The sequence below is a fragment of the Atractosteus spatula genome, chromosome 5 (assembly GCF_055471065.1).
Source record: "Atractosteus spatula isolate fAtrSpa1 chromosome 5, fAtrSpa1.hap1, whole genome shotgun sequence".
NCBI classification, from domain to species: domain Eukaryota; kingdom Metazoa; phylum Chordata; class Actinopteri; order Semionotiformes; family Lepisosteidae; genus Atractosteus; species Atractosteus spatula.
The window spans coordinates 21,008,579-21,128,247 of record NC_142710.1 but is presented as its reverse complement, the minus strand read 5'-3'; the positions used below and the strand labels follow the sequence as shown (position 1 = coordinate 21,128,247).

At 38.3% G+C, this 119,669-nt stretch overlaps 3 protein-coding genes across 4 annotated transcripts; 1 reads left to right on the top strand and 2 right to left on the bottom strand.

The window, feature by feature from the left end:
* Positions 1-22,983: 22,983 nt before the first annotated feature.
* Positions 22,984-28,330, bottom strand: znf365 (zinc finger protein 365). Its single transcript, XM_088916345.1, has 5 exons — positions 28,111-28,330; positions 26,797-27,454; positions 26,077-26,248; positions 25,401-25,447; positions 22,984-25,071 (listed from the first exon to the last, which is right to left on the bottom strand). Exons 2-5 carry the CDS (start codon positions 27,441-27,443, stop codon positions 24,876-24,878), a joined length of 1,062 nt encoding a protein of 353 aa, XP_088772471.1. The 5' UTR covers positions 27,444-27,454; positions 28,111-28,330; the 3' UTR covers positions 22,984-24,875.
* Positions 28,331-30,445: 2,115 nt separating this feature from the next.
* rtkn2 (rhotekin 2) lies at positions 30,446-40,994 on the top strand. Its single transcript, XM_088916344.1, has 12 exons — positions 30,446-30,583; positions 32,713-32,912; positions 33,200-33,258; positions 33,570-33,623; positions 34,150-34,267; positions 34,522-34,722; positions 35,411-35,505; positions 36,358-36,464; positions 37,217-37,348; positions 37,868-38,033; positions 38,630-38,737; positions 40,432-40,994. Exons 1-12 carry the CDS (start codon positions 30,449-30,451, stop codon positions 40,992-40,994), a joined length of 1,938 nt encoding a protein of 645 aa, XP_088772470.1. The 5' UTR covers positions 30,446-30,448.
* Positions 40,995-48,508: 7,514 nt separating this feature from the next.
* arid5b (AT-rich interaction domain 5B) lies at positions 48,509-117,346 on the bottom strand. Of its 2 annotated transcripts, XM_088917485.1 has the most exons (10): positions 117,292-117,346; positions 116,734-116,988; positions 109,713-109,947; positions 93,696-93,926; positions 72,565-72,686; positions 71,417-71,618; positions 69,685-69,737; positions 67,260-67,357; positions 55,481-55,673; positions 48,509-53,232 (listed from the first exon to the last, which is right to left on the bottom strand). In XM_088917485.1, exons 1-10 carry the CDS (start codon positions 117,310-117,312, stop codon positions 51,055-51,057), a joined length of 3,588 nt encoding a protein of 1,195 aa, XP_088773611.1. In that variant the 5' UTR covers positions 117,313-117,346; the 3' UTR covers positions 48,509-51,054. The 2 variants fall into 2 exon arrangements, with proteins under 2 accessions (XP_088773611.1, XP_088773612.1); XM_088917486.1 differs by lacking the exons at positions 93,696-93,926; positions 109,713-109,947; positions 116,734-116,988; positions 117,292-117,346 and adding an exon at positions 89,982-90,047.
* Positions 117,347-119,669: the final 2,323 nt, after the last annotated feature.

Sequence of the window (119,669 nt, the reverse complement as noted above, 5' to 3'; positions counted from 1 at the left end):
CAGTTTTGTTAGTCCACTGGGTATATTCAGGAAATAGCCCTGGATGGGGGGAGATCTTTAATAACTCTTGTGCAAATGCCGTAAAGTCCCCAAGGTGATGATGATTCTCATAATAGCAGTAACTGTTAGGTTTATTAATAGTTTTTTCTCTTGAGACACACTTAATTGCATGCTGATTTGTTTCATTAACTTGTACATAAAGAGCTCATGAAGACTTTAATAAATATTTTGTATTTTCCTGTCAACACCTTTGTCAATGCTTTAAATACACAAACATTTCAGATGTTATGTTGTGATGAAGTGCTAATCTCTATAATCCTGCTGTTGAAAATCCCTGCAGTAACACAGTCCCTTTCCCTCTCAACAAGTTTCCCACCATTTGTTTTTTTTTTTGGTTTGTTTTAAAGATAGTTTATATAATAAAATGTTTGAGAAAACACTAGGTGAACTGCAATGTCTTGCATCTGGCTTCAAATAAAATAAAAATGTAAATGTCAAACAAAATGAGTAGGATAGTTATGATGACAAACAGGATTTATTAATAGCATTGCTCACAAGACTGCCTGCTGCTTCACCTACGCCATGAACTTTAGGCTTTCAGACAGCACTGCCCTGTAAACCCACACAGCTCACTGGCCTGAGCTGGGTTTTCCTTCACTCTCATTAATATTAGACTCTTGTGCCCCCTACAGGTTTCACCGACAACTGCAATTTGATTAGACGGATTTAGTCACAGAAACACACTTTAGTCTTTCAAACTACATTCATTTCTCCTTCAGACATCACTTGAAAAAAAAACTTTGAAAAAACTGAACTATTGTTTTGGAACGAAAAAATCGATTTGTACATAAACAGCTAAACTAGTAATCTTCGGAATTATGTACTACAGAAATAAAAAACTACACTTCAGGCTATTTTCTTGCTTGAAGTTACTCACAATGTTTTTGTCTCTTATCTGATTTATAAATGGGTCATAAGATACAGTACATGATTGACACTGGAAATTCATAAATTTACATACATTGATGCTGTTGACAGTGAATGGTTGGTGCTGTAATTCTGTTTTGTTCGGTGTTGGAGCTTAGCTTGGAAATCTTGCATATCATAGAAAGCATGGTTTCTCCGGTTAGTGCGTGTGTCCTGTTTGCACATTTATTTACTCTGGCAGAGGTTTCTATGAGTTGTCTGTTTGGCTTTTCCCCAGATCTCCCTTAAAAATATCTTTAAGCTCAAAAGTCAGCTTGCAGTGTTTTCGTTTTGGCAAAAAAAATGAAATCGTCATTTTCATCCCTTTCTATGTTTGGGTGCGTAAATGTTTGTGCACTGTTCTCTGACCCAGATCTGAATTTCCTTTAAGATAAACATGACAGCAAAGACAAATGGAATGATAAGATACACATCTTGGATGAGTATAATCTGTTCCAAATGTGAAGAGGATTGTTCTTATGAGCAAAGCAAAGATAAACACACAACAGTATCTGAGTTGTACTCATCATTCACAACTGCAATAGAAAAATTGTATCCTGCCACAAAAAAACAAAACAAACGGAAAATACTTTAGACAAATTGCATAACAGACATCATTTGAAAGTAGAAAAAATAAACTTGTCATGGGATGAATGCATTTATACAAGTGTTTATAGAGCAATTCCCATACACCATTCAATACCTCCTTTTGAACAAGATATTGGTCTAAGACATATGTTTCTGAGACACTTACGACACCCAAGAATTTGATGCGTTTGAGAATGTTAACTGAGTATTTAGGTATAGTGAGATTTGGTTTCGTAGTCTTGTGGTCACTGGTCAAGGAGGCTGGGACCCCCCTGCAGAATGAGGAGTGAACCCCAGAACTGCTGCACAGGTGGAGATGGGGTGGAGGAGGGAGGCATGAGACCAAAAGCAGAAAAAGGCAGAGATTTGTAGATGATATAAATAGCTTTGAGAAATGACATTGGGAATAGCTGGGGAGAAAGTGGCTCATCTGTCGTCAACCCTTCCGATCTTCAGCTAAGAACCTCCAATTAAACAGTGAAAAGGCTCTGCTTTAACCTGTTGCACACGTTGAAGACAGAGTGTTTTCTAATTGCATGTAATGGTCGGCATGGATCGGAAAATGCTCAGCTTATTCCCATTGTTATACAATGCTTTCAAATCTTTAAAAATATATGCAGGATTACCCAGATATATCCAAGAGATTTGCTAAGATCATGCTCTTTTCTGTTTCTATACTGTACATAAGTACATTCTATGCAGAAATCTGAGAACTGCAACTGTTGTTTTTTCCAGACAGTGGTACATTAGTTATTGATTATAAATAATAATACATTTTTCTTATTATTATTATGCAAAATCATATGGTGATGCCAAATGGTAATATCTTTATTTTCACTCAACCAGCAATGGTTTTTCTTAGTTTGTCAAAAGACTCAGAAGTTGTTTTTTCCTGCAATCTCCCCCCTACGATCAGCACCCTTCTTGTTTTGGTCTCACGCTGATGTCATACTGAAGAACTGCAGCCTGTCCTGCCAATGAGATATACATGTAATACAGTTCGTGTTTGTCTCATCGGCAGGACCAAGGCAGCACGTGATCTGGGTTTCAGCTCCGCTGTTCCACTGGTGACTGCGCCCTAGCAATTGTAAATGGTATAGGATTGTTATACTATGCTTCTCTAAGAATTTCCCGGCTTTGGCATCACTGTGACATGTACAGCTCTCTCCCAGCCATCTCTCAGGCATATATCCTTCTCTGAGCCACGGAGACTCCTCTTAACAGTAGTGAAATCTTCTGCACCAAAAGGCCAGCCCCTTTGTGTGTAGGACTGTCATCCTACATCCTACTGTGAGTCCAGGGAAGGGATCGTAACGGAACATTCACTATGCAGCTTGTTATGTACTGTATAATGGCCCTATTAGTCTATTCATGTTCTGGAGGCCTGATGTGTCTCAGGATACAGCCACATCCATTTCTGCCAATGGTGCACATCAGTCAGATACACTGCAGTGGGATCCATGCCCAGACTCTGAAAAAATCCAATCTGATGTCTGCTAACAACTTGACACCGTCTAACTTCATCAGGCGTCCTTATACAGTATATACAGTGTATGCATTCCCACTCCCATCTCATGACAACAATGTGTGGAATTAACAATTCTCTTGTTGAATTTAATTGTAATTCTTGTGCACTGCTTAGGTAGCATGGTTTGGACAGTAGCATGGTTTCTGGTAGCAAACACACTTTACCCAGAATGGCTCTCTACGTATGTACAAGCAAGGATATGGACTCTACCACAGAAGAGGCACATGACTTCTATTGCAGCCTTGAAACAAGGACAATTAACGAAGAGCAGACCACTACTCAACATTCTTCTCATCATGATGGAAATATGCAAGAAGGCAAACACTTTGATTTATGACTCTGAGGTTACAAAAATGTCAAACAACAAGCAAATAAAAGAGCAGAGTTCCAAACCCTGTTATGGATTTTGGCTCTGGGACAAAACCTTGGCTTGTGACAAGGACTTTTGCTGCATTGCAGTTTTTTTGTGGAAATCAGCTACTTGGAATTTCATAATTAGCAGTAAACGGTGATTGCTTTTGATGTTTACATTTTCAATTACAAATGTAACATATATTCCTAGTTACCAATTTACCAAGCTTGTATATTCAGTTTGTGTAATTTACCAAGCCATATGTGTAATTCACAAACACAAATTTGCAGCCCTGCCTGAGATCATCCTTTTTAATGCTGTACAGTAATATTAATTTATCTTAAAACCATGAAAGTAGGAAAGGATCAGACACTCTATTAATCAGTTGTGTGTAACAGATACCAAACATGCTTTAGCATTGCTTAAAGTTTTCTGTTGTTCTGTACAGAATCTGTATGGTAGAATGAGTAACAAATAGCAACATCTATATACATACTATATATATATACTATATACATACTATATACTGTAGATCATATGGGTTTTGTGCTGTATATATATTCTCATTATTTCTTTCTCCTGTGCTTTGAAATATTTCAGTCTTGATGTCTTCTGCATTGAGGCAATTAATTACTAAGCAGCGAGTGCGTGCCAGAAACAATGGTTTGTCTTTCATAATTGTTATAGGTATAATCACATTCCCACTGCCATATTTCCCCATTCTGTTGTCCCTCTTAGAACTATCTGTCCTCCGTTCCCTCCAACAGAGCTTTAGTCTATTTCTGCAACCATCCAAGAAGATGTATCTGCACTGGTGCAACTCTCAGTGTGTTCTCTCTGCTGAGGAACAGAGGAAAGGCGAAGAGATCTTAGATCTGGTTCATTCCAAGCTTTGCGTCCCGATTACAATATTCACAATTATTGTTGTCATGGTAATGTTGTCATTCATGTTATCAGGGAGTTGAAGCAGTCATGATTGGACGTAGGTCAAGTAGCCCAGGCTGTTTCGCCCAGAGTATAATGCGAGAAACTACCAATGTTGGAAATGTATGTGTTTTTAGGTTTTATTTTCATTTTCATGTGGTTTCTCCCTTATAGATTTTGCATGTTCCAAAATGTGACTATGACTTATTTTCTAAGACCTTCTTTTCCTGTGTGAATTGAATATGAAATGGGATTTCAGTTTTCATTGGCAGAATGTCATCATTTTAGCCTGCTTTAGATAACAACATGCAGCAGCAGGGGCTGAACTCCTGAAACAGTGCTGTTGTGTCACTGATCACCCAGGGAGAGGGGCAGCTCTTCCTCTGGGACTATAACAAAGTTAGAAGAATGTTATTTTGTATAAAGTCAATTTACTGTATTTTGATATTTAAAAAAAAAAGTTTATATCAAATTTGTTGTAATACAGCATTATGAGACATTACTGTGCTGAAATAATAACGAAAATGATTTAAACATTCATCCATTTATTTGCTTTTTCTTTCTAACTTTATGACTACTACCCAAGGTGTAGACGTTTCTGTAAAGCCAGGTAAAATGTCTCCTTGGCTTCTATGAGCACGGCCGAAACGTTGTGTTCTCTTTCTTCTTTTTTTCAGCATGGAATAAACCTATTACTTGTTCCTTCTATGACAATGGCAAGGTGCAGTTGATTAGCATTTGTTGTGTTACTGATTTTCTAAAGTGGCTTAAATTAATTACCAGCTAATACAATGACGTGCTACATTAGTACTGTTTTACAGTTTTCAAAAACATGCACGATTTGTGCTGCGAGATATACAAATTACACAGATTAAGATTCTTGCAGTTAATTAATTCCAGGTGTATTGCAGTTTGAAAAAAAAAATCGTTTTGAATTCTTTATTGACCATACAGATTCCTCAAGACACTCAACAACATTTAATAGCAATTCCTTGTGTCTTTTATTTTTCTCTGTCTGTTTCAGAGTCTTAGCCTTATTCCCAACAGGCCTTCACATTCAATTCATATAATGTCTAGAATTCTTCCTGTGGAAGACAAAACCTCAGGGCTTTCAGATTTGGCAACAAAATCCATGATGCAATGTGAGTATCATATAATGATACAAACACGTTTTTGAAGTGGTTGTAGGATTAGCTGAAGTTATGCAGTGATTTGGGAGGCTCATAATGGTTTATGAGCTTGTATTATTAACAAACATCTGCTCTGAAAGGTTGCTCTGGCTTAATGCTTGTTTTTTCTGTGTACTGAGGATTTCCAGTAATCTCTCCCTAAGCGACATAAACTAAGGATCAGAATATACTGACCATATTATTCTATTTTGTCCTACCATCTGCAGTTTTAAAAGAAGTACAAATAGTGGCTATTTCAGAACTGCCTGTAATTAATCACAGATTTTTCAAACTGCACTGAGAGAATTCTTTGAATCCTTTGAGCTCTAGCCTTCTAATGCTAACAATCTTTCACACAGTTCAGAAACCAAGACGACAAATAAATACAGTGGTAGAGTGCTTTGAGGACAGAGCCCTAGATGTGTTAAACATGCATGTGTCTCTGTACTGAAAATGACTTTATGATGTGAGCACGTTACTGAGTTGCTTTCTTTCAAATTCAAGTCTTTCAAGTTTTTCAGAGTTGGATGTTGGTGTTTGAGTGATGCCAAGATCAAGCCCTTCAATGCAGCCTCAAACAGATCGCTAGTGAATAGATATCTGGTCAGCAAGTCTGAAACCAAGCCCTATCCCAACAGTAACTTATTAGATGAAAAGGATTGATCTGTGGGTGATTAGTGTTTAACATCCCTGCTGTTTTATATGATAAATGAAGTATAGTGTTCTCAGCTGAAACAAATTACACAGACACAGTCAAATAATATATTAATTAGCTGACAATATTTTAGTAGTAAAGAGAGTTAATTCTTATTATGCAATACATGTCTGCCAGATGTTCACTTTATCCTTCTTTTTTGTTTCCTTTGATGTCCCTTTTTCTCCAGACAGAAGTCTGGTATTAATGACCGTACTCATAAACAGTGCAGAATGTGTTTATTTCTTGGAACCACTTCTGAGTGACAGCAGAAAGAAGAAAGGAATGAAGAGAAACAATTTCATTGAAGTTTTCCTTTTTTCTGTTTAATATGAGAGCAAAGGAGAATTGCTGGACCTCCTCGATCTCCACAGCACTCTTCATGTTCTGGTCCTGCCCGGCAAGTTGAAATGCACCTGACAGTGGCAGCTGGCACAGGCGTGGCGTTCGGAAATTCACGACCTCGTCACGGGACAGCTGCCATGCATTAAAGTGCAAAAGGTTTTCACCGTGCGCTTTTAGTGATAAGACCCTTGTAAACTTTTTATCACAAAGTAACCTCCATATTTATTCATCTATCATTGATCTACAACTAAATACAGTCGTACCTTCCATTTTTCTGATACTAATGAGGCAAAGACTAAAGACTTGATGACAGTTAGTTTTATTTGTGTAAGCAGAACTGTCAAAAACAGTTATAGTATATACTGTATGTTACTGTACTGTATGTCTAACATGCATAATGTTCAAATGTATTTGTAATGTATTTCTGAGCTTTTTGATAACTTCTAGGGGATACTTCCTGTAGTTTTCTACAGTAGTATGGATGCGGATGGATGTTGGCCCGTTATGCCTTCCAGCACGTAAGGGGCAGCAACATCCTGTTGTTGATTCTGTAACATTATTTCTTTACCGGAGCGGGTTGTTAGCCTTGTGCCCAACCTCCAACATGGAGGACCTGGCACCCGACGTGGGACATGAACCCACTTCCCTGAGATTATGATTCTCATGCTGTACCAACCTAGTTGGGGCCCTCTACAGTTATATATATATATTATAATAATTGCTTACACTTATATAGTGCTTTTCTGGACACTCCACTCAAAGCGCTTTATAGGTAATGGGGACTCCCCTCCACCCCCACCAATGTGCAGCATCCACCTGGATGATGTGAAAGCAGCGATAGTGCGCCAGTATACTCACCACACACCAGCTATCAGTGGAGAAGAGAGCAGAGCGATGAAGCCAGTTCATTGATGGGGATTATTAGGAGGCCATGATTGTTAAAGGCCATTGGGAAATTTGGTCAGGACACTGGGGTTACATCTCAAGTCTTTTCAAGAAACACAATAGGATTTTTAATGACCACACAGAGTCAGGACCCAGGTTTCACATCTCATCTGAAGGATGGGGCCTTGTTACAGTATAGTGTCCCCTCACTATACTGGAGCATTAGCAATCTTAATTTTTCACAGGAGGTCTGTCAACCAGGTATTGACCAGGCTCCCACCTGCTTAGCTTCAGTGGGTTGTCAATTGTGAATTCCAAGGTGATGTGGCTGCTAGCAAATATATATGGTTTTAATTTAAAGTTTTTATAAATGAAATTGAACCATTCCTTCTTGCAGAATCTCTCTAGCTTCTCCAGGGTGCACACCCTGTGTCTGTGATCTGCTGTCTTTAGCTCATACTGTAGATGATGTGCTACAATCCTGACGTATATGCTTTCAGAGATTATCGGCATTGAGTCTTATGCATACTTGGTATGGTTGCCCTACCATGAAGTCCATCAGCAGTTAAGCTTGAGCTTCTCAAAATAATTAATCGGTTTAAGATTAAAATATCCTAAAAAAAACTTCCTATCTGTTCACCAGTTCTGAAAAGGACACCAGGACCACAGAACACCAATCAGCCCTGAATGGCAATAGTTCAATAGTTCCATTTCTGTTCTTCACTGAAGGAATGGCAGTGTTTTTCATCATGAGCTGCACTATTCTGTGCTATTCATACTTCTGGTAAGACTGGCCAAAATCTCAGTTTGTACTGTATGTCTTCCCATTTTACTTAGCAGTTAATTGGTTGCTGTTTAGGAAATTCATGTCTTTTCATGTTGCCACTGAACTCTGCCACAGAGCCCATATTCATGAGGTCAACCTCAAATGGGAGTTTAACATTATACCCTGAAGATGCCAGAGCTTTTTAAAAGATTCCCACATTTTGCCCTTGGATGTGAGTTACTATCCCAAACCACTTTTCTGACCATTTGGTTAAAACTTTCTTAAGTCCTCTTCTTGGTGGAGTAGAAACCACCTTATTAGCCTTGAACTTCCTGACAACGGACACCACAGTATAAACTGGTATGTTTATGGATGTTTTATAGCTGTTAATAGAGTTTTTGATTGATACCTTTGAACTTTGATATTCAGAATATTCTCTTACTAGCCCTGTGATGACGTGGTACTGAGAGTTTTGCGCCTGTGTTCAATCTTATTTAATATGCAGTGGCAATCAAGACTTCCAAAAGCTTCTATGTGAAACTACCTGATGACTGAAAAACACTACATTATGAAGTTACTTACAAAATATTAACAGGGCATGAAAAAATGAACATTTTGTATTTAGAAATACATCATTAATTTTTATAGTTCTGTTATTAACATATTCATTGCTCATTTTCATACCTTTTCACACATTCTAATTTATTATCTTACTTGATCAATACCTGGAGTTGCTGTTTAATCCCATTTCAGTTCCAGCTCATCGAGGCTATGAATAATGTTGGAGGCTACAGGGATATAAAAACAATGAGAAGATTCTATTGCAGCTGTCAGTCAGAGACACATGTGGCCACATGACCAAGTAAACTGTAACTGCAGAAGAGATAGTTGGACACTTTCGGTGTCTCCAGTACGTACTGGTACAGTTGAAGCCATTCAGTGTGCATGCTAAATTCTCAGAAAAGTCAGGCTTTATCCTGCTTTAGCCAAAACCCACTTATGTTAAGGCTTTGTGGATCATAGGTAACAAATAGAATATTTACAGTATCCTTAAAGGTATTGCACAGAGAGCCAAGCAGTACACTGAACTTGATGCCAAGTGTACAGTAGCTTGGAAATATCACAGAATACAAGCTGTGCATGTACTGTAGCACAGAGGCACTGCGTGATTAGTCATTTCTACGTGTCCAGTTCTACTCAGTAGAAAAAACCTAATTGGTTAGTGGTACTTGCTAATGAACTCAGCTTTCTCTGCTCTGCTTGTCGTCCTGCAGGGCCCATTAGCATTTATTAGCAGAGAACCTCTTCAGTCTATGGGAGAGGAAGCAGAGTGTTCCACATTCCTTTTGACATTTAAACAAACAATGCACCTTGTAGGAGGGTAGTTACCACCCTCAGTAGGAGTCAGAAGCGGCGGTGAATGGGACAGAGCAGGGCGTATTTACATCAGGAGTGGAGCTTTTCAAATGCTGCTTAGTAATCCATCAGCCCACTGCATCACCAATATTCACCATCCTAATTATGAGGTTCTCCGCCTGTTGCGAAGAACAGACAGGTGAAATCAACACTGGTATCATTTCCCCTGTAGTCACAAAGGACATAAATACTTCGTTTTAGAATCGTGTTCTATTCCGTGGACTTAGCTTTGGCCTGTTTGTGTTGTGGTAACCCAGTCTACGTCCATCTGCCTCAGATCGTTAGCTCTCAAAGCAAAACAGCTTTTCTGCTTTCTCGCTGAAAATGTGAATGAGTCTATTGTGTCCCCGACATTTTCGTAATGATGTGAGGGAGCTATGTGGATGTGTACCAGTGTTCGGCCCCTCTCACTGTTGAAGTACTGTTCTGTTGAAGTGCTAGCACCCATTGAGAGAGTGAGACCACTCATTAATTCACACAAACAGGCATCAGCAGGCAGCTCAACTGCTGGTCTGCACCACTGCGTCTGCTCCCACTATGTACAGTATGTTACTATGCTACATAAATACTACATTCACTACTATGAATAATACTACGTATGTGTGCATGTGTATGTTTGTTCATGTGTTCAAAGCGGTGAACTGAGGCTGCAAGGGAACAAGTAAAGGTCAATGAAGAACACACCTGAAGAAGGCTCTACAGCCATAAAATTCAGATATTGATATGTGTGGCTTAGCAGTATCCCTGTAATTAGAATCAAAGCATTCACTCATTTTTCCTATGAAGTGAAAAGGTTCCCACCACCGTCATCCCAATTCCCACCACCGTCATCCCAATAAAATTTGTATATGACGGTCCCTTTTGGAACACCATAAAAATCTGACTTGGAAATAAGTTTTCCTTTCTCCTTCAATGATCTCAACGTCCCATTGTCCATTGAGTTGAATCAGCTGTACATTACAGTGTCATGATCGTAGTTTTGTTTCAGGGAGCAAGCATTATGTCATTCATTCATTTCAGCCACTGCTGTAAATTTCAAAGATCACATTTTACCCAGGGCAAACTCACTGCCTTTTAAAAATCCTGAAGTTTCTGGCTGCTTGTTCCCTCCACAACATGTTCATTCATTCGAGAATTGTGAACCACTCAACCTTTCCCGGGAAACGGAAGAAAGGGAGGATTGATTCGCCAAATGCACACCAAGGACACAAGGCAGCCACTCTCGGAAATTTCATTTCCTTCACTACAATACCGAAACATGCTTTTTTTTTCCCCTGACAGTACAAAGAAAAGTTTTAGCGCTTTGTAGGTCAAGGGATGTACGGAAAACCCAGAGTATGGACCTCACAGAAAAGAACAAATGTCCAATAACTATAAGGGCCTACTGAGAGTTTCATTAGAAAGTATTTCCCTTTGTGAGGGAACCATGGGACAAAATGTGATATTAAGGCAACAACAAGGAATTGTCTGCTCTCTACTGGGATAGAAAAGTACCACTATTCTCTATTTCTGCCCTAAGTGTCAGGATACACTCTGACCTGTTACCTGTATCACCCCACTGTGGCTTCAGTTTCCCTGCCACACAGCATGCAGACTCTTTCCTGTCTTGTTGCTCTCTTTGCTGGTGCTGACATTAATACCTGTATCACATCGGTCCTATAGATTTGATGGTAATTTGCTGCTGTGTTTAGTTCAAATGAAATTAAGATCATTCATTTTACAAACCTAAGAGGAACTGAGGTTCTTTTTCACAAAAAAAAAACACTGCAACAGAAACGGCAAGATAGAAACCGCAGCTTGTATACAGCAGTTATCTTGTGATCAGAACCAACTATAGTTACAGTATGTCAATGTGTTTTTTGTCCAGATCTTTACTCTTGTGAGTGGTGAGGACATCCATTAACTGAGCTAACCCACTTTCTGCCTGTGTTCTTACATTCCTTTCTATTCATTGCGCACCATCCTCAGTTTCTCTTTCTCCAGCAGCTGTTCTGTCATGCCCTGAACTACCGGTGCTCTGCTACTTTGGTCTCCTTCAACGGTGCGTGCAATCTACAAAAAAAAATCAAATCCCTCCACATGATTGCGTGATTCGTGGCCTACTGATTTCGTTTTAGTTTACTTTATGGATAAGGATCTGTACTGCGTTATCAACCAGCTTCACAAGACAGACTCATTGCCCTGTGTCCTAAAGTGAGGCATTTTACTCCTGTTCATAATAACTCTTTGTTTCACCCTGAGCATTGTGAACAATCTGATTCTTAATGGTGATCTGATGCACCCTCACTTGTTTTTCTTGAAGATCTAACTACAACTTTTGACAACTGACCATGCAATTCCCTTAGATCACCTTGACAAATACTGTACATGGATCTGCCTTACAACACACATATCAGTGTTGCCTCTTTGTCAAGGGGTGTACAACCAGTCTCCTTGGCAGGACGATAGAGAAGCATGTCACTTGGTGTCCCACGGGATTCAGTTCTTGTCAACCTACTGTATATCCTACAGTACGTCCCTGAAGCACTGAAAACAACAAGAAATCCATGGATGTTCCCGTGTTGAGTCTACATGTTACTCATGCTTAGACACTCAATAATTTATTCAGCTGAATAACAATAAGACCAAACCCTTTTTGCCAAACAATGTCACAAAAAAGCATTGTTTTTGAGTCTGGAAAATGTCATCTGCTGTCTGCAGAAACCAAGAAGTTCACTTGGTCAGTTCCTCTCTATATACATTGGTCGCAAAATGATACATGTGTCACCTCTGAAACGAAATACAGATTCCTCGCTATCTTGCAGATGCTGATATCATGTGTGAATGTAATGAGTCCTTTGATTTCACAATCGTCTGTGTGCTTATGATGAAAAAACAACCTATTTGCAATCTACTGTGAATTTTAAAAATACCCCAACAATGCGTTTTGAATACGCATCCCTCTCTGCTTTAATTAGCATATTACTGCTTTAGTTGGAACATGCTAACACTCCTTCAAGCACTGCACTTGTATCTGTTGTTAACGTGCTTCTTTTTCACTTCAAAGCTGGTCTGAGTCCCATGATGGTGCAACAACAACGTGAGAAGGCTGGAGGATCAAGGCTACTCTGGAAAAATTGCAAAACATGTACAGTAGTGTGCTGCTGCAATTATTATTATTATTATTAATAATAATAATAATAATAATAATAATAAATAGCACAGCAGCACCTTGGAAAGTGTGACCAGGATGGAGAGTTATTTATTAAGAATAAGAACTGGAATACATACAGTGTATTTGGAAAATCAATTAATCTGTTTTTTCAAAGTTTTAAACTTGCGAATGTAAGAAGTATTTTAAAAAATCCTGACATCTGATTGAAACATACATGCATTTTGGATCACGATAGCTGAATGAATTCTATATGTACCTGTATAATACATTCCTTTAATAATCGCAGTCTTGTAAAAAGGTCTGACTATTTACTCTACAGTCTTTTATATGAGCAAAATATATTTCTTGAGAAATGTTTTTGTTTCATTTGACTACATATTTCATATTTATTGCTCGATTATTCTAGGGAAATAAAGTCAACACTGCACTGTAGTGCATGATCTGCAGGAAAACGTCATGAAATCACACCAAGAAGAATATTTTCATGTGGTTAGGGAGACACTAGCTAGACACTGCAGCTTTAAACTGAACTTCATCAAATTAATGGATTGTGCACTTGTGTTGCTAAAGAAAGAAAAGGTTCATTTAGGCAGTGCAGATAAGTGCCTGTATCTACCTTGAACCCAATTACAAGACTGATGACTCATCCTCATTTGCTTTGTTTCTGCTCAAACTGCTCTTCTTGCATTAAAGTAAATTTCTTCTTTTCATGAAAATATTAGAGCGCATATGCACTTCAATCAGTTGATAGAAGTATTTAAGTGTTTTTGTAAGACGCAAAAACTATTAATGACATTAGCCAACAGTATTAACCTGTAAATCCATAGATTTGCATGAATGTCAGAAATGGCCATAACAGTGTTGCTTCATCTTCTACAGCATACTCTTATACAGTATATCAGTTCTTTACCGCTATGAGGTCTATCACTATAAGAACCTGGGCCAAAGCTACTCATCAGAGCTACATTGAATAACACTAACAGAGGCATGGCCTTCACTACGAAGGTACTGTTGTCTTCAATCCACAGCCTTCACAGCTCTGTAAAATACTTCAGTATTGGCATAAGAAACCAGTAGCATATGTCCTTAGAATCCACTGACACAAACCTTTGAATTGCTAGAGTACAGTATATCTATTGGTCTAAGGGCGGGGCAGTTATACTGTATAGTATGTATTTAACAATCTGGAACTGAATTGCTCACTAACTGAATTTCAAACTGCGAAGCACATATACATTTATATTTGGTGGAAGAGACACAAATGTTTTTTATTGTACTTTGTTCAAATAAATGGTGAAACTCACATTGCAAGATCAAAACTCTTCTGTTAATTCAAAAAAAATGCTTCAAATCATCCACCAAGTTTGTATACTTAGAAGGCTGAGGATTGTCATCTGAAACACATTACTAGTAAAAAGTTTATTTCACAGAAAAGCGTACAAACCTAATAGTTTTTAAACCAGTTCTTTTAAACCAGTCAAAACAAATGACCTGCAGCTTCACAATGTCTCAACCATCATGACTATAAACACACAAGACTGTTGCAATGACTACAACAGAAATGGGTGTAATGACTTTTTCAACTACACCTCAAAAAAGACAAAAGAACTGGAATGTGTTTTGTTTTTCCTCACAGAAGGCAACTAATAACATTTTAAATATTTTTTTGTGGTTTCCTTGAAAATATACCCATTGCATTGCTAATTACAAGCAAGCCAGCCTTAAAATTATAAGCTTTCAAATTGTTTTGCTCTATGTGGCGCAAAATGCTATAAAATACGTTTGGCAAAGTTGTGTGACAAGACGAAGCAACTGCTGAACAACAGCTCCACAGCCCCTCTTCATCAGAAACTCACACACAAACGCGCACAGTAGAACAGTGCCTGTTATACGAGAGCCATTAAAAATCAGGACTTTGCTGTGTCCGCTGTAAAAATTACAGCCCGTTGCTACGAGGACTTGGGAGTAGCGCGCTTTCCGTCTTTCAATTTCACCGTTGGTTATCTTTTGGCGCCACCTAGTGGGTAAAGCTGGTTACTGAACTGGTTGTCATTGAGGAAGCGGCGGCACTCACCCTAGGCTGCAGGTAGTGCGCAGCAATCACATCACCTTGTTCATGCCCGGTTTTATAGCAGTATAAACTGAGAAGTCTCTACACTGGATTTAAGTACCGAAAGTTATATCTGGAAAAAGAATCTTCTGTTGTCTGAAAATATCTGGCTAGGGGATACTCTGACACAACGTAACCGCAACCATCGAGGCACAAGTGTCTAGATATCGCAGACAACAGAGAACCCGTGGGCCTGATTCTGCCACAGTTGTAAACTTGTCCCGCCTCTTGCAGGTTTCAGGCCTGGCAGATGAGGGCCCCTGCTTGTCTGTCAATGGCAATGGACGTCCATCGCCAGGTGCCTGGGCTGTGATTCACAGTTTGCTGGCTGGATCAGTGTGATCTAATCTCGGGGCCCCTGTCTGTGTGGAGTCTGTATGTTTTCTGTGTATTCACGTGGAATTTCACGGGGTGCTCTGATTTTATCCAACCTCCTAAAACACATACAGGTCAGGTTCGATTGGCAAAAATTGTCCACTCAATAATTAAGGAGTTCATATTTAGGGTGTTTGGTTTAACACAGGTTATAGCTGTCTATAGAGAAATAGAACCAAATAACCTCTTTGCAACCCTTTTAAAGTTGGTTTTCTGACTCATCTACAATGCATATTTGTAGAAATAAAATATTTTTAAAAGGCTACAGATACACGTTAAGTGGTACGTTCCTGTTAAGAGAAACAACACCTCTAACTTATCTCTTATCTTATAAAACTTGGTGAGAAGAACTGGGTCTCTATATCAACAGCCGAAGGGGATCCCAACAAAATACGGATGTCATGTTCTGTCACAGAGATGCAGATTTCAATGAAGGATAAGATCAGAAATGAAGAAATCCGTAGACGATGTAAGGTGGTGGATGTGGTTGAGAAGATGCGAGAGGCGAGGTTACGGTGGTATGGACATATCATAAGGAGGGACGTTGAGGAAGTAACAAAGAGGGTAATGGAATTTGAGGTGGAAGGTAACAGGGGAAGAGGCAGGCCTAGAAAGAGATGGATAGATTGTGTGAGAAAAGATATGGAGGTATGTGAAGTGAGTGAGGAAGATGTGCTCGACAGAGACAAGTGGAGAAGAGCAACCAAAGCAGCTGACCCCAGGACAGTCTGGGACTAAGGCTGTGAAAAAAAGAAAAATAAGATGTTCTGTCACAGAGGGATATCAACAACAGCCATTACTTGGTGTTCCTTTTCTGTTGATGTCTCAGTTGCACAGGGAAATTGGAGCTGTGTCTGTATCTGTGTGGTCAGTCCCTCCCACATCACTTCCGATCTTCCTATTTTCAACTCCATTGTGCTGTCTGCTTTTAAAAACATATTATCTATTTCCGTACCTCCCACACATTTACAATGCTCCAGAACAGCAAGATGTATGTAATATGTGAGACTTTACACGATCAATTAAAAATAACTTCGCTGGGCATGATCAGTTAGCACCAATAGATTCAATAACAATTACAGTCCTTTTACTCTCTCCCCTTTGTGAAGCTGTAATAGAGTTGGCTTTGTGTGATTAAATTACACTTTCTGACTCAACACAAAGGCAGCATGCTAAGCCGACTTCCGTTTTTTAAATACTACACTGAGCAAAAAACATCACGAAGTTATTTTCAGGAAAATAAAAAATAATCCTTTCTGCAGCAAGTGCATTGAAGTTTTACTGGATAGCTGTTACATACAGCAGGTAAATTCATGATGCTGGTTTGTCATTAACAGGGTAGATCAATAGGTCTACTGTGGACGTTACAGGCCAGTAGCCTGTAACCATCATTAGAAGCAATACAGTCCATCTGTGACAGATATGTAGAGCTGTCTTGTGAAATTCTGTTCCAATCCACTCACAGAGCCCAGACAAGCACATGCCTGTTCAGAGGTCTCTAAGCACCAGATGCCACGTGTCATCCCAGCCCATCCCACATGTTCAGTGGGGCTCAGTTCTGGAGACTAGGTCATCCACAACATAACTATCACTACCACACTCTCATCTCACAGGTCAGCCCTTGTTACATGAGCAGCATGGACATGGATTGCCCGGCTGGAACATTGTAATATAGGAAAGGCAGCAGGTGACGTCCCAGGACTTGATCATTGTAGTGCAATGCAGTTGATGTTGCCATCAATCGCTACAACTGGAGAACTGTAGCAACTAGACACACCTGCCCAGACCAGCACACTTGGACCTCCTTTAGGTGCGGTGTTGCGGCTCATGGTCTCGTGTATCCTGACCTGTCTGTGATGGGCTGTTTGACTGTGACATCTTGCTACGTTAGAATCTGCTGGCTGTTCACACCCCAGAGTTGGGTGACAGTTCTTTCACTTAGTCCAGCCTCTGATTTACCAATGGCATGTACGGTCTCTCTTGATAAACCAGGCACATTGGTTGTTTTCTGTGTTTTCTGCTTGATTTTCACCAGTATTGACATTCAACCTCCTCACCTGCGCCCAATCAACTCTCGCACTAATGAGACAATTTAATGCTGATGCAACAGCTAAGACTGTTTGAATGCTCTGTTTGTCCTGAGTGATCAATTAGTTAGAATGCCATTTAATCAATATCCAATATCTGTACAGTTTATAACACATATCTAAAATAGGGTGATAAGTTTCTTTTGATGTTCAGTATATTTGTTTTTAAATAACATACCCCTGTGGACAGTGGGCTTTAAACTATAACCTTTATTACTGCCTTTAACACCAATTCCATTGTGATGATTTTGATGACCCTTAATGATGTTATCTATCGTTTCTCTGTACATAGGTTTTTTGGATGTTAAAAGCTGACATAAACAATATTGAAAATTCTCTGAAAAGTCAAATTTATTTCATGTTCAAAAGAAACGTGAGGTTGTAGATTAATCATTTTTTTCTTACAAGTAAAAAATTATATAGACTGATTTGGTTTGAATATAATTTAAAAATTAAACAAGTTTGTCAAATTAACATGAAAAAGAACCACTTATCCAAAAACACTTCTATTATTGTTTAGCAAGAAGAAAGAGAAAAACAGCATATACAGTATTGTACACTACATTTCATATTAACTGAGTGGAACCTTAATGAAAAAATCACACACAATCACTGAAATAATAATGTTCAAAAAGACAATAATGCATAGACACAGGCACAATGCACTAATCATATAATTATGTATTAGGCATTTACATGATATGCAAATATATTCTGTGTAGACCACCAAATAATTAATGTGATTTGCATTTCAAGTCAAGTCAGAGATTTTACTTTTGCGGTAATCAAAAAAGAATCTGGGATATATGTGCTATAAACAAAGTTCATACAAAGAAGAAAACGAATGAAATGACGAGTAAAAGACAGGAGTAGAGGACTAAATACTCTCTACGTGGAAAAATAGTGACATCTGGCGGCCAGTGTGAGTATTATTGGGTTTCCGTACACAAAACTAATTTCAACACCTACCACGTTGGCTTTGTATCAATGTCACTCTCTGTCCTAAGACTCGGTCAGCCACTGTTTATTATAGTACAGGTATTTCAAAACAAGTACATCTTAGTCAGTTCACGTCACGTTTGTTTTGAGAAACAAAACGTTTTCAAGTGCATTCCATTTCACCAAGAACAACTTGCTTGCCTCGTGTTTCTCAATGAGCACTATAGGCTGCCTGGTTAGAAAGGACCTCTGTTTAATACTCAGACTGACATAATGTACTGCGTGCACTTCAGTGTTCTGATTCAAAGGTTAAAGTGAGTTGGATGACAGCATGCAGTCTAGTTTCTGTGGAAATGGGCTGTACTAGGAAAGTACTGCAATTCTCCGAACTGTGGTCAGCCCCTCTCTTTAGCAGCTTGATGATGAGCTGAAATTCATTTGTTTCCCTAGAAGCTAACTCTCTTATCCTACTCTGTGTATTTGAGAAATCACCTTAAGAATGACCAGTCTTCTTCACTGGTATCGTTGCTCCCGCTGTCATCCTCCCACATAATGAACATTGGCTGGGCCATCTCTTAACAGCTGTTTCCAAGTATCAGATTTTTCTACCACCCCAAAAGGACAACTTCACCAATTATTTTTACTTTGTAACAAAGACAAAAAAGATAACCGAGCCAGTGTGGAATCCGTGTAGGGTACTGAATCTTATCTGCTTCCTAATCTCTGTTCTCAGTGTCTGAATAGTTGCATCTAGCAACTATTATCCTATTAGTATTACTATTACTGTATCCTGTTTACCTCAGAGCAGGCTCTTTATTTTTATACTCACAGCTAAAAGGAAAATGGCAGTGCATGTGAATGAATGAATAAAAGTGTCTATTATATGATAATTGCATAAAAAATCTCAAGCCATTAAAATAATTACCCCTCTCTTTCAACCATGTTAAGACACTACTGCGAATCTGACTCTGTGCTGAGTAACACACTTATTAAAGCCACAGTTCCGGGTTCTCCTTTAAGTAAAGCCTTGGGGGTCCAGGTCCTACAGTCTCCTTATTTTTAACACATTGAAACTGTTTTGTTCAAGTAAGAACACAGAATTGCTCCTCTAGGCATTTAAGGCAAACATTTTTAAAAGAGAATGCCACAATAACGTGAACACTGAAACTCTTTACATCTCGCGACATGAATAATTGATCCCTAAACACTAAAACGCTAAACAATCAGTGATGATGTGACACCCAAGATATTCCTTTTTCTTATATAATATTATATGTATAATAACATGTCTTATTATGACTGATGACACCCAATACAGTCTCACTCAATCGGCATCAATATGGAGAAACAAATTCTACATAGGAGCCACCCCTTACTGGGGCCACAGAATAACTCATTTCATTGAAAAAATCCTTCTCTTAGAATGTGCGGTCAAATTGAATTCAGACTAGGAAACTGTGGACAGGATGTTTTATGGATGTTGAAAAACTAGCCACGTTTCTTGTCTGATTTAGATGGGTTGGAGTCAGTCAGCTAATTGATCCCAGGAACCCATCCAGCTGTTTCTTCAAAGACGCCAGAGCATCAGCTTTAACCATCAGCCTTGGACAGCTTTATCAAGTGAATCCTATTGAGAGTATCTGATCTGGAACAATTCATCCATCTTTGATCCTGTAGTGTGTTGTGGGGGAACCAGAAACTAACCTGGCAAGCAACAGCTGCAAGGTGGGATACACCCTGGACTGGAAGCCAGTCCATTGAAAGGCGCACACAGACACAAACATGCAGCTCTGAAATAATCACCTTATTACAAATGTTGTATTATTACTGTCAGAATGTTAGAACGCTCTGCTTGCACATTATTGTATTAAACATAAGGTCAAACGTTAACATGCAAAAGGTTTTTTACCTGATTCCTTACCTAATCATTTTGTTCTATCATTCCACTTTTTAGCGAGACCAATGAGCTCAAACACATTTTATTATACTTACAGTAACTTGTATTAAAGACAAAGCAAAGCATTTACTCTGGTAATATTCTCCTAAAGGAGCATGGGGAGGACATTGTAAAGGCTGTACAGTCAGAATTTTAAAACAGCTGCCCGAGGAATTTGAAGGGGCATTTCACTCATATTATAAGAGTTTTTAATTAAGTGAACTGGATGTTTCATTCAGGAAAGCTGATAATGTTTCTAAACCCCACTGCATGTGCATGAAACACAAAAATAGTGTACTCCAGCCACTTCAGACAGGATGTACGAGAATAATCAACAAAGGCTGACGCAAAAGCAAAGAAGAGCAAGCGTTTAGTGACGCAAAATCCGAGAGTGGAATGGAAGGATTCCGCTCAAGTGGCTGCAAGGAGGAAGAAACCATCATGTCAGATTATTACAGGTATAACTGCGGCTCATTTCATGTTCTGTGAAGCACACTTGCAATTGCTGTAAAACCTATTTGAGGGGTACATTCAGTCTTAGGTCTACGTGTGAGGCATGTTTCTCAAAATAAATATGTACATTTCTGGTACTTATACTGAATTGTTTTTCAAATACATTGATAACAGTTTTCATTATTATATACCCAGGGAGGGTTGAACGAGGAAGTATGGACAGGATCCTTCACACCCGCCAGCTGTGCAGCAACGCAGCACTGGCTAGAGGGGAGAGGCAGGTCCCTCAGGTACTTCGAGTCTTCAGGAGGGGAAGTATCGTGGTTTGCTATTTTGGTGAAAACCAAGAGAGACCCTGTCTGATTAAATCCACCCATTATCCCAGTGATTTTGACCCGGCAATGCTCAGGAAATCCCAGTCACAGTTGGTGAGTATAACCTTGTCTTTTTTATTATTTAACAGAAAGATTTAAGACTATATGAAAGGCTTACAAAGGAGAGAAGACCGCTCAGCCCATCCCAGAACATTTGGTAGTTAGTAGCTAATCGATCCAAGGATCTTATACAGCTGGATTTTGAAGGAACTGGCAAAAACATATCCGATTAGCTTGGCCCAAACTCCCATAATGCTTTGCATAAGGAAGACCCTCTTTTCTCAGTTTTAAAAAATGCATATAGTTTCCACTAATGTACTCTTTAATTCCCATTTCCTGATGCTGCAGAAATCCATTGGGTTGACTTTTGTCAGTGCCTACTGAATACCAGAACGTGATTCTCTGAATATAGGACATTCTCTTTATCCCTGGTATCTTATTTCTTTTCCCTGGACTGGTTCCAGCAACAGGTTTTCTACAACATGGTGACCAAAATCATACATAACATTGTACATGTGGTCTTACTAGATGATTGAATTAGGATCCCTCACTGTTAACTTTACTTTTCTAATTATATACAGTATCCTACCATTATGTGTCAATTTACATGCTTCCACACATTGTCTGGAAGAAATAAGTAATAAGTCAACAAGAACACTAAATATTTTTCATACATAGCCTTTTCTAGCTCACCGTTTTACAGTTTGCATTTATAGTATGTTTTTAGCACCTACGTGCAGTTTTGACAATTTTCTACATTAAATGTTATTTGCCAGGTGTTTGTAGTCTTTCTGAATTTTTGTTGCTGCTGACTACAGCAGGCTAAACCCAACTAGTTTACTAATTATTCCAGAATGTAGACATAAATAGGTGACATAAATAATGTGTTCCTAAGGTAATAATACAGATTCCTGAGGTACTCCACCAATTTCATCAGTCCCAGAAATTAAGATTATGGCCCAGCTATTAATATTACCAAATGTTTTACCTACACTTTCCTGCCAATGATCCTACACATTTCAAAGTGCCAAAGACCAACCAGCTGAAGAATTGGTCTTTTGGCAGCTGTCTATTTAATCAGAAAATGAATTGATTCAGTGCCTTAAGAATCTGACATTCACACAGTGAATGCAGGATATGGACAGGTATAGATGCTGATTACAACATTCCCACTCCCTTACATATAAATAATAAGGATCAAGAGAGAAACAAAGAGGATAGATGTGTTTTTCTTTAGCTTCCACATGCACAACAGAGAACAAATTGCACTTATCTTCACAAAGAGTGGTGGGATTCTGCAATGAACTACCAACCCTACTGCTGAAACCAACATCCTGGAGTCTTTCAAGCAACAACTGGGGGAATCATTGGATAAGTTACTAGCTGTCAAAATAACCACATGAAAAATCCTCATCTCTTATTTGTAGCCTTTTACGCATTCTGTCAATCTACCAGTTTACAATTTCAACGAGCGTGATTGCTCTGAAAATACAGTTCTTACTGAAGTGAGGGTCAAATAGAGATTTCCTTGTCACATCCATTGTTGATGGACAGATTTCAGAATGTGATATTTGCTGAAAAGCAAGTTGCAGATGTCATGAAAAGCTTATAAGACAAGTAAGTAGATACTGACAATCTATCCTGTCCTGTGCCAACAATGCCCAAATGCTCTTTTGCCTGTTTTTCCACAAACTACAATCTGGTCTTTTGTTTTTAGGTGCTCAATGTAAATACAAAGGGAGTCTGCACTTTTCATTCCCCTCACTTAAACTGAAATGCACAAAAAATATGTTAAATATCACTGCAGAATACTGTACATTAACTGTTTCCGTGTTAGTACATCTTAAAACAATAGTGGCTTAATGGCATAAGAGGCATGTACTAGATCTCTTTGAAAAAATTGACAAGAAACATGAAAGTCACTCGGTTTCATATGGTCTCGGATTTTATTTTTAGAATAAGTGTAACAGAGCAGCACAGGTTATTTCCTAAGTGAGGACATTCACAGTATTTCAATGAGCACAGTGCTTTACAAACTCTAGCAAAGGAAGGCACACACATTTGAGTAGTCTGGCAAGACCTAGTTTAAACTACATTTTAAATACCAAATATTTAAACAAACACATTCTGTAGCCCAATAATGCAAATGCCTACAAATTTAAGACAAACATCAGTCACGAAGATTCCTCCAGCTGTGCGATTAGCAAGTGTTGCTGTTTCATTTCAAACCCACAGCTTTATTTTAGTGCAAAAATGGTTTAGACATGAGAAATACGTGGACAACTTGTGCGCAAGTTATGCATAACCTAACAGACTAAATGATCTCAAGGCAGAGCTCATACACCGATAATATACCAGCATCTCATGCCCCTTGCACCACAAACACTTCTTTAAAGACATTTATAAAAGGTAAACAGGATTTAATGGACCAGAATCTCACATATCCACTTAACTTTTATTTCTTACTTTAAAATGCAATAAAATGCAACTTCTGTCCTGTGCATCACAGACAGGTTCTATGACACCACAACGTTTACAACTAATCTGTGGTTTTCAGATAAGAATAGACATAATATCATTACTGCATTACACCACTCATTAATATATATTTTTTACACGGTTGCACGATTATGTTCATCGATTCGAAACACACTTTTCACAGCACACACTACTGCTAAGTACTAAACAGTATTGTTCAGTGTGTAGATTTCCTGACTGTGCACTGGTGCAGCAGGAGTGAGGACTGAACTGTGACTGAGATTTCAAGATGGGGTTAGAAATGCATCTACATTGGGAAAAATAAAAATCAGCTTTCATGGATTATTGCTCAAAATCTCAACTCCTTCATTCGACACAGCGCAGGTTGCAGGCAGTAGCTTTCCAACAAAAATACGGTGAGTGAAATGAAGTCAAAGGCATGCCCGTGTTTGGCTCTACTGTTAGATCGATTTGGCTATAAAACAAAAGACGGATGCTGCACAACAAGGAAATAAGGAACTGCTATCGTCTCTAGCTTTGGTATTCCCACCAAGTGATTTACAATTTGTAATATTTAACTGGACTTCAATTAAATTTGTCACATACTGTACAATCACAACTGCAAAAATAAGTCATTACAACTTAATGCATTATGTATGCACTCTGTAAACTACCCTGTTATACAAGGCAAACTATGGCACTAGGCAACTACTCCTGTAACTCGCAGCGATTCTCATCCCACCGTTTGTGGATAATTTTATAATTAAAACATGAGTTTAAGAAGGTTTCAAAACACAGCCAACGTCTAAAGCATCACAGAGAAACTGCAGGCACGAAGCCCAATACTGTAACTTGCATCCTCTGCGCCACAAATGTTTGAGGTATTGAAAATACTCAAGCTACCTCATTTGAAAAGTGATTTGTAATACAAAGCTTTCCCCAGAGCCCGAGAATGAGGGTCAGTCGAGTAGTTCTTCTCTCTGCGACCTCACAGGAACACTTGGAAGCGCGTTTGTGCCCAATTTCAAATAAAAAAAAAATGTTTTTCCCCTCGTTAATCCACAGTGTCTGCGCACGTGAAAGAGAGAAGAAAAACACAAAGGCACCACGCTTGGCAGAGAAGAGAGTGGCCAGTTGAAAAACAGCCAGCAGTGGAGTGCACAACTCAGAATGTCAGGCTCTGAATGCTAACTTAACTTTCCTCAGGTGGCAAAGAATCTATAGTTTATTCTACATGACAGTGGAATGGTTTGCATTACAAATCAACTGCTATAAAGACTCAAGACATTCAGGACAAGAGTACTATTTACATTTAATGTGACCTGCATGAGGATGCTTAAGGTTCAGACTCCAATAACCTTCTCTGCTGATTCCACATTTCACCTGCATAATCAGGTTTATAGAGACCTGAATGTAAGCAGCTCTGCCCGGAGCCATGCTTCTCCTTAGAGGGTTTTGGGAAGGACCTGCCCTTCTGGAGCGAAGGCCCTCTCCTATCTGGAACAGCTGCTGTTGGTGGACCACTAGGTGACCTGCAATCACAGACCCGGGGCCCAGGCATGAACATTTCGACACTGCAGAGAAAAGCTGGAGCTCTTGAGGCAACAAGAAACGATGGAAACGATGTTTTAAGGGATTCTTCAAGGTTTTAATACAAGGGAAGGCAGCAGGACTTCATAGTCAAGGGAAAACACATGTCACATAGTATAATAACACCACATTTTAGGAACATCATCTTTCAGGATGCATAGAAAACCACTTATAATACACACAGTCAATACATTCACACAAGCATTATGGTAAGAAATGATGCCCTACATTTTAATACTGCAATAGTGCTTGAAACGTTCTCTCACCACACCTGGCTTTGGTTGTTCTGTGGAGTCCATTTTCAGACGTCTTGGTTGTCTAGAAAACACCAAAATAAAAACAATGGGAAACATTCACGTGATCTAAATGTCAGGTATACCTGTCAGACAGTTTCCTTTAATTGTCTACTTGTAACATTCTTCTGCTTCTTCTTCTGCTCTGCTTCTATTCTGAAAAAGAACAGGTAATCTTAATATTCAACATACAGCCTCCCTCTTCTCCTTTGAATTCAACCAGAAACCATTTAAAAATGGAAAAGCCATAAGACCACTGCAGTACAAACCACATTTGAAGCCCTGTTAGAAAATCGAGACCATCAGAATCTTCTCAGAGCATTTTTTCCAATACAAAAATACCATATACAATACAGTGCAACCAAAGACAATACAAAAAACAAGCTCCATGACATCCCATTAAATAAAACAATTATGTGACAGGTGTGGAAAAACCCCATTATAAGCATTAGCAACTTTGCTGTGTAATAGATACATCATGTACAAAGAGAAGAGAAAAGGAGAAATCTTCCAGATGAATAAGAATCTTAAACACTGTTATTAGAAGTCAGATATCAATAAATACTAACTGCAGTGCATGTATACATTAGAAATACTTTTGATGATCTCAGTGCAACAAAGAACTTGGCAGGCCGTATTCATCTGATAACTTACAGTACACGTTCTGCATTTGGGCTGACTGGAAGCACTCCGATAATATTCCAATAGCTTTTCCGCCAGAGCTATCCGATGTAAGAGATTCTCTATGAAGTGCTGAAGCCGGACTTTCCCACAGACCTCATGCTGAACAGCCGCTTCCAGAAAGTTATGTATACTGATCACTTCCCTGGAAAAAAAAAAAAAAGAACCATATGAAGATGCAGAAAATGAACAAGCTTAGTACCTCTTGACTCATTTCTTAGAAGAGCTCTCTGGTTTGGCTTCCATTTGTCAGTTTTAAGGAAACTTAGGTTCGTCTGCCAGTATTATATGAGGCAGACATAAAAAAGTAAGCCTATCCATTAAGACATGGCATTTGTTCTAAAGCTGTCATTTTTCACTCCCAGATTTTCTGTGGGAAAATGATACTTTTCACAACGTGTGAAGTTGCCGCAGACGCAATCAATCCAGTAATATTCAACATTCTGAAGGTCCATGGAGAATCTAGTCCCCTCATGAGACTGTATGCAAAGGACTCTTCCTCATCTTTCTAAAAAAAAACACAGCGTGCTGCTCAAAGTCACACGGCAGATTTATTTCTGTGGTTACTTCATTTCTCAACATGCTGTGTTAAAAAAGGGATTCCCAGCCGCTCTGCAATACAAAGTCAACGGATTGCTAACATGAGCTCTTTGTGCGGCACTGTTTCTAAACAACTTCCAACGGCGAACTCACTGTTCCTTCCTCTCCAGCTCCTGCTCGGACTCCGCCAGCTGCCGGCGCAGAGCAGCGATCACGCCAACGGCCGTGTCCACCTGGCGGCTCAGCGCCCTCTCGCGCTCGTACACCTGCTGCCTCTCCCGCGCCAGGTGCCTGGACCGGGCCCGGGCGCGCAGCAGCTCCGAGTCGGTCTGCGCCAGCTCGCTGGTCACCCTCCGCAGACGCCTCTCTGCGCTGCCGTCCGCCGCTCCCAGCCCTCGACTCTCATGGCTCGTCCCAGCGGCCCTGCTGCCGTCCCCTCCTGACCTGCAGGGGGCGGGGGGTGCCTCCGGCTTCTCAGGCCTGTCCCGAAAGGCGACGTTCCTTTTCCCCACTTCCTCTGTCAGACCCTCGGATCTCACTGACGGGGCCGTGCAGCGGACGATTCCCAATTTCTTCTCGAGCAGGAAGACTTTGGGCGTGCAGGCCGCCGCTGGGCGGACGCTGTGCACATCCTGGTAGGTGTGGCTGTACTCCAGGTGCGCCCTCAGGGAGGACAGACTTCGGAATCTTTCCTGCTCCCCGCATCTCGGGCAGCGGAAGGGTAGCCGCTGTCCAGCGACGCAGGCCTCTGCCGTCTCCTCGCACAGAGGAGAGTTTCGCTCATGGAGCTTTTGCTGCATTTCATTGAAACCTGAAGTGAAAAACAATTTAAAATCACTGCATAACCCCCCCACCCCCAAACACGCACACAAAACATACTGACATTTTCAGAATAGTACAAAGTGACGAAGCCAATTCATAGATGGGGATTATTAGGAGGCCATGACTGGTAAAGGCCAAAGGGAAATTTGGCTAGGATGCCAGGGTTTCACCCCTACTCTTTTCGAGAAACGCCCCCTGCTGGCCCCACTAACGCCTCTTCCAGCAGCAACCTTAGTTTTTCCCAAGAGGTCTCTCATCCAGGTACTGACCAGGCTCACATCTGCTGAGCTTCACTGGGTTGTCAGTTGTGAGTTTCCGGGTAATATGGCTGCATTAAATAGCACTGTTCACCCCAAAATGCTTTACATATACAATTCATTGTGCACTAATGTTCATCACAGTGAAGTGCGTCCCAATGTTCACTGGTTTGGACATTCTAGTCCAGAGAAAGGAGTGTCACCTGCTGGTCCAGCAACACCACTAACCCAACAGATCTCCCATCCTAAACTGACCAGGCCAAGCCTTACTTAGCTAGGCAATGCTGGAACTATCACTCGAGAGCACATTCTTATTTAGAATGGTGGCCCGGAGAATACCATTTAAAAGAAAGGCACTTTATTTCCCAGAGCAATCCGAGTTACCTACCTTGCTCAAGGATATAACAGCTGTGTCTCACACAGGATTTGAACCATCAACCCCCTTGTCACGGCTCCAGAGCCCAAGGCACAACTCCACACTTCAGCCTGGACTGGAGAGACCTAGTAAAATGAAGAAATGTCCCCTCTGTGGCAAGAGCTGACAATAATCATAGAGCAATCTATGGAACCATGAATAAAAAGGTTCATAAAACCCTGTACTATAAGCTATACTAAAATGTTTGTCAGTATGAAAAACTGAATGTAGATAATCCTTTAGCGGACTCTAAAATATACCCTGGTTTCCTGTCTGTATTTCTAAGCAGTAGAAAGGGCTAAAATACTTTTTGTTTCGGAATACCAGGCCTCATGAATTTGTTTTTCAGAATGCTCCAATGTCCATTTCACAGAATCGCAGGAGAAAGAGACCTCAGGATCCAGAATCCAGTAGGATTTCCTTGTTTCCCGCAGTTATTAACCTGGGAGAAGAGTTAAATTGATCCAGCTTGGTTAATTTTCACTCGTTCCTCTCCCCTCCACAGCATTCGGCTGATGGCGATTTCAAGAGACACAACCTCCTGGATTTTGAACCCCTGAAGTCTGCTGAAGAAGCATCTTGTCTAGAGTGTATCAGGGCTTAAAAGATTACAGTTCCTGCGCACAAGCAGACAGGCAGTAATAAGCGCTAAACAGCTATTCGGGTTGCTCGTTAATGAAAAAGTGACACTAGCATGAATGTTTTTTCCCTACATGACGCTTAAAAAATAATTAAGACAGTCCAGTCACAATTCTGGGGGAAAAGCCCTACACTCTAGAACTCACGAACACAGTCAATTTAGGAATAAAAACAATATTATTCATTATATTATTAACATGCACCACACATTTTAGCACGCTTCAGATTTATCTGCAGATAATCCGCAGTCTACTGATTCAGCGCTGTCAATACTAATAGAAGCAGACTGAAAAAAAAACTCTGGCAGTTCAATCCTAATTAGAGTTTAGCGCGACCATTCGCAGTCTAATTTACACATCATAACAAGTCACTAGAGAAAAGCAAACATACAGGGATTCGCAAATGAGTGTTTAGATACCTTGTATACTGGAAGCAAAATGAAGCTATCTATATCTATCGCTACCTGCATTTAAAATGTGATGGGCTAATTGAATGACGACTGGTCAGTGAAATAGGGGGATGCGTTGAGTAGCCTTTTGATCTCTGCATAAAATATAAATAGGATCATCAACTAAAATAACACTTCTTATTTTAAAAGAATGAAAAAACAGGATTCCGTGGTAGGTATGCGCCCACGACATTTTACCTGTACGATCGCAATGTTACAAAAATGAAGATTTATTGCTTTTAATTCTTGTCGGGTAAATCGCCTGCTTCACCTAGCCTGACAATGTAGACCAACCAATCGGCAAACTAGGAGTTTTCTTAGTATTAAAAGCACAGGTCTACAAACTCAATTATGCAAAACACGCCTTATTAAAAGAAATAGGGGTTGTCCAAATAGTCCCCCCATTTCTGCACGGGTGAGGATGTAGTTGTGTCATATGTTGTATATAAAAATGCGAAACAATTCGAATTTTCCAAGCGAATGAATATGTAACTAATCTTATTCTTTAAAACTAATAATTAAGGTTTTCGAAGGGACCTTGAAATAGGAATTATGTACTGGGTATCGTACGAATTTGAACACTATCTTTGCACCAATAAAGCTAATGTATAAACGAAATCTAGGAATGCATTTACCATTCTTCCTATAATATCAGATAATATCACTTTTCGATGCACGCACAATGTAACTATTGTTACACTGCGAATACATGAACAAAGGTCTCCATTGCGCATTTCGATCGCTTGTGCGAAGAAAAACCGATGAACTATCAAAACGTGTAGAGCTCCGATATATTCACATTACAGCGCCTGTAGATTAGGTTGTCACGGACAAATATACACCTAAATGCTTTCACTTACACGCTTCCTTCCATTGCGGATTGAAAACACAGACAGAAGGCACGGACAATGGAACGAAACCATTTCTCAGCAGACGGGGGAGCAGGCGAATACAAATCTCGCAATTACGACTGCAAACCTGCAGAACTTCCAAAAACCCTCCACATAAACCTTCCCATTTGTACCTGCCCATTTTAATCGTAGATTGTGAGAATGAGACAGATATGATTTGTCGGTTGTAAAATTATATATTTTTAAATTTGAATAGATGGGTCAGTCCCATTGTTGTTTGCTCGGGGCCGAACTTTGACCCTGCACCGTGGTTATAGTGTTTCTCTTAGACCCGAAGCTGTTTTCGTCTAGGCGCCGCTGGCGAATAGCAAAAATGGATCAGCGGCGGGATATTCAAAATTTCAAGAGAAACGAAAGGACGAGGGTTACGGTGTCCTCCTGTTCTTCACTCGGAATGGAGATCAAAAGAAAGAAAATCGGGGAGAGCGCAGTCATTCTACAGCAGGAGGTAAGGACTTCAAGGGAGTTACTTAAATCTGATACGTACCCACTCTGCGAAGGGTAAATAGTATACACATTTTGATGAGCTTTGCAACTAAAGGTGGATCGCTGTAGTTAATTAAAAAAATATATATACACTTGGAGAGATCCTGAACCTTGAATCTCCTTATTTGCTAGTCATTTACAGGTGGTTCAAGATGTTGAGTCAAAAATGACAAAACCCTGAAATGCCAGGACTATCCATTCATATGCAAATGAAGTGCGATTTTTAAATGAACAAAAGCTTGTTGTGTCAGAGGAGAATGTTGCACGTTAATTCGGGTTTGGTAGGAAATGGATGCACACTAAAATGTCCATCCTAACTTTTTTTTTATGATTTTGCAAATCAATCGCTTTAAGGTTGCTTTGAAATTTCTGAAATATAACGTTATTTATGCTTTCATAAATGCCAGCATATGTTTGCATACCCTGTAAAACAAATGATAACTGCGAATTACAAAAAAAGACGGATACATTCATTACGTATATTTTGTGTATCGTTTATTCTGCCGTTGCTATTTTTACAGATTATTTTTTTCACTAACTTTAAACTACAATGTTCTTTTCAGACAAAATGCATGAAAAGATGTACGAGCCTGAATGACACTCTTCAGATTATATACGACATGAACCTGTTGTACATTCGACAGATTTCTAAGAAACTAAAGGTAGCAACTAATGTGACAAAGAAGAAACCTCAATACCTGTCTGTTTGAAAAGACACTTTTCTGAAACAGGCAGATGCCCGTAGTAATAGGGGTTGTTTTGAAACAATTAGTTAAAACACTGCAGTCCAAAAAGACTGGATTGGCATTAAGATTGCACACTTAAATGCAATCTTAAATGACAACAAAATATTCAAATGCAATCAAAATGGAAGTCAAAACTGATTTCTCAAGTGTCCACACTTGAGATTCAATTTGTGATCATTTTGTTTTGCAATTTGTGTTCTTAGTCAGATTTATACCTGTAAACTACTAGTTATGTAAGAACAATCTTTTTTTTTGCTGCCCTGCCTCCCACATGCAAACAATCCTTTTCCTTAGAAAAAGTGTTACACGATCCATTCTGACCTGTACATTTAAAAGACCAGTTTAAATTAATCTGTGAATTGTCTGGGGCAGTAAAAAGAAAATTCACACAAACTCATTTTCTGTTTAAGCATCATCAAATACGTTTTCCCCCTGTGTGGATTCAGTGGACGGATCCGTCCTGTGAACTGTTTTATTGTGTTAGTTTGTCACGGTTGAACCTGTTTCACCATCAGAGAGAACTCGAAGGCAATTTTGTGCGTCGGCTTTCTCCTGTTATGGAAAGGAAATTGTTTTGTTTTTTTTTATTAAATAAATTGAAAGAAGACTTATGATTTTAAATTCGGCTCTTTTCAATTGCTCATGGTTTTCCGAAGCTACTTCTCATGAAGAACTTCAGGATTCAAAGTAGATACTGTAGGTCAGTAAAGAAGTGGTTGTGAATGAAGTTAATTGGTGGGACAGCCAGAGGAATCTGAAATGAGCAGGGAACTTGGAATATGACCTGAGATTGAAAGTAGGCAGGTAACCTTAAAGGAACACTGAACATGCCTAGCCTTGTCTTTAAAAGCCATACTCTGTCACCTAATTAGGTTCCTATCCCCAGCCAGGTCTTGTATTTAATGTGAGACATATACAGTTTTAGGGATGTCTGTTAACATTCATCTTCATTGCAGATCTGCTTTTTCAGAGCCAACCGTTTGGATGCATCCTTTTCCAGCAAAATTGCTGATGGAAGTGAATTATATTTTCTTTTTTTTTTCCTCTTTGGAATCACTAGATTTGTATTTTAAGCAAGTCGGTGAAGGTGTGTTTCGTCTGCACTCTTCATTTTGATTTTTTTTAAAACAAAATTGCCTTCAGTCATGTATCGTTATTCATTTCCACGTAGAGGCTCATCCCCCTCTTCTCATTCACAGCCCACCTCGTGAGCCGCCTAGTGAGTGTCTTTTAGTGGTTGATGTCAGGGGCGTCCTCTAGGCCGAATGCCTGCAGCAGGCGCTGTAGCAGCGTGCCGCGTGGCGAGAAGGTGTTTCACCACGCGGTTTTCCGTTTCTCCTCGTAGGACTGCGACCTCCAAGAGAAAATCGATTTTGAGATCAGGATGCGCGAAGGGGCTTACAAGCTGCTTGTCGCCAGCACACAGAGAGACCAGGTTTTAAGTGCTTCGAAGAACCTGCTCACCTGCAACGCTCGTATAGAAGCCTACATGGCAGAGCTTCAGAAGAAGGGGGAGGAGCAGATCCTGATGAATACAGCTAGGAGGTGAGGCTCTCTGACCTCTTCTGTGCGGTACGAGTTTCTTGTCTACTTCTTTCTCCTGTATCTTGTCTACTTTTGCCTAGAACCTGACCTCCTTCTGCCAGTGATAACCATTAGAAATGCAAGCATGTCCTATGTGAATGGTCCTTATTTGTAAAGATGCTCCACAATATCTGCTTTTAGTTTTTGGTTTTAGTTTGAGCAGTCAGTTACCTAATTCCCGTTATGGCTGTGGTATGAATATCAACTGCTATTGGATCCAGGTTACAATTGATATTTTTGGTCTACAGATCATCTGATGGTGTTCCAAAGGACCGCATAGCATGTAAGGGTAAAGTGGCCATATCTGGTAAGTAAAAGCCACACATTATAAACTTCCGAGCTGAAGCAAGTTTCCTTGTTAGGGCAGGGAGTAGATGATGGAATAATATCCTGGGTATTTGGTCTATCTAACCTAACCTGAGTTAGATTTCATTAACCTGTTAATGCAGTTTCTGTGTCCAATAAAACAGGTTTTGTTTGGATGTGGTGACACAATGCAGGGCCAGTAGTTTAAATCTGCTGTCTTTAAAAAACCTTGTAAAAACTCTTAAACGGATACTTGGCTGAGTTCAGATTTTCAAAGAATGGCGATAAGACTTATTCAGTTTTCCTCTTCAGGTGTTCGGATACCATTGATGTGGAAGGATACTGACCACTTCAACAACAGAGGAAGTGAGTTTTTTTGTGTCCATGCACAAAAATTCAGATGGGTAGTTACTGCAAAAATAGTGAGATAAACTTGAATAAATTCCTGCCACTTTTGGTGTCTAGTAAACATGGACTTTCTGACCAGTGTAGTCGGTATTGTACCCTGTAAAAGGTAAAAACAACCAAGGCACCTTAATGACAGGAACATGTAAGCATATGACTCAACTTGCAACTTATATTTTACATTTATTTATTTGGTGGAGGCTTTTATCCAATGTGACTTTTGCTTATAAACCCATTTATATACCTGTATGTTTGACTGGAGCAATTCTGGGTGAAGTACCTCAGCAGTTTCTCAGCTGGGATTTGAAACAACCTCCACACAGACAGTACTCAAGGTCTGGAATTAAACCCAGGGCCCCTGCACTGCGACACAGCAATGCCAACTACAGCCCCACCATGCCACCCTCCCCCATAATTAAACAGCTCTACACCTTTAGAGCAACTTCAGTGCCAAGGTGCAAACCCAGTGCTTCTTTTTCTTCTACAGGCTCTCGCCGTGTGGCTGTGTTCTGCCTGATGAAGATAGGACCAGAGGTTTTTGACACAGACATGGTCATTGTGGATCGATCTGTGACAGACATCTGTTTCGACGGTTTAACTATTTTGTAAGTATCTAGAGCGATTTGCCATTGCCAGCGTTCATCTCCGGTACAGTTTGTGACTGTCTGCCTTTAATCATTTTTGTTTTAAATGAAGTTAGAAGTGAATCCCTTCATATCTTGTGATATCACTGATTTCCATTATTCAGAGTTACCCAAAAGGCATTTCTAATTTTCAATAGTGACACCCCCATGAGCCCATTGTGTATCATAGACTCAAGAGTAATATACTTTTCTGCTCATTCTTCATTCTCCTGCAGCAAAGAGGCATCTCCAGACTTTGAGTTGAAGTTGGAGGTCTACAGCTGTGCCATGGAGGAGGAGACGTCCTTGGTCAACACTCCTAAAAAACTAGCCAAGAAGCTGGGGAATTCACTTAGCAAGAGCACAGGAAAGAAACACTGCCCCCTTCAGGAGGGAGGAGATCCTGAGTCTTTCTTTCAGTCCAGTCTCCAAGCTCTGTATGTTTCCCGGTTGTTGTTTTTTTTGCAACTTAAAACACAAATAGGATTGCAAGAGAAACTTTGGATTTTTTTTTACTAAAAGTTGTAGTTAAGTAAATATCAGAAGCATTGGCCTGAAAACTTTATGCAGACTTCTTTTGCTCTTTTCAATACAATAGTGAATGCTCTCTGAATTTCACTCTTTAGATATTAAAGTCATGGATGTTGCTCTTCATTTCTAAGTCTGCTAATTAATGCCTGCTCAATGAACAGGAAGCTTTTCCAAAAGATCAAGTTGCAATGTCATTATTTATTAGAAATATGGGACATCCGAATACAGATGATTAGATGATTTGTCTTGTAAAACAACAATACCTGTAGCGTAGTACTGCTGGTAAAGTACCGCTAGTACCTGTACACTAGGGGTGCTGCAACATATTGTAACGCTCTCGGGTTCACGTGGGTATGCGCCCTCGCCGCTGCCGCCTCGGGTCGGCCCCCCACCGCTGGGGACTCGAACCTGGGCCTCCGGTGTCACTCAACAGGGACCCAGCCAGTTGAGCTAAAGAGAAATCTCCCATTAGCCCGCTGGCTGCGGTCCCTGCTATTCACAGAGAAGGGTGGTGACGTCACCGCGCCGGTAAGCCGGCTCGCACAACCTGCAATGGCGGCCGTATGCGTTACAATATACTTCTTTTCATCCTAGAGGTGCAAAATATAGCCTGCTGGCTCATACCACACTGGCCCTGGCACAGGCTGAGGAGGGCTTTCAGTCCCATACGCTCACCGTAGCACCAAACGGTAAGTCATTCCGAGCCTAAATAAGCCCTCTCTTCTCTGGCTTTACACAACATTCCTAAGGTGATATTATTTGCCAAAAAAAATTAGTTACGTGGCTAGAAAATATTCAAAAGTCCTAATTGACCTTTAGGCTATTAAGTCATACATCTAGAAAGCATAGTTGAACCCTTGCATTTTAAAAGTTTAACAGCTACCATCAAATGCATTACTGGGTCCACAGCTGAATTTGGTGCTCACGTTTATCTGATATGGAAAGCTTACAAGCCCCAATTAGGGTGGAATAGCATGCTAAAGTGCTGCCAAATCTTTATCAAAGGGGCAGATATTTCTGCATGACATTAAGAGCATGGTGAGTTATAGATCCGCGATAGTATTTCATTGCTTACATTGCAATCTTGGGTGTATTATCTGCTGTTAAATTATTTACTGGCTTTGGTAATGCATTCTCCTCAAATAATGTTAAATGGATTTACCAATATCAAAGAGAGAGGCTTTTGTTACAGATACAATTTCAGAAATATACCCCAAAAAGGACAGCATGTACCTAGTGTGATGTACAGTATTCTCTGACATAAAAGACCCATGGTTGTTGCATTAAAACACTAGCTAGAGCAAAGCCTTAGACCTTCTGAAGGAAGAGAGATGTTTTTCTTCATAGGAGAATGTCAATTTAGAAATGTTTGGTGTGAGTACTGAATACAAAAAGCATTTTCTTAATGTGGTGTTGTGCCAGTAATGGTTTAAAAGCAGTGTTTTAATAGGGTACGTTTTCCCTGCTCTCAGTGCACATTTGCTCTAAGAATTGCGAACCTTTAAGCCAGTGAGGATGTCTTTCCGTCTGTTCTTCCTCAGAGGACTCTTCCTTCTGGCTGCCTCTGTATGGCAACGTGTGCTGCCGGTTGGTGGCACAACCTGACTGTATGACACAGGATATGATGAGTGGATTCTTGAATCAGCAGGTAATCCATAAATAGCACACGCAAGTGATTAATTCAGCTGTCAGCTAGTTTTTACTCCTTAGAGGCACTGGTGTACAGAGCAGGAAACATGATGACAAATGGAACAAAAGACCTTGATTTGAATCCCCTTTTTTAATTCCTGCCTTTTATTTTGTTTGACTGTCCTAATTTTTTTGGGTCGGTCATTTCTTAGCATTTTGAAGTTGACAACCAACTGAAAACCTTTAGTCTTTTGTGCTGCCATGTACAGTACATCATCATCCCTTTCTTACCATTTTAATAACCTTTTCAGATACTTGACATTTCTTTTTCAGTCTTCTGGCAGATAGCGGTAACTGGAGATAAGGAGGTTTAACAGAATAAAGGGTGCCATGCTTTAGAGCATAAGCCAACAGCTGTTAACCAACCTCTGCAGCTTTGTAGAATAATTCTCTTAAATACATTCCCTCCCAGTGGGTGTGATGCACTCTGCTGACTGTCAGCAATAAGAGGTGTCTTGGGCTAGAAACCTTTGGGAGGGGTTGTTTTAGTGACGGCAAAACCTCTCTGATATTACAGCGCTGGCAATTTGTTGGGTTGTGTTATCTTGCGCAACACATAATTTCAAGGCATGCTTCTTTTAAAGGTTCAAAGAAGTATTAACTGTTTGTGAATGTATTCACCATTGGCACTTTAAATAGAGTTATAAGTTTGTATTTTGCACTGTCATGTACCTTGTAAAAGCATTTACTGATCAATTGTTTTCCTTTCAGCAAAACATCGTGGGCGTCCCTAGGTGCAGCAGACTGTTTTGTGTTCTTAGAGCAGGCCAGCTGCTCTGCTACTACACCCCAGAGGAAATTGAAGCTAAATTGGATCCTGCCATTGTCATTCCTATCAACAAGGTAACACTGAACTGGTGCAGTGCTTATTGTTCATCCTACCACATATTCCATATATGCTGTGAGCTTTCCTACTTAAAAATAAAACATTCAAAGAATATCTCTGAAGAGAAAGCTGAGCAATTGATGAGTGAATGGTGTGTCAGCGCGTCCTCTGAATCTAGGTCTGTCTACTGAATGTTAGAGGACTTGAGGCATATTTTGTAATTCCTTTGTTATTTTTTAGGTTTGATTTAATGATGAGCTATAAATGGTCAAGTGTTAGTTCTTCATAAATATAAGATGCGTTTCATTCAAAATGTTTTGGGATTCTGTGGAAAAGATGGCTCTGCTATACTAACTTGCTAAGTGACTAATGTAACTACATTCACCACCAGGTTGATGAGGCTTGAGGACTAGTCTAATAAGTATATCTGGGCAAGACAAAGCAGTGTAAAATCCTGTATTATAAAGAGTTAAAAGCACAATTTTGGACTTCAAAGCAGGGGTAAGTGACATAATGCTTTGATCTCTGTTACACAGGAAACAAGGATACGAGCAATAGATAAGGACTCCAAGAAAAGATCCCATAGTTTCACAATGATCAACCCTAGAGCCGGAGAAGCTGTGACTAATGTATTTGTGGCCGAGTGCAAAGAGGAGCTCCAAAAATGGATGGAGGGTTTTTGGCAGCATTTTTATGATCTGAGTAAGTACAGTGTGCAAGAGAATTGGTTTCAAAAGGAAGTTCATCAGTGTTAAAGAAAGATCAGAGTACTGGATCCGTACAGCTGCCAGTGTGGAATTTTAACTGGCATTTGGAATCGTGGCGTAGAAGTCGTGAATTCTCTACAACCCCAGCTTCCTTAAAATAACATTCAAGCACATGGTGAAGAAAACCAGTAGAATTTAAAGGCATTTCTCTTTATGTGCGGTTTGTATTTTTTTAGATAGTCCTAAAATGTTGGCCAGGATTATGATATCGGTTACAAAAAGTTGTCAATTTAAAGTTTTCTTGTCTACTTTTGTAACATTTTCCAGGTTTTTGAGCAGGCTTTTTGTAAAATAGTCAATATTTCAGATTGCTATGTGCCTTGAAGTTTTCACAGTGGACTAAAATGCACACCTGGTCTCTGAAAAGCATGTTTTGTTCTGCTGCTTCCAGTTATCCCAGTGTGATCTCCGTCAAAGAAGCTTAACACACCTATTTTCCATTGAATCCCACTGGTGGTAATAAGGACAAACAATGCCTTGCTAAACTAACAGAGAATAATATGTCATTATATACTGCAAATTTCTTTTCAGGCCAATGGAAACACTGCTGCAGCGATCTCATGAAGATTGAGGTCATGTCTCCCAGAAGGCCCCCTTTGTTCCTTACAAAACAGGCCACCTCGGTCTACCATGATCTAAGTGAGTGTTTATTTTTAGTCCATAAAAAACTGCTAATCTGTACCTGTGAAACACTTTCGATACTTAGTTTGCAGTGATGCTAAGAGTGCATCGATCCATTCACCATTTGTTGCAGTACAGACCTCAAAGCATGTCATTTACATCAAGAAGCTACATGTTTGAATAATGAAATAGAAAAAGAAAGCACTGTAATGGAAACTTCCCAGACAGTTAAGACCATATGAATATTGACTGTAGACAGTGTCAGTAGAGCTCTATTGGCATCTTTTTTGTTTTGGAAATGTTCAAACGGGATTAGGTCTTCCTCCTTTTTGCCCACGATTCTAAGCAAGGATATTCCTTGCTGTCACGCTAAATGATAACTCCAGTATTAGCCACTTGATAGCATCAGAAACGGGTCGGATTGGTCTCATAGTCTCAGTCGCAATGAACTGAAAGCAGTGTACTAACTGGAGTTCAATCCATGGTTAGCACACAGTTCCGTGCTAAACTAGAGGGCTACCTTAAGACCAGTTGCAACGAGCTTGGCAGCTGCTGATTTGTGACTAATTGCAATTAAGTATCGCATTAGTGCATCTGGACTATTTTAATGTAAATGCAGTTCTTCAATCAAAAACTAATATTAAATTGTCAGGGACATTCAGTTCTATACAAACATGAGACAAAGTAATAATTACATATTAATGTGGCCAGGTTAATTGAAATGTTCTGATTCAGAGCCCCCTGCAGTTTGTGCTCATTAGAACAACAACATTGCTGAGCTCTAAGCTAGTCTCCAACTTCATTCCACACTTTTTTTTTCAATGCAATTGAGCTCAGAGCTGGAGATGATCACCAGTACTGTATTAACAAGTCCGCAACGTAGTACGCAGCTGTGTGATGAATCCGAAAGTTCATTGCAATTGTCCCGCTGTGTTTAATAAGATGTTGGGATCCTCTGCTTTCCTTCTCCTGGTATCCCTGGGTCCTGCCCTGTCCTGACATGTCCTGTATATGGAGGTCACTGCCGCTTGAATCCGTGGGGAAAGTTGGTGACAGTTCTGAGTTCTGCTGCTCAGGTGGTCAAATATTTATTACATGGTACTTCTAGAGTAGCTTTAGAACCATCCTAGGGTTCCTTTGGTAGCAAGCTGGAAGGCAGCATGTGTGGGTGGGTTTGGAAGAATATTAAAGATTTATAACAATGAGTTCACAAATGAAATAAACAGTGTTGCTGTGTGGAGGGCTGTGCATAAGCTTGCACTGTTGTGACGTGTGAGGTGGGTTGTGATGGTGATAAAGTGGGCCCTACTGCTACATGGAATATTAAACAAAAACACTGACAGGCCTACCCCTCCACAGGTGACTTGTGAAGCCTGAGCACATGAACAAACACCAGTGGGAAACAAAGATAGAATTTTAGTAAAGTTCCTCAAGATACACATGTGAAAGAAACACTGACAACCCAGCAGCAACTACCACTGTGAATCCCTTTATGTTCTAAACTATTCTACATTAAACCCATGTGAGAATGCAATACTCATCCTCTTCACCAATTAACCAATTAATTAATTCACCACATGTGAAACTATTTACACAACAGAGGCCTAAACGACCTGTTGTGGCAGGTGTGCTGAAACTACTGGGGTAACTACTGCTGGCCTGCTGCGAGCACAGCAGATCACAGTCCTCTTATTGTTCCTTTCTTTACACAGGTATTGATTCCCCGACGAAGCTCGAAAGCTTGACGGATCTAATCCACCATAAAATCGAGGAGACAGGAGGGCGCTTTCTCATCGGGCAAGAGGAAGACCCCGTCGCCCCTCGCTGGGCTTCACTCTTCGAGGGCTCCCACCCCCTGGTGGTGCAGAAGTGTTTACTGTCCCCTGCCCGAGGCTCGGAGATCCCAAGCCCAGGTGCCGCGGCCACGAAGAAACGGCGTGCCCCGCCCCCGCCGCCCGCCAAGGCTGCGGCTCTCGGGCCCGCAGCGAGCCGCGCCCTTCCGCAGGAGGAGGCCGGCTCTTGGAGGAGGCCGACGGTGCGGGCGGGGAGGCCCTCCCTCGACGGCAAGCTCTCCGCGGTGATCCAGCAGCTGCAGAGGCCCTCGGTGCCGTCTCGCAAGAAGCCCCCCAGGCACCAGGAGGAGACGGGCGCAGAGAACCAGCCCCCCGAGTTACCCGCCCGGCCGGTCCCCGCCCCGCGCCCCAGACTGAGCTCTCTCAAGGAGAAGATGAAGCCGAAATCTCGGATCCCATCTCTGGACGGTGTGGCCTCCTAGAGCCGCTGTGGCTCCTAGAGCCGCCGTGTCCGTGTCTCGTGCATTGTGACCCGTTTGGCGTGGCGGTCTCGCGGGTTTTCTGATCAGTCCACCATACAGGAGATGAGGCCCTTGCAACAGAAACTTTTTTTGTAACTTTCAAAATGTGAGTTTAAACATGAGAGCATATAAAACCGATCATTTCGGTGTTAGTAGCTCATTGATCCATCTGTTCCTTGAAGGATCCTTGGAGATCTTTTAAACAGTTGGTCTGTGTCACATTGAATGTCTGTTGTGGTCATTTACTTTTTATGTGTTTCTGTACAAAGTTTTTTTTTTTGATCGGAGTAGCTTGTATAGTTTTGGTATACCTTCTCAAATTGCATTTAAAATTTGCACATCCTAAAAAATCATAGTACTAACAGCTGTGAACTTCTACATAAAGATGTCTCTTTAGAAATTTACTGTTGCATTGAGACTATCTTTAGCCTGTACCTTAACTGTGGAAGATTTTTACTGTGACTTATTTTGTATTGTTACAGTATAAGTTAAATTAGGTAATATCTTCTCTTTTTAATGGACAAATGTGAGGAAACGATATGGGGATCAGGAGGAAACTCTCATAATTGAAGAGAAGAAGCTGTGATTTTGTTTTACATTTCTTTAACAAGCAATGTGTGCAATTCATTTTCCTTTCATTTCAGTTTTTCCTGGGTGTAATTAATCTGCTTAATTGTTTTTTACATTATACATCTGCTACTTCCCATAGAATTGTTTTTCCTGGCTGTGTAATCTCATGGTTTTTCCTGTGGTCCTCTAGGATAAATACTTTAAGTATGCCTTCATTACAAATGAGCCTGTTCATGCAAAGTGACTGCCTGCTTTCAGCAAGACTAATCATCGTTTATCTTGATGACCACTTTACAGGCCGGACCTACTGTGACTGAAGAAAAGGATTAAAAACATGCTTGTTCTCTATGAAACACAAAACTAGCCTCTGTTTTCATCTAGGCTTTGTTCACATTAGAGTAATTATTTATTCTTGTTTTAGGCAATTTAAAGTTTTCATTTTCCTTACAAAATTGTAGTGGCTCTACTAATCAATGTGTATGTGTGCAAACTCTTATTGGTGCTAATGAACTATTTTAAATTGTGAACATCTCATTTAGGGATGACAGCACAATTTCCATTTACCCCTTCTTATAGTTTACAGTATATTACCTTAATTGTAATATAGTCTTTATTCAAGTAGAACTAGGTATTGATTATACATCTATTGTATATACTAGATTTGGTGACGCTGGGTGTATAGTTATGGAAAAAACAGCTAGTCTGTCACTGTGAGGTATCATACTGTAAAATAATTTAAACTCTTGGTTCTATCATGTTAGCCTCCTAGAGTCCTAAATCACAGTAACGGAAAAAAAAAAAGTTGAGACAATGCACAATGTTGAACTGAGATTGAGTAATTAAAATCTATGTGGCCTCCTAGAGCCGCTGTGGCTCCTAGAGCCGCCGTGTCCGTGTCTCGTGCATTGTGACCCGTTTGGCGTGGCGGTCTCGCGGGTTTTCTGATCAGTCCACCATACAGGAGATGAGGCCCTTGCAACAGAAACTTTTTTTGTAACTTTCAAAATGTGAGTTTAAACATGAGAGCATATAAAACCGATCATTTCGGTGTTAGTAGCTCATTGATCCATCTGTTCCTTGAAGGATCCTTGGAGATCTTTTAAACAGTTGGTCTGTGTCACATTGAATGTCTGTTGTGGTCATTTACTTTTTATGTGTTTCTGTACAAAGTTTTTTTTTTTGATCGGAGTAGCTTGTATAGTTTTGGTATACCTTCTCAAATTGCATTTAAAATTTGCACATCCTAAAAAATCATAGTACTAACAGCTGTGAACTTCTACATAAAGATGTCTCTTTAGAAATTTACTGTTGCATTGAGACTATCTTTAGCCTGTACCTTAACTGTGGAAGATTTTTACTGTGACTTATTTTGTATTGTTACAGTATAAGTTAAATTAGGTAATATCTTCTCTTTTTAATGGACAAATGTGAGGAAACGATATGGGGATCAGGAGGAAACTCTCATAATTGAAGAGAAGAAGCTGTGATTTTGTTTTACATTTCTTTAACAAGCAATGTGTGCAATTCATTTTCCTTTCATTTCAGTTTTTCCTGGGTGTAATTAATCTGCTTAATTGTTTTTTACATTATACATCTGCTACTTCCCATAGAATTGTTTTTCCTGGCTGTGTAATCTCATGGTTTTTCCTGTGGTCCTCTAGGATAAATACTTTAAGTATGCCTTCATTACAAATGAGCCTGTTCATGCAAAGTGACTGCCTGCTTTCAGCAAGACTAATCATCGTTTATCTTGATGACCACTTTACAGGCCGGACCTACTGTGACTGAAGAAAAGGATTAAAAACATGCTTGTTCTCTATGAAACACAAAACTAGCCTCTGTTTTCATCTAGGCTTTGTTCACATTAGAGTAATTATTTATTCTTGTTTTAGGCAATTTAAAGTTTTCATTTTCCTTACAAAATTGTAGTGGCTCTACTAATCAATGTGTATGTGTGCAAACTCTTATTGGTGCTAATGAACTATTTTAAATTGTGAACATCTCATTTAGGGATGACAGCACAATTTCCATTTACCCCTTCTTATAGTTTACAGTATATTACCTTAATTGTAATATAGTCTTTATTCAAGTAGAACTAGGTATTGATTATACATCTATTGTATATACTAGATTTGGTGACGCTGGGTGTATAGTTATGGAAAAAACAGCTAGTCTGTCACTGTGAGGTATCATACTGTAAAATAATTTAAACTCTTGGTTCTATCATGTTAGCCTCCTAGAGTCCTAAATCACAGTAACGGAAAAAAAAAAAGTTGAGACAATGCACAATGTTGAACTGAGATTGAGTAATTAAAATCTATGTGTGGTTCTGTGGTTGAGACCTTAGTTTCGATTTGTCCACCCTGAGTTCACATTTAACAAAATCGGATGCAGAAATAAAGGGGGTTGTATTTTTACATGGCTTTCCATTTTCATTCATTGATCTTAAAAGGATGGTTTCATACAAGGAAGAATACAGAAAGCTTGTTGCTACGTAGATGATCAGAAGAGACCTGATCTTCTTGTGAGGGGAATATCCCTCTTTTAATCCTTACCTGGTTGGGTTTGCTATCCAGTGGTTAAAAGACTAATTTCATATACGAGTTTCCTTTATTTAATATTAAAAAGATATTGGCCAGGTTCAAAGGCCAGATACAGTTTGCTTGCTGAGCGGGGACAAAGCAAGATGTGTACAATCGCATTATGTGTTTTTCTGGAGAAGCAAATAACTAGATTTCAGTGGCCTAGAAGGCATTTCATTCTGCAAACTGGGCTCTTGCCTGGAAATGTTTATGAAATATTTTTGTTAAATAACATAAACAGCCAAAGCAAATCTCAAGTTCTAAAACAATTGTTGGGGTAAGTTTAAAAGAGGAGTTTATTTTTAATGGACTCTGCTGAGGTTTCTCTTCCAAGAATAACAATGTGCTGTTGATTAAATGTGTCTTGAGGCAGGGAGAAAGCTGTGCCAGGACTTGCTGGCTTTAATAATTATATCCCTTGTGAAAGCTGGAATGGTTACATTAAAAAAACAGGAAATAGCTAAGGGTGGTAGAAATTTTTAAATTAATATTTTTTATAAACTATAATTGCTGAGAACTAACACTACACTTTTAAACAAGGTTCAAACTGATTTGGAAGTCTCTCAAAGACTCCAGCTTGGAATTTTATGAGTTTTCTGTATTCTAGTGAATAGTTACATTGTAACGACAGTTAGACTCAGATTAAAAATTCAGCATGAGTTTATAATAAATGTGAGTTGTAAACGAGTCCAGCCAATCTCGTTGAATGAATGACATCAGAGTCTGTGAATAAAGTGTGTTATGCTGTTTTGCATGTAACCGCTTCAGTGTTGCTCTGGGTTAAGCGGAGCCGCCAGTGTTCCAAGGCGAATGTGACCAATAATCATACCCGCACATTACCGGCAGATGGCGGCATTCTGTGTGTCCTGAAGAGGGAGTGGAGAAAGTGGAGGGTATTTTTTCTTCTGGTTTAGTCGGGTAAGCGCTTGCACTCCAAAAGGACGTGGCTGCCCATGCTATGTTCTTAAGTAAGAGGAGGAATGGGTAAATAGAATGAGAACACTTCCATCTTCAAAGCGGTAAAAGTACACACATTGTGATATAAATTTGAGACGAGATCTCTACTAGATTTTGAGATTCTGTATGAGATTACATTCCTGTCGCAAGACAGTGAAATGACAAGTGACAACATTCCAACGGAGCATGATAACAAATCCGTTAAAACCATTTTAGTTTTAGATTTCGTGTAGCTCTTCTGCTCTATGTGCGTCTGTGTTTTCTCGGGCTTTACAAGAGGGAATATTATAGTTTTAACGGAATCTAAAGCAGCTTCACATGCTTTATTACAGTCTTGGAAGTGGAGACAGATATGAACATTGTCAAATGAATGAAAAACGTTTTTTTGTTTGGATTAGGAAAGTGAAGCTTGCGGATAGTTGTTACAGAACACGTTAACTTGAAGTCCAGTATAGTTAGAAACAAATGAAATGTCAAGTCAGGACAAATTAGTGATATTTCTCATCTGAAAAAAGCAAAGAAAAAACACATCGAACCAAATTCTAGGAGAAATTAATGCCTCGGGCAATAGAACGTGATATTTTAAAGGAAATACACATCAATTATGCAGTTGATCAAAGGATGCTTACGAGAAGTGGTGATAACGTGAAAAAAACAGCTCTTCCTCTTTGATTTTTGAAATATGCATAGTATAAGTGTGACCTTCTAATTTTGAAACCACCAGATCACACGTTAACCGCAAGATCTAGGTTTGTTTGACTGCAGGTCTGCTCTTCTGTTTGCCGAAATACACATTTTTCCATTTTGTATACATCCTGTATCAATTTTTAACTAAAGACGCATGAGTAGAAACTCATTGTAGGACAGTAGCATGCTTATTAATCACAACTTTTATTAACACAATTGAACCGACAGATCTCCCTTATTCATTAGAAAAAAAATACTACTTAAAAAGTACTTCACAATTGCTGGTAAATCCCTGAAATTAAATGGTTGAACGTGGACATTTTAAAAGCAAAAAACGCTTCCCATGGGAATTACAAAGATTTCAGCTGCTCAGCAGGTGCAGAATTTTTTTTTTCGTTATATTCTATATATGGTACTTTAAGCAAAAAATACTTTCGACGGTCCTCGAAGCCCTCAACCGGTGCAGTCGCTCGCCCGAGATCTGGCCGAGTTCTGTGATCGAAGGTTCGAGCCTGCGTCGAGGCACTAGCTGACTGTGAGCGGCATTCCCCAAACAGGGGGGGCGGGGCTGCAGCGGGATCAGTCGGCCAGGGCTTTCTCGGCTGTCGGCGGCCCAGCGGCCCCTGCGGCGTTCCGGGCGCAGGTAGACATTCGCCGTCGAGAGACGCGCCTCTCCTCCAATCGGCGCTGTTTCGACATAAAAGTGGCTCGGGGGTGGGCGGAGTCAGGACTCTGCCATCACTTCCGCATTCGCCCCCCCCCCCCCCCCCCCCGTGTGGTCGAAGGGATTGTAGCTGCTGGTGAGGACATATTTGACATTTTTTCCACGTAAACACACTCTCAGCAATAAGTCAGTACTAAGAAAGTGACAGTTTTGGAATTTGGTGAGTACCAAAGACATTATTTTAAAATGTTCTCCGATTGATATATACGCTTATACTATGTATAATGTACTGTAAGGGCACTCAAAGAAAACAAAGTATACCATTTGTGAGTCCTGATGATGTGTTTACTGACCATGATACACTGGAGTGACTGTAACTATTGCACAAACATGAGGTCACCTCATTATTGAGATTCGGCAGAGGTGATTTAAAGGCAGTCGAATGACCAGCCTATTGAAAAGACTAAAACAGAGAGGAGCCACTGTATGCCTCACCTGCATATATCACTTATAGTGATTGATCAAATCCTGGGACTTCACTTGCTGCCCTCTCTGTAGCACCATCCTGACATGCCAGCCTTCCAGCAGGACAGCACAGCACACATCCTCATGCAGGTTGTGGAATAATGTCTGGGTGGGACTGTGAGTTATGCCATGGATGTCTCTACTCCCCAGCTTTGTCACAAGGAAACGCCTGTGGGATGAGCTGGGATGAAATGGGGCGTCTTGGGCTCAGAGACCAGTGAATGGGCGTGGCTTGTCCCGACACTAGGAGAGGAACAGGGCAGACTCCAACAAGACAAGACAGCATCTGCAAGCTGCTACAAAGCATGTGTCACAGATGGTGGCCAACCGTCAAGAGAGTGATCCTTTACAATCTTTTCATTTCATTTCAGGTAACAGATCAATGTTTCCAGGACTAAACAGTGGACTAGATACATTACATGCATGTCCTGTAAATACAAATGAGATGTCAGAAACAAGCGATTCATTTTACATACATTCAAAGAGAATTTATTAGGAAACCTCATTAGTACAGGAGTTGAGTACATGGTCATATACCGGTTGAGTATTGTCAGTCAACTTTAATGAGAACAAAATCAAATTAGAACATCCAATATTATTTTTTAGCAAACGATGACGCAGTAAAATTGAGGAATTGTTATCTTGAAGTCAGAGTATTTACCTAATTCACCAAGGAAATCTAAGCGGATATTAAAAGACATGCATAAAACGATAAAAGGCTGTCTCAGGTTTGTAGTTGCCCCCAAATTACAGTATTTAACACATTCTCTGTTATACCAGTGCAGTTCCTAAACTATGACCATCACATCTTGTGTAAGCAGCCCTCAAGCCATAAAATAGCCCTGGAAGGGGAAAAATATCTACTAACACCTCAAGCTGCATATAGTGCAACATATTTCTTGAATTTAGTTATAAAATAGTTTTCACAACACAATATGCAAGTGAAAATGTTTTAGTTGAATCTTTAGCTCATCTTAGTCCATATAAAATCATGGGATGTAATTCTGAACAGGCTTTAGGGGGAAACAGTTCTTGAAGGAATAAGCAGTTTTCCTTGTTAATATATATTTAAAACTGGGGATATGATAATTATGTTAACTTTTCCTTAGATGAGCAGGTATGATCAGGATAGATGTAAAGTTGCTGGGACAATCTTTTCTTGTACAAGTGCGTCAAAACAATACATTTGAACACTAGAGGGAGTAGTTACTCAAGGTTGCAAACCACTAAATCTAGATTAGCAACGTGGTTCTCATAGGTAGCTACTACATAAAAGTGCACTATTTATTGCTCATTATGGTAGAGTGGTTTCACAGTAATACACATACGGGACAATCATTAGTTGTGGCTGTGTGTTCAGCATGATTTTAAACATGGCTCTAATTAAGAAGTGTTTCTCTGCCGTTGAAAAAAATACGATAAACAGTAATTATGATTAAGAAAGCCAATAGGGCAGAATACTACTGCTGAGTAAAAACACATCGAAGTAGGTAGTAAAATATTTTTAATTAAATATACAGTGGATCATAAAGTACAAAATATTTTTTGCCAGCTGTGTGATCAGGAAACTAAACGGCACATAGTATCAAAAGCATTTCAAGAAGTACAATTTGGAAACAAAAAAAAACAGACCAAAAAAACTGAGTGTGTATAGTTGGCTCAGTATTCATAACTGTAGTGTTTAAACTAATAACAAGGTCACTCAGTAACCTTAAAAACAACAACAGAACTATAGTGTTACCAGTTCTACTTTTACTATATACAAATAATCACCATACAACATAATAACAAAAAGTGAAAAGGTGACTGACAAAAGTAAACATTATTTACAACAGACAGCAAAGAAATACATTTTGTGTCAAAAGCCTGAATAGCATGAGCTAACCTTTTAAACCAACACACCACTCTGTGAGACAATCCCACACTGAAAGAGGGGGGTCATTAAGTGCTCATGACAAACATTCGACTTGGGGAGGGTGTGGGAGGGGGACCAGTCTAGAATTTCCCACCAGTCATTATATTTATAATGATCATTGTAAAACTAGACCAGACGCGCCCCACTCTGGGCTTTTTGAACGTGCAGTCCAGTACAGGACCCCAGCAGTCATGAATTCTTCCGATTTGAGTGTGCACAGTGTGAGACTCCAGGCTGGGAAATGCACACCTCTCTGATTTTATTTATCAATCCCAGTGTTAAAACATACTTTTTATAAACCACAATGTTCTCTACAGAGATAAAAATTAGACCACCTCTAAGTTTTCTGCAACTTTTTTTTAATTTTTTTCTTTTTCCAAACAGCAGATCTTTAGAACCAAGTACAAAAGGCACACATACTTGCAAAGCAGAAATGTACTGAACACAATTCTTTCCATATTGAACAGTCACAGTTGAATATGTCAGAACTGTATGCACCAAACTCCAAGTAACACAATGATTTTAAAGTCATGTGAAACCCACAGCAAAAGCAGTGCAAACTGGACAGACTTCAGCCTTGTAATGCTTATAAAATATTTTATTACTTATTTAAAAAAAAGTTACATAGCAACCTTGAGTGTTACTCCAAACATTCTGGAGCAAATACATTTCTCTCAGCTAATATTTAAGTATCACTAACACACTAAAATTGATTATTTCTGACAAAACTGGATTTTTATCTTACCATGTATTTGAACCATTTTTCTTCTTTCCCAAAATCCTTTGTGCAAAAAGAATGACATAAGCCCCTATTACTCGTCACTGCTTACACCCTTTTTGAAGACAACATTATGTATCATTATGGTACATAATCTTTTCATTGATTGCTGTCATCAAGCTGTATTTTCCCCCATTACATCTGCTTTAAATTCTCCCCACCTCCTCCTTCAAATGGCTCTAAAAATGTGAAGGTTCTGATCTGTGTGCTTAGTTAAGTGCTCATAAGAAGGTTCCTAAAAGCCTTACAAACAATTTCCATTGAATTCTATAACTAAGCAGTGGCTCCTGAATACATATTTCTAAAATTTTGGAAAAACTGGGGAAAAAAGTCTTGGCTTTCCAAGCAGTCCTGGACATTGAAGCTTTCCCCACAGACACGAGTACACAGTAACCTGTAGTTTTAAACAGGCAGGAATTGGAGTAGCCAGTGAATATTATAATATTATAAAATGTTGGAATAGTTCTCTTAAAAGTTTACAAATACCTTAGTCCAATAATTCACAAAAAGTATTTTACAGCATTGTGGTAAATTCAAATCAGCTGAGTAACGTAACTTACTTACAGGTAGGGTAGAGTATACTGTAGTATAGGACACAGCTATAACTGTTTCAGCAAAGAAAACCAGTCTGCTTGTTTTCTTATGAATCTGGGTGAACTCCTACAGCAACCCTCCAGTCAGTGTGATTGGAATCAACAGCATGAACAGCATGGAGTCACTACAAATCCTCACCCCCCATACAGAAGTCTCCTTGAAATTAACTCCCCCAGCTAGGACTCTGTGGTTCTACAATTAAATAAAAATAAATGCTCAATAATGAATAATATTAAAACATTTCTGACAGTAAACCTTGATTCAAATACAGTTGATTCAACAGTGTTCTGCAATAGTTCATAGTGTTCTCAGATACAAGAAACCCCAGAATCCATCATAATTGCACTGTACATTGCATTGATTTGTCTTACAACATTTTATTATCCTTTGGATACCCAGCAATAACTACCATAATACCCACCTGTCATCTGGCTAGAAGCTCCATGGCATTATTGCTCATGCCTCCTTTAGACACATTTTAAACTGAACACTACATGAAACCTACACTGAAGCGGCAGGAATGAAAAGGACTCAGCCGTTGGCCCGTATTCAAAGAAATGTGCAAATTTTGTATTAAGTGGCAAAATCTGGTGCAAAAAAGTGATTGTTCCCAGATTCAGGCATCTCAGTTAATCTACTGTCTGTAAATATAATACCATAGCCACGTGTATGGGGGAACAAATACTAGATTCTTATACTGCTCTGCCCAAAATCAATGATGTCCAGTGAGCAAAACCGTCTTTTCTGTATTAAAGTTTGGTGCTGGGGTGAACAGAGGACAGCTGGGAGGGGCTGAATGCAGGTTGAGGGTTTAAAGCAGATAAGGGGTACAGGCTGTGATGCAAGAGGTCCCCATAGGAGGTTCCTACAGGGGCTGTGGATGTCAGGTGCCTGTAAATCTGAGGGGGGTTTGGAGAGGAGGCGAGGAGCTGTCTCTGCATCATGAAGGAATGAATGGCGAAGGGAGGCATGAGCGGAGAGATGACAGCGTGGTTTTTCAAGTACTGCAGAGAATGAGAGTAGCCTGTGGGGATGTGGGAGCCCAGGCTGTCACACATGTCCTGTACCTGAGATACGAAGGCTCCAGGGTACAATCCCGGGAAAATGGGGGAATGCAAGGGAAGCTTATGGCTATCCAGGAAGCTATTGGCATGCACAGCATGCGCAGACTCTACAGGTTTGCCCACTTCACTGTCCTGTTCAGACATGTGCGCTTTGCCTGTTGTCTCCTTCACTGCGTGCATGGGGGTCACAGCCCTGATCTTTTTCTCCGGAGCTCCAGTCTCCAGCTCCTCCAGATTCCTTTTCAGAGGCCTAGCAGCCCCAATGTTCTGTGGGCTGCTTTTCACACTCAGAATGGGCCGCGCTATCTCGTCCATCTTGTGCACAACGACATCCTCCACCCGGCCATTCTGGGTCGTGCCCGGGGCTCTCTGAGGAGGATCAGCGGCTTTTTTCGGGGTTGACATGGTCATCGGTGGCACACGGCATGCTTTGGGGTTGCAGTCATGGCTGGAGGCTTGGCTAACGGCTACCTGAAAGAGTGGCGGGGATTTGCGGTCCTGCTGCGTTGCCGATTGAGGGACACCACACGGTGAAGGCTTGGATGAAGGCAGTTTGTGAGCAGAGGACTTAGGAAGACTTAAGTCCGTCGGTTGGTCATCTGGAGAAATTTTAACAGAGGTCAGTTTTTCTTTTTGACTTAAGGGAGAACGGTAACTCAGACCAATGTTATCCGAATGTTGGTTCGGTGTGAAATGTTCTCTGGAGAAGAGGCTTTCCCTGTTCAGATACTTGGACAACTGCTCCTTGTTCAGGTGGTGTTCTGTCTGCCTGTAAAGGCTGTGTAGGTGAGGAGAGGAGTAAAACTCTGTCAGAAAGTGGGGTAACTGGGAGAGGGGAGCTGTCCATTTCTCCGAGGTTTTGTCCACGGTGTCGTGAGCGTCAGTTCTCTCCGTGCTGGTCTCCCCCGCGGAGCTCTGCTGGCTCTTGGAAAGATCGCAGGGAAATGCCTCACACTTGCCCAACAGATCGTGCTTCAGTGGTTCACTCAGAGGTTTCCTTTCCTCTGCATTTCGGATTTTGAAACTCTGCGCGTGTTGGATTACAGAAGGTCTGCTGATCACAATAGTCTCTGCACTGGAAACCTGTGAGTTCTGTAACGCCGCTAAATCGTCAGCATTGTTATTCATGCCCTTCTTAATTAATGGTGGAGGTGGGCCAAATGAATAGTTGTTGGGCAAGGCCGTTCCACTAACTTGGGATAACAACTTCTTCTTGGCCAAGGGAGACATTATTCCAGGATTAGCCCTTGGATACAAAATAGGTGTGTAACTAATGCACGAGTCCTCCTTGTCGGGTAGATCTTGTTCTGGGATGTTCTCTGGAGCTGTTGGGGCTTGTGGAGGCTGCTGCTTCAACGTAGGCAAAACCATGCCAACTTGGTTTGGAGTTTCTTTGTGTATGGACGGGTCCACTTTGTCAACCACACAAGGCGTACTGTACTCCGGCATGCACTTCTGCCTTTGGTCCTGCATGTGGGAGACATGTAACAACTGGGGAGCGGCCACTGTGAAGCCACTGGCAGCTTTCTCCTGCAGTTCGTTGCTTAGTTTGTCTAGGAGTCCGTGTACGCACTGCTCTGGTGTGGCCACTGTGATAGCGGTAGGAGGAGAAGGGACTGCGGCGTCGCTGCTGGCCCTTTCTGACGGAGTCTTCTCAGAGGGCGCGGACATGTTCAGAAGTGTGTTACATCCTGCTGCGTCTTCCTTGGTCATGTGCTCGAGGTTCCGTTCTTCTGCACTAAGCCCTAATTCCTCCTCTTCTTCATCCTTCACCTCCTCCTTCATCAGGCTGTGCTGCTGTTGCTGCTGGGGCACCAGCTTCACGTCGGCCATCTCTGGGAACCCTTCTTTACTGTCAGGCACCTGGAACAAGACATGGCCTTTTGTTATCCTCTGCAGAAAGCTCACTTCATTAGTGTGCACAGTCTTCATGCAAATACAAGTATTTGATCGTCATGTTTAAAGCAAATAATCCGTCAGTCAGATAAAAAAATGGACGTGCTTAACTGAAAATTAACCCAGAGAGTTAAGTCATTTAATTCAGAACAAGTGGGGTGCATTATTTACAAATGGCAAACATCAAAGTGAATAGCAAAATAAAACTATGTTATGTAAAGCAACAGTGGCTGATGGATGACTAAGGCAGTCAGGTAAAATGCAGCAACGGTAAATATCAAGTTTGTCTGTGACATGGCACTAAAAACGTGTCTTTCACGTCCTTAAAGTAGAAGACTGCTTTAAATAATAATTTGGTTGTGCAACTTCTTGCCAGGCTGGATATTGCATTGCTAAGGTACACACATTAATTCCAAGGTCTAGTTACGTTTTTTGTAAAGTATAAGCAAGAATTTAAAACCCTCAAAGGCTGTAAATGTGACAGACATCTGCTTATCCTTGGAAAATAATAAGTACTCTTTCTGTAAATTAAAGCCACACATCATATGTCTTTAATATAAACAAGACACTGAAATATTTTTTTAATCTAAAAAGCCAATTTTTTTCCCATTAATCTATTCACATTGACAACAATAACTCAAACAGATGTTGCACAGCATCAACCACTTACATCATTCAAGCTCATCACTGTCAATTCTTTGAAAAAAGAAGATTAAAGAAAAAAATAAGTGTCTGAGTAGGCAAAGTTACAAAATATCTATGTATTTGTTGTTGCGTATATGTGGTAATGAAATGGTCTTGTTTTGTGCATGTTTCTATAGTAATAATGCTTGTGTGCACATATCCTGATATTCAGGTTGTTGTATAGACGATGCACTTTAACCCCAGAGGTCACAGCAGAGCTCCACTCATGGCACTGCTGAGTGACAGCCCCTTTCAAGCTTGTAGTCTTTCTATGGCAACACACAGAAACACATTGTCTGAAGCCTTTTCGTTTCTTGTGACAACTGTCAAGATTAGAGACTCATCAAGGAGTCATGACTGGGTGCTGTAGATGTGATCGGGATTTATAGTTTGGGACATCTGCCTTAAATCCAGTGGTAATGAATAGTCACTTGAGCGTCACAGCCTGCAACAATATTTACATGCAAATGCCTCTAGTTCAAACAAACACACCCACGTACTGAGATCTCATAGGTTGTATTTTAAAAGATATAAACTCATTACATGGGTTTTGTCACGTGGCTTTTGTGATTTGTTTTCTCTCCCTGCATTTGATTTTTTTAGGTTTTTTTTACAATGTACAATCAATGATCTCAGGAGTCTTTATAATTACAGAACATACCAGACAGATGAGCAAAGCATGGCACAGGAAAAATATTTGGAGATTTTAATGGGCTTCTTTGTTTCTGCCTATCACTCATCCTATCGTCTGCAGTATTCATATATGCTTTGTAGGTGCTCTGGAAACAAGTCTTAATGCAATACTATAAAACTTTAGAGTAAATCTTAAAAGCATTTTCTTTCCTGTAATCAATTTCTGTTTATATGTGAAAAAATATTCCCTTTTTGTATTCCTTTTTAGGAGTTTTTTTTCCTCCTATTTGTACTTAACTGGAAAGACATTTGAAAATCACTCCGGATTTATTGGGTTTTGGGACAAAAATAGCATGTGGTTTATGTAAGACCAACATATGGCATCACTTCACTTTCCACATAATAGCCGATCGGATTTGATATAAAGCACTTCCACAGTAACCATGAGTTTGTCCTGTTCTGTACGGAATAAATATTGTTCATAATAATAAATTTGGCAGCGCAATTTCTCTTGCTCTGAGGGAAGCTTAATAGCACCCACGCCCATAATGCAAAAAAAGCAAAAAGAACGTGTTTTACTCCAGCCTAAAAAAAACAACTCCAGACAAATATGCAAATTGTTTGGAGTTGCCGAAGCAAAGAAATTATTCAGTCTTCCATTATATTTAACATGATGTAGTGGAGTGGTTAGAAAAATCTATTCAAGCTAAAACAATTATTTTAAAACCAGCTGTTCCTGACAGCGCTATTTTGGAAAGACTTTGACAGCTTATTTGTTAAATAAAGAAAGCGTCCCATCTAAAGTATACTCTCATTTATTTTATTTTATTTTTTTAAAAAAGAAAGCTGAAACTGCTCCCGGGCTGGGATGAAATAAATGTGAGCATGAGGAACTGACCCCCAAGTTTCGCTGAGAGACATCCTTTTCATTCTTCGGCTTTTGGTTTGGTTCTCCTTTGAGACGCTTTGCTGTGGCGACTTTTGTTTTCCAGCCCCCCTCCTGAGAGCTGCTCTCCTGTCTTCGGGGTTTCACAGGGGGCAGGGGCTTATCTTCTTCCCCTTTAATATGTCTCTCATACGGGAGGATGAGCCTGGAGGGGAGGAAAGGCAGAAAGCAACAGGTGAGGAGTTAAGCCCCTGAAATCCCACAAGCATCACAGAGAGAGGAGAACAGAAGCATTTATCCCATTGAAAATTTCGCCCTTCAAGAGAAAACGGTTTCCAGACAAGACATTACAGCATGTTACAGTCCAATTTTTGTCTAGACCAAAATGGAGTGCATATTTTGCCCCCACTTTACAGCCAAGCAGCATTTAATTTGATGCAAATTCGATCTGGATACCACATACTAGTACCTGGTAAAAACTGGGCCATTGCTATTCAGCCTCAAGTCTGCAATAACAGAAACTAATACTAATGTATTTCTGTCAGTGTACGTTTCAAGTATTACACAATCAAAGAACAGGGCACTTTCTGGTCAATTTAGTCCCAGGTGAAGTAAGAGAACAGGAAAATATTTAGTTACAGAGATAATAAAGTAGCACATTTTAAATGACATTCAACAAAAGCCTTTGTGTCACTCAACCGTGAACGGGTTAGTGCTTTTGATCTCAATTAAAAGCCTTTTTTGGTCATAGCTGCCGATAATATAAGGACAGCTCTTTCCTGCATCGCACACTGACAACATCCTAATCAAATCTCTTCTCTGAAGCTCCTTGCAATGTGCAGAAATGTGCAGTGTTGCCAGTCTCACAAGGATAATGTGAAATGAGAGCACTGTATATTTTAAGCGTTATGTAATGTTTTTCAAACCTGATTAAACACACTTTGGAGATATTTTGCATTTAATCTGTTTTGTTCCACATTCTTGATGGGAAAACCTGATACAGAGTTTGTAATTGGAAGGCATATATTGCATTGTAATCAGTTTCTGCTCCAGCAGTTTTAAGTTTTTATAATGTGCTTTGTGTGATTAATGAGTCACAGTGGGAATAATTCAAAGCGTGGAGAATTATAAATATTAACTCTGCTACAGGAGACATAGTCAAAACAGATTTTGCAGCACTGAGTTAGGTAATGCTGTCAGAATATAAATAACACAAGATGAATTTTTTTAAAGGAGTTATTAAAAATTCTACCGCACTAAACAAACTAGATTTATTTAATGATTTTTTTTAAGACATCATGAAACGAGATAATTCCTCTGTAATATTTACCCAAATACCAAGATCAGACCCCCAGACCTTAGTACAGCATTAAGAGAAAACAGCCTTCAGTGAGCATGCTCAGGCATGGCGCAGAGAAGCATGAATTAAAACTATGGCTACAATTTGGCAGCAGTCCAGTAATGAATCTAAGCAGGAGCCCAGAGGGAACATTCATCTTCAGATCCCATTACCAAAAGAGTTTAAACATGTTACAGCTGCTAAAACTGGTAAACGCTCTTTCTATGCAGACAAATCAAAATAGCACACAGCTGCCAAATACCTGATTCCCACTGTAATGTTTCACTTAATGTTTATATAATGAAAGCATAATAATGCACACAAAGACTCACCCTGTTCACAGCTAATCCTGCAAAATCAGAAAATCTGAACCTAAGTGTGTCTCTTAGAACCTGTGCCTAGCTTTACAGTATTTACTCGGGTTTTACGATTGCCTTCATTTAGTTGTATTAAATGGCACAATTCTACCTTTTGACCTGATTTCTGTCTCTTAAGTCCTGCAGAGTAAGATTTGCATCACTGTGTTTTTAGTTTCAAAATTCCCCTCGTTGCTTTTTTGACTCTTTTTTTCTTACGAGAGTGTTTAAACAAAAGTGGAAATGGCCCGTTCAGAAAGGTGAGAAGTCATAGAACAGAACCAAATGAGGAAAAAAAAAATCATTCTTTCCACATTCCTGACTCTGGATATGTCTAAGTAACAGCCCCTTTCCTCTTGTACTGCACTGAAAAAAACAACACTGTGGCAAAAAAAATCATCTCTTTGCAAATTAGGTAGAGTGGCTTATTTCCTTTCTAAAAGAAAAAAAAGCTTTTAAGAGTTCAAGTGGGTCTGCAAGATTTTAATTTTTGTTATTTTTCACTGAGCTCAGCAGCTGGCAGCAAGACAGCAGTAAAACTACATTTCATACAGCTGGTCAAAGGCCTAGTGCCAGGAGCAGGAAATCTGCAATTAAATGTTCCTTTATGAGAGAGAGAGAATAAAAAGAGGAATGAGAAAGATTGAGAAGGGCAGACAGGCAAAGAGAAAAAGGAAACAAACAGTAAGGAAGAAAGATTGGAAAGAAAAAGGTGGAATTATCAGCTGTTATTTCTTTCTTACAACATGGTGATACGCTGTTCATTTTTTTTCTGTTTCTCGTCAGCAATACTGCCCCTTTGGCAAATGGACAAACAGTTCACTGAGAAACAAGCCAAAAACAAGATGATGTTCATGATGTGAACTCGCTCTGGGCTACAAAAAATAATTTAAGTGCCCATACTGCGAGATCCATTTACTGTGTTTACTCACAAGGGTTTCAGCAGTGAGGACATTCTTTGCCAAGAACTACCCACAGGATGTGACTTTTTCCTTCTTTCAACATTTGACACCATGTCTAAAGTAACTGATTTTATCTCTTTAAACTCACATCTAACCTAATATGCACACATAACAGTAAACTATGGTTAACTCTGTATCATGTTATTGGTGATATTATGTAAAGCTTAATGTAGCAGCTAAGGAGCACTGAAAAAAAGTTACAGTAAGATCATGAGCTATATGACTATGTAAGGCCATAAAAACCTAACCATGAGCTGTAAAAACATGTCAGGCAAGTCTTGTAATACTATACGGCCACTACGGACTTAAATGTTAACACAGAACATTCTCTTCAATAATCATTTGGGGCATTTCAGAAATAAAAATAAACAGCCTCTCTGGAGATGCAGGATGTGCTAAAAATTATGCACTCAGTGTTTTCAAAGGAAGCGGTATAATTATGTTCTCTTTCAAACAGAAAAACACATCATGTGAGGCAGCTAAAGAATTTTTGGTAAATGGAACCCTTAATATGAAATTCCTTTTTTCCAAATAGCTGCACCACAGCGGAGAATCTGGCTGTAATTATCGACTTAGAAAGTTATTTAAGGTCCTCTGTTTAAACATACTGAAACCATGTTTTCATTATGTGGGAAATTAACATGTTCAGGTGTAATCGTGGCATAATTTTGGAAGTGCAAGGAACATTTACAGTGCCTTCCAAATGTATTGGGACAGTTAATTCAAAGCCATTATTTTTGCTTTACAATCAAATATATTTGTGATCATAAGATTAATATGAATGGTAAAGACAATACAATATATATTTTGTTTTAGGTAATTCCATGCATACCCTTAATCTCATTGGAACAAAAACATACTTTCTGTTCAACCTAGTAATTTCAAGTGACCATAAGCATTGGGACACGAAGTAAATTTCAATATTAAAAAGTGAGTATCTGGTTGCATAGGCAATAACTTCATGAGTTCTACAACTGATTGAGCTTGCATTTTTTCAGTTTGTAAAATGCATTCTCAGCTGGATTTAAATCTGCAGATTGACTTGTTCAGTCTAAGATTTTACACTTTTTTTTCTCTTTGATGAACTCTTCAGTTGCATTGGCTATATGTTTGGGGTCATTGTTGTAGTGAAGTACCACCCAATAAATATGGAAGCATTTTCTTTTGCATACGTAGACAAAATGTTTCTGTAAACGTCAGACTAAATTTCTGCTGGTGCCATCATTATTGAAGTTACATCATCAATAAAAACAAGTGACCAGTTCCAGGGATGGCATGCCCTTGCGTGCCCAAGCCAGGATATGTTTAACATATGTCCATGACTTAGTTAAAAGTTTATCGAGGTTTCATCTGTCCTTTTTGTTTCTTTGGTTCCAGTTCTCTCTTGGATCATCTTTGTACTAAGGTAATGTCATGACCTGGGCATTTGTGAGCACATCTGGAAGAGGAAGTATAACAGCTTTGATTTTGCCGCCCCAATACTTTGATTATTTTCTGGGACGGCAAAGGGACTATCGCAAATGGTAACCTCTAAAAACAATCCTGATTTTTTTTTATAATAAACCAAACATCTTATACTTATTGAATAGAATGTTTTAACTCAAGAACATTCGGAAATGATACACATAAAGGGCAGTTCAAGCAAAAAATACAACAAAAACATATATACAGATTCATAGCTGGATGCAGACACACCAATCTCTTTTGAGTCCTTTAAGCAAATAAATATTTTTAGCTTTAATATTGCTTTAAATACAATCTGACAGAACCTCTGTTGTGCGTGTACAAGCTCCCTGAAAAAAACCAAATGACTTCTACAGAAATATCAGGACCATAAAAAGACTTACAAGGTGTCTTTGTCCCAGATTTAAAAGTTGTTATGTAATAAAGGCCCACTTTTGTTTTTGCAACTCAATATTAGCTCTTACATTTTTTTTTAATGAAGAAACTTGGCGTCAAGCTCAGATAAAAGTTCCATTACAGGATGTATGCACTTATTTACAGAAGTGTCTCAGTAACCACTGGGGGTTGTGTTTCACTATGGCCCACAGTCTGCATGCACAGCTGCAGCTGTGAAATTTAACTAGGCGGTGCCTAATACTACTGCATTCACAATTACAGAGTTCACTGCAAAATCAGCATCGAAAACACACACAGGATTGTAGAGCTGAGGATCAGGATAACATATTCACTGCTTTTGAGACAATGCCTTTCTTAAAATGAGGGAGAACGTGAATGTTGAAATTGAAAACCGGTCACCAAACAGACTGAGGAAAAATACACCAAGTCAATTTAATCCACAGTGGCTAAGTGTCATCTGGGTGTCAGCAGGGTCAGAGTGACTCCTGGCCTGCTGGTCAAAGATCATCAATGACCATATGACATTCAGAGGAGACCAAAGCATTGTACACAGTAATTTAATTGACATATGGGGGTAATAAATCTCTCCTGAAGCACACAACAAATGTGCATTATATTGCTTCTTTTATTATTCTTTTTCTACATTTGGCATTTTTAATGCTTTCATTGTGCCACTGCCCACTAACCCAAGGGGAAAAAAGGCTACCATGTTTCTATGTATAATATTTCTATTTACAAATACTATGTTCTTCCCACACCATAACATCCACAGAGCTGAACAGTACTACACAGTCCAAATGAGAGAAATCAAGATGAATTAATTCATGGTCAATAACTCCATCATTTAGGAAGCAAGTACTTATTCAATGAAATATTTAAAATAAGAATCTCCTGTATGTAATTTTGTTTACTAGTAATTATTTTCTAAAATTAGAAAACAGGGAGGAAAATTGGAATAAAAAATAAACCTTGTTATTACTTACAAACGTTACACGTTTTTTTTTATCTTTGTCCTCAAAGGATAAGGGCATTGTTCAAAAGACAGATGCATGGCTCCAAAATGAAGGTGAATTGAAATTCTTCTGGGCACATTCTGTATCTGTGCTAAGGTCTTTGCCAAGTTATTCCACTGGGAGTGCTGCTGAGTGCGTAATAAGATTCTTTTGCAGTGTCTGCTTCAACAGTGCTTCTAAGCCTAATCTTATATAACATTAATTTTCATAATAAGCATTCTGCACATAGCTCTTTATATAATCTTACTCAAAGAACATGATAATTACATGAAGAGCGGCAGGTTATTCTGAGCCTATAAAATATAAAGTGGAATGGGAAAAAAAAGCAATGTATGTATTAACAGCACTGTAAAGCTACCCAATATAAATAAATGTTTTCATTTCATTTCCAATAAGAAAAAAAAACTGTTTATGTAAACTGTAATTCCCTAAAAGGGCAGTGGAAACTTTATTCAAGGCACCACACAGCTTCATTTCAGAGAGCCTCACAAACACATTTCACAATATCCTGGAAAACCATCATTACTACTGAATCAAGGAAGCCGGGCCTCATTTAGATAAATGATGCTTTCCATTCTCAAGCCCTTTTTACAGAAACAAAGTAACGGCTGGGCTCCGGAGCCTGTGATTCTTTATTAACATCAGCTCTTAACCACAACCTCACCACCACTGAGGAAGTGGACAGAAAAGCATTCTCTATAAGCACTGGGGTATACAGTATTTATACAGTATTTATCTGCACATAAACCTTCATTTGTGCATTACTGTATGGTTAAACATAAACAGAAAAAAAAACAGGGTGGTGATTGATTTTTTTTTTTACATTTTATGCCCGTCTTACTAAGTGTCTCAGAAATGTTACCTACAGTAGATAATGTTCTCCTATTTAAAAAAAATACACTCAGCTCTCCTTCTGCAGTTGAATTAAACATCCAATTGTTTTGCTGTGTCCAGAGAAACAGTCAAACAAGAGATGCCGAGCTGATTTTTTAAAAAACTCACACTGAATGAAAAGCACATGGCAAGTGAAAAATGTGGCAAAAAATAAGTTACCTGTAGTACCACAGTTGTACTTTACTTCTCGAAAGTAACAGACATTTTATCTTGGTCTGAAGTTTTAGACCATGAAAACAATGAATTTCCTTCAGATTCTGCTATTGAACTCCTCTCCATATTCACACATTGGAGTACTGTGATTGGACCGTGGCCCAGATCACTTGTGATACAAGCATGGCTGTCTCAGCCTGGTCTAGAATTAACAGCAACACACACTCACAAATCCTCCCTACCATGAAAGCAGCAGTCTCAGTCACCAGCCTCTGTAAGTCATCATCACCAAGTAATGCAAACTTTTCTGTAGCAAACAAAACTGCAAAGTCATAAAACAACAACAACAACAACAATAAAAATGACAAATAATAATAATATGCAATTACTCTTCATGGTCACTAGAGGGCACACTGCCCACTGTAAGAACAGGTAACCAAAACACTGAATACCCTGAACAGCCCATGATTGTTCATTTATTAGTTATTACTGTATCGTTAAATTACAGTACTACATTTTCTTTTCCATACTACACTTGTTACACTTGTTTTACACATATCCTCTGACATGTAGTTTCACAATTTGTATAAACGCATTGCTTCTGAGCAGAAATTCTTGAGTTGCCTCTTTCCCCATATCCCAGCCAATATTTCAATTTAGGGGGCCGGTGAATGAGAGGTTTCTAAAATGTGGGTTCCTGACAGCTTAAATTACTGCCAAGCAGCAATAAAAGCAAGGGACAATGGGAGGCGGCAGGAGGGAACCACTTGTAGATTGCAGTCCAGCAGGTTTTTGATGCTAAATGAATTTTAAACAAACAACTGTATCAGGACACGATGGAAGCTGCAGCAGACCTAGAGCCCCGGGCTACCTGCTGTAGCTAATGGTGAAAGCCAAAACAAGATTTCAATTCTCACTTCTGGGAAGTCATGATTTCAACTAGCACGGTTATAATTAAGATAATATAGTCCCTTTAAATCCACGATCTCTCTTTAGCAATGGAGCTGCCGAAAAAAAAAGAACCACTCTCTCTCTCTCAGACACTCACAAAAAAACATGGTCCTTCAGCATTAGGCTGTGGTAGCTCTCTCAAAGGTTTAGTCAAGAAGTCGACCCTTGAACTAATTCTGATTCACGCAGTTAAACACGGCTTTTAAGGAATGCCAAACTACGCCTTCTGTCATGCCTGACTTTTTAGGCCTAAAATTACTTCACTGATCCCCAAAGGCTAAAACCCATTAATGTCTGAACAGGAAACTTTAATTATTGAAAGTGTTGAATAATTTGCTGCAAGTGCTGCATTTTTGTATTTAATAATGCCCTGTGTAATGCTCTCTTCACAGTTTTATAGGCAGAATTTGCTGTTTGATTTAGTTTCTATTTGTGCCAATTTTCTTAACAATGATTTTAAAAACACATAAAATTCAAAGCTTCTGTCTTTCTGCCAAGTCCTTAGGAACATTTTTTGGTGCAATACAAAGACCCTGATTTTGCTGAAGACACATGCCAGTGGCACAAGACGTAAATGAAACTACACCATTTCCTTGTCTGCTAACAAATAAAACTGTGATCCAAAACTAAATCCTGAAGAAAAGTCATCATCTTCAGATTAGGTAAGCATATACTGGAAGCAACAAGAAGGAAGTGGAACCTTTGTAACTGAATATAGAGAGGTTAATTATTTCCATTAATCAATTCCATGCTGAAAAGTGAAAAGAAGACAGCTGTGGTGCCTTCCTCTAGAGTAACACATGTCACACATAGTTTTTTAATTCTAAGTTTTACATTTTTAAATTTGAAACCGCCAATTACTATTGTGTTTTCTGCTTGCAGCCATGACCCCCAAGACCACACAGGGGAGAATGAGGAAGTGTAGGCGGACTCTGACTCCGCCCACATACTAGCCCCTCCTCTTCTGACATGTCACTGGCAAAGCGCAGAGCTGATTGGACAAGGCACCTGTCACTCACCTACACACCACCTGCCCGCAAGTGCCCAGGAGACGTCAGGGGTCGTGGAGAGTCGAGAGAACCCAACCCAACTAATCCCACTCTACCCTTTCCCTGGCACTCAACCAATTGTGTGCTACATCTTAGGGACTCTTGGGCATAGTCAGCTAGCAACATTACCCAGGCTTGAACCCGTGACCACAGAGCTCCACCTGGACTTGGGTGAGTGCCTTTACTGGTTGAGACATCTAGGAAACTCCATTTACACAATTGTGGCAGATGAGCAAAATATCTACTTGAGAGAGTAGGATTAACTGGTTTAGCATATTGATCTAAGCAGAATAAAAGATGGAATAAAGATGAGAGTTGGGCAAGGCAAACTGCAGACAGTCCAGACAAAACACCTAACAGCAGTTGTCTAATTGCGATACGTTAAAATTCTTGTACTGCTAATCATCTCCAACTTAAGCCATTAGAACAGGCGCTTTTCTGCTGTCAAAGAATGGAAACAGCAACAGCTTAGCAGGACACATGAGGATGTAATTATTAATGCTAATTAAGGTGACAAAGTCATTAGACAAATCAGAGATTCACTTAAGTATGTTTTTCTATTTATAACACCCACAAAACAATTGAAATTACCTTGAACCATTAATTTTATGGTGAAATACATGAATAATAATAGATATTACATAAAAAGCTAAATTGCTTTCAAAATATTAAAATATGTTTCAATAACATGAAATGCCTGGCATCTTAAATCTGCTAAACAAACATTTTTCCCCCTTTGTGTTTTACTGCAGTAGCAATGGTGAATAAGGAATTAATCTCCAGGGGAAAAGAACAGTTGATTTAATAGGCAGTTTAAGAGCAGTGGTTCTGTACTAGATCATTAAAATACACTCAGATACCCTACATTAAAGTCTGCCTTACTCACCATAGGTTAAAAGATACATTCACTGAACCATACCTTATCTGAATTTAGGGCAAACATTAATTCAGATGAGAATAAAAAAAAATCAATAAAGCACTATGAAGAATTGATGTGCCTGTTTTTTTCTGAAATTCAATTCCTTGTATTAAGTATATTTCACAGTACAGAGCTTTTTTACTTTATCAGCTAAAAGCTAAATAAAGCTATCCTTTGAATTTTTCACAAAAATACCTATTCGATAGCAATTTAAAGAGAACTTTAATTGAGGTCTGTGGGCTTCACCAGTTTCTGTGAAATATTACATTCTCCAGCAATGGGAACAAAGTGCTCCCCACACAGAATGGAAACTGTTATAAATTACACTGTTGCCATGGATCTTTTATGTAATTATGTACATAAAAAGCACGCATATTTTTAAAACGATATAAAGTACACAATAAGACCTGCGGACTGTTATCTGTAGAACAGTATTTTAATCTGAATATTTCTAGAACAGAAAGCTCTCGGTAAACTATAAGATTAAATAAATACCAGGGTCACAGTTGATCAATGGCATTGACCTATATAATTAAAAAAAGCAGTGTGAAATGGAGGAGAAAGAAATTGCAGTCTGTTTCAAGGTTATTAATGTAATTTTTTATGACCTAATTTTTTAATCTAAGCATTACAGCTGATAGCTAATCTTGGGAACCACTTAAATACATTTTTTAATAAGCACTTACAGAATGGAGTTTGGAATATTGTACACTTTAGTTACTGACTCCCATTCGTGGTAGAAAGAACAGTGAAATAGAATTGCTTAGGCAGAAGAACCACAGAAAAGTCACTTGCATTAATCATTTCTTTCTCTGTCTTATCTACATTAATGCATCAGTGTTCCCATGAGCAATATTTGGGGGAATATAACAGTTTTCTCATTTTGAATTTCAGATTCACCTTTCCATATATCCATCCATCTTCAATAACTGCTTACTTCAATATAGGGCTGTGGTTAGCCAGAGCCTAACACAGCAGGCAATAGGAGCAAGGCAGAATGCACCTGGCCAGTCCATCACATGGCACACACATGGGCATGCACTTACACACACGTACGGGGGGCAATTTGGACAGGGCAATCAACCTACTACAGCAGGAACAAAACCAAGCCTGGACGGGAATATGCAAACTCCCCACAGAAGATTCCCGTCTACAATCAAACCCAGAACTCAGGAGCTCTGAGACAGTACCACTAACGTCTGTGCCACTATTAATTTTTCTAATTAAGCCATAATAAAAATATACCACACCGAGAAACTTTACAATACGTTCATGAGACTGGAAGCTGCAAATCAGGACATCTCTGTAGGATATCCAGAATGGAAAATCTGTTTGAAAACAATGGGCACCTTCAAAGAATTAGAGGGATGATGAGAAGGTCAAAACATTTTTATTTCAGCTTATTTTTTCATTTATTCCATTGTGAAAGATTGACTCGAAACACCAATTTATCTTTCGCCAGGAAAAAAATATTGACTGGGCATGGAGACCTTTTTTTAACAAAGATTAAAAAAAATCTTTTATCTTTAACAGGCTGGAACTGATAAATTAATATTCCGATCTGCGATGGCTGTGTTGTCGGTAAAACTCCATGACAAGGCATCGCAGTTTAAAACTCAACTGGAGACTTTAGGCAGAACCATTGCTCATCCTGCAATGTGAAAGCAAAGATCCAACTGGGGACTGAAAGAATAGACTAGTTCACCACGGGCTGCTTCATATTTCACCCTCAACTGAAGGAAAGAACAGCTTCATTTAGTGCACCAATTAATTTCATTAATTACACTTGCAGCTGCAAAACTGAAAAGCATCAGCAAACCATCCATTCTGAGTCACAATTTTCTTTTCCTTACTCCGCACGACATTATTTCAAGCACCGAGAACCGAATCGGTTTTTTAAATGATGCAGCACGAGTTATGAGCCTGCTGAGATGGCAAGCCACCATCAACCAAGGCTACATCCAAAACAAGACCACATGCTTCCTTGGCCTCTGAACTGTTCCCACCTGCCAGAGCTAAACTGCTTCGCTTTACAGTCCCCATCCTGCCACAGACCCCCATCTAACCAGTGGAGTACCTGGCCAGCCAAGCTTTTAACTACTGCCTTAGCCACTCCTACTGCAACTGAGGAACCTGTAGCCCTGCTTACAAATGCTAGTAGGCCCAGGCCTGACATTTTGTTGCTGCCTGACGCTGATCGTTTCCTCTGGCTGATTACCGAGCACACCCAGCACAGAAGAAGCAGTGGGTCCCCAATCCCAGATGGTTCGCAAACAGAGAAGCGGACGGCCGTACCGTTCATAATGCCGGCGTGTGCAGGTGGCCGCGCTGGTGCTCCCGGGGTTGCCGCCCAGCTCGTCATACACGTTTTTCCACTGGCGGCGGGCTGTGATCTGGGAAGAGAGAGTGGATAGCTGGGATTAGGTAGACAGGAAAACAGAAAGGCCATAACTGTGAAGGGGAGTTCCAGTTTGGCCTGCCTTCTATTTCTGGGCCTTGTGACCTGCATCCCTGATGACCTGTAGCCATTGCTGAGGTCCATTTATTTAAAAAAAAGGCCAAAAAAGAAATCTTTACAGCAGCCAATCCTTGAACAGCTCTTGTACATCTGACACAGCAGCAGGAGGCCACTGTGGAAATTAATTTAATTGGACAATGATGCAAAGGTGATCTGTGATGACACTCCAATATTTACATCAGTGCTACACGGTCTTTGCAGAACTAAAAAGTAATAAGCACCCCAGATAAGCAGTACAATAAGTGGGCCACCCCCTGTATGTAAAGTGCTTTTTGGGAAGAGACACACTGTATATAGATGCAAGGAATTGCTATTAAACAAATAAGCATTTAAATCAACTTTATATCAAAAGTAAGTTACCTCTTCCAAAATGCAATCTGGAAGATGCAGTTCTGCTACACCATTTGATATGCCCCAATGGGAATATGGGCTGGGAAATGCCCAAAACCTCTTAACTAACAAAATAACGTGCAACATGAACAAAAAAGGAATTAAAACAGAACTGCCAGCTACTGTTTTGAAAGTGTAAAAAAGTGAAAAATTACAATTTAAAATGAAAATTTCAAATACATGAGTAATGTTTTATCAGACTGCATGCTAACACTGCAGTACCCTTCAGACGAGGACAAATGGGTGACATTTTACAGTACAGGGTTTGTCAAATTTCAGAATTACAGGAAGGGCTGGACCCCTGAAAGGCATGCAGGAGCTCTCCTGATGAAACCAATGGGATGGTCCATAAATTTTAATGGATGGCGTTCTTGCCCAGCATCCAGCTGGCACTGAAAAGCCAGAGGTTACCGAGTTAAAACCTTAAAGTCTCCCAATTAATAACAACCTTGATCTGGAAAAGTGTGAAAGCAGTAGCTTTCAGCTGGAGTTGCCGCTGAAGTGCTGTTTTATGTGCTGTTTGTCTGGTTGGAGATGAAAGCTTTAGAAAGAGCTCTCACAAATCTATCCACAAAGATCTGATTTAAATTACAAATGTAGAAACAGAACACTATCTGCAGAACTGTTAGCATACAATCACAGTATGAGAAGTGAAAGAAAAAAACATTCTAGAAATGGGGCAATTAGGGTGTCATTTGTAGATGTCAAGGTTTTAAGGTGCCTTTGTATAAACAGCCTACGTCACCCTTCTCAAGCAGTTGAGTAAAACCACTTGATACCTTGTTTATAGTGTAACCTTTCACTTTATTACTTACATTCTACGGATTTGAATTTGGTTTTGGTCAAAATATGAACTCATATGCATAGAATTCATTTACTTCAGCTTGTGGCACAGATCCTAATTCCTAGGCTCTACTTTTACTCCATTGCTGTTTGCTTTCATGTTGCTACTATCTGTAAGTAAGGCTTAAAGTTGACTTTTGGCTAGAATATAAAGTATTGTCTGACGAACTACTATGCTAGCTGTGGAGCTTAATCTGATCATTGTGTGCAATGTAAATATTTCCAATGACATCATCTTCCTGTGTAAACTGATTTTTATTACAGATGTCATCTGCTTTTAACCGATTGAAAGTAGGCAGAGAAATGGATGATTTTAATGGTAACTTGCAACTCATAACTGCATTTTGAATAATTTCTGTACAGTACACATGCAAACCACTCTGCTTCCTGTACACAAAGAAGTAGGCTAAACTACCTGATAAAACCAGCAGATAGAAAGCTTGAAAGAAACCTTTGAAATATCATGAATAACTTCCTGTTTATTCACAGCATAAACAACTTGGCTAGCACTCTCTTTCTTTTTACAAAACTAATTAACAAAGGCAGAATCATTTACAATATCTTAATGGCCTTAACTGATTAAATTGAAAGTCTTAAATACTTTTTTTTCCCCATATTGGAAATGAACAGATGTCAGGTACGCTGCCAAGTGAAATTTCTTTATTGTGCTGTTGGCTTGTTGTACAGTAATAGTCCCTTCTGAGTCTCAACATGGGAAAAAATTACAGTCTACTAATTTCCTTGACAGAAAAGAGTTACATATGTTTTCCACTTGTAGATTTTACAACAACTGCGTCGTTTTGCCAAATGCAGATCTAAGGGGAAGCTTCATCCAAGCTTTGTCTAGTAAACACACATCTGACAGCAAGTCTAAAATAGGACACTGATTCTGCTATTGTTAAATATTAAAAACCTAAAGGAAAACATTAACGTTAGAGACACTGAATGGCAATAAAATTAAGTACCTACCAGTTCATATCCTCCTAGTTTCTGAGCAGCTTGAAACATAGTCCAAAGGTTTACTGTTAGAGGGACAATAAGCATTTAGATCAACAATACAATACAAAACAATCAGTCACCTACACAATACAGAATCTTCTTTAGAAACTATTTAGTACCTTGTTATAAAACTATTGTCTGTTAAAATTTTACTGTCATAGTTAAGTCACTTTACTCCTGACATTTCATTTTCCCACACAGTTGTCAGATTAATGGGCATTCAGAATTGAAGAAACAACTAAATGGTGTTTTTTTTTATTCAAAATGATTGTGTTAAGTTTTCAAATGTCTGCCAATAAATTATACAGGCTCTACAAAAGGTAATCAATCAAGAGTCAATCACCACACAAACACAAAGCCTGTATTTTTCAAAATGACATTTTCTTATCCACATATAAGCCTGTATTGATTTTTTTTCTCGTTACAAATATACCACAGGGATAACGAAGGGAGTTATTTTTTACCATGGTGAATGACTTCAGGGATTCAGCTAAATCATTTAGGACTTAACACTTTTAAGGTTTGCATTAACAGTGATTGCTGTAGTACTATTTTGTTAGAATGATCAAATCCTGTATATTTCCTTGTCCTGTTCAGCTTCTTGTTCTAAAAAAGCATTATTGCAGACATGCACACATCTGACTCAGGCACCTCAAATGTGGCCAATAAATATTTTCAATATCTGTAACTCTGAGAAGGGTGTCAGAGCAAGATGCCAATATAACAAATGTCACTGTCTCTTCACAAGGACACTGCTAAAGAGTAACTGTGGGCATTCCTATTTATTGAACTGAATGCCAGACAATTAATATTTTAAGTGTGATGTCTCACAAGTACATTTTAAGTGTGATGTCTCACAAGTACTCTATAATATTCCTAGTTGAGGGCTTATTGGATCTAGATGTTGTGTTACTCCTGGGAGAGAAAAACACAACATGCTTCCGGACAGGCAATCATGTCCATTTTGACTAACTGTCTTTTTGTTTCTACCCTGTAGAAATCTAGTAGCTTTTAAAGCTCTCAGCAGGATGGAAAATATAACTAAATGGACCCCATGGCCAACATAACAACATAACAGCTGGTACAACAAACGAAGTGTGCCGTAATATTAGGATACAAATTGCTAAAACACGGATTACTGTTAGTGAGGTACAAAACAAAGTGATTCATTTTTCCTTACAGCTTCTTGTCGCCAATAGTTGCAATATCTATTCCCATAAGCAGCTCTGCTCTGTTACTTCAGAAGTATTTTAGTACACAAAGGAAGATGTGAATAAAATCTGGGAAGAGACATTCTTTTCATATTTTCAGTAGATTCAGACAGCCATTTCTGACACCCCTCAGAACAGAAAGGTCTCTCCGTATTGTCATTGGAGGCATTGATGCTGAAGTAATTAGCTTTGGCTGAGGCCTCCTTGTGCCATGGAGTCAGATGGGCAACATTCATTTAGTTGTTCTACACTGACCTATTTAAGAACAAAAGTAGGTTTTGTACGAGAGATTGCAATGGTAAAGAACACCCATCTTACTGGGTTGAAAAATCTCGAGATCAATATACCATGCCCACTTTTCCAGGTTTTGTCAGCTTTCATAATAATGCCTTAGAACACAAAACTTGAACCAGGGTTATAGACATTACCCCCTGCAGACAGCTCAGATTTGATGCTGGTATTGTATATAGTAAATAGTTGCTTCTACTTACTCTGCTTGAAACCAAGGTATGGTATCCGCTCAATGGGCGTTTTCCTTTCTTTCATGTATTTGTACAGAGCTACAAGGAAAGCCTGTTCATCAGCTCTGCACTCCTCACCTGCCCCAAGCTGAGGCTTTTCCTCGGCTGCCACTTTTTTACAGTTACTGCTATTTTTGGGTTTGGCCACAACTGCCTTAGATTCAGTTTTTACCTGGAATTAAAGACCGTTTGGGTAGATGAGAAAAGAGGCAACAAAAATGCATACAAAAGCTCTTCCATAAAAAAGACAACAGGTTAACGTGGCTTTTCAGTCAAAAATGTAACCTGTTACCTGAGTGTCTGCCAGTAGGTGGAACACATGCATCTGAGTGGAATGCAGACTAGCATTCCAGAGCTCTGCTCTGTTCTATAATTAGTCCAGAGAAAAGCACTCGGATACATTCCAGGGCTTAAACCCTTTTACACAAAGGGTTGTGGGAGAATGGAACAAGTTGATACCTTGGGTTCTTTCAAGAAGTGGCAGGGTGAGACACTCAGGTTACAGAGATACTGTACTACCATCCAAAACAGGCTAAATGGGCAAAATGCCCTGGTCTCGTTCGTTACCTTTCTTTTGTTCTGGTATGTTCAGAGAAATGCAGTGTTCAGCATGACACGTAACAATGTGCATCTTCTAATCACATACCGCAACAAAAGGAAAAGGTGGCCAAAATGGTATTTTTTTTACCTTTTTAAAAGTACTATGTATTAACAACCAACAAAATTCTTGGATTTTTAATTACATTGTTTTCTATTGAAAATGCATGTGAGTCATGTTCATTTTTCCATACTCCTACATGGTAACACCAAGATCTTAAGCTCAGTTACGGATAGCTTAGATCAAAAGGAAGTCGACTTTCTGCCTCTTGGAAAAAGAAAAAAAAAGGAGGAGGGTTTTATGCAATACCTTTTCCTGTAATGGATAAATCGTACATTATGCGGAACAGAGGTCACCATAATAACAGGAAATAATTACCGGGATATTTTAAATATTTGATGTTAACATTAATTCAGAAATTTAATCCAAGCACAACCCGAGTCCCAGGCCAGGCATGGAAACGGCAGAGGACTGGAAGGCGGCGTGTGGGGAAACGGGAAGCTCGTGAATAGTGGTGTACCTTGGCAGAGGCCTTTCCCTCTCCTGCACTGCTGGACTCCTTCACACCGTTCAGCACCTGGGAGTCGCGGCGCTGGGATGTCGAGGGCTTCTTCTTGCGGGGCCTGCCTTTGAGGTTCGGGGCTGAAACGCAGGGAGAGGAGGCGGCTCAGACGCCACTGCGCCAGTGGGATTTGCGCCACCTTGGCTACCAAGCATGGCGCGCCTGACAGAGTGCCAGCACATATACAGTACATAAAAAGGCAATCATTTTGGTTCATTCCAACAGGCAAAAATGTGTTCAAAAGCCAATTAAAAAACTGTATTCAGAACGTAAGGAAAATGCAATGTTTACCACCATATGCTGGGAACTGTAAATATACTCCAGTGATGAATAACAAGTGCTCTATTTGTGGTGTAATGAATTACTGATTGAAAACCCAAATGTGGGCTATTATCACTAGTATTACATTACAATTAAAACACATGGACTGGCACATTATAAGATTACGTCCCACACTGCAATACAATGTTCCCTTGTTTAAGTGTCTGATAAGATCTTAAACTTCCTTGGAAAAAAAAAAAAGAGCCTGCAAAGACTAACGTTTGTCCAAACAAAAGGGCAATGTATCCCTAATGATTCAGTTGTCAGGTCAATTAAATGGAGAAGCAATCAGCCCGTTAACTGCTTCGTTCTGTCCGCTGCGTGTTATTAAACAATCAGCTAAATCACATTTTTGGAACGGCAATATCTATATGCCACCTGCAAAGACAGTCTGGCCATATGAAAAAAAAAAGTCAGATAAGCCATTTATACCAGAACGGAATGGCAGAAATCGAATCTAATAATTTCAATGAGGAGATTCAAAGTAACATGACATGCAGAGTGATAATTAAATCATATCCAAGGTTATAGCAAGCCCACGGGTAATACCTATTTTGCCAGATCATATTTCCATTGTAGTTTAAATCAAAATATAATCATCTTTTAAAATAAGAGATGAAGTAATTACTGAAAGCAAAATCTATTGTGACAGCATGGCATTTTCCCTCATGATCTTTCAGCCAGAAGCACAAAATGGCAAACAGAATTAAACAGTTTTACTAAGAAAACATTTACTACATGTTATCACCTTGGCAACCACAAGGTTATTTTTTTCTTCATGCAGCACTGTAACAAACACGTTTGTTCAGGCCTCAGAATAAAACCACAGACCTCACAAGGGGTAGAGAGACATATTTGGAAATAAAAAGCTTGTTTCTCAAATATCAGTTGTTTGTCCAGAAGATTAATACTTCTTTTTTTTCAACACTACAAGCCTTATAACAATTTACATTCCAAACTCATGACTAACAAATTACTCATGACAACTGAAGTACATTAACTTCTATTCTACTTTGTTGTTTTACTATGCAATAAATCTGAACTGTTTCCACATTTCTGCACATATAGATTTTAAATAGCTAGCATCCTTTTTATTGCAATGCGATACACAAATACATGCTAAATAAAGTGTCCCTAAATAAAACTTATAACTATTCAAGCATTGCATTAAACGTTTCCAAACATACATATGAATGCAGCAGTGTGGTGCAGTGGTTAAGACTCGAGACTCTGAACTGGAAGGTTGTTGGTTCAAATCCCAGACAGGACAGTGATGTTGTAACCTTGAGCAAGGCACTTCACAGGAACTGCTTCAGTAAATCACCCAGCTGTGTAAATGGATCCAAATGTAAATTGCTTTGGATAAATGCATCATCTTAACACGTTCCAATTTATCAATTAAAATTCTTGGGCCAAGAAAGGAAAAAAAAAGCTTCAAAGTCCACTTAAAAAAACCCAACTAAAAACGTTACCCAGTCCTTGCTGCAGCCTGTAACAAGTGGGGCATGATGTGTGACAATCCAGAGCAGCGCTGCATGTTAGAGGCATTTGGCGCCTCAGACTGTGTGAACACTTTGGCTTTCTGGTCTCAGTTTATGATTTCTTTTAGGTCTCCACAGCACTCCATTACTCACACATAAACAGATTAGTGACTGGCAAATAATGGAAGAGTGAAGGGGCTGGGCGGGAGACAGCGGAATTCAGCTACCAGGCTGCCAGTGACCCTCGTGCCTTCATTTGACCAACTTTAGCGGGACCTACTTTCTGGGCTTGGTGAGCACCAGAACAAGCGTCACACACTTCTATCCAGCACAGTCACACTGGAGCTGCGTCACTGTACTACTCATGGAAGACAAACAACCACAAGGAAGCTAGCTCTTTGTAAGAAATGGTTATGAAACCCTCTTAAGAATGCCAACTGGAAATGTAATCACTAGCAAGATAATGCAGCACACTATGTAAACAGTTAAATTAAGTTTGTTATTTTGTGCTGTTGCTTTTGTAAAGAACAATTGAGCAATTGTTTTTCAGGTTTTTCCACATGTAATTTATTTCTTCACGTTCCCTGACAGCATGTGCATTACTTGAAGGGCTTAACAATAATGCAGCACTTTACTTATTGAAGGTTAGAAAGATTTAGCAGGGAAAAAAAAGAAACTGTCTTACTGTCACTCAATACATATAAAACATTTCCCCTTCCGTGTGCAGTTTTTGTGGGGGAAATGTCTCAAGTTTAAAATCCACCTCTGGACACTGCCAGAATCTGGAAAGGCAGATCTCTAAATCTACACGGAAGGCTGTCAGGAAATTGAATCAAATGAAAAAACTTTAAAAGACAATATCCACTATGAGAAGAATTATGTTTTATACCTCTGTGTTGCTATGTACAGTTATTGCATTTCCTCTTGCCAAAAAAAAAAACAATCCTCAACTTGAAGCTCACAAATGTGATTCACACTCACAGAAAACTCAAGCTGTGCATTTGAACAAGAGCTCTGAACAAGGATATGAACAAGACATTGCTGAAATAGTTCTGACTCCATTACTCACATTTTCCATTCACTCACTAATGTAATGTATGGCAACGCCGTACTCTCCATTTTCACGGCAATTACTCTGCACTGTATATTGCTAGTGCTGTGGTAACGACAATGTGAAAAGAGAGCAACTACAGAAGACAGCTCTGACAACAAAATTTCTAATACAGTAGAACAGACTTCAAAATGTATGACTGTTTAAATACAAGGTCTCATAATAATTTAGAACAAATGCGTCCAGATTTCAGAAAAAATGAAAAAAGGCACCCCAAAGAAATGAAGACAAACTGTATTTTAAATACAGATAAAGAAATCAAGAGGTTATGTGATTAGTCCTTTCTTAAGTTTACATTTGAGATACAGTTCTGAGTTCAAGGAAAAGTACAATAGGTCGCATTACCAGAGAAGCCATTGAAACATTATTATAATTGAACAATGTTTCTAAATTACTGGCTTTGCTTTGCGTATTTACAGAAGACGTGTGATCTACTAACAATTTCTGCATGGGGGAATCAGTCACACCCGGCAGATGTTCTTTGAGTCAAGTGTTAAATTACCCCAACTGGCACAAATTAACCCCCGTTACTCAGCTCAGACTTTACACCAGGATCAGTCAAAGCCAAAGTAAAAGATTTTACAGCTTTTTACTGTTTGCTTTTTGCAGATTTGCTCACATATTTTCCAACACCGTATGCAGAGATGAAATACTTTAATGAAGAATATCACATAAGAACATTACATGTAAAATTATGAAAATAGTTCTCTTTCCAAAGCTGACTAAACTGTACACACTGCACCATCTGTATTTGGAATATGGAAAATCAATCCCCTTATTTTCTCTCTGTGCGATTCAATACTGCTGGATACAGCAGATGGCACTGCAAAGCACAGAAGGAAAAAAAAAACATACACGATGAATAAATGATACGTTCGTCACTGAAATAATGCTCTACGCCTCTAAATCCCCTTCTAAAATAGCAACTGTTCTATTTTTTTAAATCTTATGTAATTATGTAGTGTCCTCTAAATCAACAGAGACCTATATTTTACCAAATGAAAAATGTTACTCTGTAAACTCTGCATATTTTTAGACTCGTACATTCACAGAATATAAATTTGTGGGTTTTAAATAATTGAATTATGCAGGATTGCTCCCAGAAAACAATGAAGTGAAATGACACTAGAGAACAGAAGAATCCAGCACACCAACCACTGAAGCGAAGGCTAATGGAGTTGTGAATGAGTGGAGCACAGGCAATCACAGCAATGTACAGTACACCTGATAGCACCACTGGGATGCTGTAAAAGATGCCCAGCAGGCACATGTCTTTCTGTGCCAGTGCTGTACTGGGATGCCACTGGCACAGAAAGACATGTGCCTGCTGGGTATCTTTTAGCATGTCTTCAAGCTCCATTGTACCCTGTCTGTTTTTAAACTGGCTCAGCTGTGTGAGAATAATTCGAGGATAAAATTGACCCTTTTCATATATTTTTAATTAATAAAAACATGTGACATGCTGCAGCTCACAACCACCGTTACGATCTATATGTAGAATGTTTTTTTTTTGTAGTGAAATTCTAACCATGAAAACTTTGAACTTTTCGCCAAACTCAATCAATTTTATCCATTGTGATCTCAAGACTTGGCTGCACTAGCAAAAGGGGCAAGAGCTTTCCAGGCAGTGTTAAATCATATTAATTATCAAGATGGAATGCTTTGTCCATCAAAGTGCAGCGTATCATCTCAGACAATGCACTCTGTCATCCAGCATCACTGGTAACACAGCCAGAGAGGTGTAGAACTGTGAAATACAATAAGCGGGGAATTACAGCAGAACAAAGAGTACTACATTTTCACGTAAATGAAAAATATGACTCTTTCAATTATGTGTGTGTCTAATTCTAGCCTGTGGTTTTCTTAACTCACAGACGTTCTTTGTACCACATGGTGAGCAACATATTTCATCAACCAGCATTATTAACTCATGACCAACTGTCATTTGATCATTATCGAACACAGAAAGACTTCACTCCCTCTCAAACACACACACAAAAGAGATCCTTATTTGGTTAACTATAGTTGACTCTCATGATGACTATATTTTCCTTTATGACTAGCTTGCAAATGTATTTTTAATTTTATAACCTTGGAGGTAGAATTATTTTTAAAAAATGATGACAGGAAAATAAATGCAGGCTGGCTGGAAAACTTCACTGAATTATTTATATCCTTTGTGTTACAAACCTCTGTACTGTATATCGACAAACAGTTGCCCTCTAGTGTCAGTCATGTGTATTGCTTAGATCTGAAGCAACAATGACCTCATACACATGGAAAAATATACAGTATATTGCATATACATGTCTTTGAGGCACTGACAAAAAGAGATATAGAAAAAAAAACAGCTTCATGTTTTCAGACTAATTAACTGTTTAGTTACTCATTTAGAATACCTACGGCCCAGAAGTTGAGTAATTGAAAGCAAATGTTGAGTCAGAAAAAACGTAAACAGCATTTCTTTTAATAGCAATTTTCTAAACACATATTCCAGATGCCTGTTCCCTTCTGCATCTTCATGACAGAAAAAGAACAAAGGAATGCATTGTGCTGCTTTCTTTTCTCCCCCCTCCAGTAATGTACAGATATGTTTTTTAACATTCATTTATACAATTTTAAGGTCCCTTATTTAAAGCAAAAAATCCCTGAATTCTCAGGTACACTTTAATATATTTGTTGATCAGTTATTACTATATTCCTCTTACAGAAAGCAATAAAATATAAAACTAGACATAAATAGCCCTAAGCCTATCTAGTTGTGATTAACTATGCCTCTGCTTGTTCACAATGACTAGATTATTAAGTATATCCTGCAAATTCAAAGTGATCTGGAGCATGCAGGAATGCCTGCGTCTTATTGTTCTGGCTGTTTAACTGTCACCGAGCAGGATTAGCATAAAGATCTTTTCTTCTTTGCATGCTTTATCTCCTAGCTCACACCCATTTCTAGAAAAATAAATGAAAAGGGGGGAAAAAAAATGAACAACACAATACACTTACTAAGACGTATACTCCAGTAGACATGTCTTCACCAGCTTTTAACATCGCTACAAACAAAAAGCTAATGGGACTCCACTGTCTTCAAGCTCCCTATTAATCCTGCAGTTTCAGTTTGCAACAGACACTTTCACAAGCACTAAGCACGCATGTTGTGAAAGGACACTGGGCAAGGGGTCAGCCTCAGCAGGTCCAAGGTTCAGTAACCCTGGAACAGGACACAACAATATGATTTATAGACACACAAATTAACGATCTCTGCTGAACAACAGATGCTGTGTAACTAAATATCTACACTGGAGTATTTTCCATATATTTAACTTCGTCTTCACTTAAAACGTCACACGAGAGAGATTTAGGAATGCCCATAGTGTATATTGATCTTGTTCCATCCAGACCTACTTAATACACAGTCCATTAATTACCATACAATGATTTTTTTAAACTGCAAAATTATTCAACTAAAATTAATCACATCTTGATGGAACACTTAGCATTTCTGAAAACACAATTTATGCTGGTCTTGTCATGGATCTGAATAATTCTAGCTGTTCCAAGGATAGAGGGAAACATTGTGTTTAAAATCTGTAATTATATTCATATAGTATATGTATGTATAGTGCATTCATGTGTTTTAGAACACAAATGTCAGTTCTGAACATTAAAATATACAGAGATTGATTACTTTAGATATTGAAATGCAAGTGATGAATATACAACAGAAGAACCATACAACTTGTAATATATTCTTTCATTTGAATTGCATATCCATTGGGGGAAACTGTCATACACATTGAAAATTTACATCAGAATAGCTGATGCAACAGTATTATTGCCACAGCAGTGCGAGAGCAATTAGGCTGATAGATGCAATCATGTTAAAAGGAAGGCATACACAGCAGACAGCTATTAAAACTATGTACTTGTGTTCTTACTAATGCATGTGCTTTCAGACCTTATATAACACTGCACTGTGCATCTCCCCAGGCTGCTCTTCCATCTTAACTTTGTGCAGTGACAAACTTGTTTAGGAGTAAGCTTGAGGCAGTCAGCTGAAGAGAAGGTTAGTGATGACACTGCATCTGATATTTTAGCATCTGTTCAGTCACACAGTGTTTATTGTATAGTTCCTATTGAGTGCAGGAGCTGGTTTGTTTTTAAACTAAAGATCCATTTTTACCTCAAGAAAAAAAAATGTCCAAGCTATATTAGCTTTATTTGTAGAGCAATCATTTTTGGCTTTTGGGATACACTGGTTTTTTATTCTTTCAGATACAGACCAATATTGCATTCAGGCCAAGTGTAGAAAAGTGTGAAACCCATCTGACTGCTTTTCGCAGTCTTCATTTTGATTTCTTTCAGCAAGGTGTATTAATCTAAATGCCAACTGGGAAAAATCAAAAATGAAATAAAAGCACTGCAGAGAAACTAGCTATAATACATCATAAGTTAAGATATTCAAGCTATGTGCCATTTGTTTCATGAAAAGCCTGAAACAGATACTCAGCATGAAAAAAACATTGTGAATGCAGGCTAGAAATAGATACTTTACAAATATATTAAGAATCTTTACATCACTTTCAATTTATTCCCATTGAACATTTTGTGTTTTTTGCCCCCAAAACTATTTTTATTTAATCATTCGGAGGGGACCTGGAGAAATGTACACCCTGTTTTGCCAATGCAATGAAACTGCTTTTGGCTGCCTGACAACATGACCACGTCTGTTTGTTCATCTCAGTCAAACAATGTGAATTCCACCCTGGAAAGGATTAGCCAGGAGATGGGGCAGCAGACAAAAGACATTCCTACTGGTTCCCAAACTTTAATTTCTAGTGCATATAATTACACAGCACATTGTACGTCTTATCACGCTGAAAGGATCCTATGGTCAGTTTTTAATAAGTCCTGTATTCACATCACACAGCATCTTTAATATACATTTCACCCCTGATTATTTTCCAACAAGTGAAAGGACAGTTTAATTTTCAGGAGATTTACAGTATGAACTAGTAAGACCTAGTTTACACTGCTGTGCACTCCCCATGTTACTAAGCGGATATAGCTGCTCTGTAACCAATCCAGAGAAGAGCAACATGCATATCCAGGATTAAAGGGAGCCCTTTATTGTTGAAAGGAGAAGAATATGAGGGGATCCAGTATGATATTTAATATCCTCAACTGCAAAGGTAACCCAATGGGCCTTTCAGAATCAACACTGAAACACAGACCAGAGGGCACAAGTGAAAACTACAGGGAAACGCGCTGAAAGCCAAGAGCAGGAGGCATGTCTTTACACAAAGGGCTGTGGGAGTGTGGAACAAGCTACCCCGCCACATGGTTGAAGACGACTCAAGAAATGGCTGGATGAAATATTTGAATCAATTAGCTGCTTAACAACCAAACAACCTAGGTGGGCTAAAAGACCTCCTGTCATTAGTAAACATTCTTAACTTGTTATAGAAAAGTATTTGTACGTACTGCAACGGCAGGAGTATGCCTGTGTATGTGTCTATGCTTGTACAGTAGATATACAGTTATTCAAAATTCACTAATAACTTTATAATGCCCCTAAGTCAGAAATATTTGAATTCACAAGGAATTCAAAGACTCAACAATAGATGGCCTTTGAAAGGACAGACAAGCGCTGGCGTTATCTTAATGTATTATTTTATGTTTGGGGCCAAGGGCTACATCATGATCACCATTACACACTAAACAGCAGGCCTCGTAACCTGAGTCCCCAACGACTTTCAGCGCTGCACTGGAAAAACCCACTGTCAATGACTACTGCACTTATATTTACATGAAATTGAATACACCTTTGATGTTAGCCTCCCTCCTACAGGTGAGCTGTTAACATTCACTGGATAGATTTACTTAATCCATAAAAAAGTTGCACACACACTGACATCAAGGGGATTTTTAATCGCACCTCATATTATTTTTTAGAGATGTTAAAAGTACCAAGATAGAACTGCCGCCCACAGGGCCCTAGATAGAATAACACATCTCTATTGGTTTTACAAATGATGACATCATGCTAGGCACTGATCAGGTGGTTGTGTTTTGAGTGTTGCCTAGCTGATGGTTAGGTTACAAAATAAGACTTCTTTCCTTCCTTTTTTTCCCTTTTCCTCAGCTTCTGCACACCCTTAAAAAAACAGAACAGGAAGTTGTTAGGCTTTAAAGACTTCACAGTTTGCTGGAAGAGACTAGAGAAAGATCTGGATCTGTCACTTTCGTTATCGATTCTGAAAACTGGACCCCAATGATGTCGGGTTTTTTTTTGTTCAAATGAATGCCCACCTTTGCCAATGTCCTTATATTGCAACAGAGCGCATGGGAAAGTAATCTAATTCTTCAAAGTCTCTACAAGTTTCTTGCTGATGGTATAATAAAGTCATTTTTCCACACTGGAACTTGCATTCCTCATGCTTCAGGCATGGCACAGTCACTGGACACAGGCAACCCTCTACCTCATAAGCTTGTCAGGAGGACCCAGATCTGCTGACACCAGACAGATGGACACAAACCAACAAAACAACAATGCCAAAGCTAGACCTCATGGGAAATCTGATGATAGCCAATCTGTTTCACTCCCCTTCCCCCTCTCCATACACACATCAGTGTTCACAATGCAAGGAAATATACCACCAACCTGAACAAATACTTGCACAGCGCTTAATGACTGGAAATAAATCCACAACCCCTCAATTATCCTACCTGGATATCTTCGCTAATGCCTGAATCACAGTGTTGTACACTCACTGCAAAATGGCATAACAGATCTGCTGAGACACTGTAGTTTGTAAACAGCTAGGTTTTTTTCCCCATTTTGTTTTTTTTCCCTTAAGTGCAGTGCAACCATCAGATACTTTCAAGTCATTCAGTGGAATCACAGTAAGTGTTTAACATAAAAAAGCATTCTGATTAATGTGATAAAGAGTCTGGCTTTACTTAGATGTTATAAAATAAAGGAGGATGTTTAATTTGTTGCCTCAAACTGCCTAAATTCCTTTTTTTACAGCTAAGCAGCAACATTGTGAAATACATGCAATATAAACAGGGATGCTATTTAAGGGTCAAGGGCCAATGGATTACAGCTGTACATTTTCTTTAATGAAGCGTTGTTTTCAATAAAGAAACAGAGTTTAGAATACACATTTCTTTTATGTACTTTGAATTTCTAAAAGCAGACTAGCTCAAGAGGAAAATCCGTATGTATATATACCAAGTACAATGATTCAGAAATAGTGAGAAACAACTCCATTAGGCAAGATACAATAAAATTTTTGTTCAAGGACACTAATCGTTAGAAATAAATTTAGAGTTTTGTACAGAAAATAGGTTTTAATTTGCACAAAAATAGGGCCAGCTGAGAGTTCTGCTATTATACCAATAACAGGAAAGCTTTTATGCTTGTGTCTATTTCAGGCACTTACATTATATTTTAAATATGAAGTGCAATGGTTACAGCATAATTTTCCACTGAACTCAATTTGTAATCATACTACTCTTATTACAGCACCAACATGCTCAGTGGCAACAAAGACGCATAAAGTAGTTTCTTAACCTTAACGGAAAAAGGCCAAGGAATATAAGAACAAACAAATTTGTTATTCATACAATTATTGATCATTGTCATTGATTATGATGATTATTGTCATTAGAAAATTATGATCATCCAAGTTCTCTTTTTACAGCTTAGGAATATTTTCCAATACACCACACAAGTGTAGTGTATCCATTGGCACCTACTGTATCTGAAACCAGAGGAAAACAAAATCACAAAAATGCTATGTAAATAAATAAGCAAACCAAGACTTTACACCCTTTTATTTAATGCATCCAGTGTAATGTAGTACCTTTGTCATACTAACCCTGCACACCAGTGTGCAAAAATGTATAATCTTACAGAGTTCTGAGTGCTGGAAATGTCATAAGGTCTTTGCAGAATTCTATAACATAGTGGTGACCTTTAAAATGGGATAAGTATGCCTGACTGTAAAATAATAGTTTAGAAGAGACATAATACAAAGGCTTTCATATTGTGTAAGCATTCCATAAGAACTTGATCATTACTGAACCAAATTATGCAAACATCACAATCTTATTTCAGAAGAACAACATTAGCCTAGACGAAAACTGATTAAGGAGTTCATTTTCACTTGTTTGACGAAAAAGAAATGCAAATGCTTACCACTGCATCTTTTGTGCCATTGTTTTTTTATGTACCAGAAGGACAATCTGCTGCTGGTCTTGTAAAAGTAAGTGCGTTGTGATATGTGACCCTTTGAGGTATGCAGCCTTGCAGTTTTACAATACTACTGAATGTTTCCTGGCTGGTGATTACTTAGTAGCTGCCAGGAGTTAGAAAAATAAAAACACACACACTCACTTGTGTGGAAAGAACAGATATAGTCCAAAAACAAACTGCAAGTCACACCAACAGTTACATGACCACTGCATCTTGGAGACATGCTTTTTAACTCAGCTGCTGTTCCTAGTATTCCTTGCAACATACTTTCTAATTACCTTGTTGATGTACCACACTTTCTACACTTACGCCTATGTTAATTTTCTCAAAATTAGTGTGATTTGGATAAGTATCCTTGTGCTTTCAAAGACTCAGGCACACAATGCCGCGATTAATTGTTGAACTGAACTGAAGGGCTATTAAGACTGCAGTCGTACAGCTCTTCAAAATGGTAGTCTATTATTTCTGCATGAATGCCATTGTGCTATGCTAACTCATAATAGATTGAAACTCCCTAGTCAAAGGAAGCCTTTAAATTAGTTATGATAAATCTGAAATGTACACAATAAATAAAGGAATATTGTTGTTATTTCAAATAAAGATAAATTATCATGTTATTCAGTCAAGAACTATTTGAATTTCTAAGCATCCCCGGCAGCTCTATTTAATGACAGTTAATTACAACGAAACACAAAAACTAATCAAATGCCCCCCAAAGGATATAACTGTGTCAAAACGTTCTGCAAAGAACATTGTAATCACAGGCTTATAGTGGAACCCTGTGTTTAATATAAATGAATCTAACCTTCAAAATACAAAGCAATATATAAGTAAATAAAACTAAAGATGCCATTTATCTTATCATTTATGATTTGATTGAGAATATTATGTGACAGATTCCAGTGACATTTTTGCTTTCTTGTTTCTTTGGTTAACCATTAGACTTTTCAGGGGAAATTTGCTTTATATTACAGGTAACCCAGCTTCACTGTCCTATAGCATGACTACGTGCTCAGTCAAATTGGGGAGAATGAGTTCAGCATAATTTCTCTGCACATTTCAGAGAACCTGATTTGATGCTAGAGGGAGCTCAGTTGAGCCCAGGGGTATATGCAACACAGTTTACTTTAGCCAGCTTTCATATCAACTTCACTTACATAGCTAAAAGAATGTGCAGCTTCACATCGTAATGTCTGAAAAACTGACCTTTTAGATTATTCTTCCTGTTAACAACAGATTTTCCCTTATTTAGTAATTGAATGCTAAACATATAATGCCTTCCCTTTGTGTTGTTTTTTTTTTGCTTCAGCTCTTCTGGGGAACATTAATTTTATAAGCTGATGAAAATGACATGCTTGATGATTTCTTTTGTTTGCTGTACTGAAGCACATTAGCATTCTGGTATAAAGTGAGATTTACTGTCGATGTGTTGATACTTGGAACTGAAACTGTTTGAATTTCTATGTGTATTTTGCAATGTTTAGACAAGACAAACATGTTTTGAAATTCCAATATGTTGAGACTCCACATGTATCATATTTAAATTATCCCAGACATAAACCAATTTCCCAATTGCTGATTTCTTAGCATGGAGCATGATAGCGACGAACAACACTAACATCCACCTTATTCCAGTTAAAAACTGGAAGAATGTGTAACTTTTACATGGTAAATGAAACCTGATAATGTATGACAAATAAAGAGAAAAACAGGTGTTGGTAGCAGATCTGATCTGTGAGTTACAATGCATTTCACAATCATGCCTAACAAGAAAATTCTGATTTACAGCCTAAGCAGAATGTTAATAGCAAACCTTGAAATTATTTTTTATTCAGGGTTTTTATTGTGATGCGAATGCTCAAGGATCAATGTAGGGTGCTCTGGTTCAGATAGTACTGCAGCGAAAATCTGAAGGTTCAAAGGTTTGTTCTCCTGCTCAGAAATTCAGAGGGAGTTCTAAACATTCAAAGCTTCCTTAGATGCTTTCAGAAATTTTCCTTTGCTTTTAAAAGAAAAAAAAGCACATTGAATTACCACCACTTCTTGGAATCAAAATCTTTCTTTAGTGTACAAATTGAATCTTTAGATTTGTACAATAATTCTTATTTCAGTAGCTGACGCAGACCCTAACTGAGACAAAACAGTGTGATTAAATGAATGAGCATTATTGGGTAACTCTGATGGTTGCGGAAGACAACCAAGATTAGAGCTATTGGACAATATGGACAAGTCAAGGTGCTGCTGTTAGGGTGAAGGTAGGGCAGAATGAGGGATGCAAAATCAAAACATGCAAGCAAGTCAGCAAGAAGCGCGATCCTTGTACGCCAGTAGGCAGTGGTAGATGAGATTAGGATTTGACCTGCTTCTGAACTTTCGTTTCAAACTTCATTTTCACAATGGTAGTTGCATCTCAACTAAACACTTACAAATACACATATTTGCCATACACTAAACATAATTATAGGTAGAGTACTGTGAAGGGGGGTGGGTATCGCCAGGTACAGTATCGCTGCAATCCAACACGAGCACATACTGAATACCCAGTGTAAAAGACACCGCAAAACAGGTTTTACAACACAATAAGCATTCATACATTTAAATAGGTGCTGACATTTACAAAATAAGAGTAAAATGAACTCTATCACACTGACCAGCCCACCCAATGCTATTGTTATCCAGACAGACAACTTTATAGCTTTAAGCACGATAAGCAGTGCCTATGCTGTATGCCCACTTTGCTTGAAAATACAAGAACTTAATACTGTTCCACATAAACTATTTCAAATGAAAGGCAGATGGAAAGACTACAGTGTCTCATTTATCACTGTGGCCAGAGAGGATGATTTTGGGCTCAACATCCAAGGAAGTGAAGTGAAGTTGAAATGATAAAGCCAACATTAGGATCTCCTCGTTTGTTCCAGGCTCCAGCAAGAAAAGAAAACAGACACTTCAGTATAGTTAATACCCAGCTCACGTACACAACAGAGTTGTGCATCACCAGCCTGCAGCTATTACACTGCTTAGAGCGACTCAGCTGTGTCCAAATAAATTTACAATATGATGTACAAATTCTCTTACGCCTAAATAAAAATTTTAAAAGTCAGAAACTTAAAGACTGAAAGATGTTTGATTTTTTTTTCTGGGTTTCACCATGACCTCTGCCTGTCTGCCAGTGTAGAACTGTCTCATGTCCATCAAAAAAATAATATGCGGTATCAAGGAGTCAGTTGCAGCTCTTTCATAATGTACTGTATGCTGCATATGGTTTATAAGCGGGAGACTTCCAAAAAAAAAATAAAGAAGTGCAAACAAATTTCAAAGCCTAAGGCTCCTTGAGGATAAATAATTCAAATATCATCCCTTACTCAGTGGCATTCCAGGTATTTTTTTAAATTAATCTTTTAACTGTGTTACTAAAAAAAAGTAATACCCACCAAGTCTTAAGATGCACTGGAGTTCATGTGACAAACTCATGATCTCCATTAAGTGTCACAACTACTAGTTAATGCACGTCACAGTCAGAGTCAACGCTCAGAGCTTTGAAACACTGCCAGGATGAGAAGTTCTGCTAATAGAACTTTGACCTCTAAACTAATAACTTCAACCTTCATTTAAGTCCAGATTCCCATTGTGCTCTTTAGTCATATATCCCTCCCCCCTACCCCATACTAAAATGTTTTATGACTCTGTTGGCAAAGAGAGGAAAGAAAGATTAATCAGTATCCTGCTCTAAAAATACACATCTGAGCATTTCACATGCTATTAAAGTTCCTCTTACAGCAGATTTGCTACAGCTCCTGTGCTTATTGGCAATTGTTTAGACTGAAAAAAAAATCCCCTTTTAAGGATAAAATTGATGTTAAAGCACTTGGGTTGCACTAAATATAGCACATTGTATGGCATTAAAAATGTTACACTGGAATTAAAGCACACGACCCTTCGGCCATTCTAGTGTTCATACTATTCACAGATTGAAAGAACACAAAATAGGAATAGCTGAAAAATTAATTCAGGCTGTTCTACATAGAACCACAGTACAGCAATAATACCAGGTTTTTCTTAAAAATGAGACATAAAAGCCTCAGGTTATATACTAGATTGAAAACAAGCACTCAAAAATACTAAATAAGAAATATCATAAGTCATCTCTGAGGCAGCAACCTTTAAGTGAATACAAGTAATTTAACTGAGCCAAGAGTTTTTGTATGTTTTGGTATTCACGGTACCACTAATAAACTCCTTTTCTTCAATCATTCTTTAGGAACAGAACTTATGTTCTGTCTAATCTAAGTCCCAGGGGAGTGGCTGTGTAGAGCCCTGATGTATGTTCTTCGTTAGAGGTCAATAACTGTTACACAGCACTTCGAACCACAGCTCTGTCATTGCTCTTACCACAACACACAGGGAAAAAAAATCTACAAGACAAGAATAATATGAAAAGGATTTTTCCTGGTCAACTGCTCCTAGTCCAAAAGGGCAGGGGCTTTGGAGGGAGTAATTTACACAGATGTTTGAAAACAGGAATACATAATCTGTAATACAGTATAAGGATTAAAGATTAAACAAAGTTCAAATCTCACATTTTTTCCACAGACGGTGTTAGGCCATTCAAAACACACACAGCATTCACACAACACTGTCACTATTCGTCAGGTTAGTGTGATTAAGCAACTTTCTTCCCTGGGGCGGAACAGAGGACTGTATCTTTGTAAAGTCACATTCCTAAAAGCCTCAGTGAGCTGAGTAATGACTAATTCCATTGAAAGAAAAACAATACAAATAAAGAATGAAAACAAAAGAATTCAACCTGTAATAAGGAAGCAATGTTTTTACAGTGACAAACCTTTCAAATTCAATTTGTTTAAAACCTGTTATCAGATATTTCTTGTGAGTTATTTTATATCCATATTATCTAGACTCATTAAATGTTTATAGCAAAAGCCGTGCAGATGTCAACACGATAACAAATCACAAACCTTCTACTGCAGCTAAAATGCCACAAATAATGCCAGAAACTGAACTAATGTATGACCTTCCAAAGCATAAGATAAGATTAAAAAAATAAATACTCCATCCGGTTTCAAGTGACCTTTTTTCCCCACACTCAAGTGTAAAACCCTAAAGTTTTTATTGGTTGCATAAAAAAAGAACATAGAGCCAGAAAGTAAGACTCAATTTTTTTGTCATGAATTATTTATTTTCACTGTAAGTGGTCAGTCGGGGATATGACCAACTAAAAATCAAGCTCAATATTTTTCTTCTCGACACAGCATTCCAAATCAATGCACATCATAGGTACATTTCTGAAGTTTCTTAATAACAACAACAAAAGCCATTCAAGTGTTGACATGCAGTGTTCTTTCTTGAAGGTAAAGCAATACTTTTGAACAAGAAGTGTCAATTTATCCTCCTCTGAGGATTTATTGCTGAGGATGAGCTTTTTGACTTAAGAGCTCCTAGCCAGGAGCATAATTAGTCCAGATCACAAAGGAGAGTACTAAAAATAACTGCAGTCTCAAATGTCCGACCTAAGATACAAGCCATTCCTACAAGCAAATTATTTTATTACTTCAGAAAAAAATAACTCTGCAGTTTACGAGAATTCACCTTCACAACCTATTTGAAAGGTGTGGCACATTTAATATTAATTTGAAGTGGTTGTGTTCAATAAAATAAAGCAGTCCAACAGATGTTTAATTTACTGCAGTGTAGTCAAAACAAGGAGAGTATATCTTTAAAAAAATAACAGAAAATTGTTATGTTATGCTAAGTAAATATTTTTTTGACTTTGAACTCAACAACACATATCCTCCTACACAGCAGTTTCACAGGGTTTTAATAGAGTATTTCATATAACTCTTAGCTGTCAGTGCACAGCGAACTGAAGAGGCCCCAAGCTGCATTAGGGGAAATAATAGCAATTTGGTTTTAATTTGACGTAATGCACGATAAACAGTTACTGGAAAATATTACATTGCTGATTTTTTTCTTTTGAAAAGCCAGTGTATTCTTAACTATGTGACCGTGTTTTAACATAAACCAATTCTCTTTTCCATTGTACTGTTCTCAGGAATGTTGGCACTCATTAACAGTCTGAATTTCTATACAGTATATATTCACGGTAATTTCTGGCCACAATAGAGGAACTCCTGAGGGACTTTAGGAATGTAAATGTTCAAATGATGATAGATTTTAAAACCACCTTCAAGGCAAAGTCTAAAAAGATACAGCATACATGGTGGTCCAGGGACACTGTAGAAACCTGAGAAAGTTTGATTGGACTTCCTTGAGGTGTAAACTTGCAGAGAAATAAAGAGTAAATCTGATCCCTGAGTCAACAAATTATTGTCTTTACAAGCCTGTGGCAACACATTACTATCTCTTTCCTGGAGATATGAATGGGCTTCAAGGAAATACGTTTGTCTGAATGCATGTTCATCACAACATATGAAATTTAACACGCTGAAGAACATTTAACACATGGTCATTGTATTAGTGATTTGAACAGACTCTACAGATGTGCTATGATGCCCTAAGTGTACTTAAAAATTGACAGAGTCTTTTAAACATCTGATATTCTATGTCAAAACAACCTTAACTAAACCCCTTGCCAATTATTTTTCAAGGTTGTTTACTCAAGGTATCTTGAAATCTTGGATGTTTTTCAGTTAGAATTATAGGTATCATGCACTTAAACAGTTAATGATATTAATGCCGTCTCAAAATAGAACATTTTCATATAAAACCTCTATCTCCTTCATATATAAGTGCAGAAAGAAGTTGTTTTTTTTACATCACGTATGTCTATTATTAAAATCTTAATCTGACATAAGGGAAACACATATGGTTATTCAAAAATGTATGACCTTTAGGTAACACTATCCAGATTGTGAAATAAGCAAAGAAACTTCCAACTTGTCCAACATAATTCTGAGAACAGTATATGAAAAGAAAGTATGAACTCAGTTTTGGGGAGTTTTTTCCAATGACTACAAAAAAGCCAAGACTTAATACTATGCCTCTTTTTTAAGAATAAAGCAAATTATCAGTCTATAGAATTCTTTAACAGTCCTAATTACATGGTGTGTAGACAGAAAACAGTTATTATTTTCAATGTTTTTCTTCCCTACTCAGACAATCCCTTCTTGAGAGTATTAAATGATTATATCATTTATATTCAGGAATGTCCACAGTTTCACAGCACTGCAGAAATAGATCTGTTTGGAACATCTGGACAGCATTAATAACCTGCATTAAATCTACCCTGGCCAAATAAGAGAAAGGTCTCAGATGGAATCTGGAAAATGTTCCCACTTCAGTAAATGCTTATGTTTTGTGAAATACAAACAGCACTGTTTCAAACAAACAAACCACTAGTATTTAATCTTCTTTCTAAGGGAAAATTAGGACAAATGCATATCCTATGTGGTCAACAAAAAAAAATTCCACTATAAATAGAAAAAAATGAGAACTTCTACAAATAAGTAGAAAACTAAATAGTCAATCAGATTTAAAAATACACTGTTTATTTAAACAGCATGCCCGTGCACTGTATCAGATTGCAAAGGAACTGGGTAAGAGGTAATTCAGTCAGATTTATTTTTTACTTTATTGCAAGTAAAGAATAACAACTTACATTAGAGTGCCTGGTATTTCACAATATTCTAAACAAATGCTTACAAACACTGAATGATAAATCTTTGCCCAGTGTCTAATTATTCAAATGTTCCATGAGAACCACATGGTCTCAGCAAAATAGCTCACCCACTTCCTTATAGCTTCCCAGAGTCCAACAGATTTCATATTGCTTTTTTTCTGTCAGGCAAAACATTTTTTGATCGGGCCTGGAGATATTTATATTACTCAGAATAATTCTTTTAAGAATGTGAGAGCTGTGCTCAAAATATTGTACTACAGTAATCATAAACAGCTTTATTCCAAAACAAAAATATGAGTCTTTATGAATGCAGTAATAGGCAGGAAGTCTAAGAAAAGTACCGGGTTTTCCAAAAAAGCAAAATATCTTTTTTCTAGAAATATTTTCGGCACACTGCTGCCAAAAAAAGAAATCTTGGTACACTTGTAAGAGCAAAAACATGACACTTAAGAAAAAAATTCTTTATCTATTTTATGTTTTTCCAGAAGCAGTTACTGTGGAAGACAGAGAACGAATCATTAAATGAATTTACAATTACTTTTGACACAAATGGCACTTTCAAGAAAGCAAGATTAAATTTTATCCAAGTGTCACATGATTTGAAATAATTCAAATTACTAACACTCCTTGAAGTAAAAACTATACACACGCATCCACCTTTGCCCTAAGCAGCAGAAAAATCATTAATCCAGACTTCACTGCTATGAGCATCGCTATAGATATCAGTATTGTTTACCTTTAAAAGGAAAAAGGTCAATTAACACTTTAAAATCCTTCTTCAGGAAATGAGACATGAGAACATTAAGGTTTCAGTAATGAATATTAATTACAGACCAGGTCTTGCAGAAAAAAAAAATTGGATCTCAATCTTTAACTTTCCATGTTTGTACATTAGACACCTAGCAAGGGCTTATGAAGAATGTTTAAATAAGAACAGTAATGATTACGTTTATAAATGAAAAAAAAAGGATCAATGATTAACAAATCCTTTACATTATAGGTTTTACCACACACTTCATTCAGCAAGCTCCTCTCTACTTCTTTAGATAGCCAGCTACTCTGAATGGGAATTATTGACTGTTCTGTACTTGAGTGTAGGATTACAAATCCCAGTGATGTTTGCTCAATACAGGGTGTTAATAAGGGAACTGAATTTAAAATCCATGGAAGCCATTTGGAACATACTGGAATAGTAGCAGCTCTTACAAGGAGCTCTGAGAATTCCAAAGGTCAGGGTTAGAACTTCTAAACACCATAAACAGAGCCAATTACTTACAGTGATTACTAGTACTCACCCACCTGGCACTGAACCAGACAAAATGTAGGTTGTACTTTAGTGAATTTACAACCAACTGTTTCCTTAAAAAAAGAACACACGGTATGTGCTCAAAGTACTGTACAGCCCACAGCGCTTCCGTCAAACTGAGAGAACCTTGGTTAACTATGTGTAGCAGCCTTGGGATTATTAGAAACACTTGTAAGAAAGCCAGGCCATGAGTGAGTATACTAAACATTTTTCCTAAGTGTAAGATATTTTTAAAATTCAATAACCTCCCTGGCCATTTTTCAGAACTGCCTGACTTTTTTCGCCACAGCTATGGGGTACAAACCAGTTTTACATAGTTGAAAAAGCTGGATGTTAACATCTACTTTTAAAGCCAAGTAACTGTCACTCTATTTTTTTTTAAATATATACATTTAGGTATTCTGTCGCACATGTTTCATTTCTCCTTTTTAATAAATACAGTGTGTTACCTCTAAGAATTACTATGACTTCACTGCCCTAAATATGCTATTAACAAATAACATTGTCCAGCAACAAAAAACTTTTAACTACTGGCCTCTACAAACTCTTTTCAATGCTTCAATAAACTTCATAAGAACATAATATGGAAATATATCCACAGTTATGAATACTGTTGATTACTCACAGACCCATACAGTTTTTCATATTGAAGATGATGTGGTGCATTTTGGGATTCCTGTAAGTACTGTAGGAGAGGACGGTCTTTTCCCTGCATCTTTTGAACTAAATTATTTCAGCAGTGCTGAAAATACAGCCTGCACAGACTGTCGATGTTTTTCAGTTTTTGGATTAACCGTTTGGAGTTTATTCTCCATAACTCTCTATAGTAGAGGGGTTGCTCTTTGAATGCAGGAAAAGATGGAGCTAAATAACGATAGCCAGTGTAGCAAAATGCCCAAAGACCACAAAAGTCCGCTTGAGCGCGGACGTAGCTTAACAGCAAGTGGACTTACCAAATTCGTCACAGATGCTCTCGTTCTCGATCAGCGTCGGATGTTCAAAGGTGTCCCGACAATAGAGGATCCGAGTGTTGTTATTCAGGGACGCTATGCCTCCCAGGGCCAGGACAACGTGGTCCGTCAGCAGAGACGACGGCCTTTCCCTCAGCCGTGCGACCATGGAACGATAGCGACAGTACTGAGGATAGCTCAGCACCAGCACGTTCTTTTCCTCATCATCCTCGCCTGCACAGACAAAAACAGAACGCAAGGCGTTCCTTCTTATTTTGGTTGAACAGTAGAACAGAAATGAATGCCTGTCTCTACAAAGACTTATTTCAAAATCCACCATCTGCAGCGCGATACATGACCACGACAAAATGCCAAATCAGTTGTAAGCAAAACTGAGTGCAATTCCATAGTAACTGATGTAACACCAAACAGCTCAAGCTCGTGAATTCTCAGTTGACTATGGGATGCTTTTTACTTTTTATCTTTTTTAAGACTCACAAGTGTAAGAAGAATTTCAGCTCACAGGCACATCAGCAGGAGTTACTCAATATATGTAACATGAGTCATGGAATCAAGTTAAGTTTTTTTTCCCCAAAATGTTTTATGAATTACAGGTTTATAGACATCTCAAAGTGTGTTACAAATCTTTTGCTCCCTGTGACTGGTTTACATCTAAGATGTTCTTTTCACGGTTTCTTTTCTTCAAAAACTAAATCTGCCCTGGCCTTATAGTGCCATTATAGTGTATTAACAATCACCAAGATCACCTGAATTGCATGAAGTTCTATGCAATCAATATTCCCTCGCACTCATTCCCAAAGGATCCAAAAGTGCTTTACACAAGGTATGGGACTTATGTCGTCCACCACTGAGCCCCCGAGCCCACCTGGGTGAACTGTGGGAGAGGGGGCTCAAGGTTTAACTGTAAAGAGGACAGACCACACAACCACCGAGTAGAAAGCGAACAAAATGTAACATCCCTCCTCTTAAACAGAGCGCCGTTTTAATGGCCATTTGATCAGGTTTCCCCATCTCATTCTAAGGATGGTACCAATTACAGCACAGATGTCCAAACACACTGGGGCACTGGCTTGAAAGTTCAGGTCCAAGGATAAAGAGTGCCACCTACAGGTCTACCCACCCTCACTACAGCTGCAGCCTGGTTTTTCTCCCTAGGTCTCCCAGTCCTGTCCAAACCCAGCATCGGTCAGCTTCTGAGATCAAGCTACAAAGTTACAAGGCTGCTGCACGAACCAAACATTGTGGTGTTAAAGGCTTTCAGCTTTTACAGACATTCTCCAATTTTTTTGGCCCCTCGTTACATTAAACTGAAGCCAAGAGATCAGAGAATATCGCACTCAATACAGCCACATCAAGATTACAGCTGTTGTCCATGGGCATAAATTTATCCATAAACTAAAAGTGCTGCCAATACTCTTATATTATAACTGCATTCCACAGACAGGAGCAAATCCAAAAAACAATCTGTGAACTTCCCATTGGTGAATATTTAGAATTTCATTAGAAATGGATATTTAAAGCTATAGGACATTAGAAAAAGGATAGTTGTCATTAGTGGTTTGCTGTGATATTTCCCTAACAATAAAGTATATATTTAGAGAACAGAAGTCAAACTTTTATTTTTATATACACCATTAAATTAAGCGTCATTGAATCATTCCGGGAAGAAAAAGACAAAATTGTGAGTTGCAACAATGCAGTCAATGATCCACTATGGCCCATGGCTCCCGCAACTTAGATGCATTCAGATGGATTTCATACTTCCAATTTTGTCCTGACAGATGAATAAAGCAAACATTAAAATATTCTGTTTATTGGGCTTATCCTTGTAATGGTGCTTTATGCATGAATTTGTCCCCATAGGTGCAATACATCTGCACCCTCTTGTAGACCTGAAAAGTGCACAGCAGGAAAATCCTGGTAGCATTTAGACTCTGTCAATGTTATGTGAATCCGATATTCTTTTCTGATCTCGTGTCTGTGCCTGTATGTTAGCAAAGGCTCTGTGTATAATGAAACAAAAGACACATGAAGCCTGAGTTCTCCATTTGTGAGATGGAACAGCAAGAATTCTTTTTTGGGAAACATCACATTGGTCATGATGACAGTGACAAATTGATTCTCTTGGTGTTGAAACCTTCCTGTTAAATGTAACAACTTACCCTAATGCAGCATTTTATTTTTTTCTAGATGGTAACCAATTAAGTGTTTCAAAACCGAATACAACTACAGTATACAGTTTGCTTTTTCTCCATGTTCATAACATTATATCCAGTGTATTTCTACAGACATATCCATGTGCCCCCATAAAAGAAAAGGCTGAAGAAAATGAAAAAAATAAATTCTTCTTGTTGTGTCATGGCATTGATTAAGTGTTCTGTATACAACCCAGAGAATATACCCAATCATTTGAGATTCCTCGACACATTGTGGTTTTCACATTGTATACCCTGGGGTAAATTGGGGACCATTCCTTTAGAATATGTTCCATTGACAAATACTCCAATGAAAGTAAAGTCTTCATTACTGTGAAACCCTTGACAACAAGATAATTTCCACCTTCACATGCAATTAAAGGGACTAGAGCTCGTCTTAAAATGTCCATTTTTTTCTGCCATGCTGGTTATCTCAGAAGTATCTTCCTTATGTTTCGCCGATTTGTCTTGCTGTAGGCAAGGATGAGAAGGGAGAGAAGCCCCAGCTACAGCTCCTTCTACCTCGAAGCCCTTTTGTTCATAAAATCTACCCTTCCTAAATAAAGGGATTCTTATCTTTATATAAGCAATTTAATTGGCTGGGGCTGCACTACCATTAGAGAGCAAGGAAAATCACATTATGCAATTTTCTTGTAATACTTCTGACAAGCAGTCTTTGTGAAGAGCCTAGGTAAGCACCGATTGGTTGCAAAATAAAGTCTGCTTGACTAAGCTTCACATGTCTTATCAGATCAGGGAAAATGGACTCAGACTCTTAACTCTGTCAGTGTTCAAGTGCACCCAGGTATTCAAGCAGAATGTCTAGTCACCTGAGGGAATTTTTACATAATACCTTTTGGTACGTCTTGCATTACCTTTGACAATTTTGTACACTTATATGCAGATTACTTTCAAAACAAACACATAGACTCATAGACAGCAGGCAGAAAACCAGTTTGGACACTCTGGAATATGACAAAGCTTTCACACTGTGCCAAGAAATGGTGCCTAGTTGAGATTATTGTGTCTATTTCAATGAAAATGAAGTTAGTACTTCTCAAAATTCAAAGAAAAGCAACAAGAATGATTACTGGTCTGAGGGGATTGTCATGCACAGCAGAATAAAGGAGCTAAGTCTTTTCTATCTAGAACAAAGGCGATTGGGAGGTGATTTGATCCAAATGATTTTAGATAAGATTCATCCAATGAGACAGTTTTACCCTCAGTGTTGAAACAGCGACACGGTCACAATTGGAAAACAAAAAGGGAATTCATTTGGGACTTACAGGAAACTTTTCTTTACTCAAAGAGTCGTGGGTGTCTGGAACAAGTAAGTAAGGCTCAAACTCGGGGCTCCTTCAAGAAAAAGCTGAACTAATTTTTCACTTCTCAATTCTCACTGTGGCCTTTTTTAAACATCTTTTTCTTCAGTTAATAGTTAAGTACCAACGTCTTCTCACAATAAAATAAGAGCAATAAAAATCTTTACAAACATGTGACATTAAATTCGCTGTATTAAGGGTCTAAACCTGATTTATATTAAACACTCTAACTGAGATGTTCTTTTTCATAAACGTACAAATTGAATATTCAACCTACTATCAAATTTGACATAATGAACTCTATAGCTTTTATTTTACAAACTAAATTGCATAACTGCAGACTGATCAGCAGATAATTCCAGAGAATTTCCCTGAATCAAACCAGATTAAGGTTTAAAAGTTCTACTGTATATGCTTTCAAAATGTTGATTCTAATGCCTTTTGAAGTTCAGAATTAATTAAACTTTGGAGAAGAAAAATATATTTCAATTTGAATCCAAAACAATAACAAAAAATAAACCTATTGTAAGGTCACTGGTTCACTATCTCAAAGAAAAAGTTATTGTTCTGAAATGGCCCTTCAACATTTTTTAGACAGCAGGGTTGAGTGATTGAATTCCTGTGCAAACACTTTGCAGTGTGTTCCTGCCTTTTCTACTGCAGATTTAGCATAAACCTCAAAGACTCTCTAAATCACACATTTGTTCCCTGAAAGACAAACACTGCTCCTGAAATAAAGACTCCTATTCAGCCACACCCTAACAGGCAAGTATTACACTTTTTAAAAAAAAGTTACTTTGCCAAGCGTCTAAAAACAAATTTTAATAACCATCTCTTCCCCCAGTGTTGGTAAGTACCTGTTTATTTTAGCTAGTGGGAGAAAAAAAAACCTCGGACAACATGAAATACAAATAAATTGCACCCTGCAATGGTTTGTTTACATTGCAAAGGCAAGAAAAAGTCATGATGTTAATGCCGAGATGACACTACACATTTAGACTGTTATTATTCACCTCATTGCTTTACACAATTAATAGATCCGATAATTGGACTAAGCAATTCTAACCCATATCTGGCACAGGTCAGACACTGACACATTAACCTCTGCCTATAATACAGTCTTGTTTTACCTCGTTTAAATTAAAACTACTTTTGCTGGAGAACTAAGCCATGCGACTGCTTAATTTTCACAAATAAAGTCATTATTCATACTATACAAATGAGTGAGCAAGTGACTAAATTTTAGTTTGTTTCATTAGACTGAATCCTTTTCCCCCCTATTCACCAACATTTCCAGATTATGTACAGTATGCATTTACATCCAGGCCATCACTTGAGGCCTGTTTATGGGTTAATGACTGTAATGTGCTCTTATACTAACCACAGTAGTATAATATAATGCAAGAAAAATATCTGAAGTAACAAATTACCCTGAAATAGGCTGCTTTGTATTCAGTATACGGTGCTATTAGCTGTTCTACTAGTATTGATTTCAGGGTTGCACTGTTTTCATTTAACCAGACCCCTTTCATATGTATAACACAACTCTGCATCACCCTTTTTTTCTGCAACATCCACAGTTTTTAACAAAAGACATGACACAGTTAGCAGCATGCAAGCAGCTCCTCAAGCTGTTAGTCTTTATTTTAAAAATAGGAGCTGCCAGTAAAATATGTGAAAAGAATGTAAAGATGTCCAATCTTCAGCAACAGTTTCACGTTGCTACAAGATATAAAACCTTTTCATATTTAAATGAATTTAATAAGATCCCCCCACTACTTAAATACGGTTTTCTGTGCACTCTCTGAACTTCCACATGCTCTGTATAAGAACGCAAGAACTTCCTCCTTCAATGCTGAAGCATTTATGAGGATCTTTTAGGAGTTTCACCAGCTTTCTTTCTTTTCATCATTCAGGGCATGTACACAAGTCTTTAAAGCATATCATATTTCTGCAAAGGTTACACGAATCTAGAGGAAACTTTCTATATAAAAATGGTGCCTGGAAAAATACTGTGCAAGTTTGTTCCTGCACTTAATTACCTAAACTGCAAAATATACCACACGTTGCCTGCTAGTTACCTTAATCACATTTGTGTGATTGTGCTTTTGATGCCAAAAGAAATGTCTGAAGCTTCAAGCTTAATGTATTCCAATTTGCTGAAAATGCACATAGAAGCAACTGCATTCTAGATCTCTCCCAAAGCCACAATAACTTTTGCTCTATTTGATTCCTTTTTGTTCAAATTCAAATTGACTCAAACCACATTTTCCAAAATATACCCTAATGTCAATGTAAAACACTTTCTTGATGATTTATGTTACCTAGTGTTATTTTATTACATTAGACATTCCATTCTCTAAGCTTTCTGCTTTCAGAGTTGCTCCCTAGCAACCAGCAAAAGCTCTGCACTGATTTTTATATAGCTGGCAACATTCCAGTTTTAACTGTCTGTGTTATTGATTGGTAGATTGCAAAGTTTGCATTTAATAGCTTCTGTAATACATGACAGAATTATATAAAATTCCTCATGCCAAATCGTTCCTTCGTCTGACAAAGAGATTGCTGTTAAAAACAGAACCAATATATTAGACCATGCTAGACGAAGCATATTTTGTTTAAAATACAATCAGGATTTTTTTCCCCCCAAATGAGCCAGTAAATGTCTGTACCAGAAAGCCATTATTATTTTAAACTAATCTAACGGTGAGTAAAAATAGAAAAAGGGTATTTATCAAGAGTCGGCAGAGGACAGCTCAAATAAGATCTCTGCACAAAGCACAGCTTAATATCATTCCTTTGTGTAATCCTCTGGACTGACAAAGATAGTATTGTTTGTCTATTAAAACCAATTCCAAATGTAACTCTGCATCAGTTACACACAGAGAAACACATGCTTGTCAGAAGGCGCTTCAGGAGTTGTCAGTCAATTTAGAGAGAATTTGGTCTGTTCTCCATGTAGGCTTTCCAATCCATTTCTTTCCAACGTGAAATGTCTTTGTCTTCAATATAAAGCAGCAGAGGAACAATGATTTATTTCTGAGCAAAAGCATAACCTGCAGAAAATATTTTATTGTCCTGTTTACTTTGTTAAGCCGTCTTTTCTAACACTTGGCAATTGTGTATGGGCAGATTATTAAGATCACAGAATTATTAGTCCTTACTTTTAACACAAGTAGAGAGCTTCCTCCTTTTTTTAAAACGCTTGTGAAACAAAAAACAGTGGACCAACTGTCAGTCTGGAAGATATGGAATTGGGTCAGAGGAAAGTTATTCTTCCAAAGTCATTTTTAGTGAGGTTTGTCTCTGCACTAAAAAAAAAATCCTATTAAACAGCTTACGATACTTTCGTCACAAACTGAATTTAACAACTCTGAGATACAAAAGGAAGCAAAACTGAAAAAAAGATTACTTATTAAGAAAAAAGAAATTCCCCAGAAGCAGCCAAATCAAAATTCTAAAATAAGAAAGAGAGGGAGAAGTTGCTACTCAATGGCTTATGTGTTCAGAATGTTATCTTCCACTTCTCTAATCACCAGATCTATGAAGCAGCTTTGAAACAAAGTCCAAATACTTGCTTAAATACTTGACTCCAAACAAACAGCATTCACATTCTTTTTTACCCTTATGTTAATAACACAAACAAGCCATTAACTTCCACTGAAGAGCAAAAAACAAACAACAATAAAAAATAAAAATACAAATCAATCAGCTATTTGTTTGCAAGAAGGATACTGTAAATGTAACTGATGTTTAATGCCAGCATCATAATACATATATTTTGCTAATTAAAACAAACATTTAAAGGTCTCCAATATGATATGTTACCCTTATTTACCCTCTAGGAACATATCACTGTCCTTCACTGCAGTATGAATGTTGAATTCTCATTGCTGCTTGAATATTCATATTCTACTATTTATCCATCCTGAAGTGAAGATGGTCAAACATCTACATGCACCTGAAATGAAGATGCTCTCTATAATGCACACAGGCATTGTGGGAACTGCATCATATATAACAAGAGACATCAAAGCAACCTATTATATGGACAAGCCATTCACTTCGAATGAGAGAATGATTTTTCCTGTTTTAATAAGCAATTTAAATATTTATTAACCAAGAAGTAGATGTCATAAAAGGCAGTAGCAACGAACTGGGACCTATTACGTCACAGCACTTAACATAAGCCCGTTTCATAAAGGAAAATTAAACTGTAACAAGCCACACTAGACAATGGCTGTACCCCCTTTTTTCAGCTGTGAGTGGGTAAAATGATTACAATTTTCCTGAGAACAGGAAGAATGGCAGAGAATAATAGCATTGCTCAATGAAACCAATTAAACAGCATTTAGAATCTGACACAAAGGAAGGATTAGATGACGGCTGGGATAACAAGATAGTACATTATCAATGCACTATTGTGCCGATTTCTTTATTTGCCGTCATTTTTAGACAAGCCTTTTAAATTATTGTCTAAAGAATAAATCATTCAAAACGCTATGACCGGTCACCAAAAACACACATATTACAGAATTTATTAGTTTTACAAACATTTCAGACCTTAGTTTTGCTTATTCCCTAAAACACATCCCCAGCTACAAATTTAACATTACATGGTCCTGAACCAATCAAACTGGCAATAAATAAAATTTTTATTTTGCAAATTTAAACTCGAGAAACCCTTGACTAGTATGTTGTCTTCAGGGAGGTATACTTAACAGTACAGCTACTTAATTCCTATATAGACTGGTTACATTCATTCCTGCTGAACTAAAGGCCTTTTTATCTGCAGAAGAATTTTAAAAAAAACAAAAAACATTTACCCAAGAACCCTGGATATGGGTCTGAATTTGGTAGTTATCTTCTGCATACAATGAATTATAATTAATTTAAAAGACAATTCTTTATTTTTTTGCATCTGTGCTAAATTCCCATAATCCCTCTCCATTGCCACTTCTTAAGTAATGGGCTTAAATATACAAGGACTGGCAAAAAGCAATTTGTGCTACATATCAGGAGGAATATGCTTCATACTTCATTCAAAATGACCCTTCAGATATAAATTGTATTTACAGACTAAGAATTAAGGAATTAAGTTTAGAATTATATTTGGGAGATAGGGAGCCTTTTACAGTGTTTGGCAGATATGGAGGTTCTTACATGTCTGAATCAAGAAGTTGAGCATGATGTTCCACTCATGGACAAGAAGAACTGCTCGATTTCAGAGATTCGATGCAGCCTAGAACCAAATTTGCAACAAAGGCCCTCAGTTAAAGTCATGATAGATGACAACAAAGGCCAGGGGATCCCTGGGATGTTCTCTCATATTACTAATTTACTTGGCTGATGTTTTGATCCAAAGCAACTTACATTTGTGTCCGTTTAAGCAGCTGGATAGTTTTACTGAAGAAATTCGGGTGAAGTGTCTTGCTCAAGGGCACAACAGCAGTGTCTCACGTAGACTGAAACACACAACCTCCCAGTTACCAGTCCCTAACCACTGCTCCACACTGCTGCCCATACTTCAGGAGCACTCTACCCACAGGAGAAAGCATGGTTATGCTGGAACATACTTAAAACTAGGGATCTGTTTGCCAGAAGCCACCTACTCCTACATCAGTGAGCAATACCTTTCCATTCACACATCTCCTAAACCCATGAAGAGAAGTCCGCTGCAGGACAAACCCCCTCTGTTCCTCCAGCCTACAGTAGGTGCTGAAACTCCAGGCAGGCCGGAACAGGTGTGTTTAATGTTAAGCATCATTCATCCTGTGACAACAGAGTGGTTATCTTATCGCCCAATCACAAGTGACAAGAATCTAACTAATCCTTATACTTTTGACATTCAACACAGTACTCTGAAATGGTCAACTTCACATATTTGGATGCATGGATTACTGTACATGTATAGTGTCTAAATGTATGTACAGCTCACACAATGATCACCAGTTGCTTATGACAGAGCATATGAATAGCAAAGTGTAACATTAATTTCTTTAACTCAAATCACCCCCATTTTCAACACATCAGCGTAATAATATTATTGTATTTATTTTTATTATATTTTATGTATTGTATTAAGATTGCACCAAAAATGTGTTCAATTATAAATACAACATTCTTCCAAAACAGAGCTGCTTGAGACTAGACAATACAGATTGTCAATTCATACCTGTGGCAAAGAATATATTTGTAAATTGGTTACAAATATTCATAAGAAAGGTGTTGATTTTTCGAAAAACACTATGCTGATCTGTACTGACAGATAAAAACCAGGTCATTATTCACCATAACCCAATGAAGCTAGGCTGGAGAAATCACAAACAGCCCCACAGTATTTCAGCAAACAAAGCATGTGCCCTCAGATTAAAATTAATAAAGGCAGTATACTGTAGTAGCCTGAAGGGGTGACTTATTACATGAACAACGCCATCCAACATTACATTTAACTGAAATTTAGAGCAGAAAAAATGAAATTATAGAAAACAAACAAAACGGATAAATGAAAATATTTGACTATTATGGTTGCAAGTCTGTTTCACAAAAGCTGTTGGCTGTTTTGGGATTTTTGTGTTATAGAAGAAGTCAAATTAATAACTCCACTGTTTTTCCAGGCAGAGTAATGGACAGACAATAAAACTATTCATTTCCTCAAAGGTCACCCCTTGGAGACGGGCACATTGTTTAACAGTCTACCAGCATAGCTATTATCCCACAGCAAACTGAACAAAAAGAGGACAAGGAGCTGCAAATGACCGAAACACCACAGAAATTGGCAACAAAAACAAAAGTTTTTTTTACATGAGATGATTAAACATATGCCATGTTTTTCTGCATGTTCAAAGCTGTTCATACTTTCTTAGCAACTAATAGAGTTTATTCCACTCCAGCACACAATTTACTGCTTACAGATTTAGAATTCTTGGCTCGCTTCCAAACTTTAGTCATAAGGGAACTAATGATATGAACAGATCAGTGTGCTATAATAGAAAAAAAGCCCATGTAAACTTCCAACAGGTCTGCAAATAATCAAGACATGATGACTATAAAAGAGGCAGTCTAAAAACTGCTCAGAGTGAACACTAAACCACTCAATTCTGTTCAGCTGAATGTAGCAGAATATAATGTTAAATAAAACATTAATTTAATTACTTCAGAATGTTTGGACTTCTAAATTAGTTTAAAGGAAGTGCATTCCAGAAATACATGGTTTATATCATTTACTGAGCGAAGCAATAATCATCAGTGAAGGGTCTACTTTTGCAATCTGCAAGTAATGAGGATTGGATTGAGTAACCGTGTGTCAGAGAGCCGTGGTTAAAACATATTCATTTAAATTCATAGCATCTGCATAAGAATATCTTTGTTTATGGTTGCCTTTAAATGGAACACAATTTCTTACACACAATCAACGGTACTGCAATATGAAATCGTTTGTAGTTAGACCAGAATAAATTACCTGGCCTGTGAGCACAAACATGTCATCTGTTTTTACTTTTTCCTTTCTCTACTTGCCTGTGTCAGCACACACATTCAAGGAAAGCCACAATTCCGAAGAACAAGGCAAAGACGTCAGCGAAACCACGTCGATCTTTGTTTTGAACCGTTGATATCAATGGCATTTTTAAGTATTATGTCATTGAGACAGAAGGGTCAGTGAACACTGCCTATAAAATGCATGAGCCAAACACAGTTCCTTCAGAGCACTGACATCCAAAAGGGTTTCATGCCAAACACAGTTAACAGATAAATCACTGTTCATTCTTTCTGCTCCACAACAAGCTTACTGGAAGCAAACAGGACACTCCCATCCATCAATCCCTGCACATGAAACAAAATGGGCAATATGTGCTTTCAAAGCCCTTGTGATGAGTTAGCATGTTTCAAGACTTTTTCTCTTGAGCAAAAGGTATGGGCCCATTTTAGTTTAGAACACAAGCGCCCAGCCAGCAAGCTTATCAGTAAAGCTGCATTTCAGTCTGTCCAGTCTTTACAGCGTCCTTTCAGCAGCACATCATTTCTGTGCTCCTTCAGTGGACACTGCAGCATATGTGCAGAATTAAAACGAGCAGCATGTTTATTAAGGCTGTTATATTTTGCATATATCAGAGCTGATGCAGAGATAAAAAGAGACAAACTTCCTTTTTCTGAAACAGTTTTGTAAACACAACTTCAAAGGTTTCCCTTCCGATCTAGACTGGTGCATCTAAAACAAGTTCTTCATGATTACTAGTTATATCGATTCTATATTTCTAATTTTCTTTATATTTATATTGTCTAGCTTTCCAATTTCATTCATATTATCTTCCACTTTGAGCTATTATTCACATTCTGTTGGCTGATTGGTTGTCTTGCTCTTGAGGGCAGTTAAACAAATTGTTAAAGGTTTGAAAACATGCTGTTCAGCAGGGTCTACCTGTTGCAGAGTGCAAAATCCAAAAAAAACTGAAAAGAGAATCAAACCAATGTCTTTCTGGCAAGCAATCAACAAGGTTTTGTAAGAACCTTCATTGGTTTGCTCCCTTCTATATTTCTAATGGAGAGGATGTCTCATTTCACAAAACACACAATAGTTAAGGATTACAACTGTCAGCCATTCTGGTTCCAAGGCTATTGTGCCTGTACATTTTCTTTCTTAACCAAAAGCCAGTTTTGATTACATCACTGCTCACCAGCTCTGAAAAAAATCTTGCACAATCCTTACCCTCACATCTGCAGAATAGTGCTACTGCGGTCAATGAGATGGCATTTTAAACAATTCAGGAACGAATAAGGAGTTTCATATTTGTGTACCTCTCAAAGTAGGTATCTTCAGTGGATTACATTAGCATTCCTGTTCTAACAAGCAAAAGCCTCACATAAACGTTTCATTCCTTGAATTCAAGAGCTTTCAGTACGACTGATAACAAAAAGGGACAACATGACAGTACTCTCACTAATAAGATACAGAGGGGCCTTTATTTTAGAGAAGAATTTGGGCAAGAAATTTCACCCATGAACTGCTCTAATGAGATAAAGGCATTAAGGTAATCCAAATATTTTCTTCCTTCTTTCCTTCATGGCTCCATTCAGATATGAAACACTTGTTCCACAAATCCACAAAAACAACCATTCCAACAAAGGAGGGTTGGTAGCAGGTTTCCAAAGAAATTCTGAACTGAATTTCAATTAATCTAAATGCAAAAAGGTATTACTTCAATCACATCTGCAAAGATACCCTCAATATTATTATTACCCGTTGTACTCCATCGTGACCCAAGTCTAGCGTGTGAAAATCATTATAGCTCCACTGTTTCCCCAGAGATGGTGCTTAAATTATAACACCATTTCTATGCTTCAGTGCAATAATCACTTGGGTACAGGGGTAGGTAGGCCATTCTTACACTAATTACTGTACGTATTATCTGAATGAGAACACCAGAGCAGTGTTACACAAGGAAGAGAAAGAGGAAAAAAAAAAACAAGAGATTCAGAAATCCAAAGACTCTTAGAGCTGAACAGCTATGCAACTAACTTTGATTTGATACAGACCCTAGTTCATCTCTCTCTCAACTTGAAACGTCTTCTGGTTGGACTTTTTAAAGGCCAAATAATGAATCACAAATCTTATGTTGATCAAAAACAACAGCTCTGCCAATGAGCTCTTCTAACAAATTGGAGAAAACATTTTTATAGCCATCTAAGCTTACCGACACACTTTAATTCTCCTTGGCATGTTGCCATGGCATTTGTACGTGATCATGTACTGAAAAACAGCTTTCCTTAATTATTAAAAAACACTAGATTTCATCAGGTGAATATTTCCTCTATATTCAACTGCTTCAATTATTATTTAACTCTTTCATTGTCAACATGAGTGCTCTAGTGTTTCACAGATTTCCCCACAGAAATTTGAAAGCACTTCACCAACAGAAAGTTCTACATGAACTAAAGAAATAGTGCAGTTGGCTTTCACCAAAAAGGAGCAACACAGATGAAGGAGAAAATTAATTTAAAACTTGAGAATTAAAATAAGACAATGGTTTGATTTTGTTATTTAGTTTAATATTTCAAGTTAAATGAAAGGGTTATTTTGAATGCACTTAATGTGGAATTAATATAATTGAATAAACCTCTGAATAATAAATTAGCTTTTACTAACGCACCTTTCTCTGAGCAAAGTTACTAGCTCTTTCATGCGGCTGTTAAATTAATGATTCATTTCATTCAGCTACGCTGCTTTTTAAAGTCTGCTTTCTGCAATTGAAAGCATAATGCGCTGCTGAATTATCCCTTTCTTTCTCTGCATAACAAAGAAGAGCAAATTTAAGCTAGAGATGGCCCCTGGTACCCTGCCAAAATATTTAGCTTACCCAGCGAATTCAGAGGCATTTTGAGTAACTGCATTTAGTTTCCTGACAACACAAACAGGCTGATATAGTCATTAAAGAACAACTCATTAACATTACAAAAACATATATACACAAATAATAAGGTTATACATCTGACAATAAATAAATCCATTAACACACTTGCTCTTTTCTACTATTGATTCTTTACACAGCTGTACTTCTAAGTAACTGACAAAACATCTATTATTGATTTCCCCCATCTAATCTCTATATATGAATCTAATAAAAGACACGACTCAAGGGCAATATAACATTTGGTTCCACGGACTGAAACAAAGCAGTGACTGCACATAGCAGTGCCTGGGAAAGGAAAATAAGAGAACAATCAATTACTAGATAAATATAGATAAAAATTTCCACAGAACATGATATGGGGTACATACATTGTGTGATTATTTATCTGCATCTAGTCTAAAGAGCAAATGTCTAGATGTCTGGTAAAGAGCAAAATTACAAACTTGTCTTCCCTCAGCATCATAAATACCATAAAATGCTATGGAGCTCAGACAGAGCTCTATATTTCTCCCAGCAAAAAACACAATGTGTTCTGCTGATATAATTGTAGGATGACAGTTACAAGCTTTTGAAAATCAACCTGTAGTGGAACATTTTCCTGGCTTCAAACAGATATCTGCTGCATAGAAATGCAGTCCAAAAAATGACATTTATAAGCCAATAAAACTTACACTGCTGCTTTTACACTGAACTACGAAGGACTCTGTAAGAATTGTGGCATGTTAAAGAGAAGTATAAATACATGTTATATAGTTTTAAACTACACCCTTAACTACAGTAAAATAAATATAACCATAACCTTTCACTGTGACATTTAATCTGCCTTTCTTCATAAGAAATCAAAGTTGAATGTGGTTTCTTCACATTCCAGGATGTTTTCTAGTAATTGTCAACTACAATGCTCAAATGTGATTTATAATACTCACGAGCATTCAATTTTTTCAGTTCCCTGCTTCAGTGTTAGCCATTACTGATCACACCCTAATAATTATTTATTTTTATAGTCTGCCATGCTTGATTATAATTCATTTATAGTTTGGTTCAAAAACTGGTAAGAATCACAGTCAAACCAAGCAATTATTGTATTTCATCTAATTTGTTTATACACAATTATCGGCAATCACTAGTAGCTCTCCACACACACACACACACACACACACACACTGCTCAACAAAGACTGTAGAGATATTGCAATTGGAACAAAGGTTTGTTCCTCCAGTCAATCTGCATTGCTGCTGGCAGATTAGCAACATTATTTGCCCCACAGTTGATCAGCCAGGTTTACATCAACAATGACAGCCTAAGTAACAAGGGGAGAGCTGTTTATGCACATCTGCCACCTACAGTCATGCAGCCTGGTGGTGCAGCACATACATCAGAAACTAGCCATTGGCCAGTGACTGTAATTGGGTTTTATGGATATGTTTTATGGATATGTCACGGTGCCCAGATGTTGTTATGCAGACATGGCCCATCAGTTGATCCAGCCAAGTTTGTTATGTATGAATATCTGAGTCCGTGTTGATCACAAGAGTTTCACATCAGCTGAAAATGCAGGTAAAGTCTAGTGATGGTGGACAACTATACCTTGAATACCCCCCATTGATGTCGGGCTGCTAGATAAGCAAGAAGTGAAAGACAATCTAGCCCATTTGGGGTTCTACAACCTACTCCCACAACCCTTGGTTTAAAGACACGTTCTTAGTATTAAAGGCAATTCCGCTTACTTTCTATTTGTGTCTACTGGTTCACCTTTTACATTTCTTCTACAGAGATGGACAAGCCTGTGAATCTTTTTGTGGGAGCAAACATCACCTATCCATGTGCAAGTGCCAAAAAGAGTGCGTATTTCTCGTGATGCAGGTGCACTCACTCTTTTTGGCACTTCACACTCAGAATGAAACAAGAGTGCAAAAGGGCAACGCAAGCTGCAGTATACTGCACAGGCACAGCACAATCTCCCATAATATTCTACACAGACAGGTTAGCATAGCAAAATTACCTAATGCGGATGAAAACATTTCTAAATTGTTTCAGTACAGAAAATAACAATGAGCAATAAACAGAAATTACCCAGTTCTGCCTTTTCCTTTAAGACATCTTTGAAGTTGAGGCCACTGTTGAGTGTGGACTCTCTGTATTTTTGCAAGGCTTCTCTCTGTCCAATTCTACCCAGCTCCTTCTGAATAGATGGCTTTAATGGCACCGCTTTGAGACCGCAGCTCCATTCTGAGAAATCGGAACTGGTCCATTTCACAAGGTTGTCCAACTTCACGATGACTTTCTCTGAGGCAGCAATAACCTCATCCTGTGAGGAACAGACACAGCAGTAAATAAACATAAGGTTTGTTTGACACATAGGTTCATCTAAACGACATTCCCACGTATTTCTTAAATTGGCTCCTTTTTTAAAAAGACAGGCATGCTTGAGGTTTCATGATTGACGGCCTAGAAGCAATGCAAATACTGTATGGTGATACGATTACTTAAGCAGAATGTAAATTATTGTAATTTACAAAGACAACACCCAGTGGCCTAATGAACAGTTAGTTATGGATTTTTGCATCATCTAGGATTACTAAACACTTAAATTAAAAATAAAATGAAGGAAATTTACATTGCTACTCTTATTCTTCAGTACTAAAGCAGATGTTTTATAGAACACAACGAAATACACTTTCGTGTTAGAGGATTAAACCTATTAGTACAGTAAGGTCAGTTTAAACTTTCTGAGCATTCTCGTGTGTGTAAACCAGAAACCTGTTGTCAAGCAAGCTAGAATCACAAAAGATTGCTATTAAGCTTGTGTATCTGGAAAGCAGATGTATTAATCTTTTAAAACTAAACTGTAAAGTTTTCAACAGTCTGAGTAGCAACAGATCACATCAATACCTTTGATGTGGATCACAATCCCACTCTCCTTTTTATCTTTGGGGATAAACCCCTTCACTGACATTATGAAATGCAAGGCAAACATTGTTGAAGAAGGTTCTGTAAAAGGTTAAGGTTTAACTAGAATGTGGATTACAGGTTTTCAGGCTGATTAAATTTACACACACTACTTACTAGGATACTGAACAATTCCCATTTTATTTCTCATACTGTATCTAGTATCAGAACATTTAATAACATGCTGCTCTGCAAAGTTGATTTTTTTAATTCATATTTTCTAATCATTGAATAATCTAGGTTTGCAGTTTAGCAATCCTCAACAGCAGATATTTTAAACTCAGTAACAGCTGTAAAACCACCGTGCCTCTAGTCATTAGCAAAGATTCCACCTCATTAAAAAATACTCTTAGGCTTTAATACCATTGCATTATAATGAGAGATGACTGTGTATTAAATAGTTTTCTCATTTAAAAAACATAATTTTGGCTTTCAGTTTTAAGCCCCAAGCTTAAGAAATAAATTCTTGTAAAGATTACAATATGATGTAAGTGGATTATTTTTTAAGTTTAAAAAATGAAAATCAATGTTTTGAGTTAGGTATAATGATTTCATGAAAGTACTGCTAAAAGCAAAAGTGTCTGAAATTACGGAGTTAATATAAATCCACACTCCAGGCCCCTCCCTTATATTTTTACTGTTTCTAATTACAACGCCCGTCTAATTTAATACAAAAAACATGTCTAGTAATGCAGCTTGAAAAGGCCTTTAGATTTAAAAGAAATAATTAACAAAACATTTCCAATTTAAGTTTCTTGAGAAGTCCTTGTCAAAATCTTTGAAAAGGCCCATTTAAAGATTTTATTAAAGACATGTCAAGGTTTTTGTTTCTGTCTTTCAGCCGAAGTGCAGTAAATCATGAAAGCAGTTCTCATTCACTCAAATGAGACTCTCTGTACTACAACAAACACCCTTTAAAAAAGAAAAGCAAAAAGTAGTATTTTCCAAATGTTCTGGGAAACAAAAGAAAACAGTAATTTCAGATCATTCGCATGTGTTTATGGGATGATATGGGTGTAATTAAAGAGAACATATACGTGCAATTGCTATAATAATTCCATCACAGGAAACAATGTAGTATACAGTAACAATGAAAATCTTTCTTCTAAAGAAAGCACAATATCACTATAAAGTCAATCCTCTTCTTTGGCCCGTTAAAGGCTGGCATTCAGAGACAGTAAAAGAAATGGATAAAATGATCTGGTAGAAGAAAATGTTAGTCCTAACCTCACAGGACCATCTACCCTCTAAAGCCTTCTGTTTCCATGCTGCTACACAACTAAATGGGTCAAAAATTGTTAATCCAATTCGTAACATAGTAAACTAATGTTCTGTGCGCCGCAGAGCTGCTGTGTTATGGGTATATTTGGAAAATGTTTGTTTTCCTCTCAGTGTTAGTACTGATTTGTTTTCCATTTTAATTTACATGATAAATAATTCATTAATTATTTTTACATAATTGATGCCATTTGGGTAAGGTTCTCAGGTTATGCACTGGGTTACAAGGAAAGCCCTGCAACTTATTATTACATATTAAGAGGAATTTAAGTATTATCTGGCTAGAACTCAGCAGTAAAGCAGCTAGCCCATAAACTGTGTCCTGCTGAGAATGTTTCACTTCACTGCTCCTAGAGGTCAGTGCAAGAATTCCCCAGGTCAGAGCACATTTGTACACCTGCTTGCATGTCTATGGAATTATTGACCTGGTAACATGAAAAATGTGCCTGACATAAAAAGTAGTCTTTTTTGTAAAGTTACAAAGTTCTATAAGTAATTTTCTTTACTTATAATTGAATACACCCCAACAGCCAAATCAACTACAGATTCTATACACAAAATGCACTAACTTGTACCAAACCCCCGAGACACTGATAGACCTTTTCATAATGTTCTGACTTCGATTTGTCAAAGACATTCTTAGGCAAAGTATTAGACGACAATGTAAACTCAGATGTGTCACTATCTTATATTACATTCTTTGGCTTATCTTAGTAAGTTTAATTAATGTTTATATCAATGCAAATTCATCTTTCAAGTCAATAAACAACATAAAAAGCAATCATCTTGAAGGAATTAATGAGAGCTGCAAGTGATACGTAATGTATCATGGTATTTCTTGTGTTACATAGCTACAATGAAAATAAGCATTGATGATCATATGGCCAAAGGTCAAAATCTGTAAATAATTTACACTCAGTCTTGCGAGACAGATTTTCACACTAATTTACTGGAGTGACAGAGCAGTTGCGATTTGTTTTTGTCCTTAGGATTCCTGCCATTATTTGAGACTTGTGTCATGTGGTGTGATGCATACACAGCCCACATGAAATAAATCAGACCCTGAGTATGTGGCATTTGTGTACTGTATTCAGGAACAGCGCGTCTCAAGCAGTGTCTTTGAATCTTAACTGCTCAATATTCCATTTTAAAGAATGTTAACTTTAAAAACACAAAAACAGGTTATCTCATTTGAACTATAAATATATCCCGGGCACCCTTAAATACAAACATGGGCTTCTGCCAAAACAGCAGAGAGATCTCTGGACTCGTGCCACTGAATTCTTCTGCAATAATAATGTTCAAGTCACAAGTCTCAAACCACACTGCTTTGTAATTCAAAAAATAGCACAGAACAGAAAACTAATTAGATACTGCTCAATTGTTGTTCCACATCCAGCTGTTTTCAGGATAAGTGTTTCAAGCAAGACCAAAACTTCCAGAAACTGTACAGTCTCTTCTGAACCTATCTCTTCTTTGTTTGTAAAATGTAGGTTGTTATTGCACCATCTTAGCCCTAGTTATTAAACCTGCACTACCATTTTTGGAAACCCATTTAGACATTTTTTAATCCTCCAGCTACTGTATACATATATATTTAGTCTATGAAAACCAATGGCTAGCTACATCTTGTGTCATTTAAATGTGAAAATTATCTTGATTCAATTGTACCATTTGTATTACAAATAAAAACAAATCAACAATCAGCGTGATGTAACAAGGAAATTAAGATAAATTAAAAGTAAACTAATTATTATTAATAGAGGAATTGCTAGTGCTTAATAATAATACAGACAATACTCCTAGTCTAGTGGAATATGACTAGAAAAACACATACCCATGATCTTTTTCTGAAAGCATTAAAGTATTATAAAAGGTTAGTGGAAAATATATAATTTTGATGATAATAATAATACCACCACTACTAATAGTTATAATAACAGTGCTGATGTGATGCTGTAAATGAACATCAATAAAATTGAAGTTACATGCTGCCAGCAAGCCTGAAGCTGAAGACAGTTCATGTCTGTCTGCTTTCTAAGTCAGGCAGCAAGTAGTTCAATGCTTGTGAGTTTTGGCAGGCGCTGACCTCGAAAAGAAGATACAGTCACTTCAACAAAGTAAAAACAGCACATGTCTTAATGAGAGTGTAATGTTGCCCTCTCTAGGTCTAAGCTCTAAAGTGTTAGATTCTATAGGCCTTCTGCCAGAACCAGATCACTGGGAGCTTGTTGCCATTTCTGCTGCTGCTATTCTGCTAATGAATGACTAACTCAAGCCAGAGGGGAAATTACATCACCTGGGCGTACAACAAAAAAAAAAGCATCTGGAAACATACTACCTGCTTTTATCACAGTGCTCATAACTGTTTACTGCGCACATGTTAAATTAGCATATTAAAGACTATTACAGTTCCTTGATTTACACACTGTCTTATAGAAGGATAAGGTTTCAAAAAAAAATACTAGGGCAGAGAGTTTCTGGGTGAAGTGCTTAAACTGAAAGCTAATAATTAACTGAAGGGAAAAAAAAAACTTTGTCCTTCAAGACAAGTCCTAGGAGAAAGGTTTATTGTGACCAATAGGAGTCATCACAAACCAGAAGGTGGATACCAGAAGAGAAACAAAGAGTAAATTGAAAGATGAGAGCAGTTTAGAATATTATGTCACCACATTTCTAGCAAACACTGTACTGACAAGGGCAGGAAACAGAATCTCAAATTTGGTAGTCATACATGACAGAGACTTGGTCCAACTCCTCAACAAATCATTAAGTTTCACATTATTGATTAGGTCTCAGTATATTAAGTACAGATTCAATTTGAGTATTGCAGTGTGACTGGCAGTAGGATTCAGAGATCAGGTTACCACAAGTAAGGGACTGCTCCAAAAATCACATTATTATTTAAATTTACCATATGCTACTAATTTCCAAAGCCCTTTAAAATCTTAGGTTCGGATAAAACTTCACATATGTACACAACGTACGATAATGTTTACTAGGGGGCATGGAAAAGAGAGCAAATGTGCTAAATCAGAAGAGGTGTGAAATTAACAAAACAGTTAAGATATAAAAGAACACCATTTCTGTAATGCAGAAATCTTAACGTAATTCTTTGCGACAAGTTCTCATCCATCAACGATGCAGCGCTTTGCCTTTTTTATCCTCTTAATTAGGTTAAGCATATATAATGTCAAGCAATGTCCTTGGACGGGCAGCCTATCTCATTTCCAGATCAGCAATCATGTAAACGAAATAAATTTGAAAAGCAAATAATTCGCTTTTCTGGTGTGTGGGGGAGGGGAACCAGAGGCAACAGATGAAAAAGTTAAATAGAGAACGGAATGGATCATCTGAGTAAATGGGAGATCAAGTGTCTTACGTTTTCCTCCACTCTAACCAGTTACATTGTCTTTACTGTTCAAATGTCAGTCAGAAAGATGGCTTTAACAGACAACAGTGAACAACTCACTCCTCACATAAGCACATATTTTGTGAATTTAAAATCTGATAGTTCTGTACAGACACAAAGGAAACCTGTTGCACATTAAGAAATGGAAATCCGATAGTCAACTCCTTAAGAGAAAACAAGCACATTGAACGCTCAGCACACAAGAGAGTTTTTCTTTGGAAAGCTGACATCGTAACGTGTTTACACTGCCAGGACAAGACGACACAAGTTTAACTTCACATTACGTTACGTGTTAGTAACCTTTAACTGTTTTCACCTGATCCCCAGATTGGGAAAAAAAAGGCTGTATAAAAATAAATGATCAGTTGAGTGCGCACATGCAAGAATCTGATTCCTGTGTGATCACACGAAAAGAGTTCAGAAATCCAAATAATAGAGATACTGTACATTCACCACACCGGCTATTATATGGTTAAACAATCGTGTAGAGAACGCATTAACATTTTTTTCTCTTCAGCAACACAAACAAGCATGCATATCGGGAAACAAAAATGAAAATGAAGCGCTCTGACATAATAACCTTCATAAATGTCACTCTCCCTTTAAGGCATCGCATCTGACTGCGTTATCGGCTTGCTATTATTATTAATCAATTGCTACTGACCGAAAGCAGTTCGACGATTGCGGAGAAAATGTCCGCTTACAATACTTCTTGTCTGAGGCTATATAATTTCAGCCTTAGTGATTGCATGGTAAAACATTCTCAGCTGTAAATTAAAACTGACAGATCATATATTATGGATTAAAGCGCGAATGTTTTGCTCACTCTTTAACGTGTTTGTGCTAGTTAGCTACACGTCTGTTTAAAAATACGCCCAGGCACATCTAGCTAGTGATTTGAATTTATGATTGTACTACCTGTCATTTATAACCTTATTCAATACGCCTCTGCCAGCCAGATCGCTTTTGATCTCTCTCTTTGCCTCCATTTCGTAATTTCCGCCCTATTTTACACACCGCTGATATTAAACATGAAAAAAAGAACACAATAACTTTACAGTACAGTGTCGAGATAGATCTAAACATAATCAAAAGGTGCTATTTTGAATCTGCCAGTCCCCTGCTACAACAGACAGTCTAAACCCCACACTGCCAACAAGCAAACAATATTTAGGATGAAGTGAATTTTGATTCATTCTACGCACGTTTCACGCCTTAAATACATCATTCAATATGATTTAACTGATAAGTCCACCTAAATCCTAAATGAAAGTAAATATGCTACAGTACGTGCGGTAGTGCCGTGCGTCACTGCAAATAGAAAGCAAAATAGATACTTATAGGTCATATTTCACTAACGCTTCGGTGTTATTTTTTTTTTCAATGCAATGCGAGCCATGAGGTTGAGGCGAACTTTAGGAAAACCGATAACAACAAGAAAATATTTGTAATCACCTCTCCGTGACGGACAGTCCTTCCCTGGGGAGTATCTTCTGGGAGAAAATAAAGTTTGGAGCTGGATAAAAGTTGCTTGGTCGTCCTTTCTTCCCACAACAGCTGTAGCTCTGCTATGCAAATGGGATCCCCTGGCTTACATCTTACAAAGAAAAAGTCGCCAAGGGACAGAATTCTTGGTTTGCCTTCAAGGTGAAATTTAAAAGCCTTGTAGAAAACGTACGGTCCGTGCAAACCGCAAGGTGAGCCTACCCACTGCGGAAATAACGAGAATAATAACAAGTCAATGATTTCATCAATAAATGAGTACATCCATGGTCATTAAATAATCATTAATACGGCCAGCATATTAAACATCAATCTGATCTATTGGAGGTTTTTTTTTCTAAAAAATGCATATTTTTAGAAATCCTAGCATTTAAAGTTTGTATTAAAAGTTTACAGTATTCATTTCAGATGTTCAGAAATTAGTAGCCTAGGTACATGAATGCGAAAGCTCCACATTTGCGCCCCCAAAATGATAGTAAAATCAAACACAAGGAGAGTAGATAATAATACCTTGAGTGAGTTGGGCTCCATCTCGACGTTCTGAATTGATTAAACTCAACATTCTCTCCAAACTTGTTGGCTTGAATGGATTGCGAACGGTCCTGGAAGGGAAAAGTCCATAATCGTCCGACGCCGGCAAATCTCCCAATATTAAACTCGCACGCTGTGAAACCAACCGCCACAAAATGTATGAAAATGGTCCCTAATATTTTCCCACTTCGTTTAGTTTAGAATGCCTTCATTTTCTGACATTTCCGCCCCCGAATCGCTGGCTTTTAAATTCTAAATGGCAGATGTGCCGCCGGGATCCGGCAGATATCTGCTCGTAGTATTCTTGTTTTAAAATTCGAGTCCTTCTTAACGCGTCAGGTTTTGCTGTCAAAAGAAAGAAACGTGGGTTTGAATTACGCCGAGCGCCCGCAAGTATTAAGTATTTGGAACATTTGACTTTGCGAGACCTTATTTCATAATTATCGTGATATGTGTCTAGCAGGACCTGTGGCGAGGACGTCTGTATATGTATAATAGAAAGAACATTTCCTGCAGAGATTGAGGGGCGCTCTTCCTATTTTCTCGAATGCGTGTACTGTATTAGATTAGAGTTTGACTTGTGTGCAGTAGTTTTTGGATATGAACGTTTTATAGTACCGGGGCGTTACTGCGTACCCTAATCAGTTAGCTTCTTTGTAATATGACTGTAGAGTATCGATCATGCTTGCTTATGGAGATAGGGCTGTATTAGTAGCGACAAGGAGCGGGCGGCGTGGGGAAGAGGCAATAAATGCACAGCATAGACAGGCATCATGAGATATGGAAACAACAACAGACAACGGCGAACTGCTGCCATTATGCTTATGAACATGAATATTTAACGAGCGTGACAGGCAGCGAATGCCTGTATATAGACTGCGCTAGGAAAATAAATAGAAATGACGTTTTAAGCTGTGCGTACAGTCCCTTTTAGGTAGCATTATGGGTCGGTGAAACTGCGGTTCATAATGTTTAAAAGTGCTTTGTGTTAATTACATCAACCTAAAAGCATACGCTGGCCTTTTGCAATTAGGTTAAAGCGCATGAATAACTCGTGAAAGCAAAACAGGATCAATGGGTATTAACATTTTTAGATAATAACACTATCTAAATGCAGGTTTATTGTTCCTAAGCCGCCTTTGGGCATTTTTATGGTTTGGCAAACGAGATTATGATGTAAAGGTCTAGAAACAGCTACAAAAGAACAAGCGCGGTCAATATAGCAAAAAAAAAGTTAAAATACAAAGACTAAATACTACCCAAGCGTCCGACGATAAAATATAATTTGGTTTTAAATAAGTCTTTGTTTAAGTATTACATTACGGTGTGGCAACTTTAGCAATACCCCGGGGCGATTTTTTTTCCCTTCAGATGATTTAAAGGAACCGTGTTGATGTTTTTACAATATGAAAGTTGGAAAATGTTGAATAAATTGCAGGATATGGCGCTTACGCCGGTTATTTTTATACGTTATGCAATGTTTGATCTGAAGTCACGAGGATCGCTGACACTGTAAAGCTCTATTAAACAAGTGCGTTTCAAAGAAACTGATTAAATTCTAAACGGGGAAATAACGTTGCACAACAGTGTTGTTTTTATTCACCATGAAATCAATGATCGCGTCATGTGGCATTTTCAAAAGTGTGTATACGATCAAAACATAAGAATGCCATTAATTACATATAGATTAAAGGGGATTTTAGGGGGAGGGCCGGCAGGATGAAGCATGCGAAGAGAGAATGTGACTAAAATGTTATAATTGAGTTGAGTAGGCGTAACGAGGAAATGAAAGAGGTTAGACAAAGAAATGTCAGTTTTTGTGCTATAACGAAGCAATATGAAGTTATAATTGAGTCCAAATAATGTATAAAACACTCATTATTTAGATTCACTGATGCATTATGTAAGACATAATTACATTTTCTTTCTTTGGGTATAAACAGGTAATAGCTTTATGTTCAAATTGATTCGGACGGTTATTTGATTATGGAGGGAAGCATGTTTACCCGGGTAAAACGTGAATTGTACGACTCGTGTTTAAAAATAGAAAGGTGAAATTTGACTCTAGTACCCTTTGTGTTCATTTTGAAATTGATAGTGAAGTGAACCAACCAGATACTAGGCAAACAGATACCCATAAATCAATAAATACATAATCGTTATATTTCAGGACAGGTCGTTTTCCCAGTAAGATGTATGTGCACACATGCTAACAAATGGAAGCCCAGTGAAATGGCCTAAAAGCAGTATTGTGGAGCGTAACACAGGGTTTTAAATAGTGCTAAAGTCGCAAGGTAATTAAAAATAACTAACGCAGTCACAACAGTGCTGGTTTTTGATTGTTGTCTTCTGGTGTT

What these genes read in the sequence shown, in the direction of transcription:
- arid5b (XM_088917485.1), bottom strand. Translation starts at nt 117,312, where the DNA reads ATGGAGCCCAACTCACTCAAG. An exon ending in ATACCTTGGTTTCAAGCAGA is followed by an intron (nt 69,738 to 71,416) that starts GTAAGTAGAAGC and finishes TCCCTCTAACAG; the next exon opens with TAAACCTTTGGACTATGTTT. An exon ending in TCTCTCAGCGAAACTTGGGG is followed by an intron (nt 53,233 to 55,480) that starts GTCAGTTCCTCA and finishes GTCTTGTTCCAG; the next exon opens with GTGCCTGACAGTAAAGAAGG.
- rtkn2 (XM_088916344.1), top strand. Translation starts at nt 30,449, where the DNA reads ATGGATCAGCGGCGGGATATTCAAAATTTCAAGAGAAACGAAAGGACG. An exon ending in CCACTTCAACAACAGAGGAA is followed by an intron (nt 33,624 to 34,149) that starts GTGAGTTTTTTT and finishes TTTCTTCTACAG; the next exon opens with GCTCTCGCCGTGTGGCTGTG. An exon ending in TTGTCATTCCTATCAACAAG is followed by an intron (nt 37,349 to 37,867) that starts GTAACACTGAAC and finishes TCTGTTACACAG; the next exon opens with GAAACAAGGATACGAGCAAT.
- znf365 (XM_088916345.1), bottom strand. Translation starts at nt 27,443, where the DNA reads ATGCAGCAAAAGCTCCATGAGCGAAACTCTCCTCTGTGCGAGGAGACG. An exon ending in CCAAATGCAGAACGTGTACT is followed by an intron (nt 25,448 to 26,076) that starts GTAAGTTATCAG and finishes GGTGTTTTCTAG; the next exon opens with ACAACCAAGACGTCTGAAAA. An exon ending in CACAGAACAACCAAAGCCAG is followed by an intron (nt 25,072 to 25,400) that starts GTGTGGTGAGAG and finishes CTGTGATTGCAG; the next exon opens with GTCACCTAGTGGTCCACCAA.